The sequence below is a fragment of the Choloepus didactylus genome, chromosome 5 (assembly GCF_015220235.1).
Source record: "Choloepus didactylus isolate mChoDid1 chromosome 5, mChoDid1.pri, whole genome shotgun sequence".
Lineage (NCBI taxonomy): Eukaryota > Metazoa > Chordata > Mammalia > Pilosa > Megalonychidae > Choloepus > Choloepus didactylus.
The window spans coordinates 88,115,749-88,259,927 of NC_051311.1; the positions used below are offsets into that span (position 1 = coordinate 88,115,749).

Consider the following 144,179-nt stretch of genomic DNA (forward strand, 5'->3'; position numbering starts at 1 on the left):
ATGTTAGCTTCATAAAATGAGTTAGGTAGTGTTCCATTTTCTTCAATGTTTTGAAAGAGTTTGAGTAAGATTGGTGTCAGTTCTTTCTGGAAAGTTTGGTAGAATTCCCCTGTGAAGCCATCTGGCCCTGGGCATTTATTTGTGGGAAGATTTTTGATGACTGATTGGATCTCTTTGCTTGTGATGGGTTGGTTGAGGTCTTCTATTTCTCCTCTGGTCAGTCTAGGTTGTTCATATGTTTCCAGGAAATTGTCCATTTCTTCTACATTGTCCAGTTTGTTGCCATACAGTTGTTCATAGTATCCTCTTATAATTTTTTAAATTTCTTCAGGATCTGCAGTTATGTCACCTTTTTCATTCATTATTTTGTTTATATGGGTCTTCTCTCTTTTTGATTTTGTCAGTCTAGCTAGGGGCTTGTCAATCTTGTTGATCTTCTCAAAGAACCAACTTTTGGTGATATTTATCCTCTCTATTGTTTTTTTGTTCTCTATGTCATTTATTTCTGCTTTAATCCTTGTTATTTCTTTTCTTCTACTTGGTTTAGGATTGGTTTGCTGTTCATTTTCTAGCTTCTTCAGTTGATCCATTAGTTCTTTGATTTTGGCTCTTTCTTCCTTTTTAATATATGCGTTTAGTGCTATAAATTTCCCCCTTAGCACTGCTTTTGCTGCATCCCATAGGTTTTGGTATGTTGTGTTCTCATTTTCATTCGTCTCTATATATTTAGCAATTTCTCTTGCTATTTCTTCTTTAACCCACTGATTGTTTAGGAGTGTGTTGTTTAACCTCCAGGTATTTGTGAATTTTCTAAGTCTCTGATGGTTATTGACTTCTAATTGTATTCCATTGTGGTCAGAGAATGTGCTTTGGATAATTTCAATCTTTTTAAATTTATTGAGGTTTGTTTTATGTCCCAGCATATGATCTATTCTGGAGAAAGTTCCGTGAGCACTAGAAAAGTATGTGTATCCTGGTGATTTGGGATGTAATGTCCTGTATATGTCTGTTAAATCTAATTCATTTATCAGATTGTTTAGGTTTTCAATTTCCTTATTGGTCTTCTGTCTGCTTGATCTATCTATAGGAGAGAGTGATGTGTTGAAGTCTCCCACAATTATTGTGGAAACAACAATTGCTTCCTTTAGTTTTGCCAGTGTTTCTCTCATGTATTTTGTGGCACCTTGATTGGGTGCATAGACATTTACGATTGTTATTTCTTCTTGCTGAATTGCCCCTTTTATTAGTATGTAGTGGCCTTCTTTGTCTCTCAAAACATCCCTGCATTTGAAGTCTATTTTATCAGAGATTAATATTGCTACACCTGCTTTCTTTTGGCTGTAGCTTGCATGAAATATTTTTTTCCATCCTTTCACTTTCAGTTTCTTTGTGTCCCTGTGTCTAAGATGAGTCTCTTGTATGCAACATATTGATGGTTCATTTTTTTTGATCCATTCTGCGAATCTATATCTTTTAATTGGGGAGTTTAATCCATTTACATTCAACGTTATAACCGTGAAGGCATTTCTTGAATCAGCCATCTTATCCTTTGGTTTATGTTTGCCATATTTTTCCCTCTCTCTATTAATATCCTTTATTGTACCCATACCGAATCTCTTTAGTACTGAACCTTTCTCCAAGTCTCTCTGTCCTTTCTTTGTTTCTGTGTCTGTAGGGCTCCCTTTAGTATCTCCAGTAGGGCAGGTCTCTTGTTAGCAAATTCTCTCAGCATTTGTTTGTCTGTGAAAAATTTAAGCTCTCCCTCAAATTTGAAGGAGAGCTTTGCTGGATAAAGTATTCTTGGCTGGAAATTTTTCTCACTCAGAATTTTAAATATATCGTGCCACTGCCTTCTCGCCTCCATGGTGGCTGCTGAGTAGTCACTACTTAGTCTTATGCTGTTTCCTTGGTATGTGGTGAATTGCTTTTCTCTTGCTGCTTTCAGAACTTGCTCCTTCTCTTCTGTGTTTGACAGTGTGATCAGTATATGTCTTGGAGTGGGTTTATTTGGATTTATTCTATTTGGAGTTCGCTGAGCATTTATGATTTGTGTGTTTATGTTGTTTAGAAGATTTGGGAAGTTTTCCCCAACAATTTCTTTGAATACTCTTCCTAGACCTTTACCCTTTTCTTCCCTTTCTGGGACACCAATGAGTCTTATATTTGGACGTTTCATATTATCTATCATATCCCTGAGGTCCATTTCGATTTTTTCCATTTTTTTCCCCATTCTTTCTTTTATGCTTTCATTTTCCATTCTGTCATCTTCCAGGTCACTGATTCGTTGTTCAACTTCCTCTAGTTTTGTACTATGAGTGTCCAGAATCTTTTTAATTTGGTCAACAGTTTCTTTACTTTCCATAAGATCATCCATTTTTTTATTTAGTCTTGCAATGTCTTCTTTATGCTCTTCTAGGGTCTTCTTGATTTCCTTTGTCTCCCGTACTATGGTCTCATTGTTCATCTTTAGTTCTTTGAGTAGCTGCTCTAGGTGCTGTGTCTCTTCTGATCTTTTGATTTGGGTGCTTGAGCTTGGGTTATCCATATCGTCTGTTTTTTTCATATGCTTTATAATTTTCTGTTGTTTTTGGCCTCGTGGCGTTTGCTGAACTTGATAGGGTTCTTTTAGGATTTGTAGACCAATTGAAGTCCTTATCTCTAATTTATCAGATCTACAGCTTCATGGAGTACACTTTCTCTAACTGACCAGCAGATGGCGTCCATGAGCCACCTGTTCTCCACAAGCCAGTTCTCCCCTGCTTAGCCTTTTTGGTGAGTGGGGGAGTGAGTCTTGTGGGGTCCAATTGGTGTACCAAGCTTGCGTGTGTAGTTGGTGTTGCCTGCCCTGTATATGGGGCGTGTTTCTGGGCAGTCAGGGAAGGGGGATGGCCCTAACAATCAAATCTCCCTGGTGATCCCAGAGTTTTAAAGCTTCTGCAATAGTCTAATCCTTCAGTTCAGTCCTGCCACAGTTTGTCTCTGCCACTGACCCACAAGTCCTTGGTATTGGCGTATGGCTCCTGAGACTTGCAAGTGGGCCCCTCTTCCAGGCTGTGCACCCCGGGTCCTCTGTTGAGGGATGACTGTGCTATGTCACAGGTGAGTGCCGTCCCCCCAGGGCAGTTCTGAGCTGCTGGGCTGTGTTGGGAGGCTCCCAGTCTGCTGAAATGATGGCTGAATGGGGCTTTGTTAATTCACACTGCTCCACCTTCCCAACTCTGGGACAATCAGCTGAGGTTGCAGGGAAGGCTAATGTCCACGCCCAGTTTTGTGGTGTGTGCCTGTTATTTGAAGCACTTCCGTCACACTGGGTTGTCTGGGGCAGCTCTGGGCTATGTGGCTGGCGATGGGCAGGAGTGTTTCCTGTCCGCCAGGATGATGGCTGTGAGCAGACACCCCCCTTTTCTTGGGAAGTTGTGGTGTTTAGTGAATTTTCTCAGCCACTGGATTATTGCCTTTTGTCTCAGAGCTCTCTTAGTTCTGCTCTTGACTTGACCTGCCCAAACTGCAAGTCTTTGAAGCTTTCTGTATTGGGCTTCTTAGAGTAATTGTTTTAGAAAAACCAAAAAGGATTTAAAAAAAAAAAAAAAAAAAGGGCCCTCCTCAGAGATCTACTGGGTTACTCAAATGCTAAGAGACAAAGCAACCAGGGCCATTAAGGAAAGGTCCACAGGGCAGAGAGATCAGCTTTTCTTCGGGATTTGCATATGCGCCTCAGGGCCTGAGCTCTGCCCTTCCCCTTTCTATGTTCAGCAGAACTCCAAAAATCCTCTGCTTTTATTTTGGAGTTTTTCGTGTTGTTTTTTTTCTATGCCTGTCTCCTCTCTGCTGGGCTGGCTGCTCTCAGATTCTCTGGTGTCTGGTCTCAGTCTATCTATGGTTGAAGTTTGGATCAGTAGAATGAGTTTCCGATAAGGGCTGCCACTGCAGTTCTCCCTTCTCCTTCCTGGAGCTGACAGCCCCTCCTCCCACGGGACTGAGCCTGGCAGGGAGGGGCGTGGGTCCCCTGGCCGCAAAAACTTATAGAGTTCGCTGATCTCAGCAGTTCCACGTTTTCATGAGTGTTGTATGAAGTATGCCCAAAGTCAGATTGCTCTGTGGTGTCCAGTCCACCCAGTTCCTGGCTTTCTACCTACTTTCCTGGAGGAGTAACTAAAACATACAGCTCACCAGTCCGCCATCTTGCCCCGCCTCCACACTATCTATCTTTATATATTTTTTGTCCCCATTCCCCCTCTCATCTGCCCATACACTGGGCAAAGGGAGTGTCAGTCACAAGGCCTTCACAATCACATGGTCACATGATAAAAACACACAGCCACGTAATTACCATGAAGAATTAAGTCTACTGGACTACAGTTCAACAAATACAGGCACCTCCCTCTAGCTATTCTAATACAACAGAAACCAAAAAAGGAATATCTATATAATGCGCAAGAATAACCTCCAGAATGACCTCTCAACTCTATTTGAAATATCTCAGCCACTGAAACTTCATTTTGTTTCATTTCTCTGCTCCCTTTCAGTTAGGAAGGCTGTCTCAATCCCATGATGCCAGGGCCAGGCTATCCCTGGGAGCCATGTACCATGTTGCCAGGGAGACTTACACCTCTGGGAGTCATGTCCCACTCAGCAGGGAGAGCAGTGAGTCCACTTGCAGAGTTGGCCAAGATGAAGAGGCCACATCTGAGCAACAAAAGAGGTTCTCTTGGGGTGACTCTTAGGCATAATTACAAGTAGACTCAGCCTCTCTCCTGCAGGAACAAGCCCCATAAGGGCAAGCCCCAAGATTGAGGGCTTGACTCATTAAATTGGGAGTCCCTGATGTTTGCAAGAACGTCAGGAATTCCCCAGGTGAGGTGGTTTAATATTTCCACATTTTCCCCCAGTCCTCAAGGGAACTTTGCAAATGTATTTTTTTATTTTCTGCCCCCAATACTTGGGGGTATATTGGGGTATTACATTAACCTATACAGAATAACAAAATCTCATTCCCTATTCTAGGTTACATGTAATTATGTTGTTTAAATAAACTGACCTTGCAGGTTAAATTAACGTCTTACAGAGAATATAAATTTTGTACCAAATAAACATCTCTTAAATATCAGGTAAAACTCAGGAATAGATGTGACTGCTATAAACACTTACAATCTAGTAACCGTTACTAAGCCTTATTGAACATTCTGTACTCCTGCATCATCAATTGCCCCAGCTCTGCCCCTGTTCTGTCCCCTGATAACCTATGTGCTCGAATTCAATTCCCAGTATTTGCTCATTATAGTGTTTATATTAGTGAGGCCTTAGATTATTTGTCTTTCCATTTCTGGCTTACTTCACTCAACATAATGTCCTCAAGTTTCATTCATTTGGTTGCATCCTCACAACTTCATTCCTTGCAGCCATTCAATATTTCCATTGTATATATAAACCACAGTTTGCCCTTCCCCCTTCAATGTACCCTTAGGCCACCTCCATTCATTGCACATCATGAATACTGCCGCCATAATCACCAGTGTGCAAATGCCTATTCATGTCCCTGCTTTCAGTTTTTCCAGGTATATACCAAATAATGGGGTTGCAGGATCATATAGCAACTGTATACTTAGCCTCCTGGGGAACTACCACACTGCCCTCCAGAGAGGCTGCACCATTTGAATTCCTTACCAACAGTGAATAGGTGTATCTCTCAGTCCACATCTTCTCCAGCACTTGTATCTTTCTGTTGATTTTTTAAAGTTTTATTCACACACCATACATTCTATCCTAAGTGAATGATCAATAGCTCCCAGTATATTTACATAGTTATGCAATGACCACCACAATCTATATATATGAGAACATTTCCATTTCTTTTGCAAAAAGAGAAGAGGAAGAAAAAAAAAGAATAAAAATATAATAAAATAAAATTAAAAGGAGAAACAACAACAACGAGAATCCAATATGCCTCCCTATATTCTCCTCTGTTGACATTTAGCTTTGGTATATTTTCTTTGTTATGTTTAATGGAAGCATATTCAATGTTACTGTTAACCATAGACTTTAGTTTGCGTTGATTGTATTTTTTCTCATTTACCATCTCATTTTCAACACCTCGCAATGTTGACATTCACTTGTTCTTCCTCTTGTAAAAACTTTCTTATATTTCTACATTTAATCACCATCCTTGTCCACTTACTTTTTACTAAGTTATACAGTCTCAGTTTTTATCCTCTATCTTTCCTTCTGGCAACCAAAGAATCTTAACTGATAACAGACTCAAGCAAGAAATGATGAGGGTCTCCATGGTAGGGATGGATTCAATAGATACTTAGGAAGAAAATTTACTACTGATTGAACTTGGTGATTGATTTGTTATGTGGCTTCTGATGTTAGGAAAAAGATTTGGATTGAGATATAGATTTGGGAAGTATTATAAATAGCAGTTAAAGCTGTGGGTGTCGAAGAGGTCACTCAGGAAGAGTATGTAATGTGAAAGTCGAGGGATGACAGCAGGGAGAAGGAAAACTGGCCAACGTGAGGAATTGGAGTTAGTAGAATAGGTCAAGAGGCAAGGAGCTGAGGTTTTATAAAGAGGAATTGAAGTGACTGAGCATGGAGTCTGGGATGGAAAAAGAGTCAGGAGAAAACAGCATGAGTTTGACAGGCTTAGAAGAGCAGGTAGAATTTAGTACTGCAGGTAGCAGTCTGGTTGAATGGTGGCCGTATTGTGGTGATCTGAAGGACAGAATGTGATCAGAGAATGGGTACTAGAGTCTAAGATTTCAGAGGTGTAGCAATCCTATGGAGTGATTATATTCAAGGTGTGACCGTGGGAGGTCAAGGAACTATGAGACTAAGGTGGTTTATGGTTGGTCTTTGCATGGAGATCAAAGTCCTCCAGAATGAGGTGGTGACCCAAGTGGCTGAGTTTGTGGTAAATGTGGAGTGAGGTTAGAGGTGAGGATGACAATGAGGGGCTGAAGGGAAAATTAATGGTTTGGTAGTGGAAACAGAGACTTCTGCAACCCCACCTGCGACACACACAAGCAGAGCTTGGAAATGCAGAACAGCTTCTGTATCAGAGGACTGCAAGAAAGTGATAGCCTCAGGGAGAATTACATTTCCCTCTATGCAAGGAAATAGAGGGCAGAAAACTTAATTAATAGGTTGAGAATAATAAAGCAATTTGTTTACCATCAAATGGGGAGTTCAGGTGACTGCAAACTCAGAAAGGAGAAGAATAGTGGGGAATAGGATTTGGAAAGCAGAACAGAGAGGGGGGAGATAATCAGAGGGGTTTGCAATGTTGATAGTGTCTGAGGATGACAGTGGGATTGGGGAACTCTGATGAAAGCTGGGTAAATACTGGTGTCTGAGGCTTGCAGTACATGTGGCCTTGCTTGTTGTCCTTTAATGGGGCAAAAATGAGGTCAACTAGGCTTAAAAAAAACTCAGGGACTTTTGTTTCTTCCTAAGGGAGTAAACTTCCACTGTAATGTAAAGAAGCAACTCTCCTTCTAATAGGAATGTTCACCAAAAGGTATTGAGTGAGGTGTTAATCTGAAATTTTAATAACATTACATTTTATACATTAAGCACGTCTTAACTGATTACCTTTGCCACACTCCATAGCCCAGGTCAGACACAAATGTGCTTCTATGAAGATGGTGTTCTCTGAACGGTTTTTGTTGATTATAATTTGGAAAGTATAAGGCAACATTTTTTTCTAAAAATGTAAGTATAGTGTTTTCATAAAAAGGAGGAAGAATTCTTTCTTGTGAATATAGGGCATGTTTGGTCTAAGTTGGAAAACCAGCAAAGAGCAGTCTTCCTTGATAAAGGATTAGGCAAGACTTGAAATAGTTATCAAAATTGTCAAGTCAGGGACATTTGTCTGTGATATACAAAAAGTTCATTAGCCTCACCTCCAATGATGTTTACATCATCTTCTCTTTTTGACATATAGACATATCTTTTTGACATATAGACATATCTTTTTGACATATATTAGTAGGTGAAGAAAAGTCAAAAATCCTTTGGATGTTAAAATGAATTCTCTCACAACAGGTAAAAGATCACTTTCCATAGAAATAGAGTTGAGGTTTCTTGCGTAAATGACTAAATTCCTGAGGCGACTTCTAGTTTGTTAATTCTGACCCCTGGGGGTTGGTTTCTGTAAATGCATCTACTTAAACAGGCTAGTGCAGGGCCTGATTATCTGATTATCTCCTCCCTTCTCTGTTGTGCTTTCCAAATCCTATTCCCCACTATTCTCCTTTCTGAGTTTACAGTCACCTGAACTCCCCATTTGATGGTAAACAAATTGCTTTATTATTCTCAACCAATTAATTAAGTTTTCTGCCCTCTATTTCCTTGCATATCAGGTGGTTGGCACTGCCTTTAAAAAGAATCTTCATTTAACTGCAGCAAGAATGCAGAACCATTTATCACCAAACTGAAGAGAAAAAGTGTATTAAAAGGTACCTAAATGCAAAGTATCTCAATAAAAATAAAAAGAAATTTAAAAATATAAACCAAAAGATTTTGGAATTTATTAGCACTTATCATTAGCCAGGAAAGTATTCATTCTTTTCAAAATCATAAAACTGTCATTTAAAAATTTTCTTCATAAAAATAAAAATTGCCTGGTAAAACAGCACTTTCTTCATCAGATATTTCTTAAGCATTGAATGTGTGCTAGGTATATGCTAATATATTATTGTATGGCCCACTTAACATGGGGAAGAAGGATGATGCTATCAGCTCTGAAGAAGCTTATATTGGTAAAAGATAAAATTAGGAAGGATAGAAACCCTAGCTGATGATTTCTTTTAAAAGAAATATGGGAATGAAAAACAGATTCAGAATATGGGAGTAAGGCTGCAAGGAATTCAGAGGTTTTCTCATTTTTCTTAATGGTTGATAGCGGAGATTATGCTCTCAAGAACCTAAATCTTCAAATTGCCGCTAATGTTATTAGTTGAAATTTTTGATCTTCAAGAATCATTGCAAAATGCAGATCATGTGAAAGAGAATCTATGCCCAAGAACATCTTCTAAGAATCTTAAAAGATTACTTTCCTCTTTATTTTCAAATATTTAGCCGTTGGTTGACAGAACAATCCTTTTTATAGTATGGAACTGTTTCTAAGCCATGAGGTTTTGATGACTAGGGTCTCATTTGTTCAAATGTGGTAGGGAAGTTTTAGTCTGAATACCACTGTGGCCAAAAGAAGCCTCCCAGTATTTCTAGTAGGGAATTTCTGTTTTTTGGTTTGACCACTGTAGCTTTTTAATATGCTTTCAAGTCCAGAAATGTGAGTCCTGCAACTTTGTTCTTCATTTTCAAAATGTTTTGGCTATTCAGGGCTCCTTACCCTTCCAAATAAATTTGATAATTTAACAAATGGATAATTGGCTTATATATTTATGAAAAGTAGGCTGTTGGAATTTTGATTGGAATTTCTTTGAATCTGTAAATCAATTTGGGTAGAAGTGACTTCTTAATGAAATTTAGTCTTCCAATATATCAACACAGAATATTCTTCCATTTATTAAGGTCTTCTTTGATTTCTTTAGCAATGCTTCATGGCTTTCTTTTTATAAGTCCTTTACATCCATGGTTAAATTTATTTCTGGATATTTGATTCTTTTAGTTGGTATTAGAAATTGAATTTTTTTCTTACTTTCCTCTTCAGATTGCTTATTACTACTGTATATGATTTTTGCATGTTGATCTTGTATCCCTCCTCTTTGCTGAATTCGTTTATTAGCTCTAGTACCTTTATTGTAGATTTTTCAGGACATTCTATATATAAGGTCATGCCATCTGCAAATAGTCAAAGTTTTACTTCTTTCTTTCGAATTTGGATGCTTTTTTAAAAAATTCTTTTTTCTTGCCTGACTTTTCTAGCTAGAACTTCTAACACAGTCTTGAATAACAATGGTGACAGTGGGCATCCTTGTCTTGTTTCAGATCTTAGAGGGAGAGCTTTGTCTTTCACCATTGAGTACAATGTTAGCTGTGGGTTTTTCATATATGACCTGTATCATGTTGGGGAAGATATCTTCTATTCCTATCTTTTGAAGTGTTTTATCAAGAAAAGATGGTGGATTTTTTCAAATGCCTTTTCTGCATCAATCAATATGATCATGTGGTTTTCCCCCTTCGATTTGTTAATATGGTGCATTACATTAATTGATATTTTTGTGTTGAACCACGTATCTGAACTTGATCATGGCATTTAATTCTTTTAATGTGCTGTTGGATTTGATTTGCAGGTATTTTGTGGAGGATTTTTGCATCTATATTCACTTGAGAGATTGGTCTGTAATTTACTTTTCTTGTAGTATCTTTATCTGGATTTGGTATTAAGGTGATATTGATCTCATAGAATGAATTAGGTAGTGTTGCCTCTTCTTCAGCGTTTTGGAAGAGCTTGAGCAGGATTGGTACTAATCCTTCTTGGAATGATTGGAATTCACCTGTGAAGTCCTGGACTTTTCTTTGTTGGAAGGTTTTTGATGACTGATTCAATTTCTTTACCTGTTATTGATCTCTTGATATTTTCTGGTCAGTATAGTGTGTGTGTTTCTAGTAATTTTTCCATTTCATATAAGTTGTCTTCTTTATTGGCACAGAGTTGCTCATAGAATCCTCTTATGAACCTTTTTTATTTCTGTGGGGTCAGTTGTAATGTCCTCCCTCTCATTTCTGATTTTATTTATTTGCATCTTCTCTCTTTTTTCTTTGTTGGTCTGGCTAAGAGTTTGTCAATTTTATTGATCTCAAAGAATCAACTTTTGGTTTTGTTAATTCTGTCTTTTTTTATTCTAAATTTCATTTATTTTTCTCTAATCTTTTTTATTTCTTTCCTTTTTCTTTTCCTGGGATTAGTTTATTCTTCTTTTTCTAGTTCTTCCAGGTGTGCAATTAAGTCTCTGATTTTAGCTCTTTCTTCTTTTTTCATGTAAAGGGCTATACTGTCTTTGCTGCATCCCATAAGTTTTGGTATATTGTGTTCTTGTTTTTATTCACCTCAAGATATTTACTGATTTCTCTTGCAATTGTTTCTTTGACCCATTGATTGTTTAAGAGTGTGTTGTTAAACTTGCATATTTTTGTGAATTTTCCAGTTGTCCACCTGTTTTTGATTTCCAGCTTCATTCCATTATGGTCAAATAAAGTACTTTGTATAATTTGAATCTTTTAAAGTTTATTGAGACTTGTTTTGTGACCCAACATGTTGTCTATCCTGGAGAATGTTCCATGAGTACTTGAGATGACTATATATCCTGGTGTTTTGTGGTGCGATGTTGTGTATATGTCTGTTAGGTCAAGTTTATTTATCATATTATTCAAGTTCTCTGTTTCCTATTGATCCTCTGACTAGATGTTCTGTCTTAATGAGAGTGGTATATTGAAGTCTCCAACATTATTGTAGGGGTGTGTATTTTTCCCTTCAGTTTTGCCACTGGCTCATGTATTTTGGGGTACTCTGGTTAGATGCATAAAAAATTTATGATTGTTCTTTCTTCTTGGTGGGTTGATACTTTTATTAATATAGAGTGTCCTCCCAGGGAATGACTCTCCCTGGCAACGTGGAATATGACTCCCAGGGAGGAATCTAGGCCCAGCATTGTGGGATGGAGAACATCTTCTTAACCAAAAGGGGGATGTGAAAGGAAATGAAATAAGTTTCAGTGGTTGAGAGATTCCAGAAGGAGCTAAGAGGTCACTGTGGTGGGCACTCCTATGCGCAATATAGACAACTCTTTTTAGGTTCTAATGAATTGGAATAGCTAGCAGTAAATACCTGAAACTATCAAACTACAACCCAGAACCCATGAATCTTGAAGACAACTGTATAAAATGTAGCTTGTAAGGGGTGACAATGTGATTGGGAAAGCCATATGGACCACACTCCCCTTTGTCCAGTGTATGGATGAATGAGTAGAAAAATGGGGGCAAAAAAAAAAGGCACCCAGTGTTCTTTTTTACTTGAATTGTTCTTTTTCACTTTAATATTTACTCTTATTATTTTTGTGTGTGTGGTAATGAAAATGTTGAAAAATTAATTTTGGTGATGAACACACAACTATATAATGGTACTGTGAACAATTGATTGTACATTTTGTATGACTGTGTGGTATGTGAATATATCTCAATAAAAATGAATTAAAAATTATAGAGTGTCATGTTTGTCTCATAACAGTTTTGCATTTAAAGTCTATTTTGTCTGATATTACTTTTTTTTTTTTTTTGATACTGTTTGTTTGGAATATCTTTTTCTAACTTTTCACTTTGAACATGTTTGTTTCTTTGGGTATAAGGTGAATCTCTTGTAAACAGCATAAAGTTGGATAATACTTTTTTATCCATTCTGCTAATCCGTGTCTTTTGATTGGGGAGTTTAATCTGTTAACATGTTATTACTATACAGGCAGTAATTACTTAAACCATTTTATTCTTTGGTTTTTATATGTTATATCTTATTTTCATTTCTTTTTACCCTTTTTGTTACCCTTACTGATATTCTTCATTTCTGCACTCTCCTCCAAGCCTCTCTCTCCTGTCTTTTCCTTTCAGCCTGCTGAACTCCCTTTAGTATTTCTTCTAAGACAAGTCTCTTATTGACAGTCTCTCTCAGTTTCTGTTTATCTGTGAATATTTTAAACTCTCCCTCATTTAGGAAATATTTCATTAAGCAATTTAATTTTTAAGTCTATACATGAATAAATTCCAAAATAGAGTAACACAAAGTATTTACCATTTTAATGTGTCTTTCTGTTCAACAGTCTACCTTTATGATTAGCTTTCTATAAACAAATATACTGGATTAAAGTAACAATATTCAACTCCAAGTTCAGTGCCGGAATATATTCAATATCTACTTTGAGTACATAATAAAGCAGTGGCAGTTGATTTTCTTGAACACTTTATTTCCATTCAGAGCTTAGCAATTTACTTAACTTCACATTATTGTCACAAATGATAACCAAATGACCTATCTAACTAGCCAAAACCATAAAATTACTATAAGCCAAGTTAATGCAATTTATAAAGTTAATATCAAATAACTATACTGGTACACATTTGTATTGAGCCTTACTAGAAATATGACAAAATGACAAACTTTAAAAGAATGAAGTCTTTGGGCAGAATAGGAAGAGGATCGGTATCATCAAAAATTATGAGGACCGTAGATAGAAAGAAATTGGCCCACAATTTTGATCAAATAAAGGAGGAAGGGGAGTACAAGTTCACAGCTGATAATAGTTCAGGGTAATACATTTGCCGTTCTATCACAAATTCATTCACCCCTTTGAGAGCGCAGCATCAGGTTCTCCAGGCATTTTGCTGCTGTCCCTCTAGATTTCTTTATGTGGAACACAAACCTACAGTTACATTAACAACAGAATATTATATTGCTATTTAATTTGGTGGTTAAACAAGCAATAGAAAAAAATTCTTAGGGCCAGACTTACTTCAAGCCATTTCAATAGCCCTGAAAACAGGGGCTAAAAAATGAGTCATTTAGGAACAAAGAGCACTCTATTATCTAATGTGATTTACAAAACAAGTAAACTTCAGTAATCTTCAATGGAAAATGCCATAGTATTTAAAAATTTTAAAAGTTTTGATGCTGATTTTTATCCAAGTGGTACTCCAAGTCATTAAGTTGAAATAAATCCCAAACTCATACTTACTTTCATCACCTCAGTTTAGTAATATAATAAATGACAAAAAAAAGACAAAGAATGAAAACATAGCAGCTTTGTTTGGCTCTCTTTAGATAAAAATCTTCAGTTTCTCCGTGGTTTTATCTAGAAATCCAGTTGTAGAATTAAACTGTGAATCCATTTCAGCTAGTAATTTATTTTGATTTTTAACTTCATGGCATATTTCAATGGAAAGAGATTTTATAGCAGTTACTTTGTTTCTCAGATTTTCAATGAGTCTCTCATTTTCTTCTTCACAGGCACTGTACCCACTATTAGCATAGCTGTAGTTGCCATAGTTGCCAGGAGGTACTCCTTCCCCAGGCCTGCCAGAGGATGAGGAAAAAGGCAGGTGGGGGGTGGGTAGGTAGGGTCAGGGATCACCCAGACCGCATCTTCAACCCCAGGGCCCTGAAAAACACCAACTTCTCTCTCCCTCATTTTTTTTTTTAAATTTTATTTTGAAATAAATTCAAAGTTATAGGAACAGTTGCAAAAACAATACAAACCCCATACACAGAACTCCAGCATTCCCTGACCCCCCTCCCCCAATACCCCAATCCACCAACTTTAACATGCTGTCACATCGCTATTTCTTTCCCTCCCTCCCTCCCTATCATCCATCGTCTATTGCTCTGTCTTCTGAACATATGAGAGCTAGCTGCACACATCCTTGAACAAACACTGTAATTCACATATACGCTTCCCATGAATAAGAACATTCTTTTATGCAATCCCATTAAGTGCAGTTAAGAAGTACAAGAGATTCAACAATGATACAAAGCTTACATTCTATATTTCCTTTTTTTTTTTTTTCCTTATGGCTCAACTGTGTCCCTTTGAGCCTCCTGTCCTCCATCCTCAGATCCCATCCAGGGTCATCCTTGGCATTCATTGTCATCTATTTAGACTGTCTTTTTTTTTTTTTTCCTCAATTGTGGAAACATATATACAGCCTAAATCTTCCCATTCCACCCCCTCCCTAGCATCCCATTAGTGGGATTAATCACATTTAGAATGTTGTAATGCTATCTCTTTCCCACCATCCATTACTAGAAATTTCCCTTCACCTCAAACAGCAACCCTACACTCATTTCTTAACTCCCCATTGCCCCTTACCCCATTTCTCGTAACCCATACTCTACTTTTCATCTCTATGGTCATATTCTCTGATAATTTCTTTGTGTTTACTGTGGGGCTTAAAATTAACCTCTTAAATCCATAACAATCTGGTTTTATTTGATAGCACCTTCATTTCAATAGGACACATAAACTATGTTCCTATACTTCTCCATTCCCCTGCCTTTATATAGTTCTTGTCAAAAATTACATATTTTACAAAATTTTTACAAAATATGTAAAAATTACATATTTTACTGATTTGTCATTAGAGTTTGTGTATTTTATATCATGTAGGAAGTAAATAGTGGAGTTACAATTCAAAAATTATTGACTTCTATTTGTATTCCATTGTGGTCAGAGAATGTGCTTTGAATATATTCATTTTTTTTTTTTAATTTATTGAGGCTCGTTTTATGTCCATTGGCATATGAATGTCCAGAATGGAATATGGTCCATTCTGGAGAAAGATCTGTGATCACTAGAGAAAAATGAGTGTCCTGGTGATTTGGGATGTAAGGTTCTATATATGTCTGTTAAAATTCTCTGTATTTCTTTCTCCTTTCTTTGTTTCTCTGTCAGTAGGGCTCCCTTTAGTATCTGAAGTAGGGCAGGTCTTTTATTGGCAAACTCTCTCAGCATTTGTTTGTCTGCTAAAAATTTAAGCTCTTCCTCAAATTTGAAGGAGAGTTTTGCTGGATAAAGTATGGTTGGAAATTTTTCTCTCTCAGAGTTTTAAATATGTCATGCCACTGCCTTCTCACCTCCATGGTGGCTGCTGAGTAGTCACAACTTAGTCTTATGTTGTTTGCTTTGTATGTGGTGAATTGCTTTTCTCTTGCTGCTTTCAGAACTTGCTCCCTCTCTTCAGTATTTGAGAGTCTGATCAGAATATGTCTCGGAGTGGGTTTATTTGGATTTATTCTATTTGGAGTTCACTGGGCATTTATGCTTTGTGTATTTACATTGTGTAGAAGGTTTGGGAAGTTTTCCCCAACAATTTCTTTGAATACTCTTTCTAGACCTTTACCCTTCTCTTCCCCTTCTGGGACACCAATGAGTCTTACATTTGGACGTTTTATTTTATCTATCATATCCCTGAGATCCTTTTCAATTTTTTCAATTTTTTTCTCCATTCTTTCTTTTGTTCTTTCATTTTCTGTTCTGTGGACCTCTAGGACACTGAGTCGTTGTTCAGCTTCCTCTAATCTTGTATTTTGAGTATCCAGAGTCTTTTTAATTTGGCCAACAGTTTCTTTTATTTCCATGAGATCTTCTATTTTTTTATTTACTCTTGCAATGCCTTCTTTATGCTCTTCTAGGGTCTTCTTTATGTTCCTTATATCCTGTGCCATGGTCTTCCTCATGTCCTTTGTATCCTTTGCCATGTTTTCATTCCTTGATTGTAGTTCTTTGATTAATTGTGCCAAATACTGTGTCTCTTCTGATATTTTGATTTGGGTGTTTGGGATTGGGTTCTCCATATCGTCTGGTTTTATCATATGCATTAAGATTTTCTGTTGTTTTTGGCCTCTTGGCATTTGCTTTGCTTGGTAGGGTTCTTTCAAGTTGTAAAAAAAAAATACCAATCTAATTTTTCAGAAATACAAGTTGGTGGCATACACTTTCTCTAACTAACCAGCAGATGGCATCTACGAGTCACCTATACCCCTCAAGTCAGTTCTCCTCAACTTTGTCTTTGTGGTGTGTGGGGAAATGATTCTTGTGGGGTTCAGTTGGTGAACTCAGTTTGGGTGTGTTGCTGGAGCCGTCCACCCTGAATGTGGGGCATGTGTCCGGGTGGCTAGGGAGGCAGGGCAGCTTTAATATTCAAACCTCCCAGGTGTTTCTGGAGATTCAAGGCTGTTGCAAGAGTCTAAGCCTTCATTTCAGTTTTTCCCTAGACCCTCTCTGTTGCTGACCCACAAACCACTGGCATTGACATAGCGTCCCTGGGTTTTCCAAGTGGGCCCCCCTTCTAAGCTGTGATCTTCCAGGACCTCTGCTGAGGGAAGGCTGTGCTATGTCACAAGTGCACGCCTTCCCTCAAGGGAAGCCCTGGGCCACCAGGCTGTGCAGGGGTGCTCTCAGCCTGATGCAAAGATGGCTGAACGGGGCATCTCAAACCCCCCCTCCTTGCACAGTTCCTCCTTCCCAGCTCCAGGACAACTGGCGTGGCTCTGGGCTGTGGGCAAGGCCCTGGGCAGGAGTGTCTCCAGTCCGCTGGGGAGCCAACTGTAAGCAGTGGGGTTTCTTTCTCCTTCCAGCTCTCCCCTCTGCTCCTCTGACCCTGGGGGAATCTGCAGTGGGCTATCCTCCATGCCAGACACCAAGAGGCTGGCTCAGCCCACTCTTGCCGTGCTTTACTGTGTGGTTCCCACTGTCACAACTGCAGCCGCTCCTGGGTTTTTCCCCTTTTTTTTTTTAAAAGAACCAGTCCGTCTCCAAACCCCAACCCCCGGCTTCCCCACACCACAGCACTGCCGCGGGTCTTTCAGCCAGCTTACTCACTCATTTCAGAATGCAGACTCCTGGTTTCACCAAGTGTACGGCCCCTGTGGTTCTAGCAGACCTTGTCCAGCTGGTGCATCGCTGAAACAGGTATTCTGGGTCACCTTCTGGTTTTTATCTAGTATCTTTCACGGAGGTGTTTTTTTGCCCTGTCTCACCTAGCCTCCATCTTAGGTTCTCTCCTCTCTCCCTCATATTTGAAGGACGATTTTGCCAGATAAAGAATTCTTAGCTGGCAATATTTCTCTTTCAGTACCTTAAATATATAATACCACTGCCTTTTTGTCTCCATGGTTTCTAATGAAAAATTGAAACATAATCTTATTGAGGAGTCCTTATATGTGAAAAATCCTTTCAGGATTCTCTCTTTATCTTTAGCATTTGACGTTCTAATTAGTATGTGTCTAGGAGTAGGTCTATTAGGATTTATTCTGTTTGGAATATATTGTGCTATTGGACATGTATATTTATATCTTTCATGAGAGTTGGGAAATTTTCAGCCATTATTTCCTCAAATATTCTTTTTTCCCCCTTTCCCTTCTCTTCTCCTCTGGGACCACTGTGATGTGTATGTTTGTGTACTTCATGCTATCATTTAAATCTGTGAGACCCTGCTCAATTTTTTCCTTTCTTTTCTCTATCTGTTCTTCTGTCTGTAAGATTTCAGTTGTCCTATTGTTCTGTCTTCTAATTCACTGATTTCCTTTAGTCTGTTCAAATCTGCTGTTGTATGCTTCTGGTGTATTTTTTATCTCTTGTAATGTGTCTTTCATTCCCATAATTTCTGTTATATTTCTTTTTGTACTTTCAAATTCTCTTTACGCTCACCTAGTGTCTTCTTAATATTATCCTATGTCTCTTTAGACATATTTTCCTTCATCTCCTTGAATTGAATTAGGAGAAGTGTTTGAACATCTTTAATTAGTTCCAAGTTCTGTATCTCCTCTCAAGTTTTAATTGTTTCCTTTGACTAGGCTGTGTCTTCCTCTTTCTTAGTATGGCTTGTAATATTTTGTTGATGTCTAAGCATCTGATTATCTTGATGATTTACTGTGAAGGTCAGTTTCTCTCTCTTGCCTAGAGTTTTTTGTTGATTGGCTGTGTGTTAAGGCTATTCTTTCATGCTTGGTTCAACTTATTCTAAACCTTTTGAATTGCCTATGTTTAACTGCTTAGATTTTTTGACCTCTTCTTTATCTGATTCTTGCCCTAAGTATGTGGTACAATTTTTCAGATTGCATTATTTATGTAATTGTTTTACCCCCAGGATAAAGCTCCTTTCCTATGTTCCTTATCTTGGAATTTTGACCTATTCTGTTTATTTTTGTTTTGCTTATATATTTTTTTGTTTTGTTTTTGTTTTTAATGCTCCTTTCATTGCCTGTAGCCACTTTTGCCTGGTGGGCAAATTCTGGGAGGAGTACCACTGTGAAGAGGACTTTCCCAAGTCAGTATTTCCCAGCCAAAACAGTTCCAGGGACCCACAAAGGGGGCACCTACCAGCATGAAAGAGCCCTCGGGAGAGGGTCAGAAAAGATGCCAAAAGCTTTTTTTTTTTGGGGGGGGGAGGTTAAGATAGCTATATTTTTATCATGGTAAAGAGGTAACATTGATTCTTATTTTATTCAATATTTTATCAAGGATGCATCTTCAATTTTGTTAAATGGCCTTTCAGCATTTATGGATATGATCACTTGATTCTTTTTTTTTTTTTTCATTTTTATTCAGATTGTTCAGATACCATACAATTATCCAGAGATCCAAAGTGTACAATCACTTGCCCCTGGGTACCCTCATACAGCTGTGCATCCATCACACTTAATTTTTGTTCAATTTTTAGAAACTTTTCATTACTCCAGACAAGAAATAAAGTGAAAGATGAAAAAAGAAAAATAGAAAAGGAAACTCTAATCCTCCCCATCCCTAACCAACCCCCCTCAATTGTTGACTCGTAGTATTGGTATAGTACATTTGTTACTATTTATGAAAAAATGTTGAAACACTACTAACTGTAGTATATAGTTTGTAATAGGTATATAGTTCTTCCCTATATGCCCCTCTATTATTAACTTCTAATTGTATTGTCATACATTTGTTCTGGTTCATGGAAGCAATTTCTAGTATTTGTACAGTTGATCATGGACATTGCCCACCATAGGATTCAGTTTTATACATTCCCATCTTTTGACCTCCAACTTTCCTTCTGCTGACATATATGACTCTGAGCTTCCCCTTTCCACCTCATTCACACACCATTTGGCACTGTTATGTATTCTCACATCTTGCAACAAACACCCCTGTTCATTTCCAAACATTAAATTCATCCTAATTGAACATTCTGCTCATACTAAGCAACCACTCCCCATTCTTAAGCCTCGTCCTATATCTTGGTACCTTATATTTCATGTCTATCAGTTTACATATTATAATTAGTTCCTATCAGTGAGACCCTGCAATAATTGTCCTTATGTGTCTGGCTTATTTCACTCAGTATATTGCCCTCGAGGTTTTGTCATCAACCCATTTTTTTTTAATATGGTTTTGTTCACTCACCATACATTCCATCCCAAGTAAATAATCAATGGTTCTCTGCATGGTCATACATTTATGTGTTCACCACCTTCACCACTATCTATTTAAGGGCATCTGCATTTCTTCCACAAGGCAGGAGGGAGAGTCAAAGAAGGTAGAGAGGCAAAAGAAAGAGGAAAAAAAAATGACAGCTAGGAAGCAGCAAAAGGAAAAATAACCTTAAATCAAAGTAGAATAAAGAATCAGACAATACCACCAATGTCAAGTGTCTAACATGCCTCCCCTATCCCCACCTCTTATCTACATTTACCTTGGTATATCACCTTTGTTACATTAAAGGAAGCATAATACAATGATTCTATTAGTTACAGTCTCTAGTTTATGCTGATTGCATCCCTCCCCCATTGCCTCCCCATTTTTAACACCTTGCAAGGTTGACATTTGCTTGTTCTCCCTCGTAAAAGAACATATTTGTACATTTTATCACAATTGTTGTATACTCTAGATTTCACCAAGTTACACAGTCCCAGTCTTTATCTTTCCTCCTTTCTTGTGGTGTCTCACATGCTCCCCACCTTCCTCTCTCAACCGTATTCATAGTTACCTTTGTTCAGTGTACTTACATTGTTGTGCTACCATCTGCCAAAATTGTGTTCCAAACCACACACTCCTGTCTTCTATCACCCTGTAGTGCTCCTTTTAGTATTTCCTGTAGGGCAGGTGTCTTGTTCACAAAGTCTCTTATTGTCTGTTTGTCAGAAAATATTTTGAGCTCTCCCTCATATTTGAAGGACAGCTTTGCTGGATATAGGATTCTTGGTTGGCGGTTTTTCTCTTTCAGTATCTTAAATATATCACACCACCTCCTTCTTGCCTCCATGGTTTCTGCTGAGAGATCCGCACATAGTCTTATTGAGCTTCCTTTGTATGTAATGGATTGCTTTTCTCTTGCTGCTTTCAGGATTCTCTCTTTGTCTTTGACATTTGATAATCTGATTATTAAGTGTCTTGGCGTAGGCCTATTCAGATCTCCTGTTTGGAGTACGCTGCGCTTCTTGGATCTGTAATTTTATGTCTTTCATAAGACATGAGAAATTTTCATTGATTATTTCCTCTGTTATTGCTTCTGCCTCCTTTCCCTTCTCTTCTCCTTCTGGGACACCAATGATATGTACGTTATTGTACTTTGAGTTCCCGGAGATGTTGCTCATATTTTTTCATTCTTTTCTCCATCTGCTCCTTTGCATGTAGACTTTCAGGTGTTTTGTTCTCCAGTTCCTGAGTGTTTTCTTCTGCCTCTTGAGATTTGCTGTTGTATGTTTCCCCTGTGTCTTTCATCTCTTATGTCGTGCCTTTCATTTCCATAGATTCTACTAGTTGTTTTTTTGAACTTTTGATTTCTGCTGTATACATGCCAGTGTTTCCTCTACAACCTCTATCTCTTTTGCAATATCTTCTCTAAACTTTTTGAATTGATTTAGCATTAGTTGTTTAAATTCCTGTATCTCAGTTGAAGTGTACGTTTGTTCCTTTGACTGGGCCATAACTTTGTTTTCCTTAGTGTAGGTTGCAATTTTCTGTTGTCTAGGCATGGTTTCCTTGGTTATCCAAATCAGGTTTTCCCAGACCAGAACAGGCTCAGGTCCCAGAGGGAAGAAATATTCAGTATCTGGTTTCCCTGAGGGTGTGTCTTAGAAAATTGCTCCACCCTTTGATGCCTCAGGTCACTGTGCATTTCTGCCCAGCAGGTGATGCCTGTTAGCCTATAATTCTTGACTGGTATGAGGAGGTATGGCCATGTTCCCCCAGGCTCTGGGGTCTGGTTCTGAATGGAAAGGGCCCCACCCCTTTCCTCCTAGAGAAGACAGACCCCCCAGGTGGAGGTCATTAGCATTTCAATGGTCTCGCTCTCTGCTTGTGGTGTCTCCACCCTTCCCCAAGTCACAGCCCTGGAAACTGAAAATGACTGGGGCTTTCTCCACTGAGCCGAAAAAGAAATAGATAGTCCCCTTCGGACCCAGTTCAAGGTGACCCTCCGGCTCTCCAAGGTCAGTCGTCACCCAAAGCCTCTGTTTTTTGGGGATGCGTACCTGTAGTGAGCAGTTCACACTCGCTACTTAAAACCCCAGTTGGAGCTCAGCTGAGCTATATTCGCTTGCTGGGAGAGAGCTTCTGTAGCACCATGAGGCTTTGCAGCTCAGGCTATGGGGGAGAGGGGTCTCACGACTTGGATCCACAGGTTTTACTTACAGATTTTATGCTGTGTTCTCGGGCATTCCTCCCAATTCAGGTTGGTTTATGATGAGTGGATGGTCCCGTTTGTCCCCCCACAGTTATTCTGGATTATTTACTAGTTGTTTCTGGTTTTTTGTAGTTGTTCCAGGGGGACTACTTAGCTTTCATTCCTCTCTATGCCGCCATCTTGCCCCACCTCTGCCAAAAGCTTTTTTGAAGATTCCCCAAAGCTGCGCTTCCTGGCCTTCTCAGCAGATGGCACTGTTCAGGAAGCTGTTTCCCGCAGCCCTAAGGAGGTACTGTGTCTTTTAACTTCCACCACCTCTGCCCCTGTTGAGTGGGTTGAAACAGTGGTTGCTACCAGTTGGGATTAGTTGAAACAGTAGCTCAGACGCAAGACCCAGTGATCCAAATTTGCTAATCAAAATCTGTGATCAGTGCTTGGCTGCTGCACCCCCAACCTTGTTCTTGGCAAGAGGATTTTTATGTTCCTTTTTGTCTGCAGCAGCTAACAATTGTCTAGACCAAGAGGTGGCCAGCCTTGAGAGTGGGGGATGGACACGTGCAGCCATCATGGAGTGAGCTACTCGTAGTACTTTACCTCAGCCTCTTCCTTCTGCTCTTCCCTGGATCCTGTACAGTCCCCTCCCACCCCCCAGCACCCCACCCCCCAGCCAACAGAGCCCCAGAACACTTGGTTCAGACAGTTCCTGCCTGTTTACTATTTGTTTTGGAAAAGGAGTGAGTCCTGGAGCTCCCTACTCTGCCACTTTCTCCAGAAGTTCCTTCTTAATTATTTTTAAGAACTCTTTGTATTTTATGGAAATTACCTTTTGGCCTTTTTTGCATTGCAAATATTTCTCCCTGTTTGCTTTGCCTTCTGACTTGATGATCTTATTTTATTTTTTTGCCAGAAATTTGCTCTTAAGTTTTAGGTATTTACAGCTAGCACTTTTTAATGCCTTTGGATTCATTTTTCATCCTAGAAAAATATTCATTGATGCTTTTCTTCTATTACTTTTATTTTTTAGATTTAAATATTTGATGCACCCAGAACTTATTTTGGTGTAAGAAGTGAGGTAGGGATCTTATTTTATTTTATTTTTCCAAATAGCTCATAATTTGTACCAAAATATTTATTTAATAATTTAATATATCTTTTCTTTACTAATTTGAAATATCACCATTATCATAAACTAAATTCCAATATATACTTGGGCCAATTTCAGGAACAATTTATATCTGTCTCTTTATGCATGTCTCATATCATTTTACTTAGTGACCTTGTATTTTATTTTCGTATCTGCTAGTGTTAGTCATCCCTCGTTTATTTAATCTGTATATTATTACATTTTTATCATTATACATGCATTCTCATGGAAGGTTTTTGAACAGGAGAGAGCTATTCAAATTTATGATGTTGGTGATGATGATGATGATAACTAGCATTTATTGCATGCTCCTTAAGTGACACCCCCTGTTTTAAGTGCTCTTATTGATTAATTTAATCTCCACTATGTTGTAAATTCCTTTACTAACATTCCCATTATGCACACAAGAAATTGAAAGAGAGTGAGGTGTGTATCCCCTTATCCTCTCAATATTTCTTAATTCAAATTTCCAAGACAAGGACTTATCACCTTTTTACTTCATAGTGTCTTGGGTCACTGGTCATGCTATGGACTATCTATATTCAGCTATAGTCAGCTGAGATCACCGTCTTTTAGAACAAAACCCAGCTGCTTAGCATGGACTATGGTGGGCAAGCAACACGGCTGATATATGTTGTACAACCCCCAAATTACATCATGTGGGCAGTGCCCTCTCTGCTTCCTTTAAAACTCTGCCCTTGGAAAAGAATCCCATATTTACTTTGGGGTTCTGAATATGAACAAATGAATGTCAACAGAACTTCTTGAGGCAGAATCAACCTGCCATAATGGACATGAATGAATTCATATGGGCTCAGGGATTTTATCCATATCAGTGCAACTAAAATCATATTTTAAAAAGGTTCACTGTGTGTGCTGGACAGTCTACCTCGCTAGAGAGCTTTACCTGGTTAGCCTATCGAAGACTAAGCTTTCAGGTTTAATAGAAAATGGGTTTAATGTTAGGGTAAGCAGTTGAAGCATTAGAGGAAAATTAGAAAACATATGGTTATGGCATATGCTGAAAATAGATGGCATTCACACTCAGAGGATCTCAAGAAGCTTTATAATCATCTTCTAAAAGAAAATGTTTTTCTGTAACTCTGCCAAAGAGAAACCTCATTGTTTGCTTTTAGAGAACACTCCATTAATTTTGTGGTGTAGAAAGAGAGTTGAAATTTTGCATTTATCTGTGAATATCTCAAATATTTATGCATAACATTGGTGGATTTTAAGGTGTTAGTATTACATGTGTTTTTGTGAGAGCATTGTAAAGAAATATATCCAACTGTTCAGGGAATCTTAAAAACAACTAGGTTTCTTAAGATCAAAAAGAATAAAGTAGTTTTCCAACAGAGTCTCTGGCTTACTTTTTTTTTTTTTTTTTAGCTAACTCTGCTTTTCTGGATTTTCATTGTTCTTTCTTTTAAAGGATACAAAGTTCCTAGTGAAAAGAGATTTAAATGCTACAGTATTAGAGAGCTTGAAAGTTGTTTTTACCAGAGAGCAAACTGGAGGAAATGATACATGAGTGAGTATAAAACCTCATATTTGGATGACTGTTTAATATTTGCATTTTATTCAAATTTTTAGGAGGTACTGGGAATTAAACACGGAAGGGAAGCTATAGGAAATCATCCAGTAAATACTGGTGCTGATGAATAACACTTATGTGCTGTCTTGTATCAAAGTTATTTCTGTCCTTTATCTCTTCATTAGACTCTAAGATCCTTGAGAGTAAGAGTCATCTTTTTAACTCCCACAACACTTCATATAGTATTCAGTAATCATTGTCCCAAAGCAGAATTCATTTAAAGACAAAATTTTCACTCTCTTAAGGAAAGTAGGATCCCATCAGCATAGAAATTGGGGGGGGGGGGGCGGGGGGCGGGGAGCACAAGTTAAACACAACCTACCTGTTAGCAGTAACCCTCCATTACCTCCCCCTGTACCCTTCCCCACACCTTAGGCAACCACTGATCTATTTTCTCTCTCTACAGGTTTGCCTATTCTTGGTATCTAACATAAACAAAAGCATACAATTTTGGTCTTTGGTAATTAGCTTCTTTCACTTAGCATGATGTTTTCAAGGTTCATCCGTGTTGTAGTATGCACCAGTACTTCATTCCTTTTCATTGCCTAATAATATTCCATTGTGTGTAAATACCACATTTTGTTTATCTTTTCGTCTGTTGACGGATACTAGGCTGCTTGAACCACTTCACTATTGTAGATAATGCTGCCATGAACACTGGTGCACAAATATCTGTTTGAGTCCCTGCTTTCAGTTCTTTTTGGTGTAGATCTAGAAGTGGTATTGTGGGTTATAGAATAATTCTATGTTTAACTTTTTGAGAAACTCCCAAACTGTTTTCCATTGCAGGTGCACCATTTAGCATTCCTACCAACAATGTACAAAGGTTCCTATTTCTCTGGCATCCTCTCCAACACTTGTTACCTTCCATTTTTAAAAAAATAATAACCATTATGGTGGGTGTGAAGACATACCTCATTGTGGTTTCCATTTGCGTTTCCCTAATTGCTGATGATGGTGAGCATCTTTTCATGTGCTTGTTGGCCATTTGTGTATCTTCTTTGTGGAAATGTCTATCAAGTCTTTGTCTGTTTTTTAATTGGAATGTTTGGAGACATTGTTTTGGATTCTCTGATTAATGAGAGTCTGGAGGTAAGTACTACTTTGGTTAATATTTCTTTCCCTTGCTTATGTTATAGTTGACCGCTTATCCTTCTCTATTAAATAGTCATACATGATAACCTGTAGTCTCTTCCATTTCTTAGAATGATACCCCTTTTCTTATGTGATTTTGGTTTTCATCTGCTCTGTTGATTTTGGACATGGGAGAGGACCTTGATACCAAGATATTGAACTGATGCCTTAAAATGTTGGGTTACTAGAAGAAATAATGTGGACCTCCCATGATAAGCATTCCCAAATTAGAAACAAAGGTTGTAGAGGCAAGTTGATTTCTCCTGATACCAACCCTGGTTGTTATGGAGATGGGAGAGGGAGGAAAAGAGAAGAGGATTGTGAAATATTGCAGTGCAAAAGGGGTTGCTTATATAAGCCTGGTGGTTCATAATATGTCCCTTTAAGCCAGATAGGAAACATCCTCAACCTAGCTCCCTTACCACTTTGGGAATCAAGGTATCAGTGATCTCCTAAGAGGCTGCAAACTTGATGGATCTTTGTGTGTGTTGTTGTTGTTGTTGTGTTTTTTATTCTTTTTTTTTTTTTGGTAACACTCTGTAAGATCAGAGCTATTGAAAAAGGTCCTGGAACTGATAAGAATATGCATGGGTCTTTTCCAGGTCATTTTTATTCTAGTCTGAACATGAATGCATTGAGGATTCAGATAAAATAATTTGTAGTAATCAGTGTGATATCTCCAATTGTTCTCTGCAGCATTCTTACCACCCATTTTGATACACACTGTAGGATGTTTTCCATTTCCCTTTGATAAGCCAGAACTTGTAAATGCTCCAAAAAATTCCCAAAGCTATCTGGGCATATTTTTCTTATTGAACAAGTTCGGAAAAACCTTAGTACTAAGCAAAATAAGTCCAGCCACTGCTTCTGCAGCTATAGCTGGGGAGCTGTGGCCTTGGCTCCTTTAATGGATGTCCACAGGCCAGGAAGAATCCTGCTGCAGCACCTGCTTCTTGAGGAGGTGCATGTGCAAGCCTCTTTAGAAAATGTTTCCAGGGAAACCATATAACTTTTATTCTTTCTCTTAAAAGTATTAAGTGCTAAATGTGCCTGCTAGTACCTGGGGTTTTCATTTGAAGTCATGAGCTCCTGGAGAAAAGTGTTGGCATGAAACACACCCACATAGCCAGAAATCATTTTTTATGCTTCCTTCACTAAATGTCAGCTTCATACTCAGCTGGGGAGAGCTAAATGACCTGGGTTCATTTGTGGGTTGGAAGATAGGGAGGATTAACTCCAGAGCTTCACTAACTACAGATAGTATATGAATTTTGATAGCTTGTTGGTTGAATTGCTTTTCTTTCCTGGTGCAATGGATGCTAATGGATGGTAGTGATTCTCCATTCGAGAGTTGGGTCTTACCTGTTGGATCCTAGGTATATTAGTCTATGGAGAAAATGTGAATAACATGGAAAGTCTTTATATACATGTTTAAAATTTAAAGGGTGTGAATTAAGCTAGGAAATCACAGAAGAGTTGGCTGAAATATTTCAACACCTGCATATATTCATTCATGACCAAAGACTTTCAGGAACTGGGTCTGTTACACTGTTCCATGTTTCCATTGTAGCATGGGTAGATCCCCAGCACTGCCTCTAGAATTGCTTCCCTATTTTGTAGTGGAGATTCTTTTTTGTTTGCTTTGCACCCATTTCTCCTTCTTTTGGAAACAGTGCTTGGGTTTTCCTTTGAGGATATACCTCTCCCCTTCCATGAATAGGATTTGGGCGGGTCTGACCCCAGGGATGAGCACTCCATTACCCCGTCCACCGTATTTACATCTCCAGTAGGCAACACAAGTCATCCGGTGAGAGTCAGCCCTCAAACTCTTGATGGAACTATGGGAAAGAAGCATTCTCTTCCCACTGGGGACAAAACTAAGCCAGTAAGTTGTTGGTGGCCATCTTTGCTACAGCATGGGAGAACACCCTTGAGAAAATAGTCAAGGAGAGGAAAGTAGAACTAAGAGATGGAAGGAGTCAAGGAATGTCACCATTTATTCACAGATGCCAGCTGAGCCTGAAGCTAGATGCACCTCTGAACGTCCCAGGTAAATGAACCAATGCATTCCTTTTTGCTTAAGCCAATTTGAATTGGGGTTCAGTCACTAGCAACCTGAAGCATACTGGAAACTTGTGAGCTATAGCATCATTGACCTTAAAGGCTATTTGTGGCTTTCTGTTATATACAGAATAAATCCAACTTCCTCTGCTCTGCTTGAAGGCCTTTTATGATCTTGCCCATTTTAGTTGTTGCTTCCATTCTTTCACCATACATCTGATACTCCTGTCATGGTGTTCTACTTGGTATTTCTTGAATCACCTTGCGTTTTACATTTCTTTGCCTTTGCCCATGCTATTCCCATCTCCACTCCATCTGGAATGCCCTTAACCTGTACAGTCTGGCCTAACTCTGGGTAGTTAGTTAGTGTCAGAATTGAATTGAGTGAGTGATTTGGCAGTCTTGGTAGTTGCTGTAGAAGTTTTTGATACCCTACAAACCTCTACTGTAAGACACCACAGACTCTCTTGTCTTCATCAAGTGGATTATGCTTGGCCATTTTATATCCCTGCCTCGCATTCCCTTGCCTAGAACAGAGCAGGCATTTGGTAGATCATGATTTGTCACAGGTTTTCCTCTATTTAGTAAAGTGTGAATGTACCTGTTCCCTCCAGCAGATGGTGCTTTACCAAGTTTTGTTTCCCTGGCATCACCTAGCATGGTTTGCTATGTGCTGTGCACGTAGCAGACACTGAGTAAAGGTCAGTTGAATGAATGGATTTTGTCTCAGATGCTTCCAGAGTCCAAGTTTTCATTTGAATTTTAGTGGCATTGAACTTCCTAGTTTCAACTTCCAATTGAGTCTGTGATTCATCACTCCACCCTTCAGTGCCACCTCATTCACCCTCCTAGGCAGTTCTAGCTGCCTTTGAGTGATTGGTTGTGTCTGCTAAAATCTAAAGGGAAGTAAAAGCAAAGGTATGGTTAAGAATTCTTTAGGCCCTTTGGGGGCTTCTGGAGAGATGTCAGTACTGATCATGGGTTTTCTCTCTTTCTAGCTGAGGGTGAAGGACCAGGATAGCTGCTAAGAGATTGGTGACTCTGGGCCTAGGACTAACTTTCCTTAAGTGTTCCTTAATAGTTTCCATTTGGTTTGATGATGCATTAAACTAGAGGGTAGGAGAGAGAATGAGATGAAAAAGTGGGATCGCCACTTTATAAAAGATAGGTCAGTGGGCACCCTCTTCTCTTCTTGTCATCACATCATCAGTGCTAGGGCATCTGCTGAGGTAGTTGAGCACAGCTCTAAGATCTACGAAAAAAAAGATTTAAAAAGTGGGATTGTCTACATATATATGTAAAATGCACATGGGTGTTGTATCTTTATTTTGTATCTTTATGTTTACATGTAATGCCAACCTTTTTGGTCCAAAGGTGTTTTGACAAGGCTGAAATTAGCAGACTTTATGTGCATAGATTATTTTTAGGTTAGTGGCTGCAGCTGCTGTTTCCAAATTTTGGTGATGCTTGTGATTCTGCTGATTTTACATTCAACTAACATTACCATATAACTTCTCCACACTAGGCACTGGGGCTAGGTTCTTTCACATACATTAATTCCTTCATCTTTAATATTCAGAAAACTCTGGAAGTGTATTAGTTATCTATTACTATTGCTGTCTAACAAATTACTCTAAAACTTAGTGGCTTAAAACCACACTCATTATCTCATTGTTTCTGTGGATCAGGAATCAAGGCAAAGCTTATCTAGGTCCTCTGGCTCTGGTTGTCTCACAAGGCTGCAGTTATCTCAAGGTTCAACTGGAAAGGATATACTTCCTAACTCAGTCATGTGGTTGCTGGCCGAATTCAATTCCTCGTGACCTATTGGCTGGAGACCTCCCTCAGTTTCTTGCCATGTATATTGCTCCATGGGGCAGCTCACAACATGGCAGGAGGCTTAGCAAACTGAGCTATTGAGAAAGAGAGCCAGAGAATGCCAGCAAGATAGAAGTCACAGGTTTTTATAACCTAATCTTGGAGGTGACATCACATCACTGTTGCCATATTCTGTTTGTTAGAAGCGTGTTGCTAGGCCAATTCATACTCAAGGAGAGGAGATTACACAGGTCACAAATACCAGGAGGTGGGGAACATTAGGGACCATCTTAGATAGATGTTATGTTTTCCATTTGGTAGATGAAAAAACTGAGGATCCATTTGAAAATACAGAGAGGATTGGTAGCTCTGTTGCTTGTATGATGAAAACTCATATCTGAGTGATGAAACTGCCAATTACGAGAAGTGAAAATGAGCTTGTTTGAACTTCCAAGGAGGGCCTCAAATATGAGCTGGAGTGGCACGTCCACACAGACTCCATGTGGTTTGCAGAACTAAGAAATGCAGGATCAGGCAAGGCATCCCTTCCTGACTGAATGGACAGCATCCCTACAGGTGTTCCTTCTCATTTTAGGGGATAAATCAAGGCCAGATCACGATCAGGTAGGTAGGGGTAAAGCAGAAAGCTTTGACATAGTCATTTGTAGGACAAGTTCCAACATCAGCTTTGATGCCACTGCTTGGTGATTATTAACTTCATTTGATTTTTTTTTCCTTTGAGAAACAAAAGTTTCTGACCTTTTAGTTGGACTTCACATAAACTAAATGATACGATTATATCATGCAGACTGCATTTTCCCCCAAAAATGAAAATTTTTTTTTCCTTAAAAAATTCTAATATTAGACAGTCAAAGTTCCCCAAAACCCAAGTGGAAAAAATCACTAAGAGTTAGAGCATATCATCCCAGCCTTTTAAGCATATAGAAACCTACATTTTAACTTGAATATGATTGTACTGTTATATTGTCCTCTGATCACCTTCTTGCACTCCTCAGTATATCACAGCTCTACATGTATGTCAATACATTTTGTCCTACCTTATCTTTTCAAGAGCTGCATTGTTAAACCATTGAATAAATGTGCTGTGAATTAACCAATCCCCTATTGAGGGACTTTAGACTATTTCCAGTTTTTGGTTATTACAAACACTCTTTTTGACCATAAATCTTTGCACATTTGTCTGTTAATTTCTTAAGGATAAATTCCTGGATGTGGATTTACTTGTTCAGAGAATAGATGCTTTCTTAATTTTGATAAATTTTGCCATGCATGAATTCACCAACATGCATTGCTTTTAACAATGTGAGAGAGTACCCTTTCTCTTAAATTATTACCAACTCTGGGCATTACCAATCTTGACTAATCTGATGGTAAAAAGGAATTTTAAGTTATTTTAATTTGCATTTGTTTAATCAATAGTGAGTTGGGGTCTACTGTGATATGCTTATTGGCCACTTGTATTTCTTTTTTTGTGTTAAGTAAATCTTTTCTAATTGGGTATTTATCTTTTACTTATTGAATTATGAGATCTTTTCATGTATTAAGAATACATGGAAATACTGTGGAAAATATCAAACAGGTTTACTTACATAAACTCTGTTACCCTCAAAAAGCCCATAAAAAGAAACAAAAGAAATCTTTTGGTGATTGACACTCATTGTGCAGTGTCTGCTACCACCAGCATATTATAAACTCTGTGAGGACTAGGACTGGATCAGGTCCATCTTGTTCCATATTCTAATCCCTAGTATTTTAGCCGTGTCTGGCAGGTAGTGGGCACTTAAAGACTAAATGTGATTTTTAGGAAATGGCTTTTCAGAGATTAAAAAATGTACAGAGAGAACCCATGATGTCAGATTATTTTATTTAAATTTACATTGAACAGTCTGTAATTACAGTACTTGCAGGAGGGGAGAACTGGACTGTACAGAAGAAGGAATGTCTCAGTTCTCTGAATGGATACTTTAGCCAGGGGGTTGTGCCCTTTGTGCTTTAGGTACCCCCCAGGCACCTGTCCTGAAAACGAGTCTTTGAATATATGTGGATAAGCACCCAGCCTAGAACTCAATTTACTGACCAGAATTATTAGGTTGGATTAAACAGAAAATAAGACAATAGAACTCTTAAAAATCCAAATTTTTAAATTTATTTTCTTTATATTGTGCGATATAATTGGCAATTCATTTCATAGTCATGGAAAGCAGAGCCTAGCATACCAAGTAAAAGCCAGAATCAGCTTTGTGAACTTTCTTTCCAAATGATTTTAAAAAATTTTTTTCACAAGATCATTTAACACAGGACATCCTTCAAATTATGCTACAGAATTCTGACATCTAACTTTTAAAAAAAAAAAATTCATCCTCTGAAAAAGATATATTTATAAAAGTTAATTCTTTTTAAGTCCAGAGTTTTGTCTAGGAGTTGATATATTTTATCTACAATAGTTCCTCTTCCCCTACCTCCACCAAAGTATCACTAAACCCAGCCAAAAGCAGTTATATAGGGCTAGGTCTAAAATACGTGCTTTGTTTTATTTTTATTGGTCATCATTCCAGTCTCAAAGCAACGTGACCAGTGTTTAACATACAGCCAGAGGTATTAAAATTTGAACAGAATCAGCATTTTGATTTGGGCACTTTATCTGCCCTTTAGGCAGATACTGTCTATGTAACCAAAACGGAGCACCAAAGCCACTATTTAGATACAGCACTAGGGTAAAAGGCATTCAATTTGTGCAGTCAGACAGGACCCCATGCTCATTTGGCCCTGTGCTTGGTTTAATGCTCTGCTGTTGCTGTCTTGAATTTCTTGATAAATTTTGAACAATGGACCCATACTTTTATTTTGCACCAGGTCCTGCAAATTATGTAGCAGGTCCTAGAAACACATAAAACTCCCTTTGATCTGATTATCTGACTTTATGATCCCTGTTTTCATTTGGCATTGAAGTTACAGTTGTGGGTAGTTCTCAACATTTTCCTCCAGTAGCAGGAAGATGCTAGTTCTATAACATTTTCAAAAGTATGGAAGTAATTGGTCATGGGACTCACTTGTAACAACGAAGGAGGGAACCACACAATGGTAATCTGTGTTTATCTGCAAGTCTATAGAGTTGAAATTATTCTTTCATAGAAATATGGATGAAGCCCAATATAATATATATAAAATCAGCATAATGAAAGAACTTGTTCATTTGAAGAGCAAATATATATATACACACACATGTACCAGTAAGCTAAATATACATTTTTCTTGTAATTCTTCTGTCATTAAGATGATAATTTCAGCAATACAAATAAAATGCAGAATCTATACAATATCTAAGCTTAGCTATTCTTTATAATAATAATAACATCCTCTTCTAAATTACAAAGCATGATTCTTCCTGTTCTTCAAAAGAATGGTAGGAAATAGTTGGTCTAAAAATGCCATATAATGTCTATCCTCCACTTATAGAGAGGAATGGACATTTTATTACAGGACATGGTCCTCTGTAGAGGGGAATGTAGCATGATTTTACAAGGATGAATTGTCAGTGAAGAGGAGCTCTTTCCAGATATCTTCTAAGCCAGAGGAAAGGCTCAGTGGGCAAGGAAGCAGTGTTACCTACACCTTCAAGGCCCTTGCAGGGCTTTCCCATCCTGTCTGCATATTAGAATCACCTAGGGTACTCAGACAATGTATGGATGTCTGGGGCTCATCCCAAACTAATTGAATTATAATCTGGGGGTGGGACCTGGGCAATGTGTATTTCTTTAAAGTGCCAGTGTTGATTCTAATTTGCAGCCAGGGTTGAGAACCACTGGGATTTTGCATACAAAAAAGAAAGGTTTGGGCTATACCAAAGTCTAAACAGATATCTGTTTCAAAAATCAAACATATGTTTAAATCTGACTGTGCTTAACCGAAGACACCCTTAACATGGAGTTTTTATGTAAACTGTTAGTAATAGGTAATTTTAAAATATTTTATAAATGGTTTAGCAATCTCTAAGGTTAAACAACACTTTCATAAATAGCAAAACATTTAAGAGAAGAAAATACTTTTAAAGGAAGAGATACAATTATTTTCAGGAAGTCTGAAGAATGTGTTAATATTTAAAAGTCATTTAAGCTGAGAGATGGATAGGACAAGTAGTGTTCTTCCTAATTTGGGGTACTTCTAAAATATCAAATACCTTCTTCCATTAAAAATAAAGAAAAAACTGCTCAGATCAAAATTTAAAATTAAAGCATGTGGAAACTAATTCATATCTTCTGGAATGTCTCCTTTAATAATATACTTTTTTAAAACTCCATCAAACATCTTTACAAATAAGCACCCAAAATTCTAATAATGCTAAAGGAGAGATTCTTTCTCAACTAATTTTTCAGTTCTGGGATGAAGGTGTCCTTGAGGAGTCACACCTCAGTGGTAAGGGCTGTGGGAGGGTGGGAACAGAGGGAGAAGAGAGGTCAGGGAGAAAGGGAGGGAGTAAAATGGAAAGGCAAGAAAAATGAGTCCTTTTAGCTATTTCATGTTTCTAAACTGGAGAAAACTATCGTAAATGTACTTGATAATTCACTCTTGAGGGCAGAACTAAGACAATGTCTTTTCTGTGTTTTTCATATTCATAACCCTGAAGCTAGACCACCAGGAAAGGGTAAGGGTACACAGTTTCAGATTTTCCATTTTGTGTTTGTTCATTTCAGTTGTACATTGTAAAAGAACTGATTGCAAAGGACACCAACAAGACCAACTCACTTTCCCTTGCTTTTAGCACATCACTAACATCTGCAGACACTGAGGATATGTTTTGGAAGCAACATTTAAGGAAGGAGGCAAAGGTTACAGTAATTACGTTTTTTTTCCTGTAAAAAGTTCGAAGAACACAAGGATAAACAAAATTGAGAGTAAACTAAAACCCAGATGAAAATAAATGTCACAAATTATTCTAAATAATTTACAGGTGCACCCAACAATAAGACAGCCATAACATCAGGCACAATGAGGAAGTCATTAGTCTGTTTACACTTATAATATTCTCCAACGTGACTGACAAATAGAGAAAAAACAAACCTGCAAATCAGCCTAGCTCTGAATATTACTTAGCCAAATAATCAGCAATGCCAATTTTTTTCCTCCATGAAGAGATCAGTATATTTCTGAAGTGCCTGCTTTCACAATGTCCTATTACATTTTAAATCCATGTTCGATGACTGACATACTAATTTAAAGCTTTAGAACACTAACTTGTTTTTACTTCTAGCCCAAAGTATTAGGCTGAATGTTTTTCTCCTTGTTTGATGCCAAGAACAAGATGTAGGAACCAGTTAAACTGTACAGTCCATCCTTTGTCTCTGCAAACTTCAATCTGATCAAGAAAATACTTTTTAGCATCCTCCTCATTTTTCCCCACTGTTAGGGCATCCCGAATATATTCAATGTCTTCTTTGCTTGTTAACTGGGGCATTCCTGTCATAAGCATCATGGAGAACAGGATGATCAGTAGGTTTGTGTGATGACGGAGGGCTCTATAAGCCTTCACACAGACGTCCTGGAAAAAGGAGAAGAAAATATTGTTATTGTTATAATAGGCTAAGTAGGCTGAAGACGACTGGGCTCTATTAGAATTTGTAAAGCATTACTCCTGTCCCTGAGAGAAAACCATCACAATCAAGTCAGATCACCTACCTCAGATGAAAAACTTGGTGAGGACATAAAATGTTTTTATAATCTCTTAAGCACTTTAGGGTAGTTATAGGGCATGCACAAGGAAAACTAACTGATTTCATCTTATTCTTCACTCTACCTTTTTTGGGGGTTTTTTTTTTTTTTTTCAACTTGATCAATGAAAACTTTTATTACAAATTTCCAAATACCGACTATTACACACACACACACATTTTATTTAAATAGAATTTATACCGTTAACTTGTGAGTATGTGCATCCAATCTTGAATTATCAAGAGACTGATTTGTGGTTTATGTAACACTGAGTCTGTAAAATATATATATATATATCTATATATATATATATATATATATATCTCAAATATGAGTTATGTTCTCATCATATTCCCACAGCCTTATTTTTTTGTTCACCTTTAATGCTTCACTGATACTTATAATCCCATTAACAAACCATAGTCACACCTGACCATTCCCATACCATTAAGATCACCCTCATTATCATATCAGTATGTATTAGATTATCATTCCCCCATCACTAGCTTCTGTCTATCTCTAGGTCCCCTTTATTCTACAATATAAGACATTTATTTTACATTTTTCACAGAGTTCACATTAGTGGTAACATACAGTATTTCTCCTGTTGTGTTTGGCTTATGTCTTCAAGGTTCATCCATGTTCTCATGTTTCATGACTTCATTCCTTCTTACTGCTGCATAGTATTCCATCCTCTGTATATATCACATTTTGTTTATCCACACGTCTGTTGAAGGACATTTGGATTGTTTCCATCTCTTGGCAATTGTGAACAATGCTGCTATGAACATCAGTGTGCAAATATCTGTTCAGGTCACTGTTTTCAGATCTTCTGGGTATATACCAAGAAGTGCAATTACTGGATCATAGGATAATTTGATATATAGTTTTCTGAGGAACCGCCAAACTGTCTTCCAGAGTGGCTGTACCATTATAAAGTCCCACCAGCAATGAATGAGAGTTCCAATTTCTCCACATCCTCTCCAGCATTTGTAGCTTCCTGTTTGTTTAATGACAGCCATTCTTATTGGTGTGAGATGATATCTCATTGTGGTCTTGATTTGCATTTCCCTAAAAGCTACTGAAAATGAACCTTTTTTTCATGTGTTTTTTAGCCATTTGTATTTCCTCCTCAGAGAAATGTCTTTTCATATCTTTTGACCATTTTATAATTGGGCTGTTTGTACTATTGTCATTGAGTTGTAGGATTTCTTTATATATGCAAGATACCAGTCTCTTATCAGATACATGGTTTCCAAATATTTTCTCCCGTACATTGGCTGCCTCTTTACCTTCTTGACAAATTCCTTTGCGGTAGAGAAGATGTTGATTTTGGGGAGTTCCCATTTATCTATTTTATCTTTCATTTCTTGTGCTTTGTAAGGTCTAAGAAGCTACCTCTTATTACTAGGTCTTGAAGATGTTTCCCTACATTATCTTCTAGAAGTTTTATGGTATTGTCTCTTATCTTGAGGTCTTTGATCCACTTTGAGTTAATTTTTGTATATGGTGTAAGGAAGGTGTCCTCTTTCATTCTTTTGGATATGGATATCCAGTTCTCCCAGCCCCATTTGTTGAAGAGACTGTATGTCCCAGTTCAGTGGATTTAGAGGCCTTATCAAAAATCAGTTGACAATAGATCTGGTGGTTTATTTCCAAATTCTCAATTCCATTGATCAATGTGTCTATCTTTGTGCCAATACCATGCTGTTTTGACTACTGTGGCTTTATAGTAAGCTTCAAAGTCAGGAAGTGTTAAGTCCTCCCACTCTGTTTTTCATTTTTAGAATTTTTTTAGCAATTTGAGGCATCTTTCCCTTCCAAATAAATTTGATAACTAGCTCTTCCAAGTCTGCAAAGTAGGTTGTTGGAATTTTGATTGGTATTGCATTGAAACTGTGGATCAGTTTGGGTAGGATTGACATCTTAATGACATTTAGCCTTCCTATCCATGAACATGGAGTATCTTTGCATCTCTTTAAGTCCCCTTTTATTTCTTTTAGTAAAGTTATGTAATTTCCTGTGTGGAAGTCTTTTACATCCTTGGTTAAATTTATTCCTAGGTACTTGATTTTTTTAGTTGCTGTTGAGAATGGAATAGTTTTCTTGAATGTCTCTTCAGTTAGGTGATTTCTAGTGTATAGGAACATTTCTGACTGATGTGCATTAATTTTGTACCCTACCACTTGCTGAATTTATTAGCTCAAGTAGCTATGTCATTGATTTCTCAGGGTTTTCCAAATATAAGATCATATCATCTGCAAATACAGTTTTACTTCTTCCTTCCCAGTTTGGATTCCTTTTATTTCTTTGTCTTGCTTGTTGAATAACAGTGGTGACACCAGGTATCCTTGTCTCATTCCTGGTCTTAGAGGAAAGGTTTTCAGTTGCTCACCATTGAGAACTATGCTGGCTGTGGGGTTTTCATATATGTCCTTTATCATATTGAGGAAGTTTCCTTCAATTCCTACCTTTTGAACTGTTTTTATCAAAGAAGGATGCTGAATTTTGTCGAATGCTTTTTCAGCATCTACTGAGGTAATGATTTGATTTTTCCCTTTTGATTTGTTAATGTATGTATTACATTGATTGATTTTCTTATGTTGAACCTGTCTTGCATGCTTGGAATGAACCCCACTTGGTCATGGTGTATAATTTTTTTTAATGTGTCTTATGATTGAATTTGCAAGAATTTTGTTGAGAACTTTTGCATCTATATTCATTAGGGAGATGGGCCTGTAGTTTTCCTTTCTTGTAGCATCTTTATCTGGTTTTGGTATTAGAGTGATATTGCCTTCATACAATGAGTTAGGTAAGTGATCCATTTTCTTCAGTTTTTTGAAGGAGTTTAAGTAGGAACAGTATCAGTTGTTTTTGGAAAGTTTGGTAGAATTCCCCTGTGAAGCCATCTGGCCCTGGGCTTTTATTTGTAAGATGCTTTTATTTGTAAGATGCTTTCTGATGACTGATTGGACCTCTTTGCTTGTGATTGGTTTGCTGAGATCTTCTATTTCTTCTTTGGTCAGTCTAGGTTGTTCATGTGTTTCCAGAAAATTATCCATTTCCTCTAAATTCTCTAGTTTGTTGGCATACAGTTGTTCATAGTATCCTCTTATGATTTTTAAAAAAATTTCTTTGGGATCTGCAGTAATGTCCCCCCTCTCATTTATTATTTTGTTTATTTAGGTCTTATCTCTTTTTGAATTTGTCAGTCTAGCTAAGGGCTTGTAAATCTTGTTGATCTTCTCAAAGAAACAATTTTTGGCTTTATTTATTGTCTCTATGGTTTTTTTGTTCTCCATATCATTTATTTCAGTTTTAATATTTGAAATTTCTTTTCTTCTACTTGCTTTAGCATTAGTTTGCTGATCATTTTCTAGCTTCTTCAGTTGTTCCATTAGTTCTTTGACTTTTGCCCTTTCTTCTTTTTAAATGTATGCATTTAGAGCTATAAATTTCCCCCTCAATACTACCTTTGCTGCATCCCATAAGTTTTGATATGTTGTGTTCTCATTTTCATTCATCTCTAGATATTTAGCAATTTCTCTTGGAATTATTCTTTGACCCACTGTTGTTTAGGAGTATGTTGCTTAATCTCCTGATATTTGTGAATGTTCTAGATCTCAGATGGTTATTGACTTCTAGTTGCATTCCGTTGTGGTCAGGGAATGTGTTTTGAATAATTTCAATCTTCTAAAATTTATTGAGGCTTGTTTTATGCCCCAGCATATGATCTATCTTGGAGAAAGTTCCATGAGCACTAGAGAAGAATGTATATCCTGGTGATTTGGGATGTAATGTTGTATATATATGTCTATCAAGTCTAATTCATCCATCACATTGTTTAGGATCTCAGTTTCCTTATTGGTCCTCTGTCTGGTTGATCTATCTATAAGAAGAGAGTGGTGTATTAAAGTCTTCCACCATTATTGTGGAAACATCTATTGCTTCTTTCATGTTTGCCAGTTTGTCTCATGTACCCTGGAGCACCCTGCTTGGGTGAATAAACATTCATGACTGTTATTTCTTCTTGGTGAGTTGTCCCTTTTAATGGTATATAGTGTCCTTCCTTGTCTCTTATGATATCCTTGCATTTAAAGTCTATTTTATCTGAAATCAGTATTGCTACCCCTGCTTTCTTTTGGCTACAGCTTGCAAGGAATATTTTTTTCCCATCCTTTTACTTTAATTTTCTTTGTGTCACTGGGTCTAAGATAAGTCTCTTGTAAACAACATATTGATGGTTCATATTTTTTAATCCATTCTGCCAATCTATATCTTTTAATTGGGGAGTTTAATCTATTCATATTCAATGTTATTACTGTGAAAGGCAGTTCTTGAATCAGCCATCTTATCCTTTGGTTTTTATTTGTCAGATATATTTTTTCCCCTCTATTTCCTTTAAGGTACCCTTACTAAAACTCTTCAGTTCTGTACCCTTCTTCAGACCTCTCTCTCCTGTCCTTTTTTTCTCAACCAGTAGAGCTCCCTTTAGTATTTTTTGCAGGGCAGGTCTCTTGTTAACAAATTCTCTCAGCATTTGTCTGTCTGGGAAAATTTTAAGCTCTCCCTCAATTTTGAAATAGAGCTTTGCTGGATAAAAAATTCCTGGCTGGCAAATTTTCTCTTTTAGAGTTTTAAATATGTCATACCACTGCCTTCTTGCCTCAATGGTGCCCGCTGAATAGTCAGTACTTAGCCTTATGTTGTTTCACTTGTATGTGGTGAATTGCTTCTCTCTTGCTGCTTTCAGAACTTTCTCCTCTTCAGCATTTGACAGTCTAATCAGAATAGGTCTTGGAGTGGGTTTATTTGGATTTATTCTATTTGGAGTTCATTGGGCATATTTATGTCATTTAGAAGGGTTGGGAAATTTTCTTCAACAATGTCTTTGAATACTGTTCCTAGACTTTTACCTTTCTCTTCCCCTTCTGGGACACCAATGATTCTTATATTCATGTGCTTCATTTTGTGCATCATTTCCCTGAGATCTATCTCAAATTTTTCAATTTTTTTCCCTATTCTTTCTTTTGTGCTTTCACCTTCCAGCATCTTATCCTCGAGTTTAATTCGTTCCTCTACCTCTTCAAATCTGGTGTGACATGCCTCAAGAATATTTTAAATTTGATCAGCAGTATCTTTTTTTCCCCTAAGAGCCACTATTTTTTAAATTTATTCTTGCAAATTCTTCTTTATGCTCTTCTAGGGTCTTCTTCATGCCCTTAGTATCCTGAACCATGATATTGACATTTGTGAGTACTTCTTTAACTGCTCCACATTCTGTTTCTCCTCTGGCTTTTTAATTTGGATGTTGAGTTACCCATATCTTCTGGTTTCTTCATATGCTTTATAAGTTTCTGTTGTTTTTGGCCCCTTTGGATTTGCTTATCTTGATAGGCTTCTTTTAGGATATGCAGGATTACTTGAACATTTATCTTTAATTTGGCAGAGCTACAGCTTGGTGGAATGCAGTTTCCCTGACCTACCAGCAGATAGCGCTCCTGAGCCATCTCTTACTTTCAAGCCAGTTCTCCCCAACGTCATCTCTGTACTGAGTGGGAGTTCAAATCATGTGGAGGTCCAATCATTGCACCAATTTTCTGTGTGCACTGGGGACTGCCAGCCCTGTGGGTGGAGTATGCCCTATGCAGTTTGGTAGAGAGTCCGCTCCAGGACACAGTGGTCCTGGCTGTTCCTGGGGCTGCGGGTGGAGTACTCTGGTCTGCATAGCTGCGCGTCTCACCTTTCAGCTCAAATGTCCCACAGTCCCTCTCTGCCAGGCACTCACAGCCCTGGGATTGGGGGAGGGCTCCTGGCACTTCCACATGGCACCCCTGCCTTTAGGCTGTGCACACCGCAGGCTTCCGTGGAGGAAGCGTAGATGCCGTTACGAGCCCACCAATTCCCTCAAGTATGTTCTTGGCCATGGGGCTGTGAAGGGTTGTCTCCCAGCCCTTTCTGCGTTTGTCTGCCTGCTCCAACCTCTAGTCCCTGGCACAGGGGCTCTTCGCCATGGGTCTGTGAAGGGTTAGCACCCACACCAGGTACTGAGGAGGGTGCCCGGTGAGTGGAAGGCTACTCCCCACCATGCTGTCTGCTGGGCTCCAGCTGCCCGTTTCCCTGTGGTGTTCTGGGCTGAACACCAACCGTCACTAAACAGAGCCTCTTGGTTTCTCCAAGTAGATGCTAACTATGGGTGTAGAAGTCCCTGCCCAGCTGGTGGAACCCTGGAAGTGCTGTTCTGGAGCACTTTCTGTCCTTTATCTAGTGTTTCTCACACAGGAGAATTTTACTCTGTCTCTCCTAATCCACCATCTTGGATCCTCTCTCCAAGTTACCTTTCAAATTCAATTTTTTTCCTAAGAAATTGAGAATGGAAATTTCTGTAGTCTCTGAAGAGGAACAGTCAGTTTTTGAACACCATGCAGCACTCCTTGAACTTTATGTCACAGTAAATAAGGTTTGCCAAGAGCTAATGAAATCCAAAGAAATGATGGAAATGTGGTGTTTGGGTTTTAGTTAGTTTCATTTTTATTTTATACTTTGTTCTATTCTAAGAAAGCAGATAAATTAGCTTTTCACTGATTCTCAAAATGATTGAACTTTGGAATTACTACAAATTCTGAATACTGAGTGAGAGAGGGTTTTAAAAATGGTAAGGCTGATGCTTTCCCAAAAAGCCTTTGAGCAAGACCAGTGTACAGGTGACTAGAGTCCACATCCTAAGCCACTGCTATGCTTATGCCATTTAAATTGGTCCAGCTCACAGAAAAAGATGCAAAGGTTCCCAATTTTCCATATGAGAATAACTCAACTTTAATACCATAACTTGACAAAGATAGCACATTAAAAAAACTACAGATAATGATCACAAATATAAATATTTCAAATAAAGTACTGGGTAAAATGTTAAAAGAATAACATATGATAGCCAAATAGGGTTTATTGCCAAATTCCAAAAGTAAGTTCATCATAAGGTACTATATTAACATCCATTTCTGACTTTTTAAAGAGTAACCATGTAATAATATGCAGCTAAAATGAAACAATGTGAAGAATTATCTGAAATTATCAGTCAAAATTTTTTTAAATAATGCATTACCAGAAAAAATGAAGTATAAAATCAGAAAAATGAAGGTAAAATTATCATTTTTAATGAATGACATTGTCTTTGTGGAACACCGAAGGGAAAAAACCCAAATACTATTGTAACTAGTTTTTAATAAGCTAGCTTTTTATAAAATCTAATGAGTAGAATGTTGTGGAATAGGAGCCACTATTTGGAAAGTATACTGAAATAACAGATGCCTGTGAGTAAGGGTGACAACAGCAGTGGGAAACCCAGGATAAATACAAACACAAAGCCTACAGAGCCCATTCTGAAAAACTGTAACACTTTACTGGGGAACATAAAAGGAAACTTGAATTCATGGAGAGACAAAGCATGTTCTTCAACAATAAAACTCCTTATTGTAAAGACGGAAATTTTTTCAGATTTCTCTATAAATATAATGAAATTTCAATAGAAATTCCTATTGGATATTTAAATTTAAATATTGTTTTAGGTTCATCAAGAATAATTAAGGCCTGAGAGAATATTTTGAAAAAATATAGCAATGGGTATGGAGTTATAGTGCTTGCCATACCTGACATTAAAAATATATTATAAAACTACAATATTTACAACAGTGTTAAACAGTACTCATTCTTTTCCAGAAAAGATAAAAAATTTTGTAGCACAGAAGTGAAGGTTCAGAAACATATGTAAATACATAATAAATAGAATAAAGGTGACTTCTCAAATTAGTGGGGAAAAGATCTATTATTTGATTAATAGGGTTGGAGACAATTTGGTAACATGCATCAGATGCTTAAAAGTGCTTATAAATGTAATATAACTTAATTGTGGTGGTGGTACCATGACTGATACATTTGTCACAATTCATAGAACTGTACACCTAAAGAGGGTGAATTCTGCTGTATATAAATTATGCCTCAATAAACTTGACTTTTAAAAAAAACAAGATCTATTGAAATTTTTACCCAGAAATTTCCCTGCTAGAAATTTACCTTTAAAAAACTGGATAAATTTGCAGCAATTTATCTACGAGGATGTTCATAGAACATTGTTTAAAATTGTGGAAACTTGAGAGCAATCTAAAGGTCTTACTAATAGGGAATTGATACAAAGGTTTATGAAAGTACCTAAAATTGCATACTCTACAACCACTAAAATGACATCGTAGTAGTATTTAATAAGCACATAAAAATGTTTGAGTAAAAAAGTAGGTACAAAAATAACCTCATTTGGGAAAATTAACAAAAATTATATATATATATATGAGAATATAAGTGAGAGGCCAAAATGTTAATAGTGATTTTTTTTTCTTTTTTTCTTTTAGATGATCTTATCTGTGTCATTCATATGTGGCAGAGTAACTCTAATGATAATTATGGCCATGCATGTCTTATATATCAAGGCTGGACCATGTACTCATTGCCCTCAATTCTAATTAGTTGGTTCAATATCTGTCTCCACAAGTACATGATCCTTTTGAGACTGATTAATCTCCAATGTATAACACAATTTAGTAAGTGACTATGAACTATTTAAACGGAATCCATGTTCAGTGTTTATGGTTGGGATGAAAACATTCTTTATATCATGTCTTCTTTTCCACAAAGCATGGCTTGACTTCAGTGTCTTAATTAAAAAAATAATTATGCTGAAAATGTAACTGCAGGTTAATTGGAGAAGTCTCATGTCCCTTTCCCAAGTGGAAAGATAGCTGGGAGAATGTCAAGATTTGACCATCTCTGGTGGTCCTGTTTGGAGGTTTGGGTAAGGGGACGATTGCGAGCTGCACCAAGAGAGGGGTGTATGTAAGTTGGTCAAAACCAGCGGCAATTTACCCATGGCTGTCTGAGGCAGCCCAGGCTCCAGGGATAGGCAGATCTGGGCATCATTTCCAGATCAGCCACCGAGGAGCTTGTGTGGCAAATTATCTAACTTCTGTTTCCATCACTATACAAAGGGGATGCTACTGATAGTGATGGTGTCCACCTCATAGGGTTGCTGTGAGGACTAAATAAGCTAGAGCACATAGAGTACTTACCCAGGACCAAAATACACAGCAATATTATTAATATTATTAATAATTATTAATATTAGCTAATTATTATTATTATTATTATTACTATTAACCTGGAACACTAAGTGTAAGTCAGAGGGTGAGTCAAGAATTCAGCTGAGAGAAAGAGCTACAAGATAGGGTACTGGGCAAAATGTGGCATTAGGGCTGGGCCTGGGCCTCAGAAATGAGCCCTTGAACAGAGAGAGTGGGTGCCTGGCCTTGCCTTCTGTCTGGAGTCTGCTGTATGGTCCTGCCCCATCAGTACCCTCCTGGGCTGATCCATGCAGTTTTAAGCACTGTCCATCAAAGTTGACAGTTCTTCAGGAGAAGCACAACAAATTTGTTTAAGGTTCTCTTGCTCTTTCTTCCAGCCTCCATCACAGTTTCTTTTCCAAGCACAAAAACCAATGGATTATTCTGGCATCTCTTGAGTGAGACAGGATATATAAAATGCCTGACACAGAGGCTGGCACATAGCAAGGGCTCAGCAGATGTTAGCACTCTCTCTTGCCTGCCATGGAGGGGAGTTAGACTACGCATTTGTCTCCGCTTGCCGTGAAGCAGGAGACTCACATAGACCCAAAAGTCTGTTGGGGCTTTTCCTGCCACAGCCCAGGCATCACTTGTCCCCTGGAAGTGGCCCCAGTGCATTAGTGCTCTTGCATTCTTAATGACTCCATTTATGCTGGAAATCATTTTCTTTTGCTCATCCATAGGATCCAGTGAGGTTTCTCTCAGTTCTTGGTAATTACACAGACTAAGTGCACATTTCACCCCAAGCAACAGTTCATTAATTTGCCAACTTCCACAATTTTCACAAGGATATAGATGGGGATGCCTTTTGACTTTGAATTAAAGTACATTCTGATTTTAATTATTTTTCTATCCTTCTATATACAGGGGGCTCTAGGCAAAACCCCTGCTGTGTGAGCCCACAGTGTTGTCAAACTCTTTTTAGTAGAAAATTTTCAAGGAGGAAAATTAATCTGAGGCTATTATGATAATGCCAATCCACGGTGCTCAGTAAATACTTACTAAGGGGTGACACACTGATTTGTCGATCCCTCAGCACACAAGGAGATACGTTAAAGGAAGGGACTATCTTGCCCCTGCTGAAAGCCATCTCACCTATAAAAGGGATTTCTGCTGGCTCTAATTTATTTGATTAGCTCTGGTTTTCAAAGACAAGGGTAGCTTCTTCGAGAAAGAAATTTCCTACCCAAATTTAACTGCATGCCATATGCTTTCCAGATACAATGTCCAAATTCTGACTGGCTGTGCTAATTTAAGAGACTGGCTGCAGGTTTAATTAGCCTTTGCTTAAAGAGCAATGGGAGCAGTTGTTCACAGAGCAGATTCACACCTAGCTGCATGGATTCAAATCCTGATTTTATTACCAGCAAGCTATATGTTATCGGAGGAGTTACTTAACCTCTTTAAAATGAGAATAATAATACCTATTCATATGTTGTAGTAAGATCTGAATAAGATAATATTTGTAAAGTACAGTGGTATGTAAGTTGTTGGCTATTGTTAAAAGTAGAGAAGCTGCATTATTGAATTGCACATACTTCTCAATCCTGGGGAGGTTACCTTCCCACCCAGACACCCTGTTCAAAATGTCTCCTTAGATTGTAAAGACCTAGGAGTCAAGGCAGGGTTGGGATGGGAGATATGTCTCATTCCAACCACTGCCAAGGCGTGGGTTCTTTTCACCCTGGCCCATTGAGGTGAGTAAGGTTCTCTTCCCTTGGGGGGCTCAACTGAGCATCTGCTGCCCACTCAAGCCCACAGAAGTTTCATTTCTGCCCTTTGTACTCAGTCACAGGGTTTGTGAGGCATCCTGGCCATGCCGCCTTGGCCCAGAAGTCTGTGTTTTGAGAGACCATGAGGATGTGGCTCGGGGAGCTCAGGGGAAGACACAAGCACAGAAGTTACTGGCTGTAGTGACAGAATTTTCCCTAGTGTAGAGCTGCCTGAGCATTGACCTCAAACATCCTCATTCTCTTCTTCTCATTTCCCTCCTGAAAAGCTTTATATTATTGAGTGCAGAAGAAAGGGTAGGGAAAGAATCTCATTTTGGGACTTGATTTAATCTACTTGTTAATATGTGTGTATGGAGAACATTATATAATTCTTAATGTCATTAGCTGGAACACTATGTATTAGTAGATTGAGCCTACATAGGACATCTGCTCTTAATTTGATAGTTGATTCAAATGCCTCAATTATAGCATCAGTATCAAAAAGAAAGGATTGTTTTTACAAAGTTACCGTCCTCATAAGTCTTGGGAACAAAACGAATCGTTAACAGTTTCCGGGTCAAAGTTTAGACTTGATTTGTTAGTGGGCCCAACTATCAGTTCATTAAAATGAAAACAAACCAAACTAAGTTGTTAACCGCTAATGAACTGTGGCTGCTTTAGACTATCCAACGTCATATGGAATTGGCCTACTTTTTCTAAAAACCAAACTCCTCCATTCTCATCTAGAAATGAAGAAGTGAAATATTATGTACATATCCACAAGGATGAAGAAGTAGCCTCAAGACCATAAAACAGAAACTCCAGGAAAATGATTCCAAGGTTGAATAGAGTAGAAATATTCACAAATGTTCCCACCCATCTACTTTTCCTAAACAGTAAAGTTGCCTCTTGTGCTAGAGGATGGAGACAGTGGAGAAAAATATTTATTTCAGTCCAGGCAGAGGATTTTATTTCTTATAAACAATCAATACATTGATGAGCCCATGTCTTTAGAAGTTATTTTGGCAAAACAGACAAGATCACTTATTACTAGACCTAATAATTCAAGAAGAGGCACTTTCTGGTAAATCTGAAAGAACAATGTGTCCCACACTTGACCAAGCATTTGCTGAGTCTGAATTAGGATTCTCATCTTTAAGGGCTTCTTAAAAATGATTCTCAGACTAGCCTCCAGGAGAAGTGGTGTACTGTCTTCTCAATTATTTTGCCAGAAGCTTATTAGAAACCTAAAGGCCACAATTAAACTGTAATACTTTAATTAAGTATTCTAAATAGCCTATACGGAGAGGTGTGTGTGTGTATTTATCTTCAAGCACTATTCTGAAAAGAATTTAAGGTAGATCATTTGGATGCACAAAAGGCAAAATAACCTTAATTAGAAGTGTGGAAAAGCAAAAGGAAGGACAAAGGAAATCATCCACAATATTTAAAAACTAAACATCACAAAACCTATATACTTGGATGGTCTTCAGATATGTCTACCAAAAAGAAAGTCTAATCAGTTACTCTATCCAGCGTTCAGAAGATTTAAAAAATCGTATTTGCTTAGGAGAAGCACAGATTTTCTAGAAATTCAGACCAGAGAGAAATTTCACAGGCAGACATTTATAAAAAGTACACTTTGTAACACATTAAACAATGTCCTTAATAATATTCTTACAGACAAAACAATTCTCTAAAAGAAACTAAACACTGAGAGAATGATGCCAGTTGAAAGGTAGCTTCAATTAGTGTTTAAAATAACAGTGATCTAATATCTTAGGCACTGAATGATACTGTATACTGCTGGATTCACGCATAAATCCAATCCAAGACCATCTCTCCAGTGTTGGATTCATATTTTTTTCCCAGAAAAGTGATTAAATTCGACAAGCTTATCCAAGTCCTAACAATCTGCGTCTGGGGCAGATTTCCCACCAATTCTTGGCTGATGCTGGGGCCTGCCCTTGAGGGCAGCTTCCAATGGGTAACACTGGATGGGAGGTAGGGCTGAGACTGACCTAGTTAGTCGGCTACAGTGAAAATCCCAAGAGGGAATCCAGTCTTGGATTCTTATCAGCTCAGCATACTAGGGGTAATATGACAAACTCCTTAATAACAGAAATACACAATTAATCAATTGAGCTCCAAATGACTTTTTTGCTTTGCTTTCTACTCCTCTAATCCAGCCCATGTACTGCTTCAATTTGGACCCAAATTTCCTTTCTTGACTCAAATTCCACTACACATTCCCATATGTACCTATGTTCCATCCACACTGGAGAAAGATACATTCTGTTTCTAAATACTGATTGCATGTACTTTTCTACCGCCATGTCCTTGCTCATGCTGTTCTTTCTGACTGGATGTTCCTTCTCTTCCTTGCATCTACTGTGCATAGTGAAAACTCAGTCCTAAGGCGCAGATAAAAACAAACTCAGTCGTCAGGCTCAGATAAAAACACTTCCTTCTCCCATTTCTACCCCCCAGGGCAGGATTCATTGCCCCTCTATAAACTGTTTTTAGTTCTTAGCACAAAACATCCTCAGCCCAAAGTCGGGAATGTATCCCTGCTGCTGTGCGCTGTGGCTGTGCCTCTGCTCTGTATCACCTGTGCCCAACACAGAGCTTGGCCCACTGTGGATAAACTGTAAACATATGATGAATGAATAAATGCTTCATGTGCAGAAGTGAAGTCAACCTCAGGCAAGATTCACTGTTTTAAAATCAAGATGAGTTAAGGAACACTTGTATTTCAAGGATATTGAACTGCCAAGGGCAGTACTAGAGCCTTTTTTGTGACTGGCACAGTGCTTGAAATGCAGTAGTATTTCATAAGTGTGTGTTGAGTTAGTGTCCTATTTTGGATATGGCAAGACAGGGTCTAGTGAATATAACAGGATGAAGCAGGGGACTGAGAACGTCCAGCTTGGCAGGCATAGACAGTTACAAGTATAGACAAGCTGCCACACAAGGGGGAGACTTAATAGCAGTGGAGAATCCACATGAGGTGGCCAGCAGTCCTCAGAAGAGAGTTGGATGATAAGGTTCCTGGGGTCCCTGTGGCTAATAGGAACAAAACTAAGTCTTCAGCAAGGCATATGGCAGGAAGGAGCCACTAGTCCTAGAGGGAGGTTTACAAGCCAGGGCTTCAGGGGGAAGAACTGAGGCAGAAGCACAGTTAAAACAACCTGGGATCCAAGGTAGGAGCTAGACTTGAACAGGGATTGATTTTTGTTAAATAAAGTTCTTAAAAACGTCCTAAGTCAGAACTCTGCATAGAGACTGAGCATGGAGCTGAGGCTGCAGGCTGGGAAACCTGTGTTCATCCTGGAATGGGGACAGCAAGACTGCTGGTGTTAGAAACCTGGCAGGCCTGATAGAACTAGCAAGGAAATGTTCATATTCAGCCTAAATGAAAAGAACACAACAAATAGGCTCCATCCAGACTTCTCTCCTATAAAATGCTTCTTAAGAGTGACATCTAGGGGCAAGTGCCTTTTAAATACATTTATCAAACTGCCTAATTTGCAGAGTGGTTGTGAAGGTGTTATTTGGCTCCCCTGATTCCTTCAGCTTTATTTGACACACTTTTGCTTAGTTCCTAATGTGTGCAAAGAATATCTTCAAAATGCTTGTTCACACAGTGCCAAGTTGTTCATTCTTCTTGAGAACTATCCTATATTGAACATACACTACTGGTAATAGTGCACATCTTGTTCTCTTGGCATAGGTTACTGTTCTCTAATTCGGAAAAATATGTAGTATTTATATCGCTAACTAAATTTCCACCAAAATGTAAATAGGCACTAAATGACTTTCACACATCTATCTGTATCTCTAATTAAACATTAGTTTTCATAATTAGGTTTACTTCCTCCCTGGTGCATGGCTATTTAACCTGAATCTTGAAGGCTTATTAACTTCCATGTGATGTAGTCTGAGCTGCTAATTCACAAACTCATAGGACACAGTATATCAAAGGGAAGGAAGGAGCCTTAGAGATTATCTAGTCTGATCCAACTTGCACCCTGTGCAGGAACTGTCCCTGCAGCATTCATTCTTTCGCACAGCAAATGCCTACTGAATACACACCATGTCTTAGGCCACACATGGGTGATACAGGTAAGACATGGCCCTGCTGCAGAAAAATTACAGTTTAGAAAGGGGGAATTAGTGTGAATAATAACATGCCTGATAGATGCTATGAAGGAAACATGCAGAAGGTGTGGCAAAGAACAGGAGGGGACCTAATTTAGAAAACTGCTCTGAGGACAGACATTTAAGCTGAGACTTAAAGGGCAGTTAACGGGCATTCCGGGGAGAAACCTGAGCAGTGGAACAACTGGCATGGTGGGTGCTGCAGAGGAAGGCCACTGGGACAAGAGTGAGTGAATAGGGGTTGGGGTGAGGCTGGAGAGAGGCAGGGGCCCCATCACACAGGGGCCATTTAAATACAGGACTAACATTATATCTGTTTCTTGAAGTTCAGTTTTTAATCAAAGTTTGAATCTTCTAAAAGACCAAACACTTAATAGAAGGAAAAACCCTAAAATGTTGACAGTGTCATCTTTAGAAGGGGGGATTATGGGTTTTTGATATCTTCATGATATTTTAAATATTTTCTTGGCTTTTGTTTCTAATAAAAAGCATGCATTACTTTTAAAATTAGAAAAAAAATACATTCTTAGGTAAAAATAAAATGGGAAGCCAAATTTCGTTTGCCAATAATAAAAACATACTTATGTCTTATGTTCTATTACTGTTTCCTGAAATTTAAAATAAAGTGGCTTAAAATAAACAATCAGTGGGTAAAGCATGTTTTCTTTTTTACCCACTCAATAAGGAAGTCTTTTCTAATAAGAATTAATTGATCAGAATCATCATCATCCAAATACACTTGTTTAGCTCCCTCTGTGTAGGATGCTGCTCCACAAGATTAACAGATAATTCTTGGGTTCAAATGATGGGCCTTGGTTTTGTGACTCTTTGTCTAATTACAGCTTGTTCCTGAACTCTTCCTTATTCTAGAAATAATGTATGAATATGGTCCTAGACTGAACTAGCTACCATGGCAAGAAGGGAGGGGTGGAACAAAGTAGAGCCACCTCTTTCAGTTCCCCTTCCCTCAATCCTCTGGCCACTAGCTAGGTATGTTTTAAATTCTGTGAGAAGGATTACCTCACCCTTAGCAAAAAGTGGGTCGACTTTTCTCCACCCTTCCTAACAATAACAGGTTATTGAAATATGCTGCATGTATTAATTAACCTTATCAATTCAGAATTAGAGATTCACTGGAAATGAGGATGCCTTTAATTCAAAATGTAAATATATACAACACTTCCTGGAATACCTAAAAATGGCAGCATTATTATACAAGATTCTGAGATATTCTTTAGAGAGTTTGGGAGAAGATGTGGTCACTGATCCCGAAGAACTTCAATTCAAAAAGGAAGCATAAAACTAAGGAACAGAGAATCTTTCTGGGAGGTTTAGCAGTATGTAAGTCACAGGTTTGAGTCTAACGATGAAGAAATGTGATGCTCATCTTTGTCAAGCTGGAAACTTTAGAAATTTTGCATATATATAATTGAATACTGTGGTATTCAGTTCTGCTCCTGTAAGTGAGGCGGGTGGAGATAAACAGGGAGAGGACAAGCAGAGAAGCGGGCAGGGAAGGGGAGGCAGAACAAACAGAACAGTTTTGGGCTCCACTTGCTCTTTACCCAGAGCAATGCTACTCTTTTGTATTTTATATATTGCAGTTCTGCCTACAATTTCATTGCTAATAGGTTTTCTCAACTTAAAAGTTTTCAAAGTTTGAAGACCCATTATGATGTATATAGCAATAGTGGCTACTGTTAACTGAGTTTCTCTTGTGGTCTAGGCACTGGGTTAAGCATTTTACATATATCATTTAAATAATCCCTAGAAAAACCACATGAGGTAGATATTACTGTTCCCACTTTACAGATGAGCAAATCAAGGTCGTAAAAGGTTAAGTGGCAGGGCCAGCATTCACACTCAAGTGTGTCTGCTCCGAAGGCCATTCTTTCAACCGCAATGCTCTGCTGGATCTACCTCTAAGACTGATATGCATATATTCACAGGCACTTAAAATGTATGCCAGTACCCCAAAACATAGATACATACAAGAACAACCAAATTTACAAAGGTATGTTTTTGGTGGTGCCCAATGCCTGGCAGTTGCTTTAGTGAAAGAGGATTTAATGGCTTAAGAAAGATTTAGTAATGAAGGGTTGGGTGGGAGAATGCTCCTAGGATGAGAAGGACAGGCTGTGTGATGTCTCACTGCAAAGATTTATTGCTTTGGGTGGAAGCTGCCTGTAGGAGGAGGCAACCTCTCCTTGGCCTCTCCTTGCCCAAAGTCTTTTCATCGAACGATATTGTGAAGCTTAAAAAAAAAAAAAAAAAGTGGTGGAGGAGATTATAGGGAAGTACTGCTGAGATTTTAAGGGGTGACATGAGCACCATGGGGGTCTATAGGAATGGTGCCAGCAACAGAATAGATGGGTAGTCATTCTAGGGAAAACCACTGGCACAAAGGAAAAGAACATATATTCAGAAATGAGGAGAGCTTGCTAATGAGGCCAAATCCTTTGCTTTTGTCTGATTCTTTAAGTTGCAGTATTACTGCTGCATTGGTCCTAAGCAGTCATATGGAAGCACTTCTGGGAGAGAACTGAATGTTTCCCCCCCTTTAAATGGTGAAATTATTCCAGGGGTTTTTTGTTTTGTTTTACTTTTTGGAACCATTTTTTTTTTCTCTTCCAAGAAGTTGTCAAAATACGTGATTTTTAACTTTAAAGAAAAACAGTACTGAAATGTGTCATGTCCCCAGAAATAGTCTGAAACCCACTTGAGTTTATTCAGAAAAACACCCACTGAAAATCCTAAGGCCATCTGGCCATAGAGATCTCAGTTTCTCTGACAACACTGCTGGAACTGTGGAGGGTAACTTTTGTAATTCTCAAATCAAAAATCATCCAGGAGAAAAAAACAAGAACAGACAGGTTTCAAAACAATATATCTTAGTTGTTGTTTCACTGAACTTTAAGGCCTGTGTAATCCTAAGGTCTCTGGGACTTGAGAAGAGGCTCAGGGAAAAGACTTGTTCCTAAATTGTTGAGTGCAAGTGAAACCATGTTTAAGACACACTAAAGGAGGTGGCTATTTAAAGGGAACCCAAAGCAAAAGTACACATTGTTAGGCAGTACCCCACCTACCACCCCCCTTAGAAATTCTGCAAGTCCGCCAGGAGCCACCCCCACCACCCTTAGGAATTCTGCAAGTTTGTGAAAACATTTAAAATTTTACTTTCCTGCCCCCAAGTCCCCATTCCCCAGTTCCCATTCCCAAGTTCCTGCTCTCAAGCCAGCCAGTGGAAACCTACCAGCTATCCCCTTCCCCAAAGTGGCCACTGAGAAACTGCCAAACTAGACCTGCCAGCCTCCCTGTCCCTGGACAAAGAACCTCCCGCCAACCATCCTTTATAAGCCCTACCCGCCTCTTGCTCAGAGCTGTCGCCATCCTGGGCTTCAGCCCACCTGCACACATTAAAGCTCCTTTGATCGAGTTTCAGTCTCATCTCTTCCCAGTGGAAAAATGTAACATCTACAAAGAAATTACTCTTTGCCTCTATTTATCTGTTTTTGTTTGCATTGTTATAAAATAGGTATATTTATAGTAAATATAGCTTTTCTGAATTGTGCTCACTAACAGTTATCAAATTTGCAAGTGTGAAAATGTTTCTCCTCACGTTTTTGAACTGATAGTCAAAACTCGATGTAGACCAGGAAGTAATGGAAAGAACCTAGAATCTGAACATGCCCAGTAAGATGAATAGACTCATGTAGGAGCTCATTTATAGGTAAGCAGGACAAGGCAGAGATCTTTATAGAGTCTGTGGTCAAGCTGACAAGATTTCAAATCAGAGAAAGGACTATCCCTTATAAAAATGAGAAAAGCATATGGCAGGCAGTGCAACAAGAATTGCCTATGCTAGTAATTTGATAACTATACAATGGTAGCAAAAATCAACAGGAGCTCACAATAACTGAGAGTCCTGAAAATTATATGTAAAGTTTGAATCTTCTAGCCAATGTCCTGAATGGAAAAATAAATACTCAATGGCTAAACTTGCTCATGGAGGTGTGTTCTTCCTTAAAGCCCTCTTTTCAGCACCAGGGTCATTCTGGTGTTCTGTATTTGCCAGTCTCACTGATCAAGAATTACTTTTACTTGCTGTTTGGTTTTAGGAGTGAGGATTACTGAGGAGAGTCATTTTGCACTTGGGGGAAGGAATGGAGGAGACAGGATGGAGGCATGCAAGGAGATGGCTGAGAAGAGATTAGCCTCAAGTGAGGTGAGAGGTAAGGGCTGCTGTGCACTGCAGGCAACATCTGTAGGCTCTCTGGCCTCTTGGCTGGTGTTCACAGTAAGCAATGTAGAGGGAGGCAACTTACCTGAAATTTCTGGAAGTGTGGGCTAGTCTTCTTTCCAGAAGTTCCCATCACAAATAGGAAGTCTGGGGTTAGCACGAATGGCACCCTCTCTTTATTAATGCCCAAGAAACTCTTGTAATTCCCAAGAATGTGCCCAAAGTCAATATGAAATAGATTTCCTTAAGAGAAGAAAATGTTTGACATCATAACACTGGCATGTGCACTTGTAACAGTACTCTAGTATGTTCATTTCTTGTAATATTTTTTAAGTTGCCTGAAAATGAGCTAACTTGGTTGAAAGAGCTGTTTTTACATCTGTTTTATTGGCTTCTGATATTTTTCATCTCAGCAGGTGTGTGAAAGTAGTACCCACAAAGCACTCTTTGAACCAAGTGTGCTTTTGATATCCTTCCGGTGTTTTTTAAATGACAGTCAAATGTCATTTACAAATTCTTGTCTCAGAATTATTCTTAGAAACATAAACCAAAACTTTCTGGCAAATATATCATCATTGTGTCTAAGACTCTCTTATGCCCTTTATGCAACTCAGGATATACTGATGTTTCACTCCACTTGGATGGGGGGACATTTTATCTTTTAATTTTTGGCTGCATGTTAAAAATATATCATTTTGAGTCTCCTTTGGCTCAGTTTCTATCACTACCATCACCACTGCTACCACCACAACCACAAGTACCAACATCTCCTCTTATTTGTATAGCCCTTTTTTATATATGTGTTCCACAAATACATTGTTCCTTTTGAGTCTCACAGACAGTAAATGATTTGCCTCAACCTAGTACTTTTTCCACACTCTATTTTAAAATTGGTCCAAATTTCACAAAGAAATTTCATGATTTATTGACCACTGTCAGAGTGGACAGTGAACCAGTTAGGGGAGAATTAGGGAGACCCAGCAATTCAGATTTAAGTTCTTTTTGTTGCTTCAGCAATATCTGACACTGTTGATCACCCTGTTTCCCTAACTTCTAGGATGTGACCTCATTCTAGTTTTCTCACTCTTTCTCTGACTTTTCCTTCTTAAGTCTCATTTGCTGCCTCTTCTTCTCTTCCTACTCTTTGGTCCTTAAGGTGGGTGGTCTCTCTAGGGTTATCATTGCATCTCTGTCCCTACACAGTAATGACTTCTAAATATATGCTGCAGCCTAGAAGTTACTCTGTCACAAACAAACTCACCTGTCTCTGTGATCATAATATTGTCATTGTGCCTGTCTCCTATTCCAAGAACAAAGGTTGCCACACAGTAGCCAGCACAGGAATAAACAAATCTCTCCACTGCTGCCTGGAACTAATTAAAATACATCTATTAGTTGTGTTCTATCTACAAAGAGCAGCACAGATCTATTACAAATTTCTTCCCAAAAGACACTGTTCTGGAAACCATTTTTAAAGAGCAAGTTAGTCACACCTGATTTCATTATTGTTAAATCTATTAATTAAATACCAATCTTCTCATTGCTTTGCTTATATCTCAGGTAAAGATTCATTGACCAACAATAGCACAAGGAGGAAACGTCAAAGGGCAACAGTGATTTAATCAAAGACTTTGCTTCCTTTCCATGCATCACTTGCCAGCACTTATACAGAACCCATTGTAATATCTCTTTCATTGGTGAACATATGTTTTGCTTGTGACCACTAAAAGTATGCATGGGTTTACAAATCCACATGTAATAATAAATGCTACTAATTATACATCCTCCCAAAAAAGGCTGCTAACCATGCAAATGAGAAATGCTAATCCTATGCAGCAGAACTTTAAATGACAGCCCATCGGCCTAACTACACATCTTGTACTTCAGAGGAATGGTGGAACTGACATTCTCAGCATCCATAATTTATCATTTTGATTAGGGTTGCAGTGGTAAAGTATAAATTCCCCAATACATTATGTAGTATTTTCCCAGGTAAGAAAGAATTTATATATGGTAATTAAAATTTTCTGCTAAACAGCAAAAATAGATAGCCTGAAAGTGCTAACAGATTATTTTACAGAACCAAATTTTATGCAAAGTATGCCTGACAATCAAAGGAGAAGCAAATGCTTGTGAAGTTCTAAATTGAGTCATTCTATTTTATACATATATGCTATGTCAACAAGCGAAAGCACTTAAAATCCCACTACCTTATGAGTAACAGATTTCACCAACATTCAGGGTGGCACGACATTGGTAGATTCTTTAAAAACATGAAACCACTACTGATATATAACCGACAACCTGTAAGCAGCCGTTAGGGTGGGGAAAATTCTGAGCTCACCTTTTCATCAATAGGGCATTTTTCTTTGAGCCAGTGATTCAGGACTTCATCTTTAAATGCACCCGTGTTGCCCACTGTGCTTTGCTGTATTTTGGCAATTGTTGTAGCATCTTTCACGATCTCAATCATTCCTGCATGAGGATATGCAGAATTTGATGTACATTAGGGCCTATTACCTGACCCAGAGGAGGAATGGCTATGTCTTTGAGAGAACGTTTGCTTTTCTTTCTTTCTTTCTTTTTTAAACCAGAGTCCTATTTTCCAGGTCCTTGCTTTTTGTTTTCTTAGGAGGAAGAAAAACAAAGGAGGAGGATATGGAAGTTGTGTGGGACATGCTTTCTACATTGGTGAATGAAAAGAGGAAAGGGGTGATTTCGAATGGTAATAAGTAAAAGCTGTTCAGCATATTTTTTCTCACTTGGCAATCTGTGCCTTCTCCTTTAAACTGCAGGGTCAAATGTAAATGGTTTTGTAGAGTTCTCAAATCAGAAACATGAATAAAAATATTTGACTGAAACTAAAATGTTAAATGTCTATTAAAATACCTGAGAGTGTATAACAGATTTGATAATGTGAATTCTGGGATAATAAAATAAGTGACAGATCTTTCCATCTATTTTTAAATGTTATTTGGTGAGAGAAATTTAATGTGCAATGAAACCCGAGTTGAAGTTGAGAGGTGGAGAAATAAAAGGGAGAGAACAAATTCTTACTAAATGATTTCCATGTATAGTCACAAGGATTTGAATTATGCATTCATGTATTTTCAGTATATCCATATTAAATTGAGAGTCACATCCACAAACCTTGGAACATGTTCTTCCTTTTTATATGGATTGTGACTGAAATTTTTTCAGTTATTAAATGCCTATACTGAAGTAATTATGATATTTTAAAACTAGCTGAGTGGTATATTCATCTCTTGAGGTAATCATATACCTATTTTGTCACCAGTTGAAATGCAACCATATGGCAGGAGGCTCAGATCCAAAGACTCTGTCTCCCAAATGGATTCCATGATTCGGAGAATCTGGGCATCAAAACACAAAAACGTTTCTATCATAAATATACATGAATTTAGCATAGTTTCTGATTAAAAAAAACAACAATCTTATCTAGGTATCACAATCTATATAACACAAAATAGGTAAGTAAACATTTAATATATAAGAAACAATTGTATTGTTATTTACCATCCTGGTAAACTCTAAAGTTTCCCTTCCTTGGGAGCCTGTTAATTTTGATTCCTTCGACGTATGTTGGGGAAGATGATAAATGGGTTTTTCTTTTGGGTAGGTTTTAGTCCGGTTTCATCATATTTATCTATCCAAAATGTTTCATTCTAATATCCTTACTTATTTTTATTGATAAGATACTTTTAAGCTAAAGCCAAAGCAATCATAATAACTATGATGATATTGATAGCTAACATTAACTGGGTGCAGTTTTATGTGTAATTTTTGCATAATGTGGATATAATTATTATCCCGATTCTGTAGGTGAAGAAACCAAGTCTTAGTGAGATTAAATAACTTGCTTAGTTGCTAAGTCATATGCCTCAACAACAAAACCAAAGTATACAAAGCGATGTTTGGTGTTGTCCATCTCTGAATAATTCAAAAGAAGTCTACTGATTTATTTGAAATTTAATAAACTGTGCCGGTTTGAATGTATTATGTCCCCCAGAAAAGGCCATATTCTTTGATGCAGTCTTGTGGGGCAGACGTTTTAGTGCTGATTCGATTGGAATCCTGTGAGTGTTTCCATGGAGATGTGACCCACCCAACTGTAGGTGATAACTCTGATTGGATGATTTCCAAGGAGGTGTAGCCATGCCCATTCAGCGTAGGCCTTGATTAGTTTACTGGGGCACTATATAAGCTCAGACAGAAGGAGCAAGCTTGCTACAGCCAAGAGAGATACTTTGAAGAATGCACAGGAGCAAAGAAAGGAGCTTCAGCTTATAGAGACATTTTGGAGACGGCCTTTGAAAGCAGACTTTTGCTCCAGAGAAGCTAAGAGAGGACAAACACCCCAAGAGCAACTAAGAGTGACATTTTTGAGGAGCTGAAGCCTAGGGAGGAAAGTCCTGGGAGAAAGCCATTTTGAAACCAGAACTTGGAGCAGACGCCAGCCACGTGCCTTCCCAGCTAACAGAGGTTTTCCACACACTCTTGGCCATCCTCCGGTGAAGGTACCCATTTGTTGATGTGTAATCTTGTACACTTTATGGCCTTAAGACTGTAACTGTGTAACCAAATAAATCCCTTTTTATAAAAGCCAATCCATTTCTGGTATTTTGCAAAAAGGCAGCATTAGCAAATTAGAACATAAACTTATAAAAAATTTGAAGGATTTCTTTTTTTTTTTAAACTTTCAGGACAATACATACACCATTCCTGAAAATAAAGCAAGGCAAGGTATTATTGTTTCCAAATTAGAAATAAGTGAAAATAGAAACATAAAGAAGATGGAAAACATGACCAGTTTTAATATAGGCTATATTTCAATCAGTATGGCTTTGTCTAGGGTCTATTTTAAATAAACCATATTAAATATTAGAAAATACATTACTTCCACAGTGTTGATCAACTATAATATGGAGAATATTACTTTACAGATTTACAAAAGCTCAAGTTTATCGCTAAAGTTTATCTAGAAATGTGAGAAAATAATTAGCTCTGATATCACACTTCACCTTCTGCCCTGTCATCACTTCATTGTGTGATTTCTCCAATCCACCTCCTTTCTCATCCCCTCTCTCCTTCCCATAAAATCATTCACTTGTGTTTGTGTATGTGTAAATGTATCTACAGAGGTATCTCTAAGGAGAACACCTGTGGGTGTGTAGATATATCTATGAATATGAATAAAAGGTACTTGAGGGTGAATATGTCAGTATTCTATGTCACCAGTATTGGAATGGGATGTATGAAAAAAGCGGTCAGGTGAGGTACGTGTATCTGGCTATTTGGGAATGTTGGATATGTACCATCTCAGGAACGGACAGAACCATTGCTCTCACTAGACTGCATATCAAATGGTCCATAGCCATGTTTCCCAAGTGAAAACTAGATTATGCAATCTTCCGTCACTGTTCATCACACAAAAGAGGAGACTGGGACCAGAACGAGTAGATGGTAGTTTTAGGTCTAATACAGAATTCTTTTCTCAGATAATTTTTTTAAAGTCCTTAACAGCAGCATACCTGTAAAATAAGCATGTCTTGACGCAGATCATCTCCGTGTTTAAAGATAATTCCAATTGTTTCATTTGATAGGGCTGTAGGATCAGCACATTTAAACTCGAGCCACAGGGGCTTTTTCTTAGAGGCCATCACTTTACATTTTTCAATCTGAAAGAAAGCAGTCACATATGTCCTACACACAATGCATATATATTGTGGAGAAACAAATCCCCTGTAAAGATCTTGGTTGAAAAACTGTTTTCAGGGATTTAAGTAAATACCGAAGGTGTTCTCACAAATTTGGAAATGCTGTGTGAGAGAAATTCACAATATTTAAACCAGTGGTTCTCAAACCATGATCCCAGGAAACTTAAGGGTTCTGCGGTGGTACCTAAGAAACTTCCTATTGTGGCAGATCCCACTCTCACCCCCACGTTCCTTTTAATACAGAGCAACTTTGCGATTATCTGTTTATATATTTGGTCTCCCATTAAGATTTCATTTGTAAAAAAGAGTTCTATTGCTACCACAATGTCTAAAAATTCATTATTGTAGTTTGCAAAACCAGATGCAGTAGGTCAAATCTAACAAGATGAATTTTAACAGAAATAATTAGAAAATCTAGCACTCAGGTAGAAATTCCACCTCCCCCCCCCCCATAAAAAAGCAACCCCATAAATCTAAATAAGTTTAAGGTAAGGGAAATGTGGCTTAGCAGCCACCATTTAAAATATAAAACTTAGGAGTTTTAGCCAAAAGTGAATTTGCCATGGAACAAAAGTCCTTTTAAAAAAAAAAAATCAAACACAATTTGAAGTTGCATTAATGTATAATTACTACCAGTCCCTAAATGAAGGACAGTGAATAGTGTTTGCTGCTGCTATAGGGCCAGTTTACTGATAATTTTTTATAAAATTAAAAATGCAAATAAGGAACTTCCTCTTTCACCCATGAGGCTTAACTGCAAGAGGAATTGCTGTCCTGCCATAAATAACTAGCAAACTGGACAAATGATATGAAGTAATTCTTTTCAGATATTAGACAACAGGCAGTGTGGGACTGTGATCCCTGAGAGAACAGAAACAAATTTGAGCCCTGTGACTGCCCTAGCTTACTGCCCAGAGGCTGTTTCTAGACTATAGCATAGAGAATGAGGATCCAAACAAAGCCCAAGATCTAGTACTCTAATATATATGTAATTGGAGTCCCAGAAGGAGAGGAGAGAGAAGAGGGAACAGAAAAAATTATTTGAAGAAACATTTGCTGAGAAATTTCCAGATTTAATGAAAAACTATAAACTACAGATCAAAGACGCTCAGTAAACCCCAGCAGACTGAATATAAAGAAAACCACACCAAACCCATCATAATCAAATTGCTGAAGACCAGTGATAAAAAAGAAAATCTTAAAAAGCAGCCTGGAAAAAAAGACATAATAGGTACAGAGAATCAAAGAAAAGGATGATAGGAGCCTTACCATCAGGAAAATGCAAAATGCTGCCGAAAGAAGAAAACAGTCAATGCAGAATTCTATATCTAATAAAAATATCTTTCAAAAATTTAGGTGTAATAAAGAGCATTTCAGCAACAACAACAAAAAAAGTTGAAAGAATTTATTGCCAGCAGACCTGAACTATAAAAAACATTAAAGGCCAAAAGAAACTGATGGCAGATGGAAATTTGTTATCTATACAAAGCAATGAAGAGCACCAGAAATGGTAAATGTGTGGGTTAACTATGAAATTTTTTTTTAAATCTGTTTAAAAGATAGCTGTTTAAAGGGAAAACAATAACAATAAATTGTAGGGTTTATAACAAATGTAGAAGTAAAAGTATGACAAGAATTGTACAAAGGACGGGAAGGGGTTAATGGAAGTGTACTGTTTTAAGGCTCTTACACATACATGAAGTACTTTATTCTTTGAAGGATATTAAGACAGTGTGGTATTGATGTAAGGAAAGACATTTTAGATCAATGAAACAGAATAAAGAATCTAGATGTTGACCCACCCATATATGGTCAGTTGATATTTGAAAAAGTTGCAAAGGTAACTCAATGGGAAAAGGATAGTTGTTCAACAAATGGAGCTGGAAAAATTGCATATTGACACAAAAATACTGAACCCTGACCATTATACCTCACACCATACATAAAAATGATTTCAAAATGGATTATAGGCATAAACATAAGAGTTAAAACTACAAAACTTCTAGGAAAAAACATTTGTCACAATGGGTTAAGCCAGAATTTCTCAACCTTAGCACTATTGACATTTTCGGCTGGATAATTCTTTGTTATAGGGAGCCGGTAGGGGGTATCCTGTGTATTTGTAGGACATTTAACAGCATCTTTGGTCTCTACCCACTGCTGGTAGCATCCACTCAGTTGTGAAACCAAAAGTGTCTCCAGACATTGTCAAATGTTCTGGGAGAGGGAGCAAAACTCAGTATCACCCTTCATTGAGAACCACTGGGCTAGATAAACATTTTTTAGGTAAAATACAAACCATTAAAGAAGAATAAAGATAAATTGGATTTAATCAAAATTGAAAGCTTCTATTCTTTAAAAGATATTTCTAAGAAAAGGAAAAGGCAAGTCACAGACTGGAAGAAAATATTTGTAAAATTTATACTTGATAAAGGATTTGTATCCAGAATATATAAAGAACTCTTGCAAATAAAAAATAAGACAACACACTTAAAAATGGGCAAAAGATTGGAAAAAAAAGTTCTCAAAGATACATTAATGGAAAATAAGCACATGAAAAGATGCTCAATATCATTAGAAAAATGCAAAAATAAAAACAAGATGCACTTCATCCATTTCAATGGATAAAATTAAAAAGACTCATAATAACAAGTGTTGGCTAGGATGTAGAACAATAGGAACTTGCTGGCAGAAATGTAAAATGGTACAGCTACTTTGGACAAACAGTTTCGCAGTATTTTATTAAATTTAGCATATATTTACCATGTGACTCAACTATTCCACTCCTAAGTATTTAATCAAAAGGTGAATGGAAAACGATTATGGAATATCATACAAGGGGATACTATTCAGTCATAAAAAGGAACCAACTACTGATGCACACAACATAGATTAATCTTAAAACCGTTCAAAGTGAAAGAAGCCAGACATAAAAACTACATATTGCATAATTCTACTTAATAAAATTCTAGAAAAAGCAAAATTATATGATAGAAAGCAGATCTGTTGCTTGAGGCTAGGGATGGAAGAAAAGAACTGACTATAAAAGGGACACAAAGGAACATTTTTGGTGTTGGAAATGTTCTACATCTTGATTATGGTGGTGGTTATACAGTTGTATACATTTGTCAAAGCTCACTGAACTATATACTTAAAATGGTCGAATTTTATTGTAAGTAAAAATATTATCTTGATTAAGCTGATTTAAAACAAAATGAAGGAACCTAAGATGGCGGGTAGGTGAGACAGGGCAAAAAAACACCTTTGTGAAAAATACTAGATAAAAACCAGGAAGTGACCCAGAACACCAGTTCCAGTGATGCCCCAGCCGGACAAGGTCTGCTAAATCCACAGGGACTGTGCATTTGGTGAAACCGGGAGTCTGCATTCTGAAACGAGTGAGTGAGCTGGCTGAAAGTCTGGCAGCTGCACTGTGGTGTGGGGAAACTGTGGGTTGATGTTTGGAGATGGACTAGTTCTTTTTAAAAGAAACCCGGGAGCAGCTGCAGATATGACGGGGAGAACCACACAGTGAAGCATGGCAAGAGCAGGCTGTACCAATGCCTTGGTGTCTGGCATGGAGGATAGCCCTTCCCACACCCACTGCTGATTCTCTCAGGGCTGGGGGGCAGAGGGGAGCCAAAGGGAGAAAGAAACCATGCCCCTTGCAGCCATCTCCCCAGCAGGCTGGGGACGCTCCTGCCCAGGGCCGGACCCACAGCCCAGAGCCGCACCAAGAAACCCAGTGTGATGGGGAGTGTTTCCTGCAGCACTGCACACACGACATAATATCGGCCATGGACAGTGGCCTTTAGTGCACCCACAGCTAATTGTCCCAGAGCTGGGAAGGCGGAGCTGTGTGAAAAGAGGGAAATTAACATGCCCCATTCAACCATCTTTACATCAGGCTGGGAACGCCCCTGCACGGCCTGGCAGCCCAGGGCTTCCCTGGAGGGCCGGCACGCACTTGTGACATGGTGCAGCCTTCCTTTGGCAGAGGTCCTGGGAGAGCATGGTTGAGAGGGGGAACCCGCTCAGAAATCCTGGGGGCCCTACGACAATGCTGGGGACTAGTGGGTCAGTGGCAGAGACAATCTGTGGCAAGACTGAAATGAAGGCTTAGACTCTTGCAACAGCCTTAAGTCTCCAGTAGCACCTGGGAGGTTTGATTATTGAAGCTGCCCTACCTCCCTAGCCTCCCGGATGTGTGCCCCACATTTGGGGCGGATGGCACCAACAACATACCCAAACTTAGTGCACCAATTGAACCCCACAAGAATCAGATTCCCACACAGCACAAAGACAAAGTTGGGGAGAACTGACTTTAGGGGAATAGGTGACTTGTGGATGCCATCTGCTGGTTAGTGAGAGAAAGTGTATGCCACCAAGCTGTAGATCTGACAAATTGGAGATTGGTATTTTTTATAACCTGAAAGAACCCTATCAAGTAAAGCAAACACCAAGAGGCCAAAAACAACAGAAAATCTTAAAGCATATGAAAGAAACAGATACTACGGATAACCCAAACCCAAACACCCAAATCAAAAGATCAGAAGAGACATGGTACTTGGCGCAGTTAATCAAAGGACTAAACAATGAGAGCATGGCACAGGATATAAAGGACATGAAGAAGAGCATGGCACAGGATATAAAGGACATAAAGAAGACCCTAGAAGAGCATAAAGAAGAAATTGCAGGAGTAAATTAAAAAATAGAAGATCTTATGGAAATAAAAGAAACTGTTGGCCAAATTAAAAAGAGTCTGGATACTCATAATACAAGATTAGAGGAAGCTGAACAACAACTCAGTGTCCTCAAGGACCACAGAACGGAAAATGAAAGAACAAAAGAAAGAATGGAGAAAAAAATTGAAAAAATCAAAATGGATCTCAGGGATATGATAGATAAAATAAAACATCCAAATTTAAGACTCATTGGTGTCCCAGAAGGGGAAGAGAAGGGTAAAGGTCTAGAAAGAATATTCAAAGAAATCGTTGGGGAAAACTTCCCAAACCTTCTACACAATATAAATACACAAAGCATAAATGCCTAGTGAACTCCAGATAGAATAAATCTAAATAAACCCACTCCAAAACATATTCTGATCAGACTCTCAAATACTGAAGAGAGGGAGCAAGTTCTGAAAGCAGCAAGAGAAAAGCAATTCCCCACATTCAAAGGAAACAACATAAGACCAAGTAGTGACTACTCAGCGGCCACCACCGAGGCGATAAGGCAGTGGCATGACATATTTAAAATTCTGAGAGGGAAAAATTTCCAACCAAGAATACTTTATCCAGCAAAACTCTCCTTCAAATTTGAGGGAGAGCTTAAATTTTTCACAGACAAACAAATGCTGAGAGATTTTGCTAACAGAAGACCTGCCCTACTTCAGATACTAAAGGGAGCCCTACCAACAGAGAAACAAAGAAAGGAGAGAAAGATATAGAGAAATTTAACAGACATATATAGAACATTACATCCCAGGTCACCGGGACACACATTCTTCTCTAGTGATCACGGATCTTTCTCCAGAATGGACCGTATGCTGGGACATAAAACAAGCCTCAATAAATTAAAAAAAAAAATTGAATTTGTTCAAAGCACATTCTCTGACCACAATGGAATACAAATAGAAGTCAATAACCATCAGACTTGGAGAATTCACAAATACCTGGAGGGTGAAAATGAGGGGGAGATGAAAACATTCCCAGATAATCAAAAGCTGAGGAACTTCATCACCAGTAATCAGTCCTATAAGAAATGCTAAAGGGAGTTGAGCAGGCTGAAAGGAAGGGACACTAAACAATTGACTGAAACTACATGAAGAAATAAAGATTTCCAGTAAAGATCACATGGTAAATATAAATACCAATACTAATGTATTTTTTATTTGTAACTCCACTATTTACTTTGTACAGGATCTGAAATACATAAACTGTAATGTTAAAAAAAATGGAAACATACTATACATATTATTCTCCATATTGCTTTTTCCCACTCAAAATATTTACATCACTTTCCGAATCAATACATACAAATCTACTTCATTCTTCCTAATAGCTGTGTAGTATTCCATAGAGAGTAAGGCTTTCAGATTTGTTTTTTTTTTTTTTATTACAAACAATTCCACAAATTTCCTTTTTAAAAAAAAAAAAAAAAAAAAAAAAAAAAAATGAAAGGCTTTTCATAACCAGTGCTTAGAGAAATGTTTGACAGCTGAAGTACATCCTGGGACTCTTCAGCTTCCCTGTCTCTATATAAATGTTAGTCTTTAAAATACTGGGCCCTACAAAGCATGAATAGACATTTTCAAGACATAAAGACCATGTGGACACATCAAGGTGATACTTACTACAAGTGCTCCTGCTTTTAGTCCAGGATCATATGGAACTCTAAAGCTTTTTGGGAGATTAGAATTCTGCAGGTTTTCAAGCTTTTGCTTAAGTTGTGAAATAACTGTAATTGTCAAAAGCAGACAAACATTATGTGAGTCCAAGAAATCATCAGTATTTTCTATAACATTTCCTGAGACCTAATTTACTCACAGTTTTTACACATTTGGTCTGGTGTGGAGCAGGAGAAGAAAGGATAAGTCCCTGCTTTGAGGTTCTAACTGGACATTTGAGGTGGCAGTGGTCACTGTGAGCAATATAACAATGTACACTAACTGCACCAGGGGATAGAAACATGTGAGTACATACAGGATAGCACAGAGACACCAATCCAGTCAGATAGAGAGGGGTATTGTGAGGGTAATGCTAAAGAGTCAACACTGTCTTTTCCTTTGCAGTATGTGAAACTTTAAACTGCCATCTGATTTGGGGAACAGACACTTGAAGACAATATGAAATGGAATTGGATTAGGGTTCTGTAAATTCTTTTCAAAAGAGGAAGTTAGATTGTGTGGAGAAACACGCAATTTTAACAGCCTCAAAATTCTAAAGGCAAAATACCTAAGTTTAAAATTATTCCCTAGATCACTGATAGACTGGATGCCAGTACAAATTTTTCCCTTTCTTACTTACCCAAAATGTAAGGTTATTATTATCATTATTTTAGGAGAGAGTATAATTGATGTATTGGAAAAGAATTAAAGGGCAAATGTGGAAATTTAAAATATTCAGAACTTTAAAATACTAGCTGCAGATTTTAGTAAGTGCCTACTATGAGCCATAATGCTAAGTCTAGGTATATAAAAATGAATGAGATATACCCTAGCTTCAAGCTTATCAGACAACACCAGTATATTAATACTTAATATAATGTAGGATTAACCAAAAACTGTGAAAATACAGAAAATGAGTGATGAATTTTCTGAGCACAGGGACAGGATTTCCTAGGTTAGGGACAAGAAAAGGATACTGGAAATGGCTTCAGAGAGGAGGTGACATTATACACACACATACACACTCGAAGAAATGCAAAAATTTAAAATAACTTCTGAATATTTCATTACTTTAAAACATTAACAATATAAGACTATATGCATATATTCAAAGATAGGGGAAAATGGTAAAGATTTGTAAATAACTAATCTGGTTTATTTTTTTTTTTTTGCTATATATAAATGTTCTTAAAAATACACCTTATGTCTGCATAATGCTTTTTAATTTTTCAAAGAGGTTTATATATGTTACCACAACTTCATCATTAAGAATATATAAATCAGTAATTTAAAAAATTATTAACTTGTAAAGCGAGAACTTTAAATTTGCTAACTGCATGCAGAGAGAAGATTTAAAAATGTGTTCTTGGCTGCCTGTAGGGAGATGCAACTTGCCTCCCAGAAGGAAGAGGAAGAGTCATATGGAAAATGGCATTTGGAGATGAAGTCTTTCACAGAGAGAACCAAGAAAATGTAGCCACTGTACCTTGGGAACTAACGTCATACTTTTCAGCAGACAGTGATTTAATGTCAATGGTGACCTTCTGCAACATCTCAATTACTTGGACCTGTTGGGTAAAGTCATGCAGCATGGCCGTGCCACAGCCCCTCAGGTAGGCTTCCAGGATCACAGCAAACCTCTGCTGATAGTGCCTGGACTGAGCTATCTCACTTCTCAAGAACCAAAACAAGAAGTGACCAATTCTTTTGTTCTGAGGGTGGAAATGAGAAGGTTGAAATTATTATGACTAATGCTCTAGGTTTGTCAGTCAATTCTTACTAACTTTTAAATATCATGCTATTATCAAAATAGAAGTACTTACTCTTAAACCACGCTTCAGGAGAAATCTCGCAAGGGCACTGTCATGGTATGGTTCAAATTTCACAGCCTAAAGAAAAAAACACATTGACGTTTGTTAGATTGCATTCTATGTTGGTAAATCAGGCAAAAGGAAATGGAGAAAAAGTGGTATTCTGCCTTACTGGGACTTTATGGCTAGGGTGATGAGACTCTTACCCGTTGCTTAAACTCAGTCTTTCCTTTTAGAGGATACTTAGGACCAGAATGTTTAACCACTTATTTAAGGTGAGAGAGCATCTGATGACAGAACTGGGATTAGAAGCCAGAACTCTTGATTCACAGTCATATGCTTTTGATAACTTCAAAAGTGAAGAAGTGAGAATTTTTGCTCAAATTAAGGGCTTACTTAATTTATTGGAAAGGTAGAGGGGAAAGATGGAGATGACTATAGCAAATTATAAAAGTGGGAAGTAAGAGAGTTAGTTAGAAAATGGACAGTGAAAATATAGTACATGTAAGAGAAAAATATTTGGTAGATGTGACAATCTAAAATCCTTTAGGTTCCCTTTACTCAAGATGTATATTTTTCATTGCACTGGAAAGAAACCGAGCTGCCTCACAGGTTCTTATAGCAAGTAAACAGTAAGAAACTGGAAAACCAGAGCAAGAATTGGAAATCGTACCAAGAAGTCTCCAGACCCAAAGATAAAAAGTGGAATGGGCATTTATCCTTTCCTTGGGGAAAAAAGGAAAATACCCTGCCATGTTGAAATTTAAATTCAGTCCACACAGAGAGATCACCACTCCCTGCCACTTGGTGTTGCCACTCTGAGCTTTTTGTCTGACAATCCTTGATTTTATATGCTTGCTTCTCCAGGGAGAACTTGATCTTCATTTTTAGTGTTCCGTACTTTTCATATCACTTTGCTAATGTAGAGAATATTGGCTTAGGTGACAGCTCTATTATTGAAGAAAAAGAACCAACAAAAGGTAAAAAAAAAATATTGTGGTGGGCACATGGATATTTGTTATACTATTCTCTGTACTTTTCTATAAGTTTGAAATAGGCTCATACTTTTAGAAGCAGCAAGAATATAAGTTTTAGGGCAAATGTCACATATATACATAAAGAAAGGCTTAAACTTAAACATGTCAGAATATTTCCTTTGGCAAAAGAAATGGTATTCCCCACCCCCCACCCCTCCTGAACAGGAGAAATGCCCATTCCTCTTTATATTTTCAGGTCTGGAGATTTCTTGGTACGATTTCCAATTCTTGCTCTGGTTTTCCAGTTTGGAAATGATCAATACTGACTTGATACTGTTCCAAGATATGCTTTCAGAGATGCTTTCCATGGGTATGGTAAAATGGGTGCCATTATAGCTGCATCTAAGACCTCAGTTCTGAGAATGTAGTTATGTGGACACCAGTATGTATTCACTTAAAAAATGTTTTAAGTTTCTAACCGAAACATGAGTCTTTCTGACTTTCTTGGTGTTTCACTTCTGTAAAGTCAGTGTGCAGACCTCAACTAGGAGACCATTTTAATCAAGAATGAGTCATTTAACCACCTCTGAACATGTCTCAAATAGTTTTACAAATGACTACCATTTGACAAATTTATAACCACAAATTCAATGTTAATATTATTTATTGACTTCTTTCATTTAAAACCTACCAAGAACACTATTCACTTTCCAATTCTGCAAAGTTTACTTGTGAAAATGACAATGAAAAATAATTCATGGCTGCCTTGGGACTTGGAACAGATCTCATTCAAATCTGTTTTATGTTCTTTTCTTTATGTTGAGCTAGAAAACTGAAGATAATCTGATTATCCAAAATTCATTAGTGTTATGCCAGTATCTGAACTAGTGGGTAGAGAAAAATAATGGCTCTTTTTCATAGACTAAGGCCAGTTGTAATGTTTCAAGTACTTAGCTAAAGGAAAGATGAGAATTCAGAGTTAAAATTGAGAGTATCCAAAATGTTTGTCACACTAACTCCAGGGACTTCCTGTAAATATAGATAATGATTAAACAGTTTAGTGCCTAACAATCTTAGCCTGGCTAATCCTTAAGATCTCAGGTCAAACACTACTTACTCAGAACTGTCCTTGGCTCCCTCAGTCTTAGGTGTCTCCTGGACCCCGGATTATTTTCTCATAATGCACTGTATTTTCCTCCCACAGCATTTGTCACAATTTATTATTAAGTATCTTTTTGTGTGTATACTCATTTAATGTCAGTCCTCTCCACAGCACCACAAGCTACGCTAGGGTGGTGACTGGTTCTGTTTTCAGCATCCGGAACAGGGCAAGCACTCAATAAATGCTGTTTCATGAACAAACACGTCTAAAATAGCATTTCTATTCCAATTCCTTTATTTCCTCTTCTCTGTCAGACAGCACAATGTAATTTGAGAACTGCTCTAGTGGGCCGGAGAGCTGTTTCTCCCTCTTTAACTTCCTAGCTGAAGCTTAGGCAAATCATGTGGGCCTCTCTGGACCTGAGAGTACAGCAAGGGGTGTGTGTGTATGTGTGTAGAGAGGTGAGGGGTGTGGTTGCGGGGTGGAAATGCAGTACCATGCCCATCTAAAGACAGGGGCTTTCAAGGTTCCATTCAGATATGATATGTGATTCTATGAATGGTGTTAACTACAGTCAGAGTGTAAGACCTTTTCTCTCTAATCCTGACACTAGACTTAGGCAGGGAAAAAGAGCAGACCCTGGAGTCAGATTCCTGGGTTTGAATTCTTGTATTTTTTTTCTCAAAATATGTGACCACGGACACATGACAACTCTCTGTGCCTCAGTTTCCTTATATTTAGAATGCAGATGTAAATATGACCTGTATCATAGTTGTTGCATGGGTTAAATGAGATAATACATGAAAAGCACATAAATCACTTGGAACCTTAGCACAATGAAGCATTCAATAAGTCATATCTATTATTAATATAATAAATGAGAACAAAGGATTCCCACAGGGAAAATTCCCCTAAAAATTGAGGAACTAAATGTCTTCAAAGGGTATGTCAGCAAACCCTTAAAGGCAGTAAAAAAATAAATGGAACAGTTCACTGTTTGTTGAGGTGACTTCAGATCTATTTTCATCAAGAAGCTCTGGACAAAGCGCCTTTGATAAAAACTGAAAGGGGCACCTGTGCACATGCAAATAACATTCCTTGAGAAGAGCACTCCATTGATAATATCAACATCCCATACCTGGACCAGCTGCAGAAGGTAATGCAGAACATCATCATCCTCCAAGCTCTCCAGTTTCTGAACTGCAATGGCCCGTACATTTTCATCTGAAAAGTTGCAGTCCAGGAGTTGCATTGTTAACCCAACATCCAAAGCACTTTGATCCCAGACCTCCCTTCTAGCTAACAACTGGTATGTTTTGGCCACAATTTCTTGCTGTCCCCATTTCACTGAGCTAAATAGTTTAGGATATGCTTTTGGATGCTTAAGGCTTTCATATCTAAAATGCCAGAGCAATTCTTTGTCCTCTGCTGTGAGAGGATTAAGTGGATCAGTGGCTATGATTGCCTCCAGTTGCTTGCGAAGTTGGTTGGGCATTTCTGCTCTAACCCGGTCCCCTTCAGGGTCAGGAGTGGGCCGATGCTTAGGCAAAGCTATTGGGTGACAGTAATTGTCCAGAAGAATAGAGATGGACATTGAGTTCTCCTTATCTGGGTTTGTTGCTGATGTCAGCTTGTCAGCATTGAAGCTCCCTTGGTCTTCTCCTTTCCCGGATATCTGCCACATGTGGAGCACATATTCCCCATGGCGTAGGAGGAACCGGTGGTCTATCAGCAGCAGGTTCACATAATAGAGAAGCTGAGCTTTGCCTTTGGACTCAGAACTGGGAGTCTCTGCAGAGGCCTTGCCAGACAGTGCTGGAGCTTTGCCACAGTAGATCTGAAGGTTCAGTAAAGCCCCTTTGGGCAAGTCTTTGATTTTGATACTGAACTCAAGCCACACATTCCAGAGCACTTCCTCCGTGAAGGGTTTGGAGCTGGTTCTCCTTTGGCAAAGGACCTGTTGCCCATGCTGGATGTTTGCCTCCACAAAAACTGTGAGGTCAGTGTTCCGGGGTAGGACAGGGATATCAATGCCTCTGATCTTGACCCTGAACTTCCGGTCACAGTCCCACAAGGACACAGTGAACACACTGTCATGGTCCTTCCCATGGATGGTCAGCTGCTCATGGTAGCCAGTGACTCCTGTGCAGTCATCCACAAGTGGCCACTCTTCCTTCCTCACTTCATCCAGGGCTGGGTCTGGAGGAGTGTCCAGCACCAGGTGAATCTCTTCTCCATTCTTGAGGCAATGCCTCACCCACTGGAAGTTTTTGATGGGTGTTTCACCCACCAGGTATTCGTCCCGGCCACAGACTCGCAACACAAAATCTTGTTCATTTTGACTTTCGGGGATATCCATTAGAGACTTTTTCTTGGCCATCTTGGCGAAGAAGCTCTGAAGGATGGTGCCTGGGGTGTCATCGGCTGAGACTTTGACGGTCTGGCTGGTGGTGCTGCGGTGAATAATGATGAAGATGCAGTTATTGGTAATCTTCTTCCACAGGTACTCCGGGAGAGGCTTGGACGTCACCCAGGGGTGCATAGCGTAGAGTCTGGGGTCACGGCAGGCCACTTCAGCCATGCGCGGGGTGACCAGGCGGCGACGCGTGAACTCGAGCTCGTCGTCGTGCACGTTGCTGACGTCGGTGACGTCGTAGCCAATCAAGGCCGTGAGCTGCCGCTGGAAGGCCAGCGTCTCTTCTGAGGGTACGTGTCGCTGCGCCACGTGAATCTGGCCAGGACACTTGTGCAGCAGCTTCCAGTAGCGCAGGCAGTCCAGGGTCTGTACCACTTGGTGCTTGTCGTAGATCTCGTACCACTGCCCCTTCTTCTGGTAGAGCAATAGGAAGTGGTCCGGGCCGAGCCGGTGGTAGAAGTCCGCGGCCACGCTCGTCTCCAGCACGCGCAGCCATACCTGGGCCTTCATCTGCTCCACGTTGCCGTGGCCCGCCACGTGCAGCAGCGCCGTTTCGGGGATCTTGCTGTTGCGCTGGCTGGTGGGCAGCACGAACTCGATGGGGATGAACTCCATGGAGGATAGGCTGGCCGCGGTGCTGCGCACTTTCATCCTCCGGCGCCTGCGGCAGTTGTCCTCTCTCAGAACGACGGGCTGTTCACGGTTCTCCAGATCCATGCCCTGCGTGACCTGAGAGCAAGGAGAAACAGGGCTTTGTCACAGGTAAGGCACGTTTTCATTTTCCTAAAGTGGCAGAAGTAAAAGGTGTAGACGATGTCCATGTCCACAAGGACCCAGAAGAAGAACAAGCAGAGGCATCAAAAAGCAACCAAATGCTGTATAGCCCTTAAGAGCATGGGTGCCCAGGATTCCAGGCCCTGCCACTTAGTATTTGGGTGATTGGGACAGGTTAGTCTCTGAGCCTGTTTTTCATCTGCCAGTGGGGTTAGTATATTTCAGAGGGTGGAGCTGAGAATTAAATAAGGTAATACACACTCCTCAGTATGGACCATTTGGTATATGGTATTCCTCTGATATTTTCTCTATTTTTGTATATGTTTGAAAAATTAATAACTAAAAAAAAAGATAATATGTAAAGCAGTCACCTAGCACAGTGCCTGACATATAGTGACTCAAAATGGTCTGCTCTTAAGCATAAGGATATACATAGATGAGTAAGTAATTTAGTTAAAGGCTCAAGTCCCATTCAAGGTGAGATGCTGAAACACCCAACTTTGAAAACTGGCCTTTGACTTATGTCTTCTTTGTTGACTCTTACACTTCTCTTTCAGACCCAGATACTTTACCCAACCTCCTTACATGTTCTCTATTTTCAAATTGTCTGTACCTGTTATCTAAGCCCTAGTTGACTTCCTTTCTTTCTTTTTTCTTTCTAATTAGGAAAGCTAGTTATTTCCCTCATAAAATTCAAGAATACCAGCATTGGTAAAGTTGCAGTCAAGGTCATTTGCAGATATGTAGAATTTTGAATCATGAAGTGTTTAAACATTCTGACTGTAATGATCATATTAGGGCACTATCTAGAGAATCACCCAAGGCTATTCTCTCCTAATATGAACAATCAGATAATTTTGGCTTTCTATCAGTTCGTTTGATCTCCTTTTGTTTTAGATAGTGGAGGAGCCACAAGATGGAAGGCTGGATTTCTGATTCCAGTAGCCTGCTGTTTAGGCCCCAGTCTATTATTTTTAACTTCATTTTTCCTGTAATATTTTCCTTTCTATAACAAGAACATATAAATTTATTCTCATTATTTTATCCACTCTTTCCACAAATTTTTAATGAGTATCTACCATGCATGAAACATATATATATATAATGTGACATACTACATTAAGAAACCCTTCAAATAATGATTGAAATGCAAAAAATGTTAAAATTGAAATATGAGTAATAAGTTATTTTGATTTTAATATTTAGAATCACTACATTGTAAAATATTACATTCTGAATAAGGGTCAGCTATAGAAACAAAAATTTATTAAATTTCAGAAAATATCATTTGCTCTCCTAAATGACTCATGTTAGGGACTCAACTGATTATTTCCTCAAGATATGGTAGAGCATTCACCATATGCCAAGAAAGAGAGTTAGATATAAAAATAAGGAAGACAAGCTTCATTGGATTTAGACTTTTGTTCGAATCTTGGCTTAAACTTACTTTTAATGTCACTCTTCCCTCTCTTAAAATATTATGAAGGTATACTTAAGTAAACAAAACCACCTGTCCCATTCTGTGTCTTGCAGCTTAAAACATTCACTGTTTGGCCTTTTGTTACAATATAGAACATCTAATGAAGAAAACCCTAAGATAAATTAATATTGACATTGATGAAATAAAATAACATATGTCTGAATTTAGGCAACAAACACAGCAATAACTTCTGCCTCTGTGATACAAAACATTCTTAAAAGATATTAGAATCAGAAGAAAATAGGCTGACTAAATACTCACTGCTTTTCTTCATGGTTGAGGCTATGAAGCTTTCTCCTTTTAAGAGAAGATGTTAGAAGCACTGTACAATAATCTCTAAACATGCATTTGTAAGCATATGAAGCCTGGTAGGCACAGGCTCCTTTACCCTTCTCTTTCCTCCCAAACAAAAACAAAAACAGTGGACTGATGCACCTGCAAAACTATTGCCGGAACTGTGTGGACATCGAAATATATAGGCTGGAATAGACAATGAAACAGACATTCAGTAGTAATATCATCTCAAGAATGACAACAGTTCCAGATAAAAATATTCCAGCTGAGAAGGAAGTGTCACTATTTCAAGTCAGACCCACCAAAGGCAAAAAATAGAAGGAAGTAATACCTGATAAAGCAGCGGAGGCGATGATGCTGAAGAATCATTTGTTTAATTTTTGAAAACAAAACAAATTCAGACCTACCCAGTGTGCCTCTAAACTCTTCCGCTTTTCTTGGTCTCCCTTCGTATCCAGATGCAGAGGAAGTGTTGCAGTTACCAGGAAGGAAGTTTTAACCAAGTTGATTATACGTGTGATTGCTCATTTTAAAAGTGTCAGAAATGCATTTCCTGTTATAGCACAGAGAGAGAGCACACAAGAGCAAGCAATGTTTACCACATATATTTTTAAATTCTTTGAACTATTTAAAAAATTGTGATAGACTGAGACAAGTTAAATTTACATAGATCCAAGCAAAAATACACATTCATGAGCTACAAACAAAATGAAATATTTTTCTAGCTAGTTTTAAGTAGATAAAAAGACCCAACAGCTACAATAACAGAGAGACAGCCTCTTAGGAAGATTTTAAAGAGCCAAAACAAACCCCTCAGTCCTGCAAAGCTCACTCTCTTAATTTCCCCTCATGGGAACTCAGATGAACCCTTCTTCATACACTGTAGCCTGAAGATGGGGGGAGAGAAACCTGGTCATCCAGAGGACTGAGTTATCAACATGAACATTTTCAAAGACGAGGTCTGGTCTTAGCTTGGTGAGAGATTTCTCTCTTTTTTTCAGAGAATTCAGGGCCTAAAATGTCACAGGCTCAAACTGAAAACTGAAAGTGTGTGTGTGTGTGCGTGTGTGTGTGTGTGTGTGTGTGTATTGGGGGTTGAAATTTACTATAAGCAATAATTGATCTTAGTTAAAATAGAAGGAGGTTGGTTGGTATCATGGGAAAATTGGGGAGCTGAACACTATGACACTATCAGGCAGACAGTCACTGGAAAATGACCCCTGATTCCAATAGGAGTACAGAGCCCGTAGAAGAGCTATCCTAAATCATTTCTAGAGCAGCTGTGTATCTTCCAGGTGACCCTAATTCCTTTGAGAACCCCAAGCATCCTCAGATCCTGAGCCAGTGGTCCCCTCCATCCAAGGATTCTCTCTGCCAGAGTACATGCTCCAATCTTGGGTCTCATGGACTCCCACTGAGTTCTAGAGACAACAGGAAAGATGGAGCATGCGTCACAGGTCTCTTGGCAGTACATAATCTTGAGAGTTCTAAAATATTTGGCATCAAGATAAATAATCATTTGATTTGATCTATGTCCTTTCACGTAGTCTCCTTGGGTCTTAACTTTCTATGAATAGTACTATAATAATTGACATCAGCAGGCAAGCCATTTAATTCAAAGGCTGCCCCCCCCCCAAAGATTTAGAGGAGGCTTATCAGTTTTTCAAAGTATATTCCTATATAGGAGGGGTCCCTGAATTCCTTAGGAGGCTGGCAGCTTTTGAAGTCTCAAGGCTGGCCCTCTTGTTTCTGAGGGAGGGACCAAGGAGCCATGCTATAGGAACTGCCGAGCTGTGTTTCACATAGTCTCTGGAGAGTATGGGAGGGTTCACGGAGATTTTAGGGGGGGTGGATGCAGGGGGCACTGATCACAGAAGGACCATTAGCTTCATCAGCCCAGTTCCTAGACCATTCAACAGATTCCCTCACTGTCCTGGCTCAGTCATATCCAAGGGGGCCAAGTCCCCACCCAGCACCCTATCCCCCTCACAGATTCTTCCCAGAAATGCAAGACTTGGACCCCTGGGTCTCTTTGCCTGTGAAGGTACTACTCAGCTATGTCCTGTTTATTCAGTGAAATGAGCATAAAGTTTGGAAAATTATGCAGAGGTCGCCTGTTCTATGACTGAGCCTGAAAATACTTCAGGCTTTATTGGTGGTTTGAGAATTAAAATACCCTGCTCTTTCCCAATCCTGTTATAGCCACTCAGATTTAACTATACATAGTAAATCTTCCAAGGGTGAAAATAATGACAAACATCTCTTTCCTCTGTGTAAATACTTCTTCCATCAGAGGCATTTTGTACTAATCAGATCCTCTTTTATCCCCAGAAATTTTAGGGTAGAAGACTACAAGTCCTTGCCATTACCTCTTTTTTCTTTTTAATTTATCTTTTAGATCAGTTGTAGTTTTACAGGAAAATCATGCAGAAAGTCCAGAGTTCCCATATGACCCCCCCCCCACACACATGCAGTTTTCCCTATTATTAACATTTTGTGTTAGAGTGGTACATTTGTTACAATTGATGGACCAAAATAATTATAATATTATTAATTAAAGTCCATAGTTTACATTAGGGGTTCACTCTTTGTGTTGTACAGTTCTATGGGTTTATTTTTAAATTTTCATTGTGATAACATATATACAACAAAAAATTTCCCATTTTAGCCACTTTCAAGTATACAGTTCAGTGGTGTCAATTATATTCATAACGTTGTGCTACCATCACCACCATCTATTACCAAAACTTTTCCACCACCCCAAACAGAAACTGTACCAATTAAGTATTATCACCATTACCTTTCTAAATTAATATTTGCATCTCCTTTCTTGTTTTTCCTTCTGTGAATCTCCTTGCATCTAGCACAGTATCTTACATATCATATACATATAATACATTTCAGTTGAAAAAAATACAATTAAGAGTTTGACCTTCTATATCATATCCAGCCATCTTAGGCATGACATGATAGAACCAATTAGAGTTTCAGAACAGAGTAAGAGATGTCAATGGTCAATAAACAAGTTAAGAATTAATCATTTGCTATGAGGAAGGAGATTATTTATGGTCTAGTTGGAGAGATAAGACTCGCAGGTGAAAAAATAGCGTGTACAATATTGATATAATGTATGGACCAAGTGGTATAAGTGTGTTACATAACTTCTGTTAAGTAGTACAGCAGTGTACTGGACGAAGAGGACACCTTGAGTGGGATTTTTTTTCTTAATATGCAGGGGGAGGCATAGGATTCAAGGCAGGAGGAATCACAGGGGCAGATTTTCAAGCCAAAGTTTGCTGAAATGGAAAGTTTGTGAAAGAGAGCAGTAGCAGACATGGGGAAAAGGTGTCAAAGTTGTGGAGGGTCTTGAATGTTGAAGAAGCAGTTTGGATTTTATTCTACATTTGATTTTAGCCAAAAGGCCAAGAAGCAGTGTGGATTTTATGCTGTACACATGTGTTTCCCAAGCTTATTTCATGTCTTGGCACATGTAAATAACATTTGTAAGGTACATGGGGGTCGATTGAGGAGGTTCCTTAAAGCCTGAGACAATGCCCACAACCCCAAGGGCCCCTAACCCTTTTAGGATGTTCTGGTTGGGAAGCTCTATTTTTGATTATTATTCCTGAGTAGGTTAGCTATCTGACTCAGACATGTGGTTATCTCTAAGCGTGGAAAAGCACTAAAATCCATCTTTTCACATTCTGTTGCTCAGTCTCAGATGGCTTCTGCAATGTGAACAAAAATGCAAAAAGGCATTTCAATCTAATATAACAATTTACTTCACTTTTATGTTGTGTCTGGGCACAAATGTAAACCTTTATGAAACTGTGTCCAATATTTTTGGTCTATACTTAGTGAGATTAAAGAGAAACATCCTTGTACAGCTGAAACACGAGCAATCATGAGACCTGGGTTTATTCCTGTTCTTTCTCTAGGACTAATACATTCCAATTTGTGTCTTTGGCCTTCCTAATCTACTAAGCTATCATCCTACTTATCTCATGGAAAGTTGTTATTAAATCTTCGATTTTCAAAAGAACATAAACTTACCTAACAGGGACTACGTAAGACATTGTGTTAGATGCTCTAGAGGACATGTAATTCCAGATGTCACATACCAACACAATATTCGGGAGAAGAAGAGACCATGTCATCTTGTGTGTTTCTTTTTAAGAGAGAAGGACACTTTTTCATAAGACTCCTGTGTTCCCTCATGTTTCTGGCCAGAATTGTGTGAAGTGACCATCCATACTTAAATCAATCAGTGTGAGGGGAGGTAGAATTACATGAGTGATTTAAACTAAACAGGGTTTACCATCATTTCCCCTCCTCTCCCTGAGTTCCTGGCTGGCCAGAGAAGGATGGACACCAGAACAAAATGTCAGAGCTCTGACACTAAGAACAAAAGGGTGCAGGGGAGGACAGCAGGGGAGTCTGCCAGCCTCGAATGCCTTGGGAAGGCAGGCTGTTATCATGTCACGTGAGTAGTGGAGAGCCACTCCAGGTTCTGAGAAGAAATCAACCACAGTCAGCACAACCCTGATGATCTTCAGCCAGATCCAGGTGCCTGTGTGATGTTCCACTTCATTCTCTATTCTTAACACAAATTAGCCATTGATAGCACTTTTCTCAATTTCCTTGTTCAGTTAAACTTTGCCAATGCAGCTTAATATTTCATGAATTTTTAGAAGATGCTTTTCTATAAATTGATTTTTAAAAATCCAAATTCCTTAGCATGATACATTTGGCCCTTCATGATCTATTCCTTGCCTAACTCTCAGTCTCATCCACCAAATCACCTCCACAATCGAATTAAACTGATTTCTGCCCTCATACTTGTCATACCCTTCTACACCTCTGTGCTTGGTCATGCTACTTCTTGGACTCCATCCCCTTCCTGTACTCTTTTTTCTCTTCTCTCTTCCATTTCATCATGCCTCAGCCATTTGACAACTTCTACTTCTTCAATACTTACTCTGCGTAACCATTTCTTGGAAGGTTTTCTGTATTGCAAAGTAAGTGTGCTTCCCTCTTTAGTAACCTCCACTGCAACAATACAATAGCACCACCAACAACAACAAACTGCTTTGTGGTACTTAACTGTGTCTTACATTTTTGTAAGAACTCATTCATATAATCCTCACAACACCCCAAGGAGAGAAGCACTCTTATTAACATCCCCATTTTAAAGATGATGAAAGTGAGGCACAGAAAAGTGAAATGGTTTGTCCCAGGTCCCGCATCTGATTAAGTCAGGTCACCATAGCACTTCTCCCAGGGTACAGAAGCTGTTAACTTGGCTGCCCCTTCCACCAGGTTGTGAACTCTCAAAGACAAACTGACTGCCCCGTTCATCACTGCATTCCTGACACCTAATAGAGTGCTTGCCACAGTAAAGTAGGGCCTTAGTAAAACAACTGCTCATGGAATGGATCATTTTATTGAGTATCTCTTTTTTGAAAATCACTAGGTTACCTTGCATTTAGAGGAAGCAACAGAAATGTTGGGCGATTCTCCTGAGGCCTTCCAGACCAACTAAAACCCAGACATGCCCTCCCTCCCACCTATCCTAAAGCCCTTCAGTCTGCCTCTTCAGACTTCAGAACAAACATGAAACCTGGGAGGGAAGTGGTCTGTAAAGTGTGGAACTTAGGAAGGAACCCAGTTAGGCTAGCATCCTAAGGAACCATGATGCTTTGGGAAAATCCCATTATAGCCCTTCTGTCTCATCTAATTATTAATTTTCTTTTTTGTTCCGTTACTAACACTGACTAAAATACAAGGCCAAAGACTATCTGTACCATGTGCTTGTGAGCAAGAAATCCTCCCATATAATGGATAACCAGACCTGTCCCTGAACCTGTATTCAGAATTATGTTATCTGCAGAATGCTGAGGATTTTTACCTATCTACCTACCCATCACCCTAACCACGTACCCACATCGATCTACGTAATACACACAGAGCATGATCCTTACAGAGACCAGGCTGTTTGCAATAAGGGAGTAAAGTTGTCAAGCCAAATATGTCTCCTTCATTCAAGGGATATCTTGAAGACTTACTAGACCAGTTTGAATGGAGTCCCCATTCAAAGCCCTGGTACGAAGGGCTTCACGAGGTGACATTACAATAGAAGCTGTTTCTCAGGCATTTGTACTGGACATTGTTCCTTCCAAGGCCTTGGGTGTTCAGCTTGGTGTCTGGCGGGAGTCACTACCGGCTGGAAGGAAGCCAAGAGGATGCTCCGCCCCTTCAGGTTCAGAAAAGGGGCGCCCACTCTGAACCCATCCTCGCCTGTCTTAGGGCGACGGATGCGAGGCACGGTCCTGCACAGCCTTCTGTGCCCTCCAGGCGGCGGTCCGAGAGGGCGGAGTCCTTCCTGGTTGTGGTTCCTCTTGCTGCACCGGGTTCCGCACTCGCGCCCCAGCCTGCCCGGCGCGCCTGGTCACCTGCTGGAGCGCAGCGGGCACCTGGCGGGGCCGCGGGGAACGCGGCAGGGCCGTCTTTGCATAGGCGTTTCTGTGAACTAGGAGGAGGTCCTCTTCCTCCAAAGCTCGGCCCCGCTCTTTCTGGAATTATCCATTTTGTGGATCTGTTTAATCAGATGAGAATTTTCTGCAGCTCGGGAAATACCCTGCTGGGGTGTGTCTCATTGAAGGGCGTGAGTTCCCACTCGGTACTGTCCTCCAAGCTGCCGAGGCGTTTCTCATTCGGTTTTAAAATAGAAGCTTAGACAAACTCCATTCGAGTGTCTTTTTTACTTCCCTTCGCCCCTGTTCGCTCTCCTTCCTTCCCTTTTCTTTTAAAATAGTATTTACTGACTTAGATGTGGGAGGGCTTCTGGGTTGCTGCTAATATTCTAGTTTTTTTGATTGGGTACTGGTACACAGGTGTGCTCCATTTATGAAAATTTATGAAGCTCTCCACGCAATGGTCACTTTTCCGTGTGTAATATGTAAATAAAGTTTCCTAAAATAGTGTTTACCTAAAAGTATTTTTACTCTAAAATGCCTAAAAATTAAGCCACTTGCCATATTTTCTTTGAAAATTGAGGGTTTTTTTTGCCCTCCCCATACTTGGAATTCTCCTCTCTGTGTGACTCATGATATTTCAGGTGGAGGCCAATGCTGGAGTGTTGTGTTTGCCTCTCAGAAATGCTGACCTCTTCCCAATTACTCCATCTTTATACCAGCTGGAGGGCCTTCAGGCTGGGCAGAATGCCCTGAAGGAAATGGAATCACATTTGGGTTCATTTGGAGGGAAAGGTATCTCTGATCCATTGGAATTCCATTCAGTTTTTTTTTTTTTAATCATCATTTTATTGAGATATATTCACATACCACGCAGTCATACAAAACAAATCGTACTTTCGATTGTTTACAGTACCATTACATAGTTGTACATTCATCACCTAAATCAATCCCTGACACCTTCATTAGCACACACACAAAAATAACAAGAATAATAATTAGAGTGAAAAAGAGCTATTGAAGTAAAAAAGAACACTGGGTACCTTTGTCTGTTTGTTTCCTTCCCCTATTTTTCTACTCATCCATCCATAAACTAGACAAAGTGGAGTGTGGTCCTTATGGCTTTCCCAATCCCATTGTCACCCCTCATAAGCTACATTTTTATACAACCGTCTTCGAGATTCATGGGTTCTGGGTTGTAGTTTGATAGTTTCAGGTATCCACCACCAGCTACCCCAATTCTTTAGAACCTAAAAAGGGTTGTCTAAAGTGTGCGTAAGAGTGCCCACCAGAGTGACCTCTCGGCTCCTTTTGGAATCTCTCTGCCACTGAAGCTTATTTCATTTCCTTTCACATCCCCCTTTTGGTCAAGAAGATGTTCTCCGTCCCACGATGCCAGGTCTACATTCCTCCCCGGGAGTCATATTCCACGTTGCCAGGGAGATTCACTCCCCTGGGTGTCTGATCCCACGTAGGGGGGAGGGCAGTGATTTCACCTTTCAAGTTGGCTTAGCCAGAGAGAGAGGGCCACATCTGAGCAACAAAGAGGCAATCAGGAGGAGACTCTTAGGCACAAATATAGGGAGTCCTAGCCTCTCCTTTGCAGCAACCATCTTCCCAAGGGTAAAACTTATGGTAGAGGGCTCAACCCATCAAACCACCAGTCCCCTATGTCTGTGGTCATGTTAGCAACCATGGAGGTGGGGTAGGCGAATACCCCTGCATTCTCCACAGGCTCCTCAAGGGGGCACTACATCATTTTTTTTTCCTTGTTTTTCTTTCTTTCTTTTTTTCTTTTTTTAGCTTTCCCTTCTTTTTTAAATCAACTGTATGAAAAAAAAAGTTAAAAAGAAAACAAACATACAATAAAAGAACATTTCAAAGAGACCATAACAAGGGAGTAAGAAAAAGACAACTAACCTAAGATAACTGCTTAACTTCCAACATGTTCCTACTTTACCCCAACAAAGTTACATAATATAGCAACCTTTCTTTGAACTTGTTCCTACTATATCCATCAGAAATTAACAGACCATAGTCATTTCTGGGCATCCCCAGAACGTTAAATAGCTTATCTGTTCTTCTTGGATTATTGTTCCCCCCTCCTTAATTGCTCTCTACTGCTAGTTCCCCTACATTCTACGTTATAAACCATTTGTTTTACATTTTTCAAAGTTCACATTACTGGTAGCATATAATATTTCTCTTTTTGTGCCTGGCTTATTTCACTCAGCATTATGTCTTCAAGGTTCATCCATGTTGTCATATGTTTCACGAGATCGTTCCTTCTTACTGCCGCGTAGTATTCCATCGTGTGTATATGCCACATTTTATTTATCCACTCATCTGTTGAAGGACATTTGGGTTGTTTCCATCTCTTGGCAATTGTGAATAATGCTGCTATGAACACTGGCGTGCAGAGTTCGTGTCACTGCTTTCCGATCTTCCGGGTATATACCGAGAAGTGCAATCGCTGGATCGAATGGTAGCTCTATATCTAGTTTTCTAAGGAACTGCCAGACTGACTTCCAGAGTGGCTGAACCATTATACAGTCCCACCAACAATGAATAAGAGTTCCAATTTCTCCACATCCCCTCCAGCATTTGTAGTTTCCTGTTTGTTTAATGGCAGCCATTTTAACCGGTGTTAGATGGTATCTCATTGTGGTTTTAATTTGCATCTCTCTAATAGCTAGTGAAGCTGAACATTTTTTCATGTGTTTCTTGGCCATTTGTATTTCCTCTTCAGAGAACTGTCTTTTCATATCTTTCACCCATTATATAATTGGGCTGTCTGTACTATTGTCATTGAGTTGTAGGATTTCTTTGTATATGCAAGATATCAGTCTTTTGTCAGATACATGGTTTCCAAAAATTTTTTCCCATTGAGTTGGCTGCCTCTTTACCTTTTTGAGAAATTCCTTTGAGGTGCAGAAACTTCTAAGCTTGAGGAGTTCCCATTTATCTATTTTCCCTTTTGTTGCTTGTGCTTTGGGTGTAAAGTCTAGGAAGTGGCCACCTAATACAAGGTCTTGAAGATGTTTTCCTACATTATCTTCTAGGAGTTTTATGGTACTTTCTTTTATATTGAGATCTTTGGTCCATTTTGAGTTAATTTTTGTGTAGGGGGTGAGGTAGGGGTCCTCTTTCATTCTTTTGGATATGGATATCCAACTCTCCCAGCCCCATTTGTTGAAAAGACCATTATGGCTCAGTTCAGTGACTTTGGGGGGCCTTATCAAAGATCAGTCGGCCATAGATCTGAGGGTCTATCTCTGAATTCTCAATTCGATTCCATTGATCTATATGTCTATCTTTGTGCCAGTACCATGCTGTTTTGGCAACTGTGGCTTTATAATAAGCTTCAAAGTCAGGGAGTGTAAGTCCTCCCACTTCGTTTTTCTTTTTTAGAGTGTCTTTAGCAATTCGAGGCATCTTCCCTTTCCAAATAAATTTGATAACTAGCTTTTCCAAGTCTGCAAAGTAGGTTGTTGGAATTTTGATTGGGATTGCATTGAATCTGTAGATGAGTTTGGGTAGAATTGACATCTTAATGACATTTAGTCTTCCTATCCATGAACATGGAATATTTTTCCATCTTTTAAGGTCCCCTTCTATTTCTTTTAGTAGAGTTATGTAGTTTTCTTTGTATAGGTCTTTTACATCTTTGGTTAAGTTTATTCCTAGGTACTTGATTTTTTTAGTTGCTATTGAAAATGGTATCTTTTTCTTGAGTGTCTCTTCAGTTTGTTCATTTCTAGCATATAGAAACATTACTGACTTACGTGCATTAACCTTGTATCCCGCTACTTTGCTAAATTTGTTTATTAGCTCTAGTAGCTGTATCGTCGTTTTCTCAGGGTTTTCTAGATATAAGATCATATCATCTGCAAACAATGACAGTTTTACTTCTTCTTTTCCAATTTGGATGCCTTTTATTTCTTTGTCTTGCCGGATTGCCCTGGCTAGCACTTCCAGCACAATGTTGAATAACAGTGGTGACAGCGGGCATCCTTGTCTTGTTCCTGATCTTAGAGGGAAGGCTTTCAGTCTCTCACCATTGAGTACTATGCTGGCTGTGGGTTTTTCATATATGCTCTTTCTCATGTTGAGGAAGTTTCCTTCAATTCCTACCTTTTGAAGTGTTTTTATCAAAAAGGGATGTTGGATTTTGTCAAATGCTTTTTCAGCATCTATTGAGATGATCAGTTGATTTTTCCCTTTCGAGTTTTAATGTGTTGTAATACATTGATTGTTTTTCTTATGTTGAACCATCCTTGCATGCATGGAATGAACCCCACTTGGTCATGGTGTATGATTTTTTTAATGTGTCTTTGGATTTGATTTGCAAGTATTTTGTTGAGGATTTTTGCATCTATATTCATTAGGGAGATTGGCCAGTAGTTTTCCTTTCTTGTAGCATCTTTGCCTGGTTTTGGTATTAGATTGATGTTAGCTTCATAAAATGAGTTAGGTAGTTTTCCATTTTCTTCAATGTTTTGAAAGAGTTTGAGTAAGATTGGTGTCAGTTCTTTCTGGAAAGTTTGGTAGAATTCCCCTGTGAAGCCATCTGGCCCTGGGCATTTATTTGTGGGAAGATTTTTGATGACTGATTGGATCTCTTTGCTTGTGATGGGTTGGTTGAGGTCTTCTATTTCTTCTCTGGTCAGCCTAGGTTGTTCATATGTTTCCAGGAAATTGTCCATTTCTTCTACATTGTCCAGTTTGTTGCCATACAGTTGTTCATAATATCCTCTTATAATTTTTTTAATTTCTTCAGGATCTGCAGTTATGTCACCTTTTTCATTCATTATTTTGTTTACATGGGTCTTCTCTCTTTTTGATTTTGTCAGTCTAGCTAGGGGCTTGTCAATCTTGTTGATCTTCTCAAAGAACCAACTTTTGGTGATATTTATCCTCTCTATTGTTTTTTTGTTCTCTATGTCATTTATTTCTGCTTTAATCCTTGTTACTTCTTTTCTTGTATTTGGTTTAGGATTGGTTTGCTGTTCACTTTCTAGCTTCTTCAGTTGATCCATTCGTTCTTTGATTTTGGCTCTTTCTTCCTTTTTAATATATGTGTTTAGTGCTATAAATTTCCCCCTTAGCACTGCTTTTGCTGCATCCCATAGGTTTTGGTATGTTGTGTTCTCATTTTCATTCGTCTCTATATATTTAGCAATTTCTCTTGCTATTTCTTCTTTAACCCACTGATTGTTTAGGAGTGTGTTGTTTAACCTCCAGGTATTTGTGAATTTTCTAAGTCTCTGATGGTTATTGACTTCTAATTGTATTCCATTGAGGTCAGAGAATGTGCTTTGAATAATTTCAATCTTTTTAAATTTATTGAGGCTTGTTTTATGTCTCAGCATATGATCTATTCTGGAGAAAGTTCCGTGAGCACTAGAAAAGTATGTGTATCCTGGTGATTTGGGATGTAATGTCCTGTATATGTCTGTTAAATCTAATTCATTTATCAGATTGTTTAGGTTTTCAATTTCCTTATTGGTCTTCTGTTTGGTTGATCTATCTATAGGAGAGAGTGATGTGTTGAAGTCTCCCACAATTATTGTGGAAACATCAATTGCTTCCTTTAGTTTTGCCAGTGTTTCTCTCATGTATTTTGTGGCACCTTGATTGGGTGCATAGACATTTACGATTGTTATTTCTTCTTGCTGAATTGCCCCTTTTATTAGTATGTAGTGGCCTTCTTTGTCTCTCAAAACATCCCTGCATTTGAAGTCTATTTTATCTGAGATTAATATTGCTACACCTGCTTTCTTTTGGCTGTAGCTTGCATGAAATATTTTTTTCCATCCTTTCACTTTCAGTTTCTTTGTGTCCCTGTGTCTAAGATGAGTCTCTTGTATGCAACATATTGATGGTTCATTTTTTTTGATCCATTCTGCGAATCTATATCTTTTAATTGGGGAGTTTAATCCATTTACATTCAATGTTATAACCGTGAAGGCATTTCTTGAATCGGCCATCTTATCCTTTGGTTTATGTTTGCCATATTTTTCCCCTCTCTCTATTAATATCCTTTATTGTACCCATACCGTATCTCTTTAGTACTGAACCTTTCTCCAAGTCTCTCTGTCCTGTCTTTGTTTCTCTCTCTGTAGGGCTCCCTTTAGTATCTCCAGTAGGGCAGGTCTCTTGTTAGCAAATTCTCTCAGCATTTGTTTGTCTGTGAAAAATTTAAGCTCTCCCTCAAATTTGAAGGAGAGCTTTGCTGGATAAAGTATTCTTGGCTGGAAATTTTTCTCACTCAGAATTTTAAATATATCGTGCCACTGCCTTCTTGCCTCCATGGTGGCTGCTGAGTTGTCACTACTTAGTCTTATGCTGTTTCCTTTGTATGTGGTGAATTGCTTTTCTCTTGCTGCTTTCAGAACTTGCTCCTTCTCTTCTGTGTTTGATAGTATGATCAGTATATGTCTCAGAGTGGCTATATTTGGATTTATTCTATTTGGAGTTCGCTGAGCATTTATGATTTGTGTATTTATGTTGTTTAGAAGATTTGGGAAGTTTTCCCCAACAATTTCTTTGAATACTCTTCCTAGACCTTTACCCTTTTCTTCCCCTTCTGGGACACCAATGAGTCTTATATTTTGACGTTTCATATTATCTATCATATCCCTGAGGTCTGTTTCCATTTTTTCAATTTTTTTCCCCATTCTTTCTTTTATGCTTTCATTTTCCATTCTGTCATCTTCGAGGTCACTGATTCGTTGTTCAACTTCCTCTAGTCTTGTACTATGAGTGTCCAGAATCTTTTTAATTTGGTCAACAGTTTCTTTAATTTCCATAAGATCATCCATTTTTTTATTTAGTCTTGCAATGTCTTCTTTATGCTCTTCTAGAGTCTTCTTGATTTCCTTTATATCCCGTACTATGGTCTCATTGTTCATCTTTAGTTCTTTGAGTAGCTGTGTCTCTTCTGGTCTTTTGATTTGGGTGCTTGGGCTTGGGTTATCCATATCGTCTGTTTTTTTCATATGCTTTATAATTTTCTGTTGTTTTTGGCCTCGTGGCATTTGCTGAACTTGATACGGTTCTTTTAGGGTTTGTAGACCTATTGAAGTCCTTATCTCTAATTTATCAGATCTACAGCTTCATGAAGTACACTTTCTCTAACTAACCAGCAGTTGGCGTCCACGAGCCACCTGTTCTCCACAAGCCAGTTCTCCCCTGCTTAGCCTTTTTGGTGAGTGGGGGAGTGAGTCTTGTGGGGCCCAATTGGTGTACCAAGCTTGCGTGTGTAGTTGGTGTTGCCTGCCCTGTATGTGGGGCGTGTTTCTGGGCAGTCGGGGAGGGGGGGTGGCCCGAACAATCAAATCTCCCTGGTGATCCTAGAGTTTTAAAGCTGCTGCAATAGTCTAATCCTTCAGTTCAGTCCTGCCACAGTTTGTCTCTGCCACTGACCCACAAGTCCTTGGTATTGGTGTATGGCTCCTAAGACTTGCAAGTGGGCCCCTCTTCCAGGCTGTGCACCCCGGGTCCTGTGTTGAGGGATGACTGTGCTATGTCACAGGTGAGTGCCATCCCCCCAGGGCAGTTCTGGGCTGCTGGGCTGTGTAGGGAGGCTCCCAGTCTGCTGAAATGATGGCTGAATGGGGCTTTGTTAATTCACACTGCTCCACCTTCCCAACTCTGGGACAATCAACTGAGGTTGCAGGGAAGGCTAATGTCCACGCCCAGTTTTGTGGTGTGTGCCTGTTATTTGAAGCACTTCCGTCACACTGGGTTGTCTGGGGCAGCTCTGGGCTATGGGGCTGGCGATGGGCAGGAGTGTTTCCTGTCCACCAGGATGGTGGCTGTGAGCGGACACCCCCTTTTCTTGGGAAGTTGTGGTGTTTAGTGAATTTTCTCAGCCACTGAATTATTGCCTTTTGTCTCAGAGCTCTCTTAGTTCTGCTCTTGACTTGACGTGCCCAAATTGCAATTCTTTGAAGCTTTCTGTATTGGGCTTCTTAGAGTAATTGTTTTAGAAAAACAAAAAAGAATTAAAAAAAAAAAAAAAAAAAAAACGGCCCTCCTCAGAGATCTAATGGGTTATTGAAATGCTAAGAGACAAAGCAACCAGGGCCATTAAGGAAAGGTCCACAGGGCAGAGAGATCAGCTTTTCTTCGGGATTTGCATATGCGCCTTAGGGCCTGAGCTCCGCCCTTCCCCTTTCTGTGTTCACCAGAACTCCAAAAATCCTTTGCTTTTATTTTGGAGTTTTTCGTGTTGTTTTTTTCTTTCTATGCCTGTCTCCTGTCTGCTGGGCTGGCTGCTCTCATATTCTCTGGTGTCTGGTCTCAGTCTATCTCTGGTTGGAGTTTGGATCAGTAGAATGAGTTTCCGATAAGGGCTGCCACTGCAGTTCTCCCTTCTCCTTCCTGGAGCTGACAGCCCCTCCTCCCACAGGACTGAGCCTGGCAGGGAGGGGTGCGGGTCCCCTGGCCGCAAAAACTTACAGATTTTGCTGATCTCAGCAGTTCGACATTTTCATGAGTGTTGTATGAAGTATGCCCAAAGGCAGATTGCTCTGTGGTGTCCAGTCCACGCAGTTGCTGGCTTTCTACCTACTTTCCTGGAGGAGTAACTAAAACATACAGCTCACCAGTCTGCCATCTTGCCCCGCCTCCCTCCAGTGCCTCCATTCAGTTTTTCATGTACTTATGCATTTATTCCCATTTGTCACATATTCATTTAACATTTGTCATATATAAATAATATATAAGAATAATATAATATTATTTTCTATGTGGTAGCACAGCTCCTCTCTGCAAGGAACTTGCAAATTAGCAGGACAGAGAAGATGTTCACCTCCTATCACTGTGCCGTGTGGAACGTCAGATGTGCTCTTAGAAATGTACAGGAAAGGAGCCATTATAGGAGTTTCAGATACAGGAGTTCAGAGCAGGATGCTGTCTTTTCCAGCTAGGAGATCAGGGAAGGCTTCACTAGGAGAACCAAGGAATGTAAGTGTAATTTGGGAAGGCAGGTATGCGGAGAAAAGAGCATTCTACAAGACAGCCTAAGTGTAAGGCAGCCAAAGTTCAGAAGGCAGAAATTTCACTTAAGTAGTACAGAATGGGTGAGAAGGCCAAGAGGGTAGGCCGTGGCCAAGCCATGATGCTCTTGACAGGGCTAAGGCAAGAAGCATGGCCTTCATTTTGTAAGAGTTGCTAAACAATATTTAGAAAGAGCCTAACTTAACAGGTGAGGGTGGTTAGACCACATCTCTAAGGTCCTCTCCAATTCCTTTGTTTTAATTAACAGCTTTTTATTGAGGTATAATTTTCATACCATCCTTTCCAGTTTTAACCTCTCAGAGTCTGTATTTCTGTGAGGCAAATTCAGTAGTCCTCATGAATTCATTAGGGTATGCTGGCTGTGCTGATCACTGTAACAAAATCTCAGTGATTTATTACTTTTTCACATCATAGGTACTGCAGGTTGGGTGTGGGCAGGCTCTGTTCTAAGCATTCATTCAGGACCCAGCCTTTTCCTATTAGTGGTTCTGTTCTCTCCCAGGGCCTTGAGTTCTCCATTTGGTCTAAGAATTGTGCATATCTCTTGGGCCCACATTGCATTGACCAGACTGCCAATGACCTACCTACCGACAGGGGAACTGGGAAATACTATCTACCTAGGTGCTCAGGAGGAGAAGAAAACAGGTTTGGGGAACCCATAGTATTATGTTTACCACGGCGTATTAGAGATAATAAGGCTCTAATGAATGTAATAAAATGCAAGTCCTATCTTACATCTATTTTGAATGTTAGGAATTATTTGTCTTGAGACACTTGGAATATGACCCTCCAGCCTCAGCTGTCATTGATGTTGTGACTATAGCTTGTCTTTTTGTTGAGTGGCAGTATAAAGAAAGTTTTTTACAACACCAGAAACTGGCAGTCTTCCCTATGTTGCCTTCTCCAAGCTCTTCTACAACAATGCAGTTCTTTTTTCACTTGCCAGGAAATTATGTTCTAATCACGCAGTGCAGTAATCCATGGAACACAGAGAGGGGGGAAGAAGCGATTAGATTGCCAAGGGATTACTTTAGTTGCCTTATCATTGCCAGGGCCAATCAAAAATATTTAATTCACACTTTTTTGGAAGTGTTTTGTCAATTTATTCTTCTATCCCATCACTATTAAACTTTATCATAATAAAAGTGTATTTCTTGTTCACATAAATACCTGTTAGCAGCAGGATATGGGTTTGGTGGAAGGTCTGTGTCATATAGCTATTTGGGGACCCAGGCTGACAGAGGCTTTGCCATGTTAAGTATGTGGTTTTCCAGATTGCCTTGGACATCCATATCCAGCCAGATGAGGGAAGAGGGAGAGTAGAGGATGGTACAAGAGGTTTATGTGAGCTGGATTTAAAAGTGGCAAGTACCACTTCCATCTATATTTCATTAGCCACAACTCAGTTGTGTGGCTACACCCATTACCAGGATGAGGGGCTGAGAAAAATAACCTGTTACAACTCAGCAATAACTCTGTCCTGTGGTGGTGGTGGGAGGGAGGGTCATCAATCTGTGCTGAACAGCTACTCATCTCTGCCACAGCAGGGTTGGTAATTTCTCTTTTCTTTAAACTTACATGTAGTACCCGTGGCTCTGCCGAAATTACATGTTCTAGGGATATTGGCTTTTTTTTTTTTTCTTTAAGGAGTCTTTGCTGTAGTATAATAGTTCTAAAAGAATTAAATGTTTTGTTGTTACTGGATTAATAATATGAGTCCCAGACAGCGGGATAGGTGGGGTTATTATATGGTGCCAAGGTTCAGAGGGGATGGAAGGCAGAGGTGGGTAGTCAAGAGGGCTGGTCACATATATTCCAGTTCTTTTCCTGGCAGGCAGGTGATAAGATTACATTTCCCCACACCCTGTGAGATTAGGAGCCATCATGCTGTTTTCTCTGACCACTGAAATGTGAGCATAAGTGTGTCACAGTTTGCCGTGTTTCCTTCCCTCTTCTGTGGTGGAGACCCTGGAAGCACATGCTGAGATGGATCTTTGTTGCCTTAGGCCCTTGAAAGGCTGACCCATCTTGGGTATGCATAAGGCAGGAAATGCATCTTTGGTGGGTTAAGTTACTAAAATCTCGGGGTTGTTTGTCATCACAGTCCAACCTACTACATTCTGATTGATATATCAGGTAAAAGTTTTTCTCGAAAAATTGGGCCAAAATAATATTTTGCATCCAATTTTAAAAGGTTAAAATTCTTGGGATTTGAAATGTAAAGCTTTTTTTCAGGGTGGAGGGGACGGATTTTGTTGAACTCAACTTTTAGTATTATAAAAGTAATCGTATTTATTCTTCATATACAATATTCAATTTTAGAATGCTTCAAAATGATGCTATAAGCTTCTTTGGTATATAAAATTTGAGAGAAATAGCAAACATTTTATCTAATGTTTAAGGTACATAATTATAGGAAAATATTAAATTCCTTTTAACTGCAGCTTTTGTATGACATGTAATCTTAGTTTTTAGTAAAAGTATATTTAATTCTTTTTGTCTTTCTCCATGAAACTGTTCCTCCCTCCCCTAGAGCTTTTGTGTGGCTTTTCTTAGAATGTCTTCCTTCTTTATGGTATTGAAATAACTGGAATTAATACTAGAGGATTTTTTTTCTTTTTTGTCTTCTCAGTTCTGTTTTGAAAAATCTGTGATTACCATATTTAAATTGCAGCATCAGTATATTTGCCTCAAGTATCGAGGTTGGCCATGGATACCTTATATTCTCAGGGGATATGACACAGTGTGCCTACAATGAATGTAGATGATGATAGTAAATATGAACATATACTTTACCATGAGACAGTAGGTTATGGGTCTTCCCTGTTTTACAGTTAGAACCGAAAGTTCAAAGCTTAGAAGGAAACGGGATGGGCTTTTCTAGTGGCTCCCAAAGATCAGTCTTTTGCCTAGCAGCATCAGAATCCTCTAGGAGTCTTATTTAAAACATAGGTTCTTGGGCTTCATGCCATATGGTAGATTGAATAATGTATCTCAATTTAGACATGTTCTTAAGCTTAACCCACATTCCTGTGAGGTCAACCACTTGTGAGGTAAGACCCATTACTGATGGTATTTTTATTGAAGATGTAGACCATCGGAATGAGGGTGGGCCTTACTCCAGATTACTGGAGGCTTTATAAAGAGAAGAAACCAGAAACCAGGGTTCGAGAAGGTCACAGGGAAAAGTAGGCGGGGGAACCTGGAAGAGAAAGGAGAGGACATCGTCATGTATTATGAGACAGAGATGCAAGTCAAGAAACCCCAAGAGTTGCAGCAAGCCAGTACCAGAATACTACCAAATCTAGGAGGAAGCAAGCCTTCTAGCTTCTGAAACCATGAGCCAATAATTCCCATTGTCTGTTATTTGTTATAGCGGCCCTGGCAAACTGAGACACTCCAGTATCCTGAAATCAAAACATTCACAAAGAGCACCTGGGAATTAGTATTTTAACAATGTCTCCAAGTGAATCTGTTGGACAACCTGGTCCACCTCAGCAGAGGCTATAGAGGACCCTCCAGATGACACCACTCAGAGCAGAGTGCCCACTCCATTGTTCCCCTGCCGTGAAGATATGTGTGCTTGCCTCTGTTCCCAGAGGCCATCTTGGGTTGGAAGAGATAAGACCTTTTGAGGGGAGAGGAACAGCCTGGAGAGGGAGTTTGAACTTTGATTTGACTAATGTTTACCTTAAAGAGACAGCTTTAAAGTTGATAAGACTGAGATACTTGTAATTGCTAAGTTAAGTCCATGGGAATAGAGGCTCAGGAACAAGATAAAGTCATTTATGGAAAATAGATACCTATTTTCCTTTGTACTCAGAATCATGGTATGTGCAATACACCCCTATGCCCTTTAACCCAATATGTCCAAAATTTGTTGGACCTCAGGCTCGTTTTTCAAGCAAAATTTATTTTTTCAAGCAAAATTACCATTCCCTGGAATACATTTTGGGAAATGTTGCCCCAGATTATTTTGCTTCTTCATTTTGTGTGTTTATACATGTATACACTATTACAAATAAAGTATTGTCATGAACAGCTGGTGGCTTGCCCAAATGGCTCTAAACATTGACTATGGGGAGTATGATACCATGCTGATTTGAAATTTGTTGCTTTGAAAACTCAGATGTAGGATGAACAAAATTTGAGATGGAAAGCTCAGTGGCTTAGTTTGGATCCTTCCAAAAGCAGACTCTTAAGACAAGGATTTGGTGCAAGTAGTTTATTTAGGAGATTTTCCCAGGAAGCTTGGTAGAAGAATGAGATAGTAAGAGAAGTGGGAAAACCAATAACGGATATATTGACGACCACTGTGGGCACAGAGGATTGATCCTTCTGGGATCCTCCAGGAAACTGTGTTAAATATGCCTCAGAACTATTTAGGTTCTCTATTTATGTTATTTATCCCTCTTTAATTGTGGGTGGCTCCTGAGCACATTAATTCTTTGGCACTTCTGGCCTGTGCTATGCTTGGGCTGAAATGCCCTTTGGCAGAGACACAGGTGCTTGGGTTGGAAGCTCTTGGTATGTGTGGAACCTTTTCTTGCGGACCTCTGGGGTGGGCCAAGGGAATGTGAGAGGGTTATTGACAGCATCTGCTCTCCCCAGTTTAAGTTCCATCTTTTAAGGCTACTGTTTCTGTTCCCATTGACAAAGAGCTACCTTTTGCTATCTGGAGTTGTGCTACCAGCTGCCTGTTTTGACCTCAACTATAGGATCATTACTAGCCTGTGATGCATTTTTTAAGGACTTGCCTTAGAAAGTATTTCTAGAAACATCTGTTCATTTTGCTTTGCATTTTCATTTTGATAAAATCTGACCCACAAGTGATGTGAAGCCTAAGAATAAGATTGTGGTAGATTGAATTATTTACTGCAACAAAAGACATGTTCTTATGGTTCAAGATTAATTAGAAACTATCAGAAATATGGCAAAAAGGAAACTAACCATTTGGAAATTTTGTATCACATATGTGTGTATGTATATAATTCCTGTGTGAAAGAAAACAGTTTCATTGCAGTCAGTATACCTTTTGATGGCCACATTGCTCCATCTTTGACCAATGGGAATTCTTTCAAGTTGGGTCTTTTGACTTGACACCACCAGTAGTTTGATAGTTTACTTGGTTATGGCTGCATAGTAGATATAGAAAGAATAATGGATTTAGAAAAAAATCACCATTTTCTATGAAACAATGAATCCAGTAAATTCTCTTCAATGGATGCTAAAACTATTTGGTAAAAGATTGATGGAACTTTATAGTGGATGTATAAAGGTGATCACCTCTGAACACTTTGCTCAATCTTAATCTCAGTGAAAATGGGATTATCAGATAATATGTGCTTCCTGATACATTACATCAGGAAGTATACAGTACTACCTATGAATCTTATTGCCAAAATAATATACTGAAGGAATCAAACCTTTAAATCAAATGCTTCAAAACTAATTGTTCAGGAAAAAGATGAAAAGGTAAATGACACCATAATGAACTAATCAGCAACATCCAGATGTGTAAACTTTCACATAACAAATGACCTGATTTCTTCAACTAATGGGTGGCAAGAAAAAGAAAAGGGGAGGGGAAACCATTAACAGATTGAAAGAGACTTGAGCTACATATAACTAAATTCATTCTGTGGGCATTATTTTGACCTGGTTTGAATAAAATGTAAAATGACATTTTGAGGACAGTTGGGGAAATGTATACAAGGACCAAGTATTAGGTGATATTTAGAAATGATAATGTTGTTGGGGTGATAATGTCAATGTGGTTATTAAAAAACAAAAGATTCTGTTTTTTAGAAATACATACTTACGTATTTATAAAATGATAAGATGTCTGAGTTTGATTTAAAATATTCCAGCAAAAGAAAAAAAAATGGGGAAGAGAAATGGAAACTAGTTTGGCAAAATGTTGACGATTATTGGAGTGGAGTGGTTCATTCATAGGTATTCATTCCTTTACTATTAATACTTTTTTTGTACTATGTGTTTGAAAGTTTAATAGCGCAAAATTCTAAAATGCAAAAAAAAAAAAGTTAATCTGAGTCCTGGTGGGTGTGAACCCATTATAAATAGGACCTTTTGAAGATGTTATTTTTAGTTAAGGCATGGCCCAACTAAATGAGGATGGGCCTAATCCATATTACAAGGCATGGCCCAACTAAATGAGGATGGGCCTAATCCATATTACTGAAGGCCTTATAAAGAGAAGTCAGAGAAAGCCACAGGGAGGAGCCAGGAGCCAGAAGTCAGCGGGAACTGGAAGAGGAGACACAGGAGAAAGATTGCCATATAATCAGAGGCAGAGATGCAAGCCAAGGAACCCTAAGGATTGCTACAAGCCAGCACCAGAATGCTACAGACTTTCGGGGGAATGTGTGGCCTTGCTGACACCTTGATTTTGGACCTCTAGCCTTCCAAACTGGGAGTCAATAAATTCCTGTTGTCAAGACAAAGATAAAGTGTAGACAGGGTGTTTCATGGCCAAATCAGTGTTTGAGAGTCTTTATGATTATTAGAACCCATAATTAGCACCCTGTGAAACATGCTGTCAGTCAAATCTGGGCCATCATAGTAATGAAACTGAAGTTAACTGAAAAACAGTTGACTCATTTTTGCAAATGTTTATTGATTCCTTGTGTCCCAAAATAAAAGGGGTGTTAAGGATGATTTTAAAAATAGAATCATGGATGCAAATCCTATATCTAGAAAGGGCTTCGTATCTAGAATATATAAAGGACTCCTACAACTCAAAAACAAAAGGACAAACCATCCAATGAAAAAATGGGCAAAGGCAAAAGATGGAAACAACCCAAGTGTCCATCAGCAGACGAACAGATAAACAAAATGTGGTATATATATATGATGGAATACTTTTCAGCAGTAAGGAGATGAGCCTTGAGGACATTATATTAAATGAAATAAGTCAGACACAAAAGGACAAATATTGTTTGATCTCACTGATATGAGCTAATTATAATATGTAAATTCATAGACATAAAATATAGATTATAGATTAATACATAGGCTAAAGAATGGGGAGTTGTTGCTTAAAATGTGTGGAGTGTTTAACTAGGTTGACCTTGAAAGTTTGGAAATGGACAGAGGTGACAGCATGTTATTTTGAGAATGATTAACAGTGTTGAATGGTGTGTGAATGTGGTTGAAAGGGGGAAGTTTAGAGTTGTGTATGACAACAGAAGGAAAGTTGGAGGTTAAAACATAGGAATGGGTAACACAGTGAATGTTATGGTGAACAATGTCCATGATTAACTCTACAAATATTAAAAAGTTCTTTCATGAACTAGAACAAATGTATGACACTATTCAAGGAGCGTAATGGAGGGGTATATGGGGGAAATGTACCTATTACGAACTATGTAGTATAGTTAACAGCAATATTTTAATATTCTTTCATCAACAGTAACAAATATCCCAATACTTTGGGTCAGTAATGGGGGGGGTGGGTAACGGGTATGGGAGGATTTGAGTTTCCTTTTTTATTTTTTATTTCTTTTATGGAGTAATGAAAATGTTCTAAAATTGATCATGGGGTTGTATGCACAACTCTCTGATGATACAGTGAGCCACTGATTGTACACTTCAGATGGTTTGTATGTTGTATGAATATATCTCAATAAAACTGCATTGAAAAAATAAATAGGCAAAGGACTTGAACAGACATTTTTCTAAAGAAGATATACAGATGGCCAATAAGCCCATGAAAAGATGTTCAATGCTATTAGCCATTAGGGAAATGTAAATCAAAACTACACTGAGATGCAACTTCACACTCAAAATGATGGTGATTATTATTTTTAAAATGGGAAATACCAAGTGTTGGAAAGGATACAGAGAAATTGGAACCCTTTTGCATTGTTGGTGGGAATGTAAAGTGGTGCAGTTGCTGTGGAAAACAATTTGGTAGTTCCTCGAGAAGTTAAACATAGAATTACCATATGACCCAGCAATTCCATTCCTGGGTATATACCCAAAGGAATTGAAAACAGAGACTCAAAACAGATATTGTACACTGATGTTTGTGGCAGCATTATTCACAATAGCCAGAAGGTGAAACAACCCAAGTGTCCACCAACAGATGAATGTGTAAGCAAAATGTGGTATATACCATACAATGGATTATTATTCAACTATAAAATAGAATGAAGTTCTAGTCCACACTATAACATGGATGAACCTTGAAAGCATTATGTGAACTTCTGAAATAAGCAAGGCACATAAGGACAAATATTATATGATTCCATTTATATGAAATATCTAGAATAACCAAATGTATAGAGACAGAAAGTAGATTAGAATGGGGAGTTATTGCTTAATGGGTACAGAGATTCTGTTTGGGGTGATGGAAAGTTTTGGTAATATCTAATGATGATAGTAGCACAAACATTGTAAATGTAATTAATGCCACTGAATGGTGGCAAAATGGTCAAGGTGGCAGAAGAAAAAGTGGACTCAGAATTTTAGAGCTAAAAGTAGAATTATAGAATTTTAGAACTGAGGGGAATTAGGCAATGTGCATGTCAAGTAGTGTCATGGTTGGGAACATGACTCCAAAATCAGTTTATTCTACATAATAGAACCTACCTGATAAAGTTTTAAGGATTAAATGACTGAATATGTATTAAGCTCTTAGAACAATGGTAAGCAATCGGTAAACTAGTTCTCTCCTGTCTTACAGATGAAGAAACTCCATCCCAGAAATGTTTAATGACCTTCCCAAGGTAAAGCCTTTGACTCATGGCCAAGTTGAGACTGAACTTTTCTTCTCATTTCTGGAGCAATTTGTTTTTCAGTGCAAGTTGCTTAACAATGACAGACCATCTCTACAGGTAAGACTTTTATTACTATTTGAGAGATGATGTAGATAACATTTTGAGAGCAATTTTGAAAAATCATAAATACAGTGTTATGTTTCACATGCTGTCTATGAACGTTAAATGTGGAAAGACAAGAGCAATGTGTGGACATCATCATGGTGTCCAGTAATTACAGAAGCCTTTCTGAAAGAGAAGGGCCTTTAGCCTAGTGTCTTGTAAGAAGCCTTGGCCTGGGCTGAGAAGAGAAATTAGGAAACACTTTCCTGGTGGGGAAAGGGGCACAGTGCTAGGAGTGATTGAGGTGTGCATGAAACAGTAATGGTACAAACTGGTGTCTTGCGAGTAGGATATGAACCCGTGAACGTGTCATGTTTGGCCTACACAGAGTTACACAAAAAATTCAAGTTGACATCTAAACATCTCTGTATTTTAAAAGGGAGATTCAGATTTTTGGCTTCTTTTGATAAATTGAAAGATCTGGCAACACCGAACCTGTAAATCCTTTCCTTGAGACTTGTGGATTGCCTCTCTCTTCACTCTGCCCATGGGCTTTTGAGCTTGTTTCTTCACCCTATGGGGGTATACTGAAACCTGAGCTTGGTAAGAGAAGGCAGGATCCTTTGATACAGGGCATCAACATATAAGTTCTGGAAAGAATCCTGGAGTGTTACAGAGGCAGGAAAGGAACTTAGAGGTCTTCTAGGTCAGGGATTTATAACCTGTGGAGGCTAACTGGGCAGGGGAGAGGGGCAGTGATGGGAGCGGACGGGCAAAGTCTGTTTCCTTTGTCCACTGTCATCGGAGCTGCTCTTCTTTACTCTGTTTTTTGTTTGGAGCTGCTCAAAAAGTTTGAAAAGCACTTCTAAAGACCAGCATGGACCTTTTATAATAGAAGAAACTGAATCCCAGATTCTTAGTTTGGTTTTCATATGACTGGCAATAGGAAGCCTTTGTACTTAAGTCTTAAATTGGGGACTCAGGTGCTCGTACAGAAAGATTGATCTGTTGTGAATAAGTGCAGTAGTGAGAGTTTGGAAGAGGATAACAAGTGAAGAAGCCATTTCACTTTCCATGGTGAAGCCGTCAGGGCCTAGACTAGGTAGTAGCTTTGAAAATGAAGGAGTAATGGAGCTTGTTTACAGGATGGGTATAAGTAAGAAAAGAGTGGGCAGAGGCAAAGAAAACTCTAAGGTGTCAAGCCTGTGGACCCAGGAAAATAATGATACTTTTGGCAGAAATGACAAAGCTGGAAAAATAGAAAAAAATTTGAAGGGCTGACATCTAACATTATTTATTGTTTTGGGGGCTTGAGTTTATTTTTAACTGGGCTTTGTTGACTTCATTCATTCATCTATTCATTTAACAAACCAATGTTTTACTTCAGTTCTAAGGTTTTACTCACAGCAGTTGCAATTACGAGGCATAAGCCTAGTAATTGAGAGGAATGACTGAAAATTTGGTAATTTTATGAATGTATAATTTATATTTATCCTTTGATTCTTAAAGATTTAAATAAAGACTTTAAAATCTTAAAGCTTGCAGACAAAAGATAAACTTTAAACGTGTAGCAAAATAAGTATGTAAAGTATTAAGTGAATTAACTTCTTATTAAAGGGAATGTGTGAAACAAATAATGAAATTTTAGCCCCTATGATGAATTCTATTGTAGAAATAACTTTAATTGGCTCTACTCTCACTGCCTCTTTAGTGAATGTAAATTAGCACCTAGCATAGTGTCCCAATGTGTAAGCTATTTAATTTTAATCTAATTTTCCTTTCAGTTAGTGCCTTCTTAATTGAACTGGTCTGGAAATGTCCTTTATCTGAGTTAGGCTCTGTCCAATTTCACCCTTAGATAATCCTCAGATAGTCTCTCTTAGAATGTTTTCTTTACATAGTCTAAGTAAGGATGTTCTTTGTAACTCTCTTCTCTAAATTGACCACTCCTTAAATGGGCCAAATTTTTACTAATACATTGTGTATAATATTTTTTATGTCACTCTATATGCTAATGTTCTGAATAACAATAATATTCAAAGAAGTGTTCTGGTTTGCTAAAGTTTCCATTATGTAACATACCAGAAATGGATTGGCTTTTATAAAGGGGATTTATTAGGTTACAAGTTTACAGTTTTAGGCCATTAAAATGTCCAAATTAAGACATCAACAAGAGAATACTTTCACCAAAGAAAAGCCAATGGTGTCCGGAACACCTTTGTCAACTGGGAAGGCACATGGCTGGCATCTGCTAGTCCTTTGCTTCTGGGTTGTGTTTCAAAATGGCTTTTTCCAAAATGTCTCTGACCTTCTGTCTCTTAGCTTCTCTCAGCTCTCTACTTGGTTCTTCTTGGGCATTTCTCTCTAAGTGTCTGGGAGTCTTCTCTTAGTTCCTCTGGGGCAAACTCTGGGCTTCATCTCTTAGCTTTAGCATCTCCAAGTGTCCTTCTGTCTGTATCTCCCCATCCTCTCCAAGCATCAGTGTCTGTGTTGACTCTTGAGCTGTCTTAAGTACTCCAGTGAACTAATCAAGACCCACCCTTAATGGGTGGGGTCCACACCTCCATGGAAATAATTTAATCCAAGTTCTCACCCACAGTTGGGTGAATCACATCTCCATGGAAACACTCAATCAAAAGGTTCCCCTAATCAAAAGACTAATAAATCTGCTCCACAAAATTGCATTAAAGAACATGACTTTTCTGGGGGACATAATATATCCAAACCAACACAGAAAGTATAAACTATAATACTAGTTTAAAAATGGTAGGAGAACAGAGAGGTCAAGGAGACGACGATGAGTGTAGTAGGAGAAGGACTGAATAATAAAACTGAATTTTAGAAGACCACCTTAGTTAGGGACAGAAGAGGAAGGAAAATCCATCCATTCAAAGAAATAAAGACAGAATAGATGGAGAAAAAGAGGGATCAAGAGAACCTGGTATCAGAGAAACCAAAAGAGAAGAGATTTTCAAGAAAGTGTGAAGGCGGATGGTGATCTACTGGGTCAGAAGCAACAGATGAAAATGCTGAACTGACCGTTGAACTAAGTCAGGAGGTGTGTGGTCCTGATAGGAGAGAACTGTTTCTGGGGGTGGGGAGAGATGTTATATTGAGATGACAGTGAATGTGAGAAAACAGGAGAGAGAATAGAAAACACAGCCTGAAGTTCAGAGAAAATTATGCCACCTTTAAGCAAGAGCTCAGTGCTCGCTCCCTTGAAATGCCTTGTTTACTTTAATGACTGAAGCAAATCTGTTAGTGTCTGTAATTCATATTCAAAACAATGGCTCCAATTTGTCTTTGTTAATTACCCAAGATAGAAATTCATTGGCCAATGAGTGCACACTCTGATGATCAGCCTGGGTAGTTACAGTTGTGGTTTGTTAAAACGACTTGGATTAATATTCCCTTTTACTGTATCTCTTTCACTTCATAGAGACCACCGTAGCTGTCAGCTGCAGAAATAGAATTTTTGTCTCTAAGATCTACAAATCTTATTACTCTAAAGCTAGCAGAAAATCTTTAAAAAGGTGACGTAAATTTTGTAAGTTGCAACAAATTCTCTAACTTGTATACAATGCCATGGGAAATTCTGAAAACTATCCTTGGGTCACTTCACTATCCTTCTATCACAAACCTTCTGCTGCATCTGAAATTATTGGCCATTAAAACATATTCCTTTGGTTGTATTAGCAAGTGAACTTGTTCATCAACTGTCCTCCCTGAGCCTTCTTGAGTCCTTTTCCTCTGCTAGCCCCCTAAAGGCCTGCTTCCTCCCCCTAGATACAGTCATCAGCCTTCTTACTTAGTGCCACCTCCTGGAAAATCTCATATTCTCCCATGGCCTCACCTATCATGTCTACTCAGGTCATCTCAAAACTGTATGTTCAGTTCCTTTCTCCTAAACTTCACGTATGTATTTCCAGCTGCTTATTGAACAACTTCTCTGTGAGGTTTTACAACCACCTTGAACTCAGTATGTTCAAAACCAAACTCACAGTTTTCCCACCCAATGCTTCATTCCCCACCAAACCTGTTCTTCTCTTAGTTAATGGCATCAGCATCTACCCAGCCAACTGAGCTAGAAAATTTGGAGTGATCCTGGATTCCCAGTGCTTTCCCCTTTCCACCTTCCACATCTGATTTGTCTCTGAATTGTGCCCACTCTGCTCTTTGACATTTTTCTATTCATTCATTCGTTCATTCATTCAACAAATGGACTTATTGTGTGTCAGGTATTGATCCATGTGATGGCATGGAGTGATGGCAACTGACAAATCAGATAAAGTCCATGCACGTGAAACTTACACCTAATAGGGGGATAGGTGATAAACCAATATGTAATATGACAGGCGATATTAAATGCCAGGAAGAAAAATCAAGCAGGGTGAAGGGATAAAGAATGATAGCGGGAGGTTGCCATTTTAGATAAGTTGATTGTCATCTCTGATGAGGTCACAAAATAAGAGAAATACGAAAGAAATGAAGGAATGAGCTCTGTGAATATCAGGGTATAGCCCTGCCTCTGCATTCTTGCTGCCCTGCTTCAGTCCAGTCTTCATCATTGTTGCCCCAGATTATCTTTAATAGCTTTTGTGCTCCGTGCTTTAAACTTCATATTTCCTGACGTCATATGACCCCTCATTCCTTTCCTGCCCCGGAAAATCCACCACCAGACCGGGAAAACTGAGTTCTTGGTATTTCTCTGAACATAGCATCTTCTTTCATTTTTATGTGTGTTGTTCCTTTTGCATGGAATGCCTCTTCCCCAGAACCTCTGCTGGGTGAACATTTAGCAATCCTTTCCATATCCTTATAAACGGACTTAACTGTTTTTCTCAAATTAAGCAAATATGAATAGGTTGTTGAATAAAAATTAGTGTAAATTTTGCCTTTTTTGTAACATCTCCCTTGAAATTCCCACAAAGCTTAGTTTTCCGTCCTCAATACTGTCAAAACATATTAGAATCTGTTATAGGGGTTGGCAAGCTTTTTTTTGTGAAGGGCCAGAAAGTAACTGTTTTAGATTTTATGGGCTATATGATCTCTGTTGTTACTACATGACTCTGCTGTTGTGGCATGAAGGCAGCCCTAGATTTTAAGAAAATAAATGAGTATGGTTGCATTCTAATAAAACTTTATTTACAAAAACAAGTTTGTGGGCTGCAATTTGCTTATTACTGATCTATTATACTCTTACATTACATTGTAATTATTAGTTTATTTTTTTGCCTCCACAACTAAATTATGAGTTCCTTGAGGACAGAAATCCAGTGACCATGTATTATTAATGTTTATATCCTAGCCTGTGGCAGATTATATTTTCCAAAGATGGGCATAACATCTCTCACCCCACATGCTTTTCTGTAATGTGACCCACCCTTGCATGTGGAATCTGATCCCACTCCTCTTGAATCTGGGTTGGCATATGCTTCACCTGTAACTAATAGAACGCTATGGAAGCAAGGCTGTGTGATTTCTGAACCTAGGTTCTCTTTTAACACCCACTCCCATTGTGTTGTCTCGGGGAACCCAGCCATCATTCTCTCAGAAGCCCAATACACATTGAGCACAGATCAACAGTTCCAGCTGAGCCCAATTTGAGTCACCCTGTCCAGACTCCCGCAGGTGAGTTCTGAAAGATGATTCCAGCCCACTGTCATTCAGGGCTCCCTAGTGAGGCCCCAGATATTGTCAAGCAGAGAAGAGTCATTGTCGCCACTGAGCCCTGACCAAATTGTAGATAGGTGAACCAAATAATGATGGTTACTTTCTTACTCCATTAGGGTTTGGGGGTGGTTTGTTTGTTACACAGCAAAAGATAACTGGAACATAGCCCACACTATGAGGTTTTTGTTTTTAACATCAAAGCAAGAATTAGACAAAAAATAAGGGCCGAAATGTCATATTGTCTGGTTGTAATTTTTACTTTAAAAAATGTTGCTATATTAGGTAACTTTCTTGGGGTAAAGTAGGAACAGTTTGGAAGTTAAGCAGTTATCTTAGGTTAGTTGTCTTTTTCTTACTCCCTTGTTATGGTCTCTTTGAAATGTTCTTTTATTGTATGGTTTTTTTTTTTTTAATTTTTTTTTTCATACAGTTGATTTAAAAAAGAAAGGAAAGTTAAAAAAAAAAAAAAAGAAAAAAGAAAAACAAGGAAAAAAATATGTAGTGCCCCCTTGAGGAGCCTGTGGAGAATGCAGGGGTATTGGCCTACCTTACCTCGATGGTTGCTAACATGACCACAGACATAGGGGACTGGTGGTTTGATGGGTTGAGCCCTCTACCACAGGTTTTACCCTTGGGAAGACAGTTGCTGCAAAGGAGAGGCTAGGCCTCCCTGTAATTGTGCCTAAGAGCCTCCTCCCGAATGCCTCTTTGTTGCTCAGATGTGGCGCTCTCTCTCTAGCTAAGCCAACTTGAAAGGTGAAATCACTGCCCTCCCCGCTACGTGGGATCAGACACCCAGGGGAGTGAATCTCCCTGGCAACGTGGAATATGACTCCCGGAGAGGAATGTAGACCTGGCATCGTGGGACGGAGAACATCTTCTTGACCAAAAGGGGGATGTGAAAGGAAATGAAATAAGCTTCAGTGGCAGAGAGATTCCAAAAGGAGCCGAGAGGTCACTCTGGTGGGCACTCTTACGCACACTTTAGACAACCCTTTTTAGGTTCTAAAGAATTGGGGTAGCTGGTGGTGGATACCTGAAACTATCAAACTACAACCCAGAACCCATGAATCTCGAAGACAATTGTATAAAAATGTAGCTTATGAGGGGTGACAATGGGATTGGGAAAGCCATAAGGACCACACTCCCCTTTGTCTAGTTTATGGATGGATGAGTAGAAAAATAGGGGAAGGAAACAAACAGACAAAGGTACCCAGTGTTCTTTTTTACTTCAATTGCTCTTTTTCACTTTAATTATATTCTTGTTATTTTTGTGTGTGTGCTAATGAAGGTGTCAGGGATTGATTTAGGTGATGAATGTACAACTATGTAATGGTACTGTGAACAATCGAATGTACGATTTGTTTTGTAAAAAAATAAATATATATATATATATATATATAGCCGAATCATTTGATTAAAAAAAAAATCCAATTAAAAAAAAATAGATCTGAACACAAACACAAATAGTTCAATAAGCATTAAAGATACGGAAACAGAAAAAAAAATATTCTAGTATGCCATATATATGGGTGTATGTTAATGTTAATCTACATCTTAGGGGCATTAAACTAACATTTTGAAGTGCTTTAACTGAAAATCTATGCTCCGTGCCAGGGTTAGTTAATTAGCACTTAATGTCCTCTAACTGGGAATCCATATTCTAAGTGGGTTATTACTAGTATTTTGAACTGTGACATCTAAATCTGCACCATAGAACTTGTTATTTAACATAAGGGATGCTAGGAGTAATATTTCATTGGTGCAATTAGAAATTTTTAAAATATTTGGTTAATTAGAAAGATTTAATGGGCCCCACTTCCCTTGAATAAGTGAACCAGAAGAATTGATAGGCCCAGCAGCAAAACACTTTTGGAGTAGGACCCAAGGTGTAGAACTTGATTTAATCCCATGTTTCCACTGAATGGAGGAGCATGCTGCCTGATTAAACCAGGTTTGCTGATTCTGCTCTTAGAATTTCATTGCTTCTGCCTCAGAGGGAATACTTCTTACAAGAGGCTTGTTAGAATGCCAAAGGACAGAGAACAGCGACTTCTCTTAGAGTAACCAGGTTTTGTTCCTGATTAACAATAAATTGTATACACAGCAATATTTGGTCTGAGAATTCTATTGTAACATACATCTGGTAGTTAGTTTGTAGAGGTGGCAACCCTACTTACTTCTAATCTACAGCTCCTATTTATTTCTAATCTAAAGCTTCTACTTCTAATCTGGCAATTGTTGATTGACTGGATCAGCTTATATTGGTTTGCAACACTGAAATATTGATATTCCTGCCCTATAAAGACATGTTCAAAATATTTTTCAGCTTATACTGGGTTTCAATTTCAGATGAAAGGAGATTCTTTTTGTCAGGTGTTGTGTCTTTGTGGGGGCAATTGCAGCTGATGGTGTGAGAGTCAATATACTGCAAAGACTTTATTAATCCACATTAAGATAATTTTTTTTTCTGTGATTTCCCCTGTAAGGACACACTAACACAGCCTAGCCTAGGGTGTAGAATTATGGATTGAGTGAGGCATTTTGGTTAATGAACAATGACAATGAGACACCTTGTTAGATTCATGAATAATAAAATTAATTCATGAGTTCTGACATTATTTAGCATGTATTAATCACTTATGCACCTTTGAATGCCATTTTCTTTCACTCTGCATATTATTGAATGACAAATTTTGATTTGCAGTTCTAATGGATGTGGAATTGGCATTTAACTTTCCAGATGTACTGTTTAAGAGCAGTGTGAGTAAAGAGTGCTGCAGAGTGTGTTAATGGTCTACAACCACTCTACAGGAGATATATGCCTCCACTCGAGTGCACCTGATTACCAATCAGTCATCCCATCTTAAAGAGGCCTCCACGGCTGCCGAGTGACAGTTTGTCACTCCTGACACAACTGGCTGATTTCTCTTCTGATTTGCAGCTGTGTCCTTGACATTTGCTAAGATGTCCCATGAGCACCTCAAAACCAGTGGTCCAGAGCTGAACACATCATTCCTCTTGCTCAAACCGCCTTTTCTTCCTGCACTCCCTGTTTCAGGTAACAGTACTACCATCTGCCCAGATGCACAAACCAGAATCCTGGTAGTTCATTTTCACCCTTCCTGATTCTCACAACTGTGTCTAACCAACCTCAGGTTCTGTTGATTCTAACTCCAAAGTAACCCTCTGAATGCATCAACTTCATTCTGCCCCTCAGCCACACCCCCACACCACGCTGCACCATCTACACCCAGACTGCTATTACGCTACCCAATCTCCTTGCCTCCTTTTGCAGCAGAACACCATTTGAGATATAAACATAGATTTATTTTATTCCTGTATTTTACCCCTTCCCTTTTCTAATTCAAGCGGCTGCAGTAAAAATCTACCATAAATAATGGGAAAGGCAGGGCCCAAAACATTTGGTAGCTTACACTGTGGGTTGGGCCATTTCCAGGTTACTGGATTGTCTGGGCTGTCTGTGAAGCTAACTGGCCAGGCACTCTTTGGCTCTGGGTGCATCATCCTGGTGGGAGTAGGTCACTGCAGCTTAGTCAGCAGGGAACATTCAGAGTCCTGTGCTTGGCTGGGACTCCAGGAACTTAGCAGTGATTGCAGAAATTTCCAGGTTTGCTGGCAGAAATCTACCCTCTACCGTCCTACTTTCTGATCTGGGGCTGCCTGCAGATTTCCCATCCAGACTTGCTCTCTTCCATGTCATTCTTCACGCCTCACAGGAATTTACCACGATTAACCTATACTTGTTTGAGAATGGGTGCTGGATGGAAAACTTTGGTTAATCGCGGTCATGTTATGACTGAATTGTATTATCACAGGGTGTGTTAACATGAATTTTTGTTGTGTGCTCATTCTTCCGGGCAGGGATTTGGAAGGTAAGAGAACAGAAATTCTTGATTTGGTTCCCAAAACTTTATCACTAGACTGTGAAGTGGATTATGGAAAATATAATCTGTCTATGTCAGAAATAAGAACAGGGAAGACTACCCCAGGCTAAAAATACAACTTCTCCATCCCTTGCTCCTCTTCCTTCCCAGGGCTTGGTGGGAAGAGAGAGAAGGGAGCAAGGTGGGTGAGTGGAGTAGAAGTGCCCAGGCCCCACCTCCTGGAAGCACCCCAGGAAAGCAACAGGGCCCCAGAGGGAATGTGTGCTCAGACAGGTACCCTCTCAGATTCCTAGGCTCCCAAGTAATCTTGGGGAAGGAGCTAAGAAACTCCATCACACTGGTTATATATGACAGAAATCCTCAAACGTTTTACCCCTCTCCAGGAGATTGTTATTTTCACGTTAAGCAAATCAGTCTCTAGTCTTAGAATTGTAGGCCTGGAGGTGGGAACCGAGGAGGGTGGCTAAAAGGGCTTTCCCAGCTCTCCAGAGTCCCCTTAGCCAATGTATAGGTTCAGCCTTCTGTGCAGTTAGCACAGGCCAGTAAGGTTTGGTGCAGTCCCCTAGCACTGGGCCTTGGCTAAGCCCTGGTCCTTCCTTCCCTCCTTCCTTCTGATGAGTATACCACAGGGGGATGTCAGCTTCCCAGAAGTGAGAAACTGTACCTGGTGGGAAAGTGTGTATCCCTGCTGTGTGTTAGAAAAGAAAGTTAAGAACTGTTACTATTATGTTTGTAAAGAATTGAGGATAATCTGAAGTTATTGGATTTTAAAAAAAATTCTGAATTATTTAGATCTTAGTATTTTCACTAACGTTTCAGAATCAACATGGCTTTTTACATCCCTTATTAGAGCTAAGGTGGATTTGGTTGCGATATGAATTGAGCATTTTCAGATAGTATGGGAATAGTGAATAAAAACAAATCTCAGAGTCATTCTCTTGATTTCTGACCTGAGCAGCTGATTTCCTGACTCCCTACCTAATTCTTGCATCTTAATTATATACTTAATAAGTTGTGAAGATTGCAAGGGTAACTTAATAGGTGAGATTGCCCACAGGTGTGAAATAATCTATTACTAACCAATTCTTGCTTATCAAATTAAGTCAATCATTTCTACGTATATTTAACTGCTGCATTAATGAGAAATTAATAAGTATGGATGTATTATTGTAAACATTTCCTTACAAAACCACTTCCTTTTGTTGAGTACCAAATACTGTGAAACTGCTAATCTGTCTCATTTAAATTCTCATTTTAGCAAGTTCTTTTTACTGCATCACAAGTAAGTAGCAGGTTGTCACAGTGGGGTTAACCTGCCTGATGGTAGGGAAGGCACTGAGTCTTAGTGAAATTGACCATGCAGCCCGCATCCCGATTAAATTCTTAGTGCATCCATCAGATAGGGCGTTGTTATTTACAGAACAAGTGTGATGCCATTAAAATGAAAATAAAAAGCCAAGTAAAGATCTTTGGATATCTTTGAACTGAACAATTTGAATTAGATGTGAAAGTGTAGAGATGTGCATACCAGAAAAACCATGACTAAAATTAAAGTCAACATTCTCCTTTAACATTACAAGTACAAGTTTTCCCTAGATACTTAGGTTTTCTGGATGTAGCTTATATTTTTCAATCAGTTGAAGGATTCATAGATTGTAAAATGCACTGTTATCTTATGGTCTACCATAAAGTAGTATCTATGAGAGCCATACAGCAACATAAAGAATTGGCATCATGATTCATGATTATCAAATCTACGTACATAAAATTTAAGAGTATCACTTGCTTATTATTGCTAGATGTAAATTCCTCAGGTGCAATATGCAACTATTGTGAATACCATGGTAATTTTTTTCTTTGTTAGAGATGTGGGTTTACAGAGCAATCATGTATAAAATACAGAGTTTCCATATACCACCCTATTCTTAACACCTTACATTGGTGTGGAACATTTCTTACAATTTATGATAGCACATTTTTATAGTTATACTGTTAACTATAGTCCATGGTTTAAACTTAGGATTCACTATCTACTTAGTATAGTTGTGTGGATTTTTTAAAAAAAAAATTAAAAATTCTGTTAACACATATACAATCTAAAATTTCCCTACTCACATTCAGATATCTATTTTGATGTTGCTAATTATGTTCACAGTGTTCCATCACCACTATCTATTACCAGAATATTTCCATCATTCCAAATAGGAACTGTGTACATTTTAAGCATTAACTTCCTATTTCCCATCCTCACTCTGTGCCCTGGTAACCTATATTCTAGGTTCTGACTCTGAGTTTCCTTATTCTAATTATTTCAAATCAGTGATATCATACAATATTTGTCCTTTTGTGTCTGACTTATTTCACTTAACATGATGATTTCAAGGCTCATCCATGTTGTTGTATGAAGCAGAACTTTATTCCTTTTAATGGCTGAATAATATTCCATTGTGTGTGTATACCACATCTTGTTTATCCATTTGTCAGTTGATGGACACTTGGGTTGCTTCCATCATTTGGCAATTTTGAATAATGCTGCTGTGAACATCAGTGTGCACACACCTGTTCAAATCCCTGCTTTCAATTCTTTGGGGTATATACCGAGAAGTGGGATTGCTGGGTCGTATGATAGTTCTGTACTTCACTTTCTGAGGAACTGCCAAACTGTCTTCTACAGAGGTTGCACCACTTTACATTGCCACCAGCAATGAATGAGTGTTCTCCAACACTTGTTATTTTCCATTTTTTTAATAACAGCCATTCTAATAGGTGTGAAATGGTATCTCATTGTGGCTTTGATTTGCATTTCCCTGATGGCTAATGATGTTGAACATCTTTTAATGTGCTTTCTGGTCATTTGTATATCTTCTTTGGAGAGATGTCTGTTCAAGTCTTTTGCCCAATTTTTAATTCAGTTGTTTTTCTTTTTGTTGTTAAGTTGAAGGATTTCTTTATATATTCTGGATATTAAACCTTTATCAGATATGTGGTTTCCAAATATTTTCACCCATTGTATAGGTTGATATTTTATTTTCATGATAAAGTCCATTGAGGCACAAAAATTTTTAATTTTGATGAGGTCCCATTTATGTATTTTTTTCTTTTGTTGCTTGTGCTTTAGTTATAAAGTCTAAGAAATCATTGCCTAATACAAGATTCCAAAGATGCTTGCCTACATTTTGTTCTGAGAGTTTGATAGTTTAGGCTCTTATATTTAGGTCTTTGATCCATTTTGAGTTGATTTTTGAATATGGTATAAGGTAGGGGTCCTCCTTTTTTTTTTTTTTTGCAAATGGCGATCCAGTTTTCACAGCACCATGCAAATACCATGTTAATTTTTAAGTACTCCTGGAACCAATTCCTCTGAAACTGTAATACTAAGAGGAATTTGTTACTACTGGGAAACGATACTTGGTTAATCCAGGAATCTGTTGCATTCATGCTGAGAGGAAGGTTTAATTAATTTGTATTTTCTCTTACCCAAGTGCTTCTGTCTCTCAAATCTCCCCACAGGTCAAAGTGTGTCTCCAAGGTCAGCAAAGATACATCCCACAAACCTTCACATCATTAAGCTGTAATCACCTTTTGCTTTGAGATCATAGGGAAGACATGCAAAGAAGTGTTTCCTTCTTTGCATGGTTTTAGCCATGAGAATGAATGTTTGGGATTATGGATTATACTGTGTCCATTGTGAACACCAGATTCCAAAATAAGTGGTTGTCTTTTTTATTATACTGCCAATTTGGATTGGAATTTTACTTTACATGGTGTCCTTTTTTTACTACTTGAGTAGAGGAAAATGGAGTGGGAGAGACAAGGTATTTGAGGAAGCAGACTGGTATTAAGATGAAGCACGGTGTAATCAGAAGTATTCATGTAAAAATGCTATCATTTTTGCAATAATATTCTGAAGAATGCAAAATAAACTTATTTTACCTACATTTTGACTGAGAAATGAAGATATTAGCAGGGCTTTATGAGAAGCAGGAGGCATTAAAAGCAAATACATTTTTAATTTTTCTTTGTTACAGTTCTCTTGTTTTAAAAAGAGCAGTGCTTTTCAAATTGCAGCATTAATCTACTGGTGTTTAATTCTGGATGGTTAATGGGGATTGATGCAGTCATTTCTCTTTTCCAGTGGTTTGTAATTATTGTTAATGAAATTACTTTTGAAGCTGAGCCCTTTCTAAAATGCTCTCTGGGTAATTGATTTTACCATAGATTCCAGTGGTAACTGTTAATCCATTACTGTTTTGAATAGAATAAAGAATAATGTAGGTGAGGTTTTGTTATTATTATTAAATTTTCAAGGAATAATTTAAGTTTGTATAAAATCTCATATGGTAGTGCATTAATTCAATCACTCAGCGTCTTAGGTCGGACTCCTCAGATGCAGACACTGCGCTGAGGATTCCTGGACAAGTGAGCAGGGCTCTCATGCTATGCATCACTGGGTACAGCCCCTCATTTCCCTCTCCCACACCCTCTACCCCCAGGAGAGACATAAGTGCCCAGGCACTCCAGCTCTCTATGTGAGGTGGCAAAGCAGCTCCAGTAGCTTTAGGATAGTGCTTCAAAGATGGGTTGCAGGTATGGGGCCATTGGAAACAAAAGCAAAGAAAGGGATACACAGAAACAATAAAGGGTAAAAAGGATCCGATGACATCAGGACAGTGCCTGCCGCACTCAACAAACATATTATGTGCTACACACTGTTCAAAGCTCTGGGAATTCAGTGGTGTGTAAGACCGTGGAGCTTACATGCTAGTGGGGGTGACAGATAATACATAATAAATGAATGATATAATAGTAACACAATGATTATGTTATGAGGAATATAAAGCAGGGATAGGGAATAGAGAATGATTAGGGATGCTATTTTAGTTAGGGTAGTCAGAGTAAATTGAATAAACAAATTTTATAAAAATATGTATTTGAGTTTCCATGGGCTATACTTTGGGGAAGTATTGGCATTGTGTATTGTTTCTCCCTAAGCCTGGGAACTTCTTTCACATGGAGCTCATAGAAGGGAAGTGACCTCCTATTTGAATAAAACCCATCACAATAGGTATTCTTGGCATGGGAACAACAAACATAAAATAAAGGGTCTGTTGTTTTTTTTTTTTAATTTTTCCTCTGCATTTATTTCTAAATGTTCTGAAGTCAAACACTTGGGAAAGCAGAGAAAAAGAAAATTGGCTTTATATGTTAAGAATTCTGTTTATGTATGTTGGTGTTCTAGTTTGCTAATACTGCCAGAATGCAAAACACCAGAAATGGATTGGCTTTTATAAAAGGGGGTTTATTTGGTTACACAATTACAGTCTTAAGGCCACAAAGTGTCCAAGGTAACACATCAATAATTGGATACCTTCACTGGAGGATGGCCAGTGGTGTCCAGAAGACCTCTGTTAGCTGGTAAGGCACGTGGCTGGCATCTGCTCCAGAGTTCTGGTTTCAAAATGGCTTTCTCCCAGGATGTTCCTCTCTAGGCTTCAGCTTCTCTCCAAAATGTCACTCTCAGTTGCTCTTGGGGCATTTGTCCTCTCTTAGCTTCTCTGGAGCAAAAGTCTGCTTTCAAAGGTCGTCTCCAAAATGTCTCTGTAAACTACAGTTCTTCTCTCAGCTCCTGTGCATTCTTCAAAGTGTCCCTCTTGGCTGTAGCAAGTTCGCTTCTTTTGTCTGAGCTTATATAGTGCTCCAGTAAACTCATGGGCGGGACCACCTCCATGGAAATTATCCAATCAGAGTTATCACCCACAGGTGAGTGGGGCGCATTTCCATGGAAACAACCTAATCCAAACATTCCAACTTAATCCCCACTAATACGTCTGCCCCCACAAGATTGTATCAAAGAACATGGTTTTTTCTGGGGGACATAATATATACAAACTGGTACAATTGGTTAGCATTTCAAATCTGATTAAGAACTTAAAAAACTCCAAGTCATTTTGGAAAAGAAGAGGGAAAACATAGTTATCTAGTTTAGAACATAAAATTTTCTTTGAGGATTTTAGAATCTAAATGACAGTAGATTTTTTTAAGGAAAATGTGTGATGAGATTATAGTATTGGTGAGGTAATAATGAAGGTCAGACATCAGATCTTCTCTTTTTTGGAGGTGACTGGAATCTTGTCACTGATTCACAGTAAAACTCACAAGTGACTTCCAATGTAATGTCTGAGGCTATGTTTGTAGGGGATCTTACTGGGGAATTCCATTTTAGAAATTCTTTCCCTGATTATTTCATCTGAAGCAACTTCTTGTAACCTCATTTAACTACTGTCTCACCATCCCCTAAGTTTGTTTTGATTTTTCGGGCCAGGTATGGCCAAGAGGGGGTAGTAGAAGAAGCCAAATAGCATTTGTTAGCAGGAATAGAAGAATATTCCTTTCTCCGTTCTTTTTTTTTACTTATTTTACATGATAAATGTTTCAAGACTTTTCTAGTAGGAATAAGAGAAGTTGAGACATTTATTATAATAGTCTCACAGTGGAATTTTAGTAGGTAACACTTCCCAGCTTTGTTTTATTAGAAAACAGATATCATGTTTAGAAATTAAATGAGTTTTGAAACCTCATCAGTGAGCATTAAATATTCAACCAACATGCTAATAATTCATTATAATTTTAAAATTAAATAGTATGTAATCAGTTACTTTAATTCAATATAATACTATTGAGAGGAATTGTGGAGTAATGCTTTTAGAAATTTTATTTTAAAAAGTTAAAAAAGCTGTATTAATGGACAATGAGATATTATAACAGCAAGAGATCAGATATTTGCCTCCTCTACCTAGTCTAACTTACAAAGAAAAAATCATGTGGTAACTGCAGAGTCAGAATAAATGGAGGGCCATTTATCACTCAACAAATATTTGTTGATCTGTTACTGGTGCTGGAAATAGAATGGTGAAGACAACAAACAAAACACTGCCTTTGCAAAGCTTACATTCTAAGGCAAGATATAGACAAGTGTTGTGAAGAAAATAAATGGAGCAATAGGATAGAGCAGCGATTGGCATTTTTTTTTTTTTTCCAGTAAAGGGCCAGATAGTAAAATATGTTTGACTAGCAGACCATGTGATCTCTGTCACAGCTCTTCAGTTCTGCAGCTGTAGCATGAAAGCAGCCACAGACAATATATAAATGAATGGGCATGGCTGTGTTCCACTAAAATTATTTTCTAGGCAAATGGCAGACTGGATGTGGCACTCAGGTTATAGTTTGCTGTCTCCCTGGGTAGAGAGTCACTTGGAATGGGGGGTGGGGTTTTGACTTTTGATTCAGGTGATCCGGGAAGACCCTCTGAAGAAGTGCCATTTGAGATGAGAGTAGAATTAGGAGGAACCAGCCAGGGAAGCTTTGGGGAAGAGCATTACAGGCAGGGGGAACAGGTACCAGAGGCCTTGTGACAGGAACAAGGTTGGTGTGTTCAGTATTCTAGGATGGGAAAAAGGTACATTTACATTATTCTTAACCTTCAAAATCACCTTTAAATTACCCACAGTGAGGTGTCACCCATTGAGGAGCCATATTAGGGAAGCGGGACGAGACTTAAAATCATGGGAACCATTTTATAAGAGGTGCTATAGCATCACTGAATACATTTGGAATGTGGTACTCGTAAACTGAGGCCTCCATATCCAAGTCTTTTCAGTGAGTGCAGCTAGGGGACAAATTATATGGTGAAGTGGTCTGTTTGATGGGAATGAAGTTTCTGAAGTCCCTTTGTTGCTCCTTGTCTACTGCTTTCCCAGCCATCTTCTGCCAGTGGCCTTGGACCCAAGGATCCAACCACAGTTGGAGCTGTTGTTGCCATGGAAAGGAGGGAATGAGTTATGGAGAGTGGATTCTGACCTCGTTGATGGTTTTTACTTTGGTGTTGAGCCTTTCTCTTCCTCCATTTTGCTTGTGGCAGTCAGAATTTAGTTGAAGTATAGCCCACGTTAGGACCTTGCCATGGCAGATCCTCTGCTCCACTTAGCAACAGTCTTCACCAGATGAGGCTGGGGAGGAGGGACTCTGGGGTTGGCTGCTCTCTCTGCTCAACAGTACATTGCCCGATTTTCTTTTCATTTGCCCTTACATCATGGCCCATCTTGTTTCTAGACCATGCAACTTTTGAGCTAGATGGTTTTCTGGTGCTCTGTTGAGGAAGGCAACTTGCTTGATGGAATGTTGGCTCTGATTGGCTTTCCCTTCAATCTGATCTCAGATTTTTCATATTTTCCAGAAAGACCTCAGTTTCTCAAGTGTGATAGTACCTGTGGTAGAGACTTCTCACTCACAAATCCATTCTCTCCTCAACATTAGTAAGGGAGGACCAAATTCTAGCTGAACACATGATTGCCAAGCCAAAAAAACAGAATCCTACATTCCCAGGGCACCCTGCAGCCAGATGTGGCTCTCTAAGTTCTGACAAATGAAATATAAGCAGAAATTGTGTGTGAGAGTCCTAGGTAACATCTTTAAAATGGGAGAACATGCCTTTTGTTCTCCTTTCCTCCGTCTTTTTTGCCTTGGACGCTAATGTGATAGCTGTAGCTCCAGCAACCATATTGGGCCATGACAAAGAGGACCACACTCTGGGGATGGTGGAGGTGAAAGCGAAAGGAATCTGGATCCCTGATGACTGCCATACCAGTTCTCAACTGCTTATTTCTACATTTCTTTTACAGGAGAGAGAGAAAAAACTGCCTTGTTTAAGCCACTGTCATTTTGCTTTGGTTTTGTAGCCAAATCTAAACCTAATGCCCTTCTGGTTTTCAAGAATCTATCTAGGATTTTTATTCTTTAATCTTTAGTCATTTCATTGGAATTTGGGGAAGAAAATAAGGAAAACAACTTGAAAATGAAAAATTGTATAAAAAGTTTATCCCAAAAAAAGAAGGGAAAAATTAGTTGAGTCAGGGCTTTTGTATTCTTTCTTCATCATTCCATCTCCCTCCTCCTTCCCTCTTCTTCAATGCCTAAAACAAGGCCCTGGACACAGTAAGTGCTTAATAAATCTTCTGGCTCTGAACACATTGCATGCTCATCTGTATTTAAAAATGATTCTTGAGATACTAAGAGTGTATAATGAAAAAAAAATTAGACTTGGAGTCAAGAGATGTGGTAGATGCTGTTCGTACGTGATTTAGATGCCCTGGTCAGTGCCGCCATCTCCCAGCTGCTATAGACTCCATTGCCCAGAGATGGACCTTCCACCCACTGAAGTAGAGGGCAGCAGCCTACAGCCAATGGTTGGCTTATATGGGGGGTATAAAAGCCTTGCTCCCTTGTCTCAAGACTAGACAACTCTGTGATACCATTTATGCTCCAGAACTCCCTGTGGGATCAGGCTGCTGCTAAACTTTAGCTGAGCCTATATCTTTCTTCCCCTTTCCTATCCTGCTTCCCTCATGCATTTGCTCCCTCAGTAATATATCATTTGCATGAGAATCTTCCTATCGGGCTCTGCTTCTAGGGGACTGGACCTGAAGATGTAGGTGACTGTCTCATTTTTGCCATGTGATCTTCAGCAAGATACTGAGTTCTTTGAGTCTTTTTCTCATAGATAAAATGAAGATAATGACACTCTGCTTATAGAGTTTTTATGAAGTTTTGATGAAGTAATGCATGTGAAAGCATTTTGCTGGGCATTTAGTAGATCATATTATTAATAACCAGGATTTAGAAAAATAGAATATAGTTGTAAATAAAATAAATAAAAACAGGCTTCTGACATTGAAGTACTTATACTTTATAGGACCTCTTCATACTTCTACAATTGAGCATGTTATTTCATCTGTAACATACTATATTGTATACTAATCCTTAGACATCAGTTTACTCCTTGCCAACTTTATCCACCAATCTTATCAATATTTATGCAAAATCATGATTATTCTTTATGTATGTTTGACAGAGATCAGTTGGATAAATATTTTTTTCGTTATGCGTAAACCAAAAAAAAATATTGTGAGATCCAAGACTCCAAAGCTATATATGATCTGTGTGAAAGCCTTCTAGGAAGCTGGTGAGCAGGAATCTGAAAAGCTGGTCCCCAGAATCACTTCATTATATTGTCAGAAGACTCCTGGTAGCATGGCCTATAATTCCATTCATGGTTTGGCTCAGTGTGCCATTAAAGCTTTTCTCCTGTTGTGCCTGCCCCTACCACATGCTTCACTCCAGGTTTATGTACCCACCTCAGTCTGCAGCCCGAGTTCATGCCTCCTCTGTGTTGCTGTGCTATGGACTCTCCCCTGGTGCTCATCTCTCTGTCTTTTCGTCCTTTAAGTGTGTTGGGAGATGGGTGTGAGGAGGGAGGGAAGAGTACATGGGAAATAATAGCCCCAATACTTAGCAATATCTGTGTGGAAACTGGACAAATATATCACTGCCTCCTTTTACACAAGATGGGAACGAAGAAGAATAGGAACAAGCCCTCCACAGATGCTCCTCCCAAAAGCTTTTCTTTTTCACTAAGGAAGTGGCCTCTAAGAATGGAACCAAGAAAGAAACTATACTCTCTTTCATGTAATAATGTGAATTCCTGGCCCTGTGGTAGAAAAATTACAAGGATCTTATAAAATATTTTCTTCCTCATTATGGGTATAGAGTGTGCATGAGATTTAGTGTTTGTCCCTGAGGGATGTATGAATGTTCCTAGTCTAATGGGTCCAACTTTGAATCAGTTAAGTGTTAAATAAACAGATGAGTGCCCTTAGTTCTCCTTTGTGGGGAGCCCTCAAAAGGAGTCTGCGGTGTAGGGCTCAGCTCACCCTGCACAGTCACTCCCTTCCCAATCCCTTGTTGTTTGGAAGCACATGGGGTCATCAGTATATGTCATTGATTGTCTCACCAGAGCCCCTGAAGTCCCAGACATGGGGACATGCTCTAATGGGGATGGGGGGTAGATTCTGGAGTGAGGATGGAACCCTCTGCATGAGGGAAAAATTTTCTGGAAGGTGGGAGAAATTTATTCTAAATCTAGAACCAAGAGTCTCCTTGAGGGAGAGGTATGGGGATGAGGGCATTGGATTCAAATTATGAACTGGTTCCCAGTTTACATGGGATCCCTGTTGTGAAGAGTTAACATCTTAGGTGCTTGTTGCCCTTGGATTCTAAGGAAGGTGAGAGTTAGCACTCAGCTTAACTTTCCCTTGCCTATGTTCCCTTTAAAATTACCTTGGCCCTTCAATAAAGAAATCATATTCCAAACAGGCTGGTGTAGGATTGGGGAACTGGATTATGGGGACAAGGAAGCAAAGGGAAGTCTGGTCTGTATTTTATTTGCAGCAGACCAGATGCTGAGAGGGAGCAGTCTCATGCAGGGGACTCACATCCTGGGATTTGAGTTGAGTTGCAACTGGACCACAAGTGGCGCCCTAGGCAGAGAGAGAGGGACCAAGATGGTTAGCTATAACATAAAACTCTTTGTTTTGGGAGCTTCTCAACTGTTCCCACTCTTCTGTCAAAAAATTGTAGAAGGTGGGTGTGGTATTGCAGAAGGTAGAATGGGATAAATTCAGATAAAGATCATTTTAATTATAATTCAGAAGACTATTTCTGGTGCTGTCCAGATACTAGCCAAGACGTTGGGCAAGAAAGAATGTGTTAAGGGTTAAGAAACTTGGTTGCACTCCTTGAATCATGTTTCTTGGGCCATTACTCACTTCACCCTCCAAAACGCCTGTCCTGTGGATGGCAGTGGAAGAATTTACTACCCGAAACCCAGAAAGGCAAAGATGATTGCATCATCAGTCCATGAGGTGCTGGTAAGATCAGCACGAAATGTGCATATTGTGAATAATGTATTTCCCAAAGGAGGGCCTTTTCCTTGGAGTAGGAGATCTTCAAAGGGCACATGAATAAATTTAACAGAATAAGATGCAATCAGAGATGATTAAAAGCATCACTGATGCTGATTACGAGACAGATCAACAATCAGAAAGTATTTTCTCTAAAATACATGGATGTTTCTGATTTCTGTCCTAAGTAACTATCTCATACCTTTTCCTTTCTCCTCAAACCTCCCACACCTCTTCCCCATGCCCACTCTCAGCTGATGATCTTGTTTCCTCCTCCACCGAGAGAGTGAAAGCAACTAGAAGAGAGCTTTCATATGTTCCACCTGCAACTTTTATCCGTTTAACAGCATCTGCACCTGCATACTTCCTGTCTGTGCCCAGGATGTATTATCCATGCTCCTGTGTAAAACTGTGCCCTCCCATTCCCTCTTGTGTAGTCAAGGAGAGTACTCCAGCAATTATTTTCTCTTTCTCCCATATAATTTTTCACAAACTACTGGAATGGTCACTCAGGCCATCAGCATTTATTTCTGTGCTATTATATCTCCCATCTTAAAAGAAAAAAATGCAACTTCTCTTGTTTCTACCTCCTCCATTAGGTCTATTTCTTTGCTCCTCTTCATAGCACAACTCAAAACTGCAGTCTGTACTCTCTGACTTTTAATTCCCCTTCTCTAATCTCTGTAAATCCATTCTATTGAAGCTAAATCCAGTGGTAAAATTCTCAGTCTTCAGCAGCAATTGATGCAATCGATTTTTGTCTCCTCCCTTGATACAATTTCACTTGGCATTCAGCACATCACTCTCTTGCTTTTTTCTCTATCTGCTCAGTTATTCTCAGTCTTGCCTGCTGGTTCCTCTCCTTCTTCTTTACCTCTTCATATTGGTGTGCCTCAGAATCATCCTATAGTCTCTTACTTTTCTCTATCTACATTTATTCTGAGTGATTTCATCTAGGCTCATGGCTTTCAGTGCCATATGACAATGTTTTTCCAGGCTTATGTCTCCTCTCCAGATGTCTCTCCTGAAATCCAGGCTTATATATTCAACTTATCACTTGATATCTATAATTGGATGTCTGCTAGACATCTTGAGCTGAACCAGTCCCAAACTAAACTCCTTATCTTTTACGATAAAAACCACTCCGCTTGTAGTTTCCCCATCTGGGTTGATAGTAACTTCATTCTAGTCACTCAGGCCTGAGATCATTGATACATTCTTCACACTTTTATTTCACTGATACTCTACATCTAATTTGTCGGGAAATTCTGTTGACTCTAAATGCCAAAGAGTACTTCTCTTCACCAAATAATCCAGTTTTCTTTTTTGCTGTGCCTCTTTCTGCAGAAGGATTAAATATCATACCTTAATAAATTTAGGAGTGGCTATGTAACTTGCTCTAGCTAGGTGAATATGGGCAGAATTGATAGGAATCATTTCCGGCAGATGCTTTAAGAGCCAGCATGTAATTTGACATATTTCCTTTCTCTCTCTGCTGCAATAACTGACAGTGTTCCAGAAAGAGGCTGCTCTGCCAGCCTGGACCCAGAGCAAAGTCAACACAGAACAGAGTCACAGCCAACCCACACTGGACATGTAGTGTAATCTGCTGAGATTTGGAGGTCTCTGTTACTGTGATGTAACTACCTATTCTGGCCAATACACCCTCCCTTCAAAAAGCATCCAGGGATGTCATCAACATGGCCATGCAAAATATCCTCTGAAAAAACCTCCCCAGAGATTCAGCAAATAAAGGGCAAAGTCCACTTGCTTAGAACTCTGGAGGATGGGAGAGACTGGCGAAGGACTCTACAAATGCTAAATTGAAGAAAAAGGAAAATACCAGGTAGAAAACTTCTGTCCTAGACACACTGGTCCACTCCCTCTCCCTTACTCAGTCCTGCAGAGTTTGGGCGGCAGTGGCCCAGATCCCTCCCGCTTCCCACCAGAGACAGCAGTGATAGAAGTTCATGTATATCCAGGCACTGGGACCCAAGTCCACAGAGAACCAGGGCAGAACATAAGCCACTGAAGAGTGCTGCTTTCAAAAGGACACCCAGGAGAAAAGAGGGAGAGAGGGAGATAGAGGCATATGCAAAACTAGGGTAAAACTGCAACTGGAAAGTACTGTGCTCCCTCAATCCAGTCTTTGTTGACTGGACCACCTAAACACAAAACAGACTTTTCTGGAGTGGCTCACCTATCTGGATTGACCCCATCTGGCTCCCTGGGGTGGGATACCCTACTGGGGAAGAAACTGGAGGCAGAAAAGCCTCTTAGAGAAACAGAAAGGGGAGTGCAGAGGGTTAAACTGAACTACTTAATGGCAGGAGGGTCCCAGGACTGAAAAGAGTAAGGGAAACAGGGCACTGAGTAAGGGAGAGAATTTAAACAAATCACAGGAGCTGCAGGGAAAATTCTGCACAAAAACAAACAGAACAGATCAAGATTCCCAGAGAAGGAACAGAGTAAAGGAAGCTTTCTCCTGGAGGTGAAACAATTACACAAAAAGCACAATCTTAAAAACTGTACTGCATATCCAGGGCAAGAATCAGATGAAAAAGAGCTGAGAAAATCTGATCAGTTAAACCCAGACTATTTTAAAGATCTAGAATGAGTTGGAACAGGTGTCAAAGAAGAGCTTTAACAAAAGACAATCAATAATAAAACCCTAGACAAGTGGGAGAAACTGAACTTCACAGTTAACTCCTCAAGATAATCAGATGCCTAAGTATCAGTCTGAGCAAGGTAAGGGGCTGTGTAATAAGACAGACTTCCACCCAACTGTGAGGGGTACGACACCAAAGAATGGCTTGGATAAATCAGCTTGGCAAGTAAGATAGAGCATATATTAGGAGCCTTCATGGAGTCCTCATCCTTGGCAGTGGGAAGAGAGGTAACAATTCCTTGCTATGATGGTCTTCACTGACCAGAATGGAAAGCAGAGTTTTATAATGGGCATGGACATAGAAGGCACAGACACAAGAGAGTACATTCACATGATTACTTACAAAGTTAACGGTTTCTTAATGTTTACACCTCTGGGCACCACTTCCCACAAAGTTAACCTTGGGGAAAGATAATGAAAGCACAGAGCTAAAAGAGTACTGTGCCAGTTCAATGTATTATGTCCCCCAAAATGCCATTATCTTTGATGCAATCTTGTGTGGGCAGACATTAGTGTTGATTAGATTTTGGAATATCTCCATGGTGTTTCCATGGAGATGTGGTTCAATCAACTGTGGACAAGACCTTTGGTTGGATAATTTCCATGGAGGTGTTGCCCCAGCCATTCAGGGTGGGTCTGAATTAAATTACTGGAGCACTATTTAAGCTCAGACAGAAGAAGCAGGCTTGCTACAGCCAAGAGGGACACTTGGAAGAATGCACCAGAGTGGAGAGAGTAGCCGCAGATGACAGACAGTTTGAAGATGGCCATTGAAAGTAGGCTTTTATTCCGGAGAAGCTAAGAGAGGACAAACAGCCCAAGAGCAACTAAGAGTGACATTTTTGAGGAACTGCAGCCTAGAGAGGAACGTCCTTGAGAGAAAGCCATTTTGAAACCAGAACTTTGGAGCAGATGCTAACACATGACTTCCCAGCTAACAGAGGTTTTCCGGACACCATTGGCCATCCTCCACTGAAGGTACCTGATTGTTGATGCTTTACCTTGGACACTTTATGGCTTTAGGACTGTAACTGTGTAACCAAATAAACCCCCTTTTATAAAAGCCAATCCATCTTTGGTGTTTTGCATTCTGGCAGCATTGGCAAACTAGAACAAGTACATTCGACAATATGAATAATTGCTGACAAAGTTGGAAGAGTTGGGGGATGTTAGAAAATGTGAAAACATTACTGTGTTACAATCAGCAAAAACTTACAAGCCATATGAAGAAATAGGAAGATAGGGTTCAATCCAGGGAGCAAATTAAAACCTCAGAGGAGAAATAGAATTTGGAACAACTAGTCAAGGAAGTTGAAAAAAATCTGCAAATCAATTCAAGGAGATGAAAGAAAATATGCATAAAGAGATAAATGATAATAAGATAATGTGTGAGCATAAAAATAGAATTTGAAAATATAAAAAGAAACAAATTTTGAGTAAGAAAGGCACAATAGTAGTGGCATACAACAGCAAATTTGAACAGGCATAAGAAAGAATCAGCAAGCTAGAAGATAGGACAATCGAAATCTTACAGACAGGAGAACAGAAACAGAAAAGAATAGAAAAAATTGAGCAGTATCTTGGAGATTTGAGTGACAGCACAAAGCAGAGAAACATATGTGTCGTGGGTGTCCCTGAAGGAGTAAAGGAAAAAGGGGCGGAAAGAATATTTGAGGAAATTCCCCAAAATTTCCCAATTCTTTTGAAAGACATAAATACGCATGTCCAAGAAGCACAACATACTCCAAACAGAATAAATCCTAATAGACCTACTCCAAGACATCCTAGTCAGAATGTAAAAAGCCAGATATGAAGAGAGAATTCTGAAAGCAGCAACAGGAAAGCAATTTGACACATACACGGGATCCTCAATGAGACTGTCTATTTTTCATCAGAATACATGGAGGCGAGGAGGCAGTGGTATGATATATTTAAGGTACTGAAAAGAAAGCCACCAGCCCCAAATTCTTTATCTTACAAGACTGCCCTTCACAAATGAGGGAGAGTTTAAAATATTCATAGATAAACAGAAACTAAGAGAGTTCATCAAAAAAAGACCTGCCCTACAAGAATTACTAAAGAGACTTCTGAAGGTTGAAAGAAAAGACAGGAGAGAGAGGTTTGGAGTAATGCGAAGAAATTAAGATTATCAATATGGGTAACTAAAAGGATAAATGAAAAACCCGATAGTATTGTATCCTCAATATACAACTTTAATTCCTAGTAAGAGTCAGAATACAATTGAAAAAGAGAAAGGCATATTTCCTGAAAAAGGCATATTTCCTGATAATGGACATGAAAAATATAAAATGGTAAAGTGGGACAAAAACAGCATAAAGAAGGGAGACAGAAGGATATGGGAGCAGACAGCATGTATACTATTGAAGCTAAGTTGGTATCTTTACAAATCAGTAGGTTATAGATGTAGGTTGTGTAACATAAATCCCAGGGTAAAATACAAAGAAAGTTTTTAAAAAATATACAGAAACAGAAATGAGGAAGGGATCAGTCAGATACATCACAAAAAGCCAACTATATAGAAAGGGAGGTTGCAATAAAGGAAAGGAGACACAAACAAAGATATGACATATAAAAACCAAAGGACAAAATGGCTGAAGTAAGTACTGCCTTTTCAGTAATAACACTGAATATTAATGGATTAAATTCCCCAAACAAAAGACACAGAGTGACAGAATGGATAAAAAAGCATGACCTAACTCTGTGTTGTTTATAAGAGACTTACCTTAGACCCAAAGACAAAAATACATTGAAAATGGAGTCTGGACTGGAGAAGACAGACAAGGAACAAACTGAAGGAAAAATTTCTTCAAAGACAGAACCAGGGAGGTTGAGGTCTGGAGTCAAGAGGTCTCGGGCTGGGAGAGTGGAGCAGCCCACACGCATGGAAAGGAAAAATTTTGAAAGACCTATCTTCTGAAGATATACGGAGCAGAAAAGGAGACGGAGAAAACCCTGCAGTCTCTACTGTCACTTCTATGTCTGTTCCAACTCCCATCTATCAGACTAGCACCGGCCAGTACATTGCCATTGCCCCAAATGGAGCCTTACAGCTGGCCAGTCCAGGCACAGATGGAGTACAGGGACTTCAGACATTAACCATGACAAATTCAGGCAGTTCTCAGCAAGGTACAACAACAGTTCTGCAGTATGCACAGACCTCTGATGGACAGCAAATACTTGTGCCCAGCAATCAGGTGGTTGTACAGACTGCATCAGGAGATATGCAGACATATCAGATCCGTACCACACTGACTGCTTCTTCGTTGCCACAAACTGTGGTAATGACATCGCCTGTGAATCTTACATCTCAGACAACTAAGGCAGATGACCCCCAACTGAAAAGAGAAATAAGGTTAATGAAAAACAGAGAGGCTGCTCAAAAATGTCGGAGAAAGAAGAAAGAATATGTGAAATGCCTGGAAAATCGAGTTGCAGTCCTGGAAAATCAAAATAAAACTTTAATAGAAGAGTTAAAAACTTTGAAGGATCTTTATTCCCATAAAAGTGTTTGATTCTTAGGAAAGAAATATTTTTTTGGACTTGCCTAAAAGTTAGATGGCTTTCTTTTCTTTTTAATGGAGTTTTATAAATTAAGAGGTAAATGAAGCTTTTTATTTAGGTTTTTGCAACTCAAAGTTGAATATCTCATGCAAGAGATCTGGTGACAGAGGATAAAGTGGGAAATGACCTCGAGGAATCTACTGGCACAACTGGAAGCTTTAAAACTTACATAGAGAGATAGGAAGTGAACTTATAACAATTTGAATTTTCTAAATAACAGTAGTTGTCAATAACCCAAAAATGGCAAATAAAATGAAAATTTGGTAAAATGAATTTTTTAATATATCAATTTAGGTTTCTATTTCTTACTGTTTCCTGAAATTTATCTTTTTCAATTATGTGTGTGTGTGTGTGTGTGCATTCTTATTTCTGCCAATAGATTGTAAATTACAAATGTAAAGGAAAAACTAATACATAACTAAATATATAAATTATATATCCTGATTATATACACTTGTTCTGTTGACATGTCTTTTAAGTGGGATTTTTAAAGTTTGTTTATTGGATTTTAAAAGGGTTTTGAGAATGAATTAATTATTTTTGAAGCCTTGTCCTAAAAGGCATCTAAGGTACATGAATGGAGTTGTGGTGACTTTCTAACATTTTATTAGAATGGAAGAGAACTATTTAAAAGTTTGACACTTCTAACTACTTAAAAGTTTGACACTTTTAAATCATTTGTTTTTGGTTACTCTGGGAATGGTGATTGTCTACAAATATATAATAAATTGTGTTTTGATCATATGTTCTATAAGCAGTTGAATGTACATTACTTACTCTGTTTTGCTTCAATAGAATGGAGTGTTTACAGGCCCTTAAAATGATATTAGAGGGTTTTTTAAACCCTCGACAGATGCTTTTCCAAGAGGATTTTATAGTCAATTTAATGTAGGGTTTATCAAATTCTAAAGTAGTATAGTTATTACGGCAATTTTATGTTAGAGACTATTTTGTAATGTAGTGAATGGTACCTTTGTTTGGAGATTTCAACATACCACTCTCATCAATACATAGAACATCTAGAGAGAAGATCACTAAGAAAACAGAGAACTCGAATAATATGATAAATGAATTAGACCTAATAGACAGGTACAGAATATGGCACACCAAAACAGCAGTTTATACATTCTTCTCAAGTGGACGTGGATCATTCTCGAGGATAGACCACATGTTTGGACACAAAACAAATCTCAATAAATGTAAAAATATTAAAATCATGCAAAGCATCTTCTCTGACCATAATGGAATGATTTTGGAAATCAATAACAGGTGGAGAACTGGAAAATTCACAAAAAAATGGAAGTTAACACACTTCTAAACAATCCATGGGTCAAAGAAGAAATTGCAAGGGAAATACATCATTTTCTTGAGATGACTAAAATGAGAAGACAATATATCAAAATTTATGGGGTGCAGCAAAGGCAGTGTTGAGAAGGAAATGTATAGCCCTAAACACTTATATTAAAAAAGAAGAAAGAGCTAAATTGAAAGACCTAACTGCACAGCTGGAGGAACTAGAAAAAGAATGGCAAACTAATCCCAAAGCAAGCAGAAGGAAAGAAATAACAAAGATTAGAGAAGAAATAAAGGAAATTGAGAATAAAAAAAATAATAGAATTAATAAAGCCACAAGTTGATTATTTGAGAGAATTGATATAATTGACAAACCCTTTTACCTAGAATGAAAAAGAAAAAAAGAGAGAGGATGCAAAAAAATCAGAAATGAGTAGTAATGAGGGGCATTACTACTGACCCCAGAGAAATAAAAAGGCTCATAAGAGGTATAATAAACAACTGTATGCCAACAAGTTAGACAATTAGATGAAAAGGACAACTTCCTAGAAATACGCAAACAACCTGCACAGACTCTGTAAGAAATAGAAGATGTCAGCAGACCAATTACAAGTAAAGAGATTGACTCAGTTATCAAAAACCTACCAATAAAGACAAGCCCAGGACCAGATGGCTTCACAGTTTCTACCAGTCCTTCCAAAAAGAATCAATACCAATCCTGCTCAAATTTTTCCAAATAATTGGTTAAGAAGGAACACTACCTAACTCATTCTATGAGGCCAACATCACTTTAATACTGAAGCCAGATATAGATAATTCAAAAAAAGAAAATTACAACCAATTTATCTTATGAATGTAGATTCAAAAATCTTCAAGAAAATACTTGCCAATCAAATCCAACAGCACATTAAAAGAATTATACACCATGATCAAGTAGGTTTTATCCCAGGTATGCAAGGGTGGTTCAACATAAGAAAATCAAGTAATGTAAAAAAGCACATTAACAAAACAAAGGGAAAAAACTATATGATCATCTCCATTGACATAGAAAAGGCATTTGACAAAATCCAGCATCCTTTCTTGATATAAACACTTAGAAAAACAGGAATAGAAAGAAACTTCCTCAAAGTGATAAAGCTTATGTATGAAGAACCTACAGCTAACATACTCAATGGTGAAAGTTGGAAAGCTTTCCCGCTAAGATCAGGAACAAGGCAAGGATGTCCACTCTCACTGCTGTTATTCACCTTTGTATTGGAAGTTCTACCCAGAGCAATTAGGTAAGAAAAAGAAATAAAAGACATCCAAATGGGAAGGAAGAAGTACAACTTTCACTATTTTCAGATGATATTAACTTATATATATATAGAAAGTCCCTAAAAATCTACAACAAAGCTACAGTAGCTAATGAATTCAGCAAAGTGGCAGGATACAAGATCAACATGCAAAAATCTGAAGTACTTCTATACACTACGTAATGAGCAATCTGAGGAGGAAATGAAGAAAAAAAATTCCATTAACAATAGCAACTAAGAGAATCAAGTATCTAGGAATAAATTTAACTAAGGTTGTAAGGGACTTGTACACAGAAAACTACAAAGCATTACCAAAAGAAATCAAAGAAGACCTAAACACATGGAAGAACATTTTGTGTTCATAGATTGGAATACTAAGTATCATTATGATGTCTATTCTGTCCAAAATGAATTACAGATTCAATGCATCCTGATCAAAATTCCAACAGCCTTCTTTGCAGAAATGGAAAATCCACTTATGAAATTTATTTGGAAGAACAAGTGGCCCTGAATTGCCAAAAACATCTTGAAAAAGAATAACAAAGTTGGAGGACTCACACTTCCTGATTTAAAAGCATATTACAAAACTAAAGTGGTCAAAACAGCTTGGTATTGTCACAATGATAGGTATATTGATCAATGAAATTGAATTTAGAGTTCAGAAACAGAGGCTCACATCTATGACCAATTGATTTTTGACAAAGCTGCCAAGTTCACTCAATAGGGAAAGAATAGTCTCTTCAACAAATGGTACTAGGAGAACCAGATATACATATGCAAAAGAATGAAAGAGGACCCCTATCTCACACCATATACAAAAATTAACTCAAAATAAATTAAAGACATGAATATAAGAACCAGGACCATAAAACTCCTAGAAGAAAATGTAGGGACGCATCTGCAGGATCTTGTACTAGGCAGTGGTTTCTTAGACTTTACACCCAAAGCACAAGCAATGAAAGAAAATGGATAAATGGGAACTCCTCAAAATTAAAAAACTTTCATGCATTAAAAGACTGTCACAAAAGTGACAGCTTACTCAATGGGAGAAAATATTTGGAAACCACATATCCAATAAAGGTTTAATATCCAGAATATATAAAGAAATCCTACAATTCAACAATTAAAAGATAAGCAACCCAATTAAAAATTGGCAAAAAACCTGAATAGACATTTCTCCAAGGAGGATATACAAATGGCTAAAAATACATGAAAAGATAGTCAATATAACTAGCTTTTAGGGAAATGCAAATCAAAACCACAATGAGATATCATTTCACACCCACTAGAATGACTGCTGTTAAAAAAAACAGAAAACTACAAGTGTTGGAGAGGATATGGAGAACTAGAATTTTACGTTCACTGCTTGTGGGGATGTAAAATAGTGCAACCACTGTGGAAGACGTGTTGGCAGTTCCGCAAGAAGCTAAGTATAGAATTACCATACAACCCAGCAATCGTGTTACTAGGTACATACCCAGAAGAATTGAAGGCAGGGACTCCAACAGATACTTGCACACTGATGTTCAGAGCAGCATTATTCACAATTTCCAAAAGATGGAAGCAACCCAAGTGCCCATCAACAGATGAAAGGATAAACAAAATGTGGTATATACATATGGTGGAATATTATTCAGCTGTAAAAATAGTGAAGTCTTGATGCATGTGACAACATGGATGAACCTTGAGGACATTATATTGAGTGAAATAAGCCAGACCAGAAAGGACAAATGATTGTTTGATTTCAGTGATATGAACTAAGTATTAGAAGCAAACTCATACAGTAAGAATCTAGTTTACCAGGGGATAGATGGGAGTTATAAAATGGGGAGTTGATGCTTAATTTGGTCAGAATTTCTATTTAGGTTGATTATAAAAGTTTGGAAATGGGTGGTGGTGATGGTAGCACATTATTGTGAATGTTATTAATAGCACTGAATTATGTAGGTGAATGTGGTTAAAAGGGGAAACTTTAGATCATATATATTATTAGAATAAATATTAAAATATGAAGCATAGGACTGTATTATACAGTGAACCCTATTGTAGACACTGGACCACGGTTTATAGTGCAAGTGTAAGAATTGTTCTTTCATGAATTATAACAAATATATGACACTATTACAAGGTGTGAATAAAAGGGTGGTATATGAAAAAAACCACTAATGTAAACTATGGACAAAAGTTAATAGTACTATTTAAATAATTTTTCATCAATTGTTACAAAGGTAACTACTGTTAAAAAATTAGTACAATTACAAAAAGTGCTATCATCAATTGTAACAAATGTTCCACACTGCTGGGTGGTGGGGTAGTGTATGGTAATCCTGTATTTTATGCATGATTGGTCTGTAAACCCACAACTTCTATAATAAAACAATTTTTTAAAAAGTATCTAGAATGTGATCACTTCTGCTACTCTGGTTCAAGCTACCATCTTTTCATGCCTGGATTACTCTAGTAACCTCTTAACTGGTCTCACTGTTTCTTTCCTCACTTCTTACCGTCAATTCTCAACCCAGGAACAAGAGCGATCCTGTTAAACTCTTTTTGCTTTTCTGTTCAAAACTCACTAATGGCTCCTTATTTCACTCAGAGTAGGACCCAGTCCTTTCAATGCCTAAGAGGCCCAGCACTGTCTGGTTCCCCATTAGTTCTCCTTCCTTATCTCACCGTTCTTCCCCTGGTTCACTGGGAAGCAATCCCACTGGCCTCCTCGCTGTTCTCCACTCAGCAGGCACATTCCCACATTAGGACTTCTCTATAAGCTGTTCTCTCTGCCTAGAATGCTTTTCCCCCAGGTATCCTCATACCTAACTTCCTCACTGTCTTCAGCTTTTTCCTGAAGTATCACCCTCTCACTGAGTCCCACCTGACACTTTATTTATTATTGCACTCTTCCCCTCCCCCACATCAGCACCTTTGATCCCCATTACCCTGCTCTATTTGGTTTTCCTGTAGTACTTATTACTATATATTTTCTTTTTAAATCCTGTTTGTTGTTTATTGTTTATTGCCTGCCTCCCCCATTTGAATATAAGTTCCACGAGGGAGAGATCTTTGTTTTGTTCACTGATTATATTACTTGTCAATTTCAGTAACAATTCATGAAAGCAAACTTAGACAAATTAGAGAAAATACTTATACAAGGCAGTGAACCTAGAACAAGGTCATGCCATAAGGAGGAGAAGGCTAAGCAAATCAACATATTGGAATCAGAGCCCATCCTCACCATATTTAGTTATACAGAGTGCTAGTTTTGGAACCAAACATATCTTTTTGTAGCTGTTTTTCTTACTTATGAACATGCAACCCACCCCTGATTCTCTTGTCCATCCATGGCCACTGCTCCAGTAAAGGCTGACTCCTCCCATAGTGGGTAAAGAACATAGTTTACTGATCTTCTTGGACCAAGAACCTAGGATGGCTTGGCACATAGTAATTGCTCAATAAATCTGTTGAATAAATGAATTCAAGAGAACAACCAAGTCCAGAAATAAAAAAAGCACTTTCTTAAAGTAATGTCAGGCTATTTAATTAGACTTCATGCAAGCACTGCTGGATAAGTCTCTGGGCCATGATAATTATAAATTGAGGAAATGTCTGATTTGTCTGTTTCCCAAGAAAACACTCTAGAATGTTTGTGACTCTGGACAAAAGTTCAAGTGGAGTGCTGCTTAATGTCTCTAAATGACTAAAATATTATAACTGTTCAATGAAACAAGTTAACTTGCTGTCATTGCCTAAGAACATAGACTCAAGCCAGATTAGTTTCAAACCCCAGCTCTCATTTACTAGCTGTGTGACTTTATACAAGTTACTTAACCTGTCTGTAATTCATTTTCCTCAACTGGAAAATGATGGTGATAATAATACCTACCTCATTGGGCTGTTGTAAAGTTAAAAAAAGTTATTACATGTAAGTTTATAACAGAGCCCAGCACACAGAAAGTAATATGTTTGTTATCATCATCCTCATCATGCTCAATAATCTACCATCTGTGCTAAGTGGATTCTGAAAGCCAGGAAAAAGACATTCCTTAAAATGCTCTTGCCCAAATATCTGTTCCCTATCCAGTGTGCTTGGTAACAGTTGTACTATTAGTTTCATTTTTGTTAGGTGGGGGTAAATACTAGAACAAGTTTTGTTGTTTTAAACAGCCTTTAGATTACCCCCTCTGCTTCTTTCATTGCAAAAGGATGTGTCAAAATGTGCATTGAAGAGGAAATGAAGATTGTTCTAGTTTGCTAATGCTTCCAGAATGCAAAACACCAGAAATGGATTGGCTTTTATAAAGGGGGTTTATTTGGTTACACAGTTACAGTCTTAAGGCCATAAAGTGTCCAAGGTAATGCCTCAATAATTGGGTACCTTCACTGGAGGATGGCCAATAGTGTCCGGAAAACCTCTTATTAGCTGAGAAGGCACGTGGCTGGCATCTGCTCCAAAGTTCTTATTTCAGAATGGCTTTCTCCCAGGATGTTCCTCTCTAGGCTGCAGCTCCTCAAAAATGTCACTCTTAGTTGCTCTTGGGGTGTTTGTCCTCTGTTAGCTTCTCTGGAGCAAGAGTCTGCTTTCAACAGCAGTCTTCAGAATGTGTCTGTAAACTGCAGTTCCTCTCTCAGCTTCTTTGCGTTCTTCAAAGTGTCCCTCTTGGCTGTAGCAAGCTCACGCTTCTGTCTGAGCTTATATACTGCTCCAGTAATCAAGGCCCATGCTGAATGGGTGGGGCCATGCCTCCATGGAAATTATCTTGTCAGAGTTATCACCTACAGTTGGGTGGGTCACATCTCCATGGAAACACTAGGATTCCAATCAACACTAAAACATCTGCCCCACAAGATTGCATCAAAGAATATGGCTTTTTCTGGGGGCCATAATACATTCAAAATGGCACACTGGAATATTTTCTTATTAATTTTGCATTTTATTTTACAAAATACGCCCAGTGAACATGTATGTTTTAAAAATTATAAAAAAATGTGATTTTTAAAAACATAGAACATAACAAATGATGGCAAAATCTCTAGTTAAACATCTGAAAGATGTACTGAAAGAGTCATGGAAGAGCAGATAAAATGGGGTGAAGAGAAAGGCTAAGAGAAGAGAGGTCAGCAGCTAGGCTAGATTTTGGGACACAATATAGCATGTGAAGGAAATATGTGAGAAATAGGAGTGAGGTGAGCCTCCCTACAAATCTCAAATCATTTGGAAAAGTAAAGAGAAAATCAGGATATCAGAAGGCTCTCAGCTGACCAGTAATCAGTGATTGAGCTGCTCAGTGACTGAGCAGGCAAATCACTGTGCTAGATACTTCAGAAGATGCAGCAACAAATAAAGCAGGTTCTCTATCCTCCTATTGTATCTAGACATGCACTTTTGAGGAGAATATGGATTCTAGCAAGTGTGTCATCATCTTCTGGGGAGAAGAAATCTTTAAAACCATGATGCCAGTATTTCTCAATTTGTTATTTTCAGACCAAGTGCAGCTGGAATATCAGGGCTGATTATGAAAATGCAGATTTCCAGGCCTCTCCATTCCCACTGAATCAGAATCTCTGGAACCTGGGACCCAAAGGATCTGCCTTTTAATTCTTATTTGCAACTTTGAAAATGAAACCTCCAGTGCTATGTTGTATGTACCAAAGGCATTGAAAGAGAAATCATTTTTGACTAGCATGGTAGTGATAAGGGAACAGTTTCTTGGAGGTAGAGAATTTGCACGGAGGCTTTAGTTGAATTTTGTTAACTGTGGAAAGGGGAGATGGCATTTCAGGAGCTAGGTCAAAGGCAGTGAAGTGCACAAGGGCAGTGGCCTTAGCACAGAGAAGAGATGACATATTCACTTTCATAAATCTCCATCCTGAAGTTCCTGATAAGCATGCCTTATAGGCCATGTGTTTTCCCTTCCACTCAGGCCCTTCTGCAGTGTCTCAGACCTCCCTTCTCTGCACAACTGGAACAGCACTGGAGAGAAGAATAACCACAGAAAGCTGGTTTTGATTTGTGCTCATTCTTTGCATTGCATGAGCTAAACTCACTGGTTTTCTGCCTTCTATCGTCAGCTGCTCTCTGAATTCAAGCAGAAATGAGAATTTTTTGCCAGTCAGTTTGGTAATTTATTCTTCTAACCACTTGAGATCCCGCAAATGGTCCAAATGGACCACTCCCAATGCTGCACTCGCCTAAGGCAAGGCAGGAAAAGGCAGGGCAGGGCAGTGCAGCAGTGCCAGCACATGGCATGGCAGGCATGTTTACCATCTTGGGAAGCCACTGGGGTTATGCAGTAGGAGATCAGATGTTGCTAAATAGCGGAAGTGCCCATACTAACTGTTGGGTCTGTTAGTGGGTTGGTATCGCTCTTACTAGGGCACCTGGAAGTTGTCAGTCAACTGATAACAAGCAAGTAATTATTTAGGTTTACTGTAGACTCGACACTATCAGCCTCCACAGCCTTCTTGATTTCTAGCTGATCCTATTTGAGTCATAAAACGAGACAAGAGCTTGGTGTTCATTTACCTGTAAAGCCTGGGCTCACCACTTCCCACCCTCCAACCTTGCTACTGTATCAAAAACTAATGCCGTCCTTCTGGTCCTCCACCATTGTGGTGTAGCAGAAAGAACAGATTGAGACTGCAGTAAGATACAGACGTTGTGAAACGGACACAGAAATATGCTGCCCACATCCCCCTCCCAGAAAGGATTTCTTGCTCTTGCTCGTGCTCTGGAAGTGCAGTCAGCAGACAGTCACCAGCCGTCAGCCCCTTCAGGGCCTGCCTCAGCTGCAGAGAGCCACTGAGTGGCCCAAATCCAGTGACTGATTCAGGCAGGTGTATAAATCCCAGGCATTTGGCTCTGTGCTAGACAACTCCAGTGGGCTACCCAATCCTGCTTCCTTTCTCTTCCTTGCGCAGGTCCTAATCCCAAGGACACTCTCTAATACATACTCTACTAGCTTAATTCCGTTTCAGAGTCTGCTTCCTGGAGAACCCAACTTGCAACACATGAGTTTGAATTTCAGATCAACTATTTCTGAACTCTGTGACCTAGGGAAAGCAATAATTTATCTTCTCTAAGACTTAGTTTCTTTATCTGCAGAATGGGAATAATATAGTAACTTCTTCATAGCCTAATACTTGGTGTAGAGTAACCATTCATAAGTATTAGATGTTATAATCTTGGGCAAGTTATATGACTTCTATGAGCCTCAGATTCTTTATCTAAAAATGAGAGTACTACTGCTGACATCTCAGAATTTTGGTAAGGATGGTATGATATAATGTATGTGTGTATACTAGCTACTCAATAGATACATTTTCTTTCTTTATTTTCCATTGAAAATTTCAACATTGCTGTGGTGGTATCCCAGTTTGAACATATTCTCGGTCTTCATCTACATTCTGGTGGGTGTGGACCCTTGTAAATAGGATCTCTTGAAGACGTTACTTCAGTTGAGGTGTGGTCCAACTGAATGAGATTGGGCTTTAATCTCAAATACTGGAGTCCTTTAAAAAAGAATGAAATTCAGACATAGAGGGAGAAAGCTATGGGAAGGAGCTGAAAAGTCAATGAAATGGATGAGAAAGAAGACATCTCCATATGTGTTGCCACATGACAGAAAAGCCAAGGACCAAGGATTGTGGGAAGCCAGCCCCAGAATGCCACAGTCTTAGGGGCATTCTCAATTTTGGACTTCTCCTAGCCTCAAAACTGTAGGCCAATAAATGCCTGTTTAAGCCAAACCATTGTATGGTATTTGTTTTAGCATATGGGAAACTAAGACAAGTATGTATATTCAATGAATTTGAAAAATAATTATTACTTTTTCTTTTTCTTTATTGCTTGCCCTTTATCAGAGTATAGGGCATTTGTGGTTGGAGTAGAAAGACTGATTGTACTCCAAGGGTAGGACCAAGTTGGAGCCCTGGTTTTGTGGCTCTCTTCTCTTCCATCACAGATCAATGGTCCACCTCCTCCAGGAAGCTCACCTTGACTGACTCAGTATATTCCCCCCAAACCACTCACACAAACTTTGATTTCCCTTATCTTTCTCCTTGTTTCATGTTTTAAATCTTTATAATGTTCTGTTTTTTGAATTATGGGATTCTATTTTGATATCATAAGCCTCTGAGAAGCAGGGATGGTATCTATTTTTTTTTTTTTTTTTAAAGAGCATAATCCTGGCAGGACATTGCTATGTTCCCTGGGAGGAGTATTCATTGGTAACTGACTCTTACAACTCCAGTGGTGAGACCTGCTGGAACACAGTGATACGCTCCAGGAATTCCTGTTGAGTTGACAAAGAATATGAGAGCCAGATGGGATCATCAGAGGCCCTCTTGTCCAACTCTGTCATCCCTCCTATGAGGAAACTTTATTTAGGAACTCTGTCTTTAAATAATTAAATTTAAAGGTTTGTGGAATTTTTTGAAGCCCCATCTTTATTCTCTGTTTTATAATTTAGTACTTTATTTGCTGTTTCTTATTTAAAGGTTGATCATTTCTAGGAAGATTGTCTTACAGTGACATCTACTGGGCAGGTGGAAAAATAATTGATACCTGGAACACTAGTGTTTTTTAAGGATAGAAGCAGAGAAATTATGCCTCCCTCACTGCATTCTTTAGTAAGCATTTTCCTTAAAACCATCCTAGTTTTAAACTTTCCTTTCCCTCTTTCCCTACTAAACCCAAAGGTCCATATTAGGTTTTGTATTTCTTGAGTGTGATGATTCTATCCAATTAAAATGCTGAAAGCCCATAGTACCTTTTGAAAATGTCATTCAGTAGATGAACTTAATATTTAATGATGAATAATAATCACACTCAGGAAATATGACCTTGATTCTGCAAGCACCACCCCTTGGAACAACTCAGCTGTGTCAAGTGGGCTCTCTGAAAAGAATGGGGCCATTCTTAATCCTAGATTCATCTAGTTGCTGGGAACCATGAGGGGCCATCTGATCTGGATCATAACCTCCCAACGAGGAAAGAAAGAATCATCCAGGATAAGTGATGTACATGCATTTCTTGAAGGTGTCTGAAGGAATCACAAACCAGGCGAAAATCCATTCGAGTGTTTCATCATCCTAATGAGACTGTTACAAACCGTATCTCTCCTGCTTTTATTTAGACACAGTGTCTTTTGTTCTGCTCACCTAAAGTTTGGAAAAGATTAATCAGTATGCTACTCATAAAAACTTTCCAAAATACTCCCAGTAGTTTGTATTCTCGTCACCTTCTTATCAGTTCCTTTTCACTGTACTTTTTCTTTGTTCATTTAGTAATTTAATCCTGAAAGATGCTTTCTAGGACTCCATTCTTGTATCTGGAAGAGTATTTATGTCGATTTAGAGGATGACAGGACCTAAGCCTGGTGCATTCTTTAATACATGATTGGCAACAAATTTATCTTGTTAACTACCTGGAACTTGGAGAAATAGGCTCTGAGAAATTGGGACTATGTGTATTTAGTAGGTGTCAAGACATTTGGTGCCTGGGATGGAGAGGATGGGCAGATTCAGTGAGAGGAAAAGACATGGCTTTCAGACACAGACAGACTTAAGATTGAAAACTGGCTCTGCTACTTAATAATTGCGGATCTTGAGCACTTGCTTAACTTTTCTCTGCCTCAGTTTCTTTATCTGAATCTGGAGATAACAATACCTTGGATATGTCTTGTGATAATTTAAAGACACTGTGCTTGGCACAAAGCAAATGCCAAGTTCTTTGTATTTCCTACTTTAAAAAGCACACTATTTTGCCTGTGTTTGGCCCTGTGTCCACCCGGATAACCCAAGCCCAGTGTTAACTGTTCTTTCATGGGGTAGATGCTATTCTGAAAACTCTTAGGCTTGGTTCTGGCCCTTTTTGAGTTTTCTGTTTGTCACACATGATCTCCGCTTTTCTCTCAAACTTCGTAGACATCTCTTGGTCTTCACATTGTTTGTTTTCAGAGTTTTAAAAATCATCTTAGATATTTATTTCTTTAACAAATAGGTATTGAGCTCTTACAGAGTGCCATAGAGCAGTAAACAAAACAAACAAAAATTCCTGCCCTCATAGAGCTTTTATTCCAGGAGGGGAGGACAGAAAAACAAGTAAATAAACATATTGTTTGTCAGATGATCATAAATTTTAAGTAAAGAATAAGACAGGAAAGGGGACATGGGGTGTGTGTGTATTTGGGGAGAGGGTTGCTCATGGCTCACAGAGCTGTATGACGGACAAGGGCTGACCTGGGAATCCTGGGCTTCTTGTGGTGATATAAACAGGGCCAAAGAGTATCTGAGATTGATTCTGATGGTCTCAAAGAAGTTTGGTGGGGAGCTGTGAGGGCTGGGGAGCAGGTAGGGGTGGGTTCTCCCCAGGAGTTTCCACAGTCCTCTTTTCACCCTTGTCAAAGGTGATGTGAAAGGGAGCATGGAAAGTTAGTGGGCTTCCCTTCCAATTCCATCTTTCAGTTGAAAATACTGACTTCTTAAGACTCAGACTCTAACAAACAGAAAAGGAGTAAGAGGGAAGAAGATCAGGTGTTGTTACAGTGACCTTCAAAGAGACCATTCTGTTTCTTTGGAACATAAGTGAGTTATGGAGGATCTGATACAGCCCATCAAGAGATGCCCCCTCTTCCTTGAGCATCTATCCTAAGATGTGATACGAAGAAGAAAAGATATCACAAATATGGCAGAGTGGAGGTGGCATTTATTGGGAGCAGAAAGTCTGGGTTTTCCTCTTGACTGTCCAACATTGCACCACCTCTCTGAGTGTTCTGGTTGCTAATGCTGCTGGACCGCAAAATACCAGAAATGGATTGGCTTTTATAAAGTGGGTTTATTTGGTTACACAGTTATAGTCTTAAGGCCATAAAGTATCCAAGGTAATGCATCAACAATCAGGTACCTTCACTGGAGGATGGCCAATGGTGTCCGGAAAACCTCTGTTAGCTGGGAAGGCACGTGGCTGGCATCTGCTCCAAGTTCTGGTTTCAAAATGGCTTTCTCCCAGGATATTCCTCTCTAGGCTGCAGCTCCTCTCCACAGTGTCACTCTCAGTTGCTCTTGGGGTGTTTGTCCTCCCTTAGCTTCTCCAGAGCAAGAGTCTGCTTTCAACAGCCATCTTCAAACTGTTTCTCATCTGTAGCTCCTCTCACCTCCTGTGCATTCTTCAAAGTGTCCCTTTTGGCTGTAGCAAGTTCATTCCTTCTATCTGAGCTTATATAGTGCTCTAGTAAACTCATCAAGGCCCATGCTGAATGGGCGGGGCCACACTTCCATGGAAATTATCCAATCAGTGTATCACCCCCAGTTGGGTGGGGTGCATTTCCATGGAAACAACGTAATCCAAATATTCCAACTTAATCAACACTAGTATGTCTGCCCCCACAAGATTGTATCAAAGAACATGGCTTTTTCTGGGGGACGTAATATATACAAACCAGTACATTTCACCCCCTGGACCCTAGAAAAACATGATCTTTCCATATACAAGATACATTCATGCCATCACAATATCACAGAAACTTAAGTTATTTCAGTAACAATAGATAAGTACAAGATCCCATCAAAATCATTTATAGGCATGGTCAGTCCTAAGGCATAATTCTCCTTTAGCTGTGGATCTGTAAAACTTGCAAGTTATGTGCTTCCAATATACAAAGGAGGGACAGTCATAGGATAAATATTTCCATTTCCATAAGGAGAAACTGAAAGGAAACAGGGTTAACAGGACCAAAACAGCTCCTAAAACCTGCAGGGCAAACTCCATTAGATTTCAAAGTCTTAGAGTCATTTAGAGAATGACATTTTATCCTTGGGGCTTGAGAGAGTGGGAGTCTAACCCTTCCTAAGGGCCTTTTTGCAGCCCTTTCTCTCCAAATGCTGGGGTGAGTGCTCCAACATATCCACACACTGAGGAGACCACCTTCTTGGCCTCACCCTTCTCAAACATCGGGGCAGCACACAGATTCTCTTCCATCTTCGGGGCACATGCACAACTGCTTCAGAACAGTGGGGTGGCGGCCATGCTCTCCCCAATCCGCTGGGAATGTGCTCCACCCTCCCTGAGGCCTGGGGTGAAAGCATTCTTCCTGAACATCGAGGTAGAAGGCCTACCCTCAACCTCCGGGGCAAACTCACACTTTCCATGCGTGTGGGCAACTCTGCTCTCCCAGCCTGAGACCTCTTGACTCCAGACCTCAGTCTCCATGGCTCTGTCTTTGAAGAAATTTTTCCTTCAATTTGTTCCTTGTCTGTCTCCTCCAGTCCAGAGTTGCAGCATCTCTGTCTATAAAGATCTTGCAAAACTTCTGTTGGCTTTTCATGAAGCACACAGGGGTCAAAGCCATCAGACAATAGGACTTTCCACAAATCCTTTCTGGATAACTCCATCTCCAATCCTGGCTTGTACTGAAATGGTGGTTGGGTTCCATGTTTGGTTAAATCCTCACATTGGGTTGTAGCTTCTGGGGTTCCACCCCCTGGAAGCCTGGAATTTTCCAAACCATCAGTTTCTGGTTTCTTTGAACCCAAGAGTTCAGTTCTAAATTTATCTCTGTCCTGTTGCATTTTACTATAAGCTGCAAGGAGAAGCCAGTTGTAGTTTTGAAATCTCATCAGCCAAGTATCCCAGCTCATCGCTCTCAAATTCTTCCTTCCATCCGACACCAGGACTCAATTTTGCCAAATTTTCTGCCACTTTAAAACAAGGATTGCCTTTCTTCCAGTTTGCAAGAACACATTCATCGTTTCTGCTCAAGGCCTCATCAGAAGTATCTTTAGAGTCCGTATTTCCACAAACAGTCTCTTCAAAGCAATTTAGGCCTTTTCTATCAAGCTCCTCACAGTTCTTCCAGAGTCTTCCCTTTATCCATTTAAAAAGCCATTCCAACATGTTTGGTATTTGCAAGCTCAGCAGCACCTCACTTCTCTGGTACCACAATCTGTTCTGGTTTGCTAATGCTGCTGGACCGCAAAATACCAGAAATGGATTGGCTATTATAAAGGGGGTTTATTTGGTTACACAGTTACAGTCTTAAGGCCATAACTTGTCCAAGATAATGCATCAACAATCAGGTGCCTTCTCTAGAAGATGGCCAATGGGGTCTGGAAAACCGCTGTTAGCTGGAAAGGCATGTGGCTGGCATTTGCTCCAAGTTCTGGTTTCAAAATGGCTTTCTCCCAGGACATTCCTCTCTAGGCCGCAGCTCCTCTTCAAAATGTCACTCTCAGTTGCTCTTGGGGTGTTTGTCCTCTCTTAGCTTCTCCAGGGCAAGAGTCTGCTTTCAATGGTCATCTTCAAACTGTCTCTCATCTGTAGCTCCTCTCTCAGTTCCTGTGTGTTCTTCGGTGTCCCTCTTGACTGTAGCAAGCTCACTCCTTTTGTCTGAGCTTATATAGTGCTCTAGTAAACTCATCAAGGCCCATGCTGAATGGGCGGAGCCACACCTCCATGGAAATGATCCAATCAGTTATCACCCCCAGTTGGGTGGGGCACATTTCCATGGAAGCAACCTAATCCAAACTTTCCAGCTTAATCCCCACTAATATGTCTGCCCCCACAAGATTGTATCAAAGAACATGGCTTTTTCTGGGGGACATAATATATACAAACTGGTGCACCTGAGTCTCTTTCTTCTTTTTCTCTGCAGTAGATTGAATCATTTGCCACAATTTAGACATGTTCTTAATCTTCATCGGCATTCCTGTGGGTATAAACTCGTAATTTGGATCTTGAAGATGTTATTTTAGATATGGCGTGGCCCAACTGAAAGCCCTTATAAGC

The 144,179-nt window shown here is 38.8% G+C and overlaps 2 protein-coding genes, 1 long non-coding RNA gene and 1 pseudogene across 6 annotated transcripts; 2 read left to right on the plus strand and 2 right to left on the minus strand.

Moving 5' to 3' along the window:
- Nucleotides 1-13,693: 13,693 nt before the first annotated feature.
- LOC119535372 lies at nucleotides 13,694-14,095 on the minus strand (annotated as a pseudogene).
- An 8,170-nt stretch (nucleotides 14,096-22,265) lies between these two features.
- Nucleotides 22,266-57,939, plus strand: LOC119534259. Its single transcript, XR_005216991.1, has 5 exons — nucleotides 22,266-22,393; nucleotides 23,129-23,176; nucleotides 24,681-24,779; nucleotides 54,741-54,854; nucleotides 57,495-57,939. It is a non-coding gene; the product is annotated as an uncharacterized LOC119534259 (long non-coding RNA).
- On the minus strand, nucleotides 32,000-76,318 carry PIK3CG (phosphatidylinositol-4,5-bisphosphate 3-kinase catalytic subunit gamma). 3 transcript variants are annotated; one of them, XM_037836397.1, is made up of 11 exons: nucleotides 76,174-76,318; nucleotides 72,017-74,023; nucleotides 68,812-68,877; nucleotides 68,475-68,700; nucleotides 66,956-67,059; nucleotides 60,415-60,561; nucleotides 58,146-58,236; nucleotides 57,207-57,337; nucleotides 56,124-56,235; nucleotides 54,948-55,105; nucleotides 32,000-35,412 (listed from the first exon to the last, which is right to left on the minus strand). In XM_037836397.1, exons 2-11 carry the CDS (start codon nucleotides 74,009-74,011, stop codon nucleotides 35,134-35,136), a joined length of 3,309 nt encoding a protein of 1,102 aa, XP_037692325.1. In that variant the 5' UTR covers nucleotides 74,012-74,023; nucleotides 76,174-76,318; the 3' UTR covers nucleotides 32,000-35,133. The 3 variants fall into 3 exon arrangements, with proteins under 3 accessions (XP_037692325.1, XP_037692327.1, XP_037692326.1); XM_037836399.1 differs by having other exon boundaries at nucleotides 76,250-76,293; XM_037836398.1 differs by lacking the exon at nucleotides 76,174-76,318 and adding an exon at nucleotides 75,810-76,161.
- A 50,871-nt stretch (nucleotides 76,319-127,189) lies between these two features.
- LOC119534258 (cyclic AMP-dependent transcription factor ATF-1-like) lies at nucleotides 127,190-127,802 on the plus strand. 2 transcript variants are annotated; one of them, XM_037836403.1, is made up of 2 exons: nucleotides 127,226-127,273; nucleotides 127,457-127,802. In XM_037836403.1, exons 1-2 carry the CDS (start codon nucleotides 127,226-127,228, stop codon nucleotides 127,760-127,762), a joined length of 354 nt encoding a protein of 117 aa, XP_037692331.1. In that variant the 3' UTR covers nucleotides 127,763-127,802. The 2 variants fall into 2 exon arrangements, with proteins under 2 accessions (XP_037692332.1, XP_037692331.1); XM_037836404.1 differs by having other exon boundaries at nucleotides 127,190-127,802.
- Nucleotides 127,803-144,179: the final 16,377 nt, after the last annotated feature.

Coding starts and splice junctions, on each gene's coding strand:
- PIK3CG (XM_037836397.1), bottom strand. CDS start 74,011: ATGGATCTGGAGAACCGTGAACAGCCCGTCGTTCTGAGAGAGGACAAC. Junction 60,562..66,955: donor TAAAAGCAGGAGCACTTGTA/GTAAGTATCACC, acceptor GCTTTCTTTCAG/ATTGAAAAATGTAAAGTGAT. Junction 58,237..60,414: donor AAGACATGCTTATTTTACAG/GTATGCTGCTGT, acceptor TTTGATGCCCAG/ATTCTCCGAATCATGGAATC.
- LOC119534258 (XM_037836404.1), top strand. CDS start 127,226: ATGTCTGTTCCAACTCCCATCTATCAGACTAGCACCGGCCAGTACATT.